The sequence below is a fragment of the Haliotis cracherodii genome, unplaced genomic scaffold, assembly GCF_022045235.1.
Source record: "Haliotis cracherodii isolate W230 unplaced genomic scaffold, xgHalCrac1.p SCAF_5, whole genome shotgun sequence".
Classification (NCBI taxonomy): domain Eukaryota; kingdom Metazoa; phylum Mollusca; class Gastropoda; order Lepetellida; family Haliotidae; genus Haliotis; species Haliotis cracherodii.
The window spans coordinates 27,519,458-27,643,765 of record NW_027266308.1 but is presented as its reverse complement, the minus strand read 5'-3'; the positions used below and the strand labels follow the sequence as shown (position 1 = coordinate 27,643,765).

At 39.6% G+C, this 124,308-nt stretch overlaps 4 protein-coding genes and 1 non-coding gene across 5 annotated transcripts; 3 read left to right on the top strand and 2 right to left on the bottom strand.

Moving 5' to 3' along the window:
• Positions 1-11,077: 11,077 nt before the first annotated feature.
• On the top strand, positions 11,078-30,194 carry LOC139441959 (5'-AMP-activated protein kinase subunit beta-2-like). The gene is made up of 7 exons (XM_071222704.1): positions 11,078-11,570; positions 24,363-24,520; positions 24,974-25,067; positions 26,033-26,153; positions 26,440-26,582; positions 28,697-28,765; positions 29,234-30,194. Exons 1-7 carry the CDS (start codon positions 11,421-11,423, stop codon positions 29,309-29,311), a joined length of 813 nt encoding a protein of 270 aa, XP_071078805.1. The 5' UTR covers positions 11,078-11,420; the 3' UTR covers positions 29,312-30,194.
• Positions 30,195-38,962: 8,768 nt separating this feature from the next.
• Positions 38,963-63,917, bottom strand: LOC139441960 (peroxiredoxin-5, mitochondrial-like). Its single transcript, XM_071222705.1, has 6 exons — positions 63,798-63,917; positions 55,889-56,023; positions 49,458-49,589; positions 47,762-47,800; positions 45,274-45,329; positions 38,963-40,308 (listed from the first exon to the last, which is right to left on the bottom strand). Exons 1-6 carry the CDS (start codon positions 63,891-63,893, stop codon positions 40,203-40,205), a joined length of 564 nt encoding a protein of 187 aa, XP_071078806.1. The 5' UTR covers positions 63,894-63,917; the 3' UTR covers positions 38,963-40,202.
• LOC139441962 (uncharacterized) lies at positions 51,935-100,118 on the top strand. Its single transcript, XM_071222707.1, has 27 exons — positions 51,935-51,949; positions 68,482-68,522; positions 68,875-68,905; positions 70,081-70,131; positions 70,617-70,681; positions 71,873-71,934; positions 72,669-72,696; positions 72,948-72,988; positions 73,852-73,910; positions 75,390-75,565; positions 76,471-77,072; positions 78,513-78,626; positions 80,688-82,964; positions 83,242-83,405; positions 83,708-83,815; positions 85,065-85,174; positions 85,744-85,834; positions 86,244-86,345; positions 88,162-88,249; positions 89,570-89,683; positions 91,229-91,268; positions 94,996-95,145; positions 95,864-96,006; positions 96,489-96,592; positions 97,349-97,449; positions 98,823-98,948; positions 99,654-100,118. The coding sequence occupies exons 1-27, from the start codon at positions 51,938-51,940 to the stop codon at positions 99,748-99,750; spliced, it is 5,097 nt and encodes a 1,698-aa protein (XP_071078808.1). The 5' UTR covers positions 51,935-51,937; the 3' UTR covers positions 99,751-100,118.
• Trnap-ugg (transfer RNA proline (anticodon UGG)) lies at positions 93,979-94,050 on the top strand. The gene has a single exon. It is a non-coding gene; the product is annotated as a tRNA-Pro (tRNA).
• Positions 100,119-102,136: 2,018 nt separating the features above from the next.
• On the bottom strand, positions 102,137-104,888 carry LOC139441961 (large ribosomal subunit protein uL14m-like). The gene is made up of 2 exons (XM_071222706.1): positions 104,812-104,888; positions 102,137-102,684 (listed from the first exon to the last, which is right to left on the bottom strand). Exons 1-2 carry the CDS (start codon positions 104,886-104,888, stop codon positions 102,312-102,314), a joined length of 450 nt encoding a protein of 149 aa, XP_071078807.1. The 3' UTR covers positions 102,137-102,311.
• Positions 104,889-124,308: the final 19,420 nt, after the last annotated feature.

Below are 124,308 nucleotides of genomic sequence, written 5' to 3'. Positions count from 1 at the left end.
TCATAAGCGGACTAATGAATATGACACTAGATCAACATAAGTCTCTAAGACAATGATTATTAGTACAAATCACAATCCATATGAAGTAAACTACGGTCATAACGAACTAAAAGGCACTACTAATTTAAGTTCGTTATAACCGTAGTTCGTTATAAGCACATATATACAGCATAACTACAGCTAATAGTCGGGACCAAAAAAGTAAGTTCGTTATATCCGTCAGTTCCTTATAAGCGTGTTCGTTATAACCGTAGTTTACTGTATTACATAAACCATAGAACCAGTTGTTCCTATAAAAGAAGTACAGCCTCATTGGTCTAGTTGTAGACTGTGAGCCCGGAGAGCGGAATGTTCGTGGTTCGATCCCCGGTCGCGTCATACCAAAAGACGTTAAAGATATAGTACCCTGCCTGACGCTCAGATTTAAGGGGCTAAAACAAGGACTTGTATGCTCGGAGTCAGTATACTGTGTCTGAGTGAGGTATTCATGTTAAACTGTGGCATGGTGGGCTAGCATTATTAGATCGTCATTAGTCGGGATTAGTACAATCAGACATGTGTATGCACGTCAGTATGGAAGTGCAATAATCCTGAACGCGACGTTTCACTTTACCCTATGAGGACTGGCGTCCGTAGAAATGTAATGTCGGTTTTTCTGGACAGACTTGGAGCAGTTCTAACCGTGTTACGAATAGACGAGATTCTACCCTATCTTTCCAGCTGACCGCAGAGCGATTGTGTTATTCATGGAATTCCTAGCGGCACCAGACAACAGTATATGATCATATAATTACTGTTCGCCTGTGGCATTCAGTTTGCTTCAAGGAAACGAATCATACAATTTCGCGTTTTGTAAATAAAATGTGAATTAATAGCAGATTGCAACGTAATACAGTCCCCATTTCCGACCATCGCTCTCAGAGAAGCCCTCCCTTTGTATACCTTGTGGGGATGCCGACTGGAAGGGTCCCACTGGTCCCAATACATACCCCTATGATCCAAAGTTTGTTTGTTGTTTAGCACCGCCCTCAGCAATATTCCAGCTTTAAACGGCGGTCTGTAAATAATCGAGTCAGGGCCAGACAATCCAGTGATTGACATCATGAGCATCGATCCACGCAATTGGGATCGATGACACGCATCAACCAAGTCAGTGAGCCTGACCACTCGATCCCATTAGTCGCCTCTTACGACAAGCATAGTCCCCTTTTACGGCAAGCATGGGTTGCTGATTGGTTGCTGTATGGGTACGCCGCTTTTAGCAATATTCCAGCAATATCACGGCGGGGGACATCAGAAATGGGCTTCACACATTGTACCCATGTCGGGAATCGAACCAGGGTGACGAGCGAACCCTGTAACCACCAGGCTACCCGACCGCCCCGAAAACCTATTCCGCCAGGGATCTTCACGGATCGATTATCCAAAGAGTGACCCGAATGAGGATCGGGCGGTTGTCGTGTGGATGATACCCCGACGTAATGGGTCACTATTAATGTTGTTAACAACAGGTTTATCCGATCCAGATTCGATTCGCCACACATCACCGTGATGGAGCGGCAATATTGTTGGCTGTGGTTTAAAACAACATTCACTGACACTGTGAACGCTTTGCTTGTTTGCTTGCTTCTTAGTTGTTTAACGGCGCATTCAACCATAGTATCGCTATATGACGGCAGTCTGAAAATAATCGAGTCCGGACAAGACAATCCAGTGATTGATATCATGTGCATCGATCTACGCAACTAGATATACGATGACATGCATCAGCTAAGTCAGCGTGCCTGACCACCCGATCCCGTTAGTCGCCTCTTACGACAAGCACAGTCGCCTCTTATTCAAGCATGTTGTAGAAGACCAACCCGAACCCGGATCTTCACGTGTCTATATGCTTTATGTAACATGTACATCCTATAGAAAAGGTATGTCAAGTGTATGAGAGTTTAAGTGATTAGGTGAATCCTCACACCGGCTAGCCCAGACAAACTAATGGTTGATTGCAGGAGCATCGTCCACGCCGCCGCTGAATCCAGTCACATGTCATTCATCAATAACTGACATGTGATATAATTCATTTATTTAGATTTAAATAATTATTGCGCGGAATAATCTTTTAAAAAAATAAACAGTAGCGCAGCAGCAGCAACAACAGATTCTGGCCATCGATCCAATGCAAACACATTCACAGATTCAGTAAAGCGGACGTAAAATATATGGATTACCGGTTTAAAAAAAAACAAGCCTCCGTTCGATACATGTCATATTGTGTGGTTTGTATGTAATTGTTAATTTGGAGTAGTTTATGTATCGATTGTATGTTTATTAATCTCACATTACCGTTTTGAAAAACCTTATCATCTTTATATGAATGTACAATTTGATAGATTATAATCCAATTAATGATTTTGAGTTGTGTTCTTGGCGGCCAAGATAATTGAGGGGGAGAGGCTGTGTGGATTGTGTACAAGGGAATATCAATATGTAGATGTAATGGGCTGTTTAGCATTTACACGAGAAAATTATGGATATTGGATTATTGTAAATATCGAACCCATTACTAGGAGAAACCGGCATGAAATGAATATCGTGGCCATCAGTTGGAGTAGCTTGACTCAAATGTGACGTTCAGGGTCTCGTTCCTCGAAGCGATCTTAGTGCTACAATGATCGTAAGCCTATGTTAAAGTATGGGAGTTATGATTACCATAGCGCTAAGATTGCTTTGAGAAACAGGGACTGCGTTTGGCAAAGCGATCTCAGCGTTACAATTGGGTACGTCTGTGAGTGAGTGAGTGTGGTTTTAGGCTGGTTTTAGCAAAATTACAGCAATATCACGACAGGAAGACCAGAAATGGGTCCCACACATTGTACCATGGGATAAATCGAACCAGCCGACCTATCGCCCTTCACGACCGTGGATATCCGTTAAGAATCTTGGTTAGAATAGCTCTTCAGCAACCGGTGCTTACAGTAAATGGCGACTATGCTTGTCGTAAGAGGCGTCTAACGGGATCCGGTGGTCAAGCTCGCTGACTTGGTTAATGCATGTCATTGTATCCCACTTGAGTGGTGGACCGATGCTCATGATGTCGATTATTTACAGACCGCCTTCAAATAGCTGGGATATTGCTGTGTGCAGCGTGAAACAACAAATAAACCCGACCGTGAAGTAATGACTATGTTTGTGATGGAGGAACGTGGTGTAAACACGACCGTGAAGTATTTACTATGTTTGTGATGGAGGAACGTGGTGTATACACGACCGTGAAGTATTGACAATGTGTGTGATGGAGGAACACGGTGTATACACGACCGTGAAGTATTGACAATGTGTGTGATGGAGGAACATGGTGTATACACGACCGTGAAGTATTGACAATGTGTGTGATGGAGGAACATAGTGTATACACGACCGTGAAGTATTGACCATGTGTGTGATGGAGGAACGTGGTGTATACACGACCGTGAAGTATTGACAATGTGTGTGATGGAGGAACACGGTGTATACACGACCGTGAAGTATTGACAATGTGTATGATGGAGGAACGTGGTGTATACACGTCCGTGAAGTATTGACAATGTATGTGATGGAGGAACGTGGTGTATGCACGACCGTGAAGTATTCACAATGTATGTAATGGAGGAACGTGGTGTATACACGACCGTGAAATATTGACAATGTATGTGATGGAGGAACGTGGTGTATGCACGACCGTGAAGTATTGACCATGTGTGTGATGGAGGAACGTGGTGTATACACGTCCGTGAAGTATTGACAATGTGTGTGATGGAGGAACGTGGTGTATACACGACCGTGAAGTATTGACCATGTGTGTGATGGAGGAACGTGATGTATACACGACCGTGAAGTATTGACAATGTATGTGATGGAGGAACGTGGTGTATACACGACCGTGTAGTATTGACAATGTATGTGACGGAGGAACATGGTGTATACTTTGCGGTAGAGATTGCCATTGACTCAGGTCTTGTGATGGAAATTGGCTCGGGTCTTGTAGTGGAGATATATTGAGGTCTTGTGAAGGAGACTGGCACGGGTCTTGTGTTAAAGATTTTATTGGGTTTTGTGTTGGAGATTGACTCGGGTCTTGTGGTGCAGATTGCCTCGGCTTAGATAAGCTTGTAATAGGTAAAGGCAGGGTGATACGTTGTTTAAGGTGATAGACACGTGACTGTGTGTGAGTAAATGCTGTTTTATACCGCATTCAACAATATTATAAAGCTATACCAAGAAACAGTTGTGGGAAATATTCATAATGTATTTAGCAATGAAATAGTATAGTTATCTGGGTCGGTGGGGTTAGCCTTGTGGTTCAAGTGTTCACTCGCCACGCCGAACACCCGAGTTCGATTCCCCACATGGGTACAATGTGTGACGCCCATTCCTGGTGTCCCCCGCCATGGCATTGCTGTAATATTGCTAAAAGCGGCGTAAACCAATACTCACTCACTATAATTATCTGCAAATATATAATTGAAATTTCATACGAGTGAAACAATATGGTTCAGTCCGCCTAGATGACACTGGTGACAAAAATCAGGAAGTAAATAAATAATAAATAGAACAGGTTGCTTTTCTTACGAAACAGCATGTTTAACTGCTCTCGTGGCCCAAAACTATAAACTTGTCGTGTCACTCAATTAAATAAACACACCGTTTGACAGTATCCTCTATATATGTTATGACTATGAACGTTGTTTGTTTCCCTTGGGCGTCTATGGTGGCCCCATGCACAGTAACTGTCTAGACCAACCGCTGTGGGCTAAATAGAGCTAACTATTTCCCAAAATTACTTCCGGGGTTTTCAAGGTGTGAGTATGTGAGGTGAAATGGGGTTTAATATCGCGTTCAAGATTATTGCAGTCACACAGCTACGTGCATGTGAGTGTGGGTGGGCGTGCGTGCGTGCGTGCGTGCGTGTGTGTGATAGTACTAATGCCGCAATGCCGCTTTACAGCTTTCTTCGCCCACTGAAGATACCATGCTGCAGTTGGATTCCACACTCCGAACCGAGCCGACCAGTCCTCGTTATTTGTTTTCTTCTCTCCTAAATGACGAGGCAGGGTAACAACAAATACCATCTTTACCATCTGGTATGACGCGGCTGTGGAACCACCGACGTTTCAGCCCTCCCGGGAGACGTTCTATCCGCGAAGTATATTTGAAGAGGACACGGGTGGCCCAATGGAGAATCAGGCTCTGCAATCAGTTATGATGAGTTGTATTCCTTTGTCTCACCAGGATACGCTGATTGTGGGTCAGAATCTCAGTTTCTTCCCGATTCTGGTCAGCAGCAGGTGCACCATCAACATGTCCCGTGGAATTCTCCAAAGCTGTAAACTTTTAGTAACTGCGCCAGTTTTGAATATCTTTCTGAGCTCCGTTGAACCAAAATTTCTATAATGTTTAAATAATGCTATAATAAATATTTATTTATGTGACTTCGTTTGTTTGTTTGTTTTTTGTCTAACGCCGTACTCAGCAATATTACGGCGGTCTGTAAATAATCAGGCCAGGCCAGGCAATTCAGTGATTGACACCATGAGCATCGATCCACTATATTGGGATACGATGACATGCGTCAACCAAGTCAGCGAGCCCGTTAGTCGCCTCTTACAAGCTTGGGTTGCAAAAGACACAAAAAATGTAATCCTGATCTTCACGGATGTGTGACTTGATTGATTGCGTGTCATCTTAGAGGGTGGGGAATGGATGCTTCTGTCCAATAACTGTTCACAGGCAATTTAGACCATCCTTTCACAGATCACAAGCAATTCAGACCACCCTTTCACAGATCACAGGCAATTAAGGCCACCCTTTCACAGATCACAGGCAATTCGTATCACCCTTTCACAGATCAGGGGCAATTCAGGCCACCCTTTCACAGATCACAGGCAATTCAGACCACCCATTCACAGATCACAGGCAATTCACACCACCCTTTCACAGATCACAGGCAATTCAGTCCACCATTTCACAGATCACAGGCAATTCACACCACCCTTTCACAGATCACAGGCAATTCAGGCCACCCTTTCACAGATCACGGGCAATTCAGACCACCCTTTGACAGATCACAGGCAAATCACACCACCCTTTCACAGATCACAGGCAATTCAGACCACCCTTTCACAGATCACAGGCAATTCACACCACCCTTTCACAGATCACAGGCAATTCAGGACACCCTTTCACAGATCACAGGCAATTCAGTCCACCCTTTCACAGATCACAGGCAATTCAGACCACCCTTTCACAGATCACAGGCAATTCAGGACACCCTTTCACAGATCACAGGCAATTCAGATCACCCTTTCACAGATCACAGGCAATTCAGGCCACCCTTTCACAGATCACGAGCAATTCAGGCCACCCTTTCACATATCACAGGCACTTCAGACTACCCTTTCACAGATCACGGCGATTCACACAAACCTTTCACAGATCACAGGCAATTCAGACCACCCTTTCACAGATCACAGGCAATTCAGGCCACCCTTTCACAGATCACAGGCAATTCAGATCACCCTTTCACAGATCACAGGCAATTCAGGCCACCCTTTCACAGATCACGAGCAATTCAGGCCACCCTTTCACATATCACAGGCACTTCAGACTACCCTTTCACAGATCACGGCGATTCACACAAACCTTTCACAGATCACAGGCAATTCAGGCCACCCTTTCACAGATCACGGCGATTCAGACCACCCTTTGACAGATCACAGGCAAATCACACCACCCTTTCACAGATCACAGGCAATTCAGACCACCCTTTCACAGATCACAGGCAATTCACAGCACTCTTTCACAGATCACCGGCAATTCAGACCACCCTTTCACAGATCACAGGCAATTCAGGCCACCCTTTCACATATCACAGGCACTTCAGACTACCCTTTCACAGATCACGGCGATTCACACCACCCTTTCACAGATCACGGCAATTCAGACCACCCTTTCACAGATCACACGCAATTTACATCACCCTTTCACAGATCACGGACAATTCGGGCCACCCTTTCGCAGATCACAGGCAATTCAGACCAACCTTTCAACGATCACAGGCAAATCAGACCACCCTTTCACAGATCACATGCAATACAGACCACCCATTCGCAGATCACGGACAATTCAGACCACCCTTTCACAGATCACAGGCAATTCACACCACCCTTTCACAGATCACGAGCAATTCAGGCCACCCTTTCACATATCACAGGCACTTCAGACTACCCTTTCACAGATCACGGCGATTCACACCACCCTTTCACAGATCACAGGCAATTCAGGCCACCCTTTCACAGATCACGGCAATTCAGATCACCCTTTCACAGATCACAGGCAATTCAGACCACCCTTTCAAAGATCACACGCAATTTAGATCACCCTTTCACAGATCACGGACAATTCAGGCCACCCTTTCGCAGATCACAGGCAATTCAGACCACCCTTTCACAGATCACAGGCAATTCAGACCACCCTTTCACAGATCACAGGCAATACAGACCACCCATTCACAGATCACGGACAATTCAGACCACCCTTTCGCAGATCACAGGCAATTCAGACCACCCTTTCACAGAACACGGGCAATTCACACCACCTTTTCACAGATCACAGGCAATTAAGGCCACCCTTTCACAGATCACAGGCAATTCACACCACCCTTTTACAGATCACAAGCAATTAAGCCCACCCTTTCACAGATCACAGGCAATTCACACCACCCTTTTACAGATCACAGGCAATTCAGACCATCCTTTCACAGATCACAGGCAATTCAGGCCACCCTTTCACAGATCATAGGCAATTCAGACCACCCTTTCACAGATCACAGGCAATTCACAGCACTCTTTCACAGATCACCGGCAATTCAGACCATCCTTTCACAGATCACAGGCAATTCAGGCCACCCTTTCACAGATCACAGGCATTTTTTCAACCCATTTCACTATCACGGATAATTATCGTGTAAATTAGTTCATAATAAACTAGGACTGCGTATCATATTACTGTAATATTTAAACTTCGTAACAACTTGTCAGACTACCTCGGACCATCTCGGGCGTTGCTCGATATGTTAGGCAACTGTTCTCCACATTGTCTGCATATACAGTATTACCGGTTTTGATAAAAACAAACCAACGTAACGATTCACGAGAAATTACATTTCACAGAATTCATTTTCAATTCACTATGACAGGACTCTTGCGAAATAACGTATGACAGCTAATTCTAAACGTGAAATATCAAATCGCGATAAATTAAAAAATCCAATAACGTATAACGAAATAGGCATTCCCTACCCGCATCTTACAACGGCTTGTTGTTCATACTATCAACGATGGTTTGTCTGGTCCAGACTCGATTGTAAACAAGAATATTACTATAGTGTGGCGATAAACAACAAACAAACTGATTCTTCCACGGTTGATAAAAAAAAAATCTTTTTTTTTCTCTGTGTAATAATGTTTTGGTTACCAAACGCACTGACAGGTGTTTAATTAAAGTAAAAGACTTGTAAATATGCGAGCATGAATATTTCACAAAGCTATTTAAAACCTACTTCATGCGTAACTAAACTGCCGGACAAAAGAAAATACACACCCTAAAAATGGCTAAAAATGAAACAAACGGGAAATGGCTATTTGATTGTGAGGTATTTCGTAAAGGCATCAGAATTGTGTTTGGGACTTTAAGTTTGGGATTGTTTTCAGATTAGTAACGTGTTGATAACGTTTGTAATTGTTCGTTTTTTTCAAGTGTAAGTGGGAGTTTATGACACATTGCTCCAAGTTAAACAGAATAAAACGCACAAGTTAATTCATCAGCCCGTTACATATACACCCTCGTTGTTTTGTAAACACACCAGAAACAGTTCCTTTCTGTGACAAATACGGGACTGGTGACTTTTCTCTCTGAACCCTATTTGAACGAGTTCAAGGCTGGTCTGAGGAGTGGGTGAGGTACTCTTTCCGATATATCACGGCGGGGGACACCAGAAATGGGCATCAAACATTGTACCCATGTTGGGAATCGAACTCAGGACTTCGGCGTGACAGGCAAACGCATTTACCACTTGGCTACCCCACCGCCCCACTGGACTGAATAAACCCTCCCAAACATTTTAGTGCGGCGCGTGAACATTTCACTGAAATTAAATGGACATGTGACATTTGAAAGTAATTTGCACATACATATGTATAAACAAGCAAAATACATTCAATGTTCGAACTTTAGTCGCTTAAACAATTTGGTTGTACGTGAATAACACTTGCACTATCATTCAAGATGAGGTGTATCAGTCTAGTTTATACACAGATAGTTTAGAGAATACTTGCCGTTACAAGTTAGCTACCCCAAATCATTCATTTGGGGGGCGGTCGGGTAGCCTAGTGGTTAAAGCGTTCGCTCGTCACGCCGAAGACCCGGGTTCGATTCCCGACATGGGTACAATGTGGGAAGCCCATTTCTGGTGTCCCCCGCCGTGATATTGCTGGAATATTGCTAAAAGCGGCGTAAAACCATACTCACTCACTCACTCATCCATTTGGAAAATGTTCCATTTCAGAAAGGTACTTGATACACTCAGTTGAAATCTAACTCCACAAAGGCTTAACGGACCAACCTGTATTGTTGTCGAGATGAGCATAGCTGATATTGGTAAAAGTACGGACCAACCTGTATTGTTGTCGAGATGAGCATAGCTGATATTGGTAAAAGTACGGACCAACCTGTATTGTTGTCGAGATGAGCATAGCTGATATTGGTAAAAGTACGGACCAACCTGTATTGTTGTCGAGATGATCATAGCTGATATTGGTAAAAGTACGGACCAACCTGTATTGTTGTCGAGATGATCATAGCTGATATTGGTAAAAGTATGGACCAGCCTGTATTGTTGTCGAGATGAGCATAGCTGATATTGGTAAAAGTATGGACCAGCCTGTATTGTTGTCGAGATGAGCATAGCTGATATTGGCAAAAGTGCGGACCAACCTGTATTGTTGTCGAGATGAGCATAGCTGATATTGGTAAAAGTGCGGACCAGCCTGTATTGTTGTCGAGATGAGCATAGCTGATATTGGCAAAAGTGCGGACCAACCTGTATTGTTGTCGAGATGAGCATAGCTGATATTGGTAAAAGTACGGACAAAACCTGTATTGTTGTCGAGATGAGCATAGCTGATATTGGTAAAAGGGAAAATTGAAATAAGCAGATTGGTGTGTTTGATTAAAGGTATCCTCCAGATTGAGGTATTCTCATATAAAACCAGTGAATCTATATAAGTTTTATGTGGACTCTCTTCTGAAAAGATGTACCAGTCAGGACTTTTTGTTTTATTTTGTAAACAGGAACCAAGAACTCTTAATGTCCGGAGTTATTGATGAAACTATATTACAATGAATTCTTACCTTGACGTTTGTTTCGCATAACGGTAGTGTCGAAATTATTAAATCACTGAAAGTGTGAATTTACGATAATTTCATTTCCAGGAGATTATGTCCAGGTTTGACTACATACTAAATAATATCCTTTGTAAAACTGTGGATAGTGTGGATTATAAAATTGGCACATAAACAAAGTGGTATTGAAAGGCTTGATCAAGCTTGCTAGGCGTGCCTATTTGTCCCAGCCTAGACCCTTGGGAATGTTCTTTACTTTTACGTATGTACATCACTTGGAGCTCAAGGTTATCTATTGAAATATATATTAGAAAAAATCCAAACAATAATAATGGAAGACTACATATGCTTTTAATTCATAACATTTCAGATCCTTTCAACTGTTTTCTTTATAACGGATTGGCTCCTCTCGTAGTTGTAGATAATTAAACGTTTTTTCACAATGACATCACATTTAATGATAATTCAATGTAGAGGTAGTTGTATATTTCTGGATAAGCGTATGACAAAGAACAAAAATAGAATTTTTAGTAAGTTTTCTGTATAACAGCCCAAACAAGTTAGCACAGCGCGCACCTGCAAATCAATGTAATGAGCATGTGCGACAATCTGTGTACCCAGGATGCATTGCGTCTGTACGAGCACATGAGCCTCCATATTTGTTTACGATGTCAGATCGCCTCGTTGTTTTTCTGTGTGTATAGCTCTCGAATAAGCATTTTTAGAATTTTCTCGTCATGCGAAAGAGAAGAGATTGGAATACTACATGAACCGAAAATAATTAATTTCTAAGAGACCTTAGCCAATATAATAAGGCTAGACCACAAAGTGTTCAGCTGCCTAAGTCGGGTTGTTTACAACGTCAGACCTCAAGTCGAGCTCAGGAATCGGGACGATATTTACCGACCCATACAATTAATCTGGGTCTGGACAAGCTTTGATTATATTCAGACTGATCACACCTTCAGACGCATTGACATATTACAGCGATGGGGAACAGCAGTTCAGCGAAAAATCGCCATGCATCTGGAGATGACACAGCTCCAACACTCACTGCTGGGCGACTTGGAGACTCGGCGATCTCGGACGATGGAGAAATGTTTGCAGGCAACATTGGGACTTACCAATCAAGGCCTCAGGTATAAATTTTGCATTTCGTTCACATATCAATCATCATCAATGCGATCAATCAGCTGTCATCCAAATTGATGTTGACGGTTGGCAGTGTTGCATCTATAATGTAGCCTACACGTTTTCCTATTTGTCTCTTGAAAAAGTCGACATTTACACTGTTTTTCAATGTGTATTTTTTTTAATGTGTCTATTTTATTATCTGAATGCTACTTCACCGGAGCGGATGTAAACCATGGACAATGAATATGTAAATAACAATCCCCACTGAAAGTACATCGCAGCAACGACATGTGCTTGACCTCCAGGGGTCAAGGGCGCTGGAGACTGGGACTTGTTATTTGAATGCTTACGCACACAATAATTCGCCCAAATATAACTTAAAAAAACCCAACAATATTTTGCACAACAATATTGTGTAGAAATGGAGGTGGTTCCTATGTCTTGTGAAGATACTGAGGAAAGGGATAAAGGTTTAGGTATCCTAGTCAAGGATTTTGTCGACAACAGAGACCAAGCCCAATACATTGACCTTGATCATGATGACTATGGCACTGCCCTTCATGTTGTGAGTTAGATGTTACAGGATATAAGTACATACTGATACCTGGCATATTTCTATACATTCACCTACTACTCACTTAGTCATTGATTTAATCATGTTAATGTGTTTATGTATTCATAACATGGCGATTAATATGCAAAGTTGCCCTTTTGACATGGTTGAGGTCATCTTTTAAAATGATTATTTCCCCACATACCTATTCCACCTGTAGTTTTAGGACAAGGTAAGAAGGGGGTATTTATCCAAACATTTTTATAGAAAAAAATGATAGGGATCCATTTGATCATGTTGATAACAGTGCCTATCATCAAGGTTCACATGGCAAACTTAAATTTTAATATACACCATGTACACTACGGAGTATCCTCAAACTTTATCATAGTCTCTTTTCATCATCATGATTGTAAATAGTCAAAATGTGCCAGTTCAGCATGTTCAGTTTAAAATGTTTGGAATTTTTGTTTTCAACATAACTGAAATGTTCAGGTGTTGACAAGTTGTTATTGTATTTATTAAGAGCTGGAAGTTTATCATGATATAATGTCTGTATGTTACATCGATTTCCAGAGATATTTATACAACCATGTTGCTTTGTTGTGCTGTACCTTCCCTCCACAGAATGTACAGTGTGGTTGTTTGATAACAGACAGACACAGAACTATGAAAACAAAATCACAAATGGTTTCCCTGTCTGACTCAGACAAGTGATATATGCTGAATGAACTGTGAAGGTTTGACAGTGTTTGAGATGGAGCCATGCTATCCATAGCTTCTGTTCGCTTGTACTCCAAGCAGGTGGCTCAGTCTACTAAGGCGCTGCAAGTCGCTCTGCAGAGTTGCATCCCTTTGGTTTGCAAGAAACCTATGATTGTGGATTTGAATCCCAGTTCATTCCAATTATGTTTCAACTTTTGTCAGCACCATACCTGTGCTCATGAGTTACCGAATTGGTAAATGTCTGAGACCTGCATCACTTTGGGCTTTCCTCCCACATTAAGCTGACATGTCGTGATATAACTGGAATACTGTTTGAGGCGGTGTTAAAACCAACTCACACACTCAAATTAGGGAATTGCGTGGTGTTTTCCTCAATCAAAACAAGTTTTCAAAATTTATCTTATATTAGACTAACAGTTGGTCTATGAAATCTTGTATCACACAAAATCCTTCTCGACTCTAAAATAATTTTCCCGATGCTGATTTTTGGGGGAATAGAGCTGTCTAGAGCAGGCTAGATTTGCTTTTGTATTCATATCTAGATTGTTTTTTCTCTCCATAAAATAGATATATTCAACAGTCATGGTGCACGACTAACCTTATATATGTACTCTTTCACTCTTTAAGCATGTTAAGGTTTTCTATGATTTATTGCCAATCTCAAGCAATGACTTACATTACAAGGGAATAATAGTATTATTACCTGTACTACATGAAAATCTCAAAAACTATGAAACATGGTTGGCTTTTAGTAGTTTACGGATTACTTATGATACTTGGAATTAGCTATTTTATTAGAATTAAACTGTTTACAAATTGCAAAATATCATGACAATTTAACTTCAGTGACCATGATGATATGAAAGAAGCGAGTGTTCTTTGACTTCCTTTGCTTGAGTCGGTATTGGTTCTTCCTTCTCTTCATTGATGGGAATTTGGGATTGATGTTTATTTCAGAAATACTGTACATATTGTCATTTTAACTGCAAAATCACACAACTGATCATGATTGATGTTTAAAAGATTTGCAAGTTAATGATTTCTTTTACGAGAACTCATTTTATCATGTTTATCAGTTTATACAGAATGCATTACTCCTTGCTCATACGAGGCAGTTGTGACTTTAAATCACCATGGTAACACTATTGAAAAAGAAATGTGATATGTTTCTATACATATTTCTTTTTTTGAGAATCTAGGATATACTTCATTAGTTGTAGGATTGTCTTCATTTTAACTAATACTACTCTTCTTGGAAGCCAATAACTTTATAAAAAAAGTGAATCTATCTCTAGATATGTCTTACAATATGTCAAAATTGACTTCAGCATGTTCAGAGAAACTGTTCTAGTAAGTCAGTTGTCTTATTAAAATGATAATCTTATTTCTAGACAATGTAGACCTTAGCTCTAAGTTGTATCTTATCATGCATTTGCAACTACATGTATAACATTTTTGCCTGTCTGTGAAATGCATCACACAAGTCGTTTATGTTGACACTTGTTTAGACTTCTAGTTCTCATTGTTAAGTGTGTTAACTATATTTTTATTAACTACTGTTAGTGTCTTGAGCTTTTTTGTAGGCAACCATTATAGAGGTTCATCTTCGGTTTTGGAATTAGAATATGAAATACGATAGATATATGTAAACAGTTATCAAAATAAGAACCTTGTTTTATATTCTTAATCATGTTAAACCATCATTACTATCTTCTGGTCATTGTCATGGAAACCTAACAGAATCCTGATACTTTTTATTTTTTGGCATTTTCTGTCTTCTTGTAACTTGCCAGATATATCAAGCATACTCAATGACAACGGCCAGCATTACTATTGAAATATCCATTCTGAGCCAGAACCATTTGAGTCTACTCGCCTGCTATGAGTGTCATTTTCTGTAGATTTTGATGTTATTATTCTACTATTGCTAGCTGTCAGAGCTTCCAACACTGCACAGCATTTCACTAGTCTCTGGCTTCAGAGTAGTGGCTAAAGTTGCAGACTCAATATCTGATAGATTTGAAAGTTTTTACATTGTCAAGTTCAAATTGGCCTGGGGGGTTTGTGTCTTTTAAAGGATTCCCATGGTTGCAGAAGTCTTTCAGACAGTTTATTGACATTGACTACACCAACATCTTAACCATGCCATGTATGCTGTACATTAGCTTTTTGTTTTGGATCAGATTTTGCTGTATATTTCAATCCAACTTTGAACTGGTGACCTGATAAGGTTGATACAGCTTGGTTAAGTTACCCATGACTGTTTTTGTTATATATTACAGGTGGGTGTTGTTTTCATCAGAGTTGCCTCTCTGTCTGTCAGTGTCTATCTAGCAGCTGATTCTTACACAGAGGTTGAGACACTCCAATCCATTGTCAGACCAATGTTAAAAATATGTTCTGCTTTGTCAATGTTAAATCATAAATGTAAATTTTAATATCACTGTGGTTTTTTTCTTATATGTTGAGCACATGGTGTAAGCATGGTCAGTTATTGTCAAGGTTTGAACATAACATAAGTTGTTTCCATGGTCATGATGGTTGAGTGCTTCTGTTGTGTAGGTGTCTTTTCCACAGTTTATGACAGGAGAAATCCTTGACATGCATCAGAGTTTAATCAGTTTACGGCCAGGTGTCATGGCTGAACAGTTCTCATTTGTTAACATGTTTTGAACAAACCCACAAATAGCAGAAAGATGATACTGGGTAAACAGCTTATGTTGTGACTACCTTTGTTAAATATCAACTGCCAGAGTATGCCATCATTTTCAAGGCCTTTCTTAAGGAATAATCTTATCAATAAAGAGTTTTTGAAACGATTTTCAGCATGTTTATATCATGAAGCTGATCATTGTGTTGCAACTTGAGGAATGTCAATATAAATATAAAAACAATAATAGCAAGAAACCTCACGAAACCCAGGTTCTACTAAATATTAAGCTTAGCATTTCATTGGTACTTTAGTGTGTTTCTTATTGTTTAACACCACATTCAGCAATATTCAAGCTATATGACAGTGGTCTGTAAATATTTGAGTATGGACCAGACTATCTGGTGATTCCCATTATAAGCATTGATCTACATGATCTATGCAGCTGGGAAAAGATGACATGCAATCCACCAATTCACTGAGCCTGACCACCCAGTACATTCAGCCACTTCCTACGACAGACAAGCATAGGTAGCTAGAGACCTATATGTTATTCTTTTCCAGAATCCCCATGGGTCTTCAGCAACCCATGCTTGCTGTTAAAGGCGACTATGCTTGTCGTAAAAGGACCGCCGTCATATAGCTGGATTATTGCTGAGTGCTGCGTTAAGCAAACAAACAAAAAACTTGAGCATGTGGAAACTCATAGGAAACCTGCTTATATTCTATGTTGTGGCACATAGTCCTGTGCACAGATCACAAGTCAGGCAAAGTGAAGCAATGTTGGCCGCAGTAACTGGGTTAGAATAGATCCCCAGCAACCTATGCTGGTCGTAAGAGGCAACCAAATTGATCAAGTGGTCAGGCTCTGTGACTTTGTGGGGCAGTCGGGTAGCCTGGTGGTTAAAGCGTTAGCTCGTCACGCTGAATACCCGGGTCCGATTCCCGACATGGGTACAATGTGTGAAGCCCATTTTTTGTGTCCCCCGCCGTGATATTGCTGGAATATTGCTAAAAGCTAAAAGCTAAAATCATACTCACTCACTCACTCTGTGACTTGGCTGATTGCATGCTTTGTACCCCAATGGCGTGGATCGTTGCTCACAATATCAATCACAAAATGTCAGGATTATTCTCAAGTGTTTTTAGGCTGTATATAGCTGGAATATCGCTGAGTGTGGCATCAAAAATCACATTAACAAAGTACAGTGTTGTACACTGAAGAATTTAGACTTGAACACAAACAGGAATCAAAGGGATGATCAGATGATAGCTTTATTAAACAAGTCCAAGGAATTTCTATCGTCACCATACCCTCATGATTCCATGCAAAGCAAGGGGTAGGTCACTTTGAACATGTTAAGTACTCCTCAGTGGAATGGCTTTATTGAAAGACACATATTGTTAGGTTACGTCTTGATCTGTCGTATAAGAAGAATGAAGTTGATCCGATCGGTTGATAAACTTTGAGTGCATTGCTTCCCTGGCGGTCAAATCGGTGTAGCTAGCCAGGCGTGGAACCTTCATGGGATCAACAAGTTTATTTTGTTAGGGGTGTAAGACAGTAGTGAATGGTGGTGATTAGTGACCCAATGTTCATACAGCTATCTTTCACAATCTATATGTTCTATTATAACGAATTACAACTCTTTTCACCAAATATTTTACTCAACAATTTTAATAAATACTTTAACACTTATTTTCTTTATATCTTACTCATGCTCCCAACATTAAATATATTAAATATGAATAGGTGGTGATTGGCGACCTTGCCTCATTCAGATTTAGTGAGCATGATTTGCAGTCTTCTCAAAGAAAGAATAAAAAAAATATCATAGCATTGATTTGGCTCAAACAAAAAACATCTTTTATTAGACTTTCTGTTGCTATAACTATTACTGTTTGTTACTGAACATGATATAATTGTATTTGTTGTCACCAAATCCATATCATTTGGTTAACAGGTGTGTTAGAGAAGTACACCAAAAAGCAGTAAACTAGAACATGTGAACCATACGCCAGTCAGCAACATTTACAAATTGTTTTTTAGCGTGTGGCCTATGACAGCCATGATAGGTTAGTAAGCGTGTGTTATTCTAACCCAACATGCCCAACTGGAGACGATCCCAGCATCCCGCAAGCTGACTGTAACTAGTCCACGTGTGTAAATAAGTGTCGTGAAGGCCCCTGTTGTAAAGACTCATACCTTATCATGCATCGCTGTATAGTGTCACGCCAACTGCCTTTCAGAAGGAAACAAAAACTTATGCATCACTGCACACAAGAAGAAAGAGCTGTTTATAACAGAATATTTATATGTTGGAGTGTTTTTTTACTGGAAATATGTATGTTGCTATATGTTACTTACAGGTATTTTGAATACAATATGTCATGTTCAATTCCATTCTGACTTAATTCAGTACTTGTTGGCCACATTTTGTTTTTCTACAAACAAAATACAATTTGGATGGAAACATTGTGTTGTTGGAGTATTCATTTGCATCAGCAAGCACTTCGCTGTGTTCATATTGATTATAGGATCTTGCGATGACAGTAGTGTATTAAACCTCAGAATATTTGGAAAGATGTAAAATTTAGATTCTATGTAACTTAGTACATTTAGTAAGATGCTATAAGCTGGACAAATTAACAAAAAGTTGCATTCATTTTTTATATGTTTTAAGTTACCAAGGTTACAAACTTGACATTTTCTGAATTTGCGAGGAATATTAAAATGGTTTATCAAATGTATCCAGTGACTCTGCTTGAACCGACGCTAGCTGTATAAGCTTCAGTGGTATAATCATGATAATATCAACTCTCTCTTCAATATCAACTACACCAACATCTTAACCATGCCATGTATGTCGTACAGTAGCTATTGGTTTTGTTTTGGATCAGATTTTGCTGTATATTTCAATCCAACTTTGAACTTGTGACCTGATAAGTGGTTAAGTTACCCATGACTGTTTTTGTTACATATTATAGGTGGGTGTTGTTTCATCAGATTTGTTGCTTTGTCTGTCAATGTCTATCTAGCAGCTGATTCTGACACAGAGGTTGAGACGTTCCAATCCATTGTCAGACAAATGATAAAATAAATGTTCTGCTTTATCAATGTTAAATGTATATGCAGGCACATTTTAATATTACTGTTACTTTTTTCTTATATGTTGAGCACATGGTGTAAGCATGGTAAGTTATTGTCAAGGTTGGAACATAACATAACTTGCTTCCATGGTTGAATGCTCCTGTGGTTTAAACATGGACACTGGTATTATTATTAATACACAATGTATGGATCACAGTGTTAGAGATCAGGTTAAAAGATTTTGAAAGTGTTAGTTTTATCTCATTGGGACAGGTTACAGGGCTGGATTTAACTATATGAAACATGCACCAATGCAACCTATTATTGAAACCAAGTGCACCAAATGCATGTAAAAAATAATAATTTTGTGTGTGACTAACCCTTACATTTTCACACAACATTGATTTGTGAACACACTCTAAGCTTTCTCTACCATTCTACATATGTGAAGATCCGGGTTGGAATAGGTCGTCAGCAACCCATGCTTGCAGTAAAAGACGACTATATTTGTTGTAAGAGGCGACTTTGCTTGTCGTAAGAGGCGACTTTTCTTGTCGTAAGAGGCAACTAACGGGATCCGGTGGTCAGGTTCGCTGACTTGGTTGATGCATGTCATCATGTCACAATTGCGTGGATCCATGCTTATGATGTCAATCACTGGACTGTCTGGTCCAGACTTGATTATTTACAGACCGCCGTCATATAGCTTGAATATTACTGAGTGCGGCGTTAAACAACAAGCAAACAAGACATCCCTAATCCCACTATTTGTAATAAGTCATGCCTTCTTGGGCTTGGCGTCACCAAACTGTGGGTACTGCAAGATTGTGTGCACATTATTTTATTATGTTTTACAACAATACGTTATTAAAAGATATATAATCATGACACAGTCATCAGTAGTCCGAGATTTAATTTATTCAGACAGGGTTAATGAATGCATCAGTCATGTCTTTGTTTCAAGTTGATTAATTTATTGGGTGCAACCTGTTTTTGTCTTGTTTTCATGTCAACGTGCACCCAGTGCTCTTTATATGAAGTTCTTTAAATGGCATGTATTTTGCATTATCCAACACGACACCAGATATATGTTGTTTATTCTTGAGTACAGAACCAAGCACTCTGATGCACATATTTCAATATTGTACATGTTGTAAGTGGGTCAGTTATTACACAAACACTTTTGATGCTTATAGCTATGTCATTGTATGCCACTCAAAAATAGTTAAAGGACACCAGATTCTTTTATAGTACTAATATGAAAGAGTCGAGTGTTCTTTCACTTCTTTTGAGTAGCATATATCGCATTATTGGTGTATTAATACATTTTTAATCTTGATGCTGTATCGATATAATGTTTTGAATATTGTTTCTTACCTGTAAGTAAAGATTCACAGCCGCAGAAATGGTTATGTATATTGTGATTACTGTGCACATGGACAATGAAAAGGCAGAAACTTCAATTTTGAACTTGTGATGGATAAATCTAGTTCATATTTATTTTTTTAAACGTTGGTCCATATCGTTAAATTTGATCTATACACATACACAATACTAATTTTATTATCAATATATCAGGATATTTTTGAGTTGATATATTGCTATTTAAATTTCCAATCAGTGACACTCCCGACACTACTGTCAATGATGGTAGTGTTTTGTTAGTGCAGTGGTGTGCCATGTTGTAGGTTCGCGTGAACACCAGAATAGTCAGTGTGCAGCACTGTAGCCTACTCTGTGGTCTGGATAATTCCCCTCGGAGAAAGAGGGCCATGTACATGGCCAAGAAGGCAAGTTCGTACAACCCTCAGTGGGTTGTCATGGCTTTCAGTGTTGCTAGGTAACCACTGTATGTCATAACTTATAATAAATTGTTTGTCAGTTTGTACTATATATTCAAGTCATATTATTGTGGGGCTGTGTGCTGACTCCTTGAAATAGCTTCTTCAGCAGTTAGCGAGCCACTAGTCTGAAGCCTGAGTGAAATCAAATTGTGATCAGTCTTGTACCCCTTATACCCTCATACCCCATCCAAAGTGGTAGATGTCTAACATCACATTTGATGTACCCCCTACACCAAGCTGACACACCATAAGAAATAAGACTTTTTTGTGTGGAGAGTGGTTCAATCCTCCAACTCAAATTGGGAGAAATTGGGGAAAAAAAGAATAAAAATAAAAACTGATTCGAAAGACTTTTGTATCGACATAGAAATAAGATTTCTAGAATTTTGTAACGCAATAATGTAACAACTTTACAAAGAAAAGTCTGTGCTGAAGGGAATACTTCTGCAATGATTTACGTGACAATGCAGTGTTGACAGTTTGGGGTAGTATCTCCATCCACTTATGGGTATCGTACCTAGTCATGTCAGAATTTATATATTTATTAATAATTTTTTCCTGCCTAACTTCTATAGGGAAAAATCCTTAAAATCAATTTGAAAAAAAGGCGTAACTTAAGTACTATTCAAAACAGCGCTAAACCAAACTATAAAATATTCGTGAATAGTGCTGAGATATTTACAGGCTCACACCTACATCTGGTGTGTATCATCGGCTATAAGAAAATGTAAACCACTTGCTTTTCAAGTTTCTGTCAGTTAACAAAGGTAACCATGGTAACCTTGCGTATTCAACTTGTTAAAGATAAAGATAAAGTTAATATTCTCATACCCAGTGAAAGCAAATGTCGTGTGGCCTACCAGTCTAAACCTGGGTCTAAGCATCATTTTCAGTAGATTATAGTGTTAAATATGGACTATTATTAACTGAGGTTATTTACTGTTGCTGGACCAAACACAATGTTACTGGACTCATGCTTCAGACGAGGTGATAAATTTGCAGACTGCTACCATTTCTGTCAAAACTAACGCCAAAATATGAGGTGATAGTCAACCAGATACTATGTACTCACAAAAGGCATTGTGTCTAATTGGGGAGTCCTGAACTTTGGTTCCTTATATTATATACCACTCAACTTTTAATAGGGACAATTCTGTATATATCAACAAATAACAAAAATAATCTTATCAAAGTTCAGTGGTATATATACCTACTGCTGTATGTAGATTGTGGTGAGTGCAGATGATCATTGACTGTAGGGCTTGCCTGCTGGACAGGGACTTAACAGGTGCACACTTAAGCTTTATGTGTTTATGTACATGGTGACTAAATGGTGATTGGATGGTTAAAATGGCTTTGAGTAGCATTTAGATCAATGACAAGATGGAGCCCTGTTGATTGTACAACTACCGCCTCCATGGTGTAGTGGATAGAGGGATAGCCTGGAGATACCACCTGTGTGGTTGCCCGGAGTTGGGTGGCCTTGTCGCAGTTTGCTGACCAGAGTCAATTTGAATCCTAGTTCAACCCAATTATGTGTGTAGGTTTGTCAGCACTGTACCCATGCTTGGTTTCACCAAAGTGGTAAACATGGTCAACGTCCGAGACCTGCATCACTTTGGGCGTTCCTCCCACATTAAGCTGACACGCTGTGATACTGTTCAAATCGGTGTTAAACCCAACTCCCTTGTTCATGTTGTTCACTCACACTCTTGCTGTCATCATGGTCATAGCACTTGATTAGCAGTGACAGTGTATCTATTGCATATGTGTAATAAATTACGTCAACTATTTTCAGCATTCTCACATGAATTAGACTTAAACATGTCAAAACGAAGCTATGGCAGCAAAACGGTCCATAGTATTTATCATAATTAGGGTGATATTTTACACTGGACAATCAAGGATCTCATTAAAGTAAGACAAGTTCTATGGATGAACAACTTCTTTATTACAATTAGTGCGACGTTTCGGTGAAGATCCTAACACCTTTATCAAGTGATCACTTGCTTGATAAAGGTGTTAGGATCTACACCGAAATGTCGCACTAATTGTAATAAAGAAGTTGTTCATTCATAGAACTTGTTCATCCATAGAACTTGTCTTACTTCATCACACCAACTTCTAAATGCCACTTAAAAAAGAAAGGATCTCATTCCCAGGCTGTTTTGTGTTCTGGGTTCTGAAGTATGATGCATGGAGATACAGCCACATTTATTTCAAGACCATTTAATCTAAAAAATGAACGATACATGAGATGTGACTTTGTGTTTAAACAAACTTGACTTTTCCTGAAAAATATACTGTTTTTGACACAATTTATGTGACCATCATGATAAAGTCGTGTGTATTGTGGACTGTAGCCTGATCACCATGGCAACAGCATGTATCATCTGGTTAGTATTCACATCCTTGTTTCCCTGGTATAGTTTGACATGTTTGAAATTATGTGTATGCAACATGTACAAGGGGAACAACTGTATGAGTGAAGCAGTATGGTGGCAGTGGTAGTCAAGAGAAGCTGTTGTTTCTGGAAGTAGGTTCAATGAGCCCTGAATAAACCTGTTGATTCTACTTCTGGAATTAGCAGATTCAAATTATTTCTCTGACTTAAACTATGTCATGGTTGATGTATAATTTTTTGTATCATTTTGCATGATGACCTGTAGTTGTCGGGTTCATTGGTTTGAATTCACATTCAGAGTGATCATTGAAATCCTAGTTCAGAGAACAATGGTGTGGCATCATCGTAATGGTTTAAGCATGGTTATTCAGATCTATGTGGAGGGTGGTTGGCTAGCATTAGGGGTTAAAGCGTTGGCTTTTCACGCCGAAGACCCAGGTTCGATTCCCCCACATGGGTACAATGGTGTCCCCAATTGTGAAATTGCTGGAATATTATTAAAAGCGGCGTAAAACCATACTAACTCACTCACTCACTCAGATCTATATGAACAGTGAATATGCCATTTACACTCCCACTGAGCCACCATGTACAGATGGGGCAGTATTCAATGCCAGCTCAAGCCACATCAACTGATCCTTCACTTTGGGACCAGTTCAAATAAGGATAAATATCTGGATGTTGGATAAATATCTTAATTCCTTAAGTTTGGGGGTGTGGGGTTAAAGGTCCTGCAAGTTTTCCCGCCGACAAGATCAACTTACCTTTCTCAAACTAAAACGTCCATTTTTCATTCACATGATGTAGAAAAATTGATCTAAATACATCCAGTCTTCCCGAAGGTAGGGTTTTATTGTCCATCTAGTGCAGTGCTTAATACAACATGGCCAATTTGACCTATACAAACCTTTCTACACTCAGTAAAAAGATTTTAGTCGATAATGTTCGGAAAAAGCAGGGGTAGACACCAATATGTGTGACAAAAGAAGTCATGACTCCAGACTTCAACATCAAGGAATTTATTTTTTCATCCGACATCAAACTTTTGAACTGGTCCCTTACCTGGTATGTGTTAGCTGCTGCTGCTGCTGCTACTGCTGCTATAACATTGTACCTGTGCTTATCTACATAGCATGAGGCATGGTAAATATTACCAGTTTCATGGTCATGTATACATATATATATTATATACTGTTTTCATTGTCTTTCAAATGCAAAAACTACTTGTAATAAATTGTATTGTATGCATAATAAGTATAATGGACTCACAATTGTCTAAACATGATCAAATAGACATTTTCATAATGAAATGGATACATAGCCATGATCAAATAGAGACCCTGCCTTGATGAAAATGAGACATTTGTGTCATCATCAGGCGGAGTCATGATCAAATGGTCAGGTAGTGATGCTGGGTCAGCACTACTAATAACAACAATGTAACACTTGATATGCATGTGTTGAAATAGTTGATTGGACTTCATAAATTCTTGCCAAGAAATCTAATGTTTTGTTGCGTTATATTTCAGCGAGTACGTTCAAGCACAATCACACCTGGGGGCGACCCGACACTTTCGACGGCAGGCCGTGCTCTCCCGACAGTCATCAAGTGGGAAGGAGGGGGGAAAGATGTGTATATAGCCGGTAGTTTTAACAACTGGAAATCTAGAATTCCTTTAGTCAAAAGGTAAGCAATTTGATTAAATATTCTGATATTGATATATGCAATGAGTAATGCTGAGGAAACCAAATAAAATCAGAAAGAGACACACTGATGTAATGTTCAGTTGAGTTGAGTAAGCATGGTGGAGATCATGTTTATCTTTCATAGAATGCAATATGATGAAGTGGATCTAGTGGTCAGACTCGCTGACTTGGTTGATGCATGAGGTTGTATCTCAGTTGCGTAGATCGAAGCTCATGATGTCAATGACCGGATGGTCTGGTCCCGTCTTGTTTATTTACAGACTTCCGCCATTTAGCTGCAATACTGCTGAGTGTGGCCTTCGGCAACAAACAAACTAGAAGGTTAGAAAACAGAAGGTTAGAAATACATTGCCTTGCCTTCACCTTCAATTTGTATCAGCAAAATGCTCCAGTTTTATTTCTTATTGTATTGTTTACCATTTTTCCATTTCAGCCATGGTGATTTTTATACAATAGTAGACTTACCAGAAGGCGATCACCAGTATAAGTTCTATGTCGACGGTCAGTGGATTCATAATCCTAATGAGGTAAGACTCCCTACCACATATTGAGAGACAGTTTTTGTTGTTTGTTATGTGTTTAATGCTGCGTTCAGCAATATACCAGCTATATAATTGCTGGATGTCAATTTCATTACACAATTTTGATTGTACTATGCATAGACTCGTTAGTCCAGCCAAAATATAACTCCATAATTCCAGCATAGTTTGGCAAGGATGAAAATTGGACTTTAATGGCCAGTTAATTCCCTTGCCTTTGGGAGATGGGTTGTTGAGGACCTACCAACACCCGGAATCCCCATGGGGGTGAACCCTGACATTTCACAATATATTAGCTGTTTAAATATTAGCAAAACATGACATTTGAATTTTGAGTTAATGTATTGCTTTGTGAATGATTCACGCAAACATGGACTGAATTGACTTGCAGTATGGTGGTGTTTGAGTTGAGACAATTCAGTGATAATGTGATTTGAAAATATTTTGATCACATAAAATACAATAATCCTTTGTATATGTGTCAGACTCAGACTTATTGCCTAGAAAATATAGGGAATTCTGTTGTTTTTTTTGTTTTTGAAGAGTTTACAAATATTCTTAGACACTCGTAAAGATCCGGTGACTATGCTTGTCATAAGAGGCGACTAATGGGATCGGGTGGTCAGGCTCACTGACTTGGTTGATGCATGTCATCGTATCCCAATTGCATGGATTGTTGCTGATGATGTCAGTCACTGGATTTTCTGGTCCAAACTCAATTATTTACAGACAGCCATCATAAAGCTGGAATATTGAGTGCAGCGATAAACGACAAACAAACAAACATCTAAGAGACAACTAAGAGACAACTGATGACATTTTTTATGTCTGAGTGGAACTATGACGTCTGCAAATGTTTGAGTCATAATGGAGTTGTCCCCCTTTGATCTAGCAGATTAACTTTTATGTGTTGATGTTGGATTGTTGGTGATTTCTTGTTTTTTTCTTTTCAGCCTACATCAAATAATGAAATGGGTACATTAAATAATGTTGTGAAAGTAAAAAAGACAGATTTTGAAGTTTTTGAGGCACTAGCGATTGATAGTAGGACAACCAATACCTCCCGCAAACATCGTGAGTACTTGTGTGTCCTAATTGTCTCTCTGACACTAGAAGTAATTTGTCTAGCTAGCACCAGAAGTAATTTGTCTGTTTAGCACTCAATGTAATTTGTTGCCTATCTTGCACAAGTAATTTAAATGCGTCTCTCAGATTAACTGCTTGATTGTGAAAGTGATTAATGATGTTTATCTTGTTGATGTTGGTCAAGTGAAGAATCAGAGTTAATCTTTTGTCTCGCTTGATGTGTTGCAACATCTGAAGATTTGAAATGTTTGAAAAAGAACTGACTTTTTTTCAGAAGAAACTCCTGACACAGGTTCGCCTCCAACTGATTACGGTCAAGACATTCCTGTACGGAGAACAGACATCAAACAACCTGGTCCCCCCATCTTACCCCCACAGCTTCTTCAAGTCATTCTCAACAAAGATACCCCAGCTCATGTAAGCAATTGTCACTTAACACTGAGGGGTCTTCAAGTTGTTGTTGCTAAGATGAAGAAGTGCAGCCAAGTATCTATAGGTGTATGCTTGGTTGTCTTGAAAGCTATGAGGATGAGTTGGTTACAATCTGTGACCAGGCTGATAGTGTGACAATGTACCCTGGTGTTGCCAGGGATGGAACTTGGTACAAGCCTGCTACCCAAGTCCCGTGGGGCCCTCTGATCCCAGCAACCTACGTTTGTCGTAAGAGGCGACCAAATGGATTGTGTTGTCAGGTGACTTGGTTGATTGTGTGTTGTCATTACCCGACAGCGTGGATCGTTGCTCACAATATCAATCACTGAAATATCAATTACTGGCTTGTCTGGTCCAGATTTGATCATATACTGACTGTCTTGAGAAAGTTGGAATAACGCTGATTGGGGCATTTAACAATAAACAATATGTGTAACATTCCCACCCTAATAAGGTAATTTTTAAACTTATCCTATCTCACACTATGCATTTCTTCTTATTCTTTGATCTTGGTGTGGAAACTTCCTAGAACAAAGTTTCCAGCTTCAAAAACACAACTCACCCAAACACATCCCATACATCACCAAATAACCACTGTGATCATGGTTCATATGCTCGTACTTTATGGGGTTGAGACCCGTCAGCACACAAAGTCAGCGATCTGATCCAGTCAGCCACCAAAGCATCCTGCAGGTAAAGTCGTACTCGTGGACGAGTTCTTCATCGGACGATGTGTGGATGTGTCGATTTATCCATGTGTCGAGGGGAGATCCCTCGGTATCGATCTGTAGGAGAGGCGAAACTGTCGATCATCCGAGGTACGATTAGGCGAACTGTCCATCCAAGAACAGCGTCTTGTTGATAATGGTGAAATATGGCGTTCTGTCATTCTCTCGATCACTCGGTCGTATACGATCCAGCGAAGGATGACAATCCTGTGAGTGAAGATCTGTCGTCAGTCGGCTATCACTTCCTCGCCGACGATTGTCCTGTTTTTGGTCAGAAGGGTTGTCGCCATTAAAAAGCTGGAGAGGTGTAGCTGTATCCTCAGAGCCTTGCAGAAGCGATAACCCGAGTAACAAGCGTATTGGGGGAAGAGGCAACCCTCAGTTGACGGCTTGACTTCCCAAACTGAGTAAAGGGACGTAGTCCTGCAAGATGACTGTGGAATATTGTTATTTTATGAGAGAAAAACCAACATTAACAAACAAAACAAGAAACTAGATATGTATACAAAGGCATATCTAGCAAGTTCTAGCTAGCTTTATTTCACATATGAATCAGCATCAGGAAATTATATGTTTGATAAGATTTCATAGACTAAAAGTTAGTCTAGGTGAAGGGATACAAACGACAGACCAGTACACTGGCCATTTAAAAGCGAGACGACTGTAGAAGCCAGGGAGCAGACACGTGCACATGGGTGTGGTCCGCACAGAGACGGAGAGCGATCCTCCTCAATGGAAAGCAGTGTAACCATCGCCAAATTGACTAATATCTTGTAAAGGAAGAAAATGAAGGTACAGCCACAGGGGATAAAACAATCGTTTGGGTTTCAAAGCGGAGGAAAAAACAACATGCAAGTAAACCGTAAACAACGCCTTGAACCAACGAACAGTCGCCTTTATCGAACACTTAGCTTAGTAAGTTGAGGTCCAATTCTGACAAGGTGATACACAGTAGGCATCGATATTAATACCACACACTCCTTGTGGAATTGGTAAACTTTAGAAGTGAAGTTGTGTATTTAAATTTTATATACATGTATATATAAACAAAAATTCTCTGTTCAAGTATAACGTCCGAATTGATAGAATTGAGAATGAGGGTGCTGGATATGTGAGGTGATCAGGTCGCTGGGGTCGTGGCGAACGGGATTTTAGTGGTGCGTGGACCATGATCACAGTGATGTATGGGATGTGTTTGGGTGAGTGGTGTATTTGAAGCTGGAAACTTTGTTCTAGGATGTTTCCACACCTACATTGAAGAATAAGATAAAATACATTGTGTGAGATAGGATTAGTATATAAATGAACAATTTATTAGGAAAATTTACAAACTGTTTGTACATTTGCAGAGAATACATGTTTGTGTTGTAGTGTGAGCCAACTTTACTGCCAGAGCCCAATCATGTGATGCTCAACCATCTTTATGCCTTATCAATAAAGGTAAGCAGCATACTGAGTACAGGCCTGTAGGATTAGACTAAGTACAATACTGTAGGATTAAACTCGGTACAATCCTGTAGGATTAGACTTGATACAGTCCTGTAGGATTAAGCTCAGTACATTCCTTTCAACATTTGCCACAATCTTGTTTATAAATAGTTTTCTTTAGAACTTTAAAATCCTGTTTTAGCCAAATTTTAGCTTTGTATTTACAATTTATCAAAGTTGATCGATCCATGGAACTGATGGAAAGAAAACATTAATTTTTGTAAATGTCAAAGTTCTCATCATTTTTAGATTGGTTTATTTCAGCAAGCCAATTACAGCCCCTATGGCTTATAATAGATTGTCCTTATTGTTCCAAATACTTTTCTATTAGATATCTTATTTTGTAAAATTGTTAAAAAAAAATTATATGTGAATTAATCATATCTATTTGTGTAATAAATTGTATTTTTTTCTTTCCAGGATGGTGTGATGGTTTTAAGCGCTACCCACAGATTTAGGAAGAAATATGTGACAACCTTGTTATACAAGCCGATCTAGCACTTTAACTCTTAACTAGACATTTTAACATAGGATAATTCAAATAATATGGACAATTTTATGGAGTAATGGTGTTTTTCACCATGTTGAGTGATTCTTATTGTATTATATTGTATATAATGTAAAGTTAGCATTGATCAGTGACTTAGGGTCATCACTGTTTGCGTCATGTTTGTGTACAGATAAGTTATCACTATTGAAGTGTGCTGCTACTAAGTGCATACCATTGGTATGTGGAGAGAGGTATGGGGTATGGAGAATACAGTCAGTGTATGAATGAGAATCGTCCTTTTAGTAAGTAGTTTCCCCTATACTTAATCTGGTCATTTTGTTTGTCACCATGGCAATAATGAGACGAGAGGTTGCCAGGCTTGTTTAGGACTTGAATGTTGAGGCCATTTCATGCTCCAAGTATGAACTGCAAATTGTATGTCATTGTACAGTACTTGTACTAATCAACAATTCCAACTGTGTGTTTGTCTTTTGAAATTATGTATTTGTGATTCTCCAATTGTTTTAGTCATGTTTTATTAAGAGCATCATTAACATTTCAAGGTTTTTATCTGCTGAGGACAAAGCATCATAACCATTATGCCCCAATATCACCTTCTGAAACCAGAGGAACACATCTAGCTGCCCTGAATTATGAAACATGCATTTATTTCATTTGTCAAGAACACCCATTATGGTGAGGATTCACGTCTGTATTGGGCTGCAAAAGAGGAGGATCTACGGTGGTAGGGTAGAGGGTTATGTGTTAGCTTGTCTCACTTAGGCCTGGGTTCAACTTCTCCACTTGGGTATATGTAAACCGTTCTTTGTGCCCTATCGTTGTATAGCTGCAATGGACTTTGAGTTTTCATCACATACTTAAGGTCTTATTTTCTTAAACCATATAAAGGAAATGTTTGAAAATAACTTTTTTCATTGAGGTATTGTCATTAAGGTGAAATATAGAAAAAAAACCTACATCTTTGAAATTTTGGCACAAGAGCAAACTAAATAATAGAAATTAAAATTGAACAATCTCAATTTTTTTTGTTCAAATAAAGAAATAAAAATGATTTATAGTTTAATATAATTTAAACAAAGCTTAAATTTTCTTTCATTACTGTAATATGTTTACAGACTCTGCATGATTGTGAAATTTGTGAAAATTTATGAACATTTGAATTTTGGATCCTTAAGCAAAGTAAATAACATAATTGTGAAAGTAACGTAAGCTGTTTAATGGGTGGTATGCTTGATTGCCACAAATCCTTGAAGAGAGGCCATGTCCTTGAACTTCAGCTACGCCCTTGAACTTCTGCTATGCCCCAGAACTTCAGCTACGCCCTTGAACAAGCCACTACATGGTCGAAGAACAATGGATGCCCTCTATTAAATTTAACTTGCTGTGGCAGGATCCATAAAATGTCAAAATAAGTGACAAATCAAATATGTTTTCTATTTTACTATAATAATTTGCATTCTGTCTTGTTTCTGCCTTTTCCCTGTAGCAGCAGTTTCTGTCCAAGAATTATCCTCTGGTTGAGACTTTTTATGCTACTGCCAAGTAATACATTTAATTTTTTCGCCAACATCAGATTTAAACATTGAAATGTTGTGATCTAAAAAAAATAATTTGTTTTGAAATTTTTATTCTTCTGTGTATTCAATTTTGATATTGCTAAAAATAGTTTCTGTTTATTACCTGCATAATTGGATTATCTTTCTCAGGTTAAATTTTTGGTCATATTATCTTTGGTGCCAAAGTAGTTAGAAAAAATGGGGTAATATGTTGTCACACGCTGTTAGTGATTTCGGCTAAGTTGATGAAGAATGTAGGTATCACCCAGTAGTCGCTGTGGGCTGAACTGTCTTAAGTTGACCGTGTATGGCCCACCTTGTGTCAAGGAAACTACTGTTACTAACCTGTTGTGTCAAGGCATTCAGTGGGGCGGTCGGGTAGCCTAGTGGTTAAAGCGTTCGCTCGTCACGCCGAAGACCCGGGTTCGATTCCTGACATGGGTACAATGTGTGAAGCCCATTTCTGGTGTCCCCCACCGTGATATTGCTGGAATATTGCTAAAAGCGGCGTAAAACCAAACTCACTCGCTCACTCAAGGCATTCAGTTCATGGGGACACATGGTTTGTCATTTTCATCGATGTTACTAATCAGTTTATTCTCATTAATGTTAATCAGTTCCAGAATGTATGTTTAGGTAAAGATTCTCTATCTCAGATATTGTGACCAGATATTTTCTATTAGGCTTAAAAAAATAAAAGAATTGGTTCTCAGGCAATGGCTTTAGAAAATATAATGCGTGTGGGCGTCTTTTTATGTGTCTTTTTTGTGGAGTGGGGGTAGGGTGTGTGTGCAAGCTAGTATGTAACTAAAGTTTGTTTACATTAATTTCGGCGAAATGATGTTCTTAAGTATTGTAGCATTTCACTGCTGGGGTTGTGTGTTCGAGATGCGTAATATTTAAAGATTTTTTTTTTTTTAATTTGAAAATGGAAATAAATATTAAATGTGCAGTGGACTTTATGGTGATGCAGATGCTGTCTGAGAACCAAGGCTGTAATGTTTTTTAGCCGTAATACCCCTTTTGGGCATTCCGGGTGACTAGAGGTCCCCAGCAACCTATTCTGGTCGTAAGAGGTGACGAAATGGATCGGGTGGGCAGACTTTGTGACTTGTTTCATTGAATGTCATCGTACCCCGGCGGCGTGGATCGTTGCTTACGATCGATATAAATCACTGGCTTGTCTGGTCGAGACTCGATTAGTTACAGGCTGCCGTCATATAGCTGGAATATTGCTGAGGGTGGCGTTAAACAAAAAACAAACTTTAATATCAGTAATCTGCCTCAAACCTGAATCTGGTATCAGTACTGTGTTCAATATTGAGACATACCTGCTCTCTCTACACAAATCTGACATGTGTACCTTATATTTGAAATGATATTCTACAGCTATTTGAACATAATGTTTCGTTGTAGGAAAATGAGTTAATTATGTATAGTCTCCGATATGTATTCTTGTCCTCAGGATGTCATGTTTGTCCTGATATCAGTGGATATCTGCCACATCTACTGGAACACTGTACATACTGGCATGACTCAACAACTGATGTTGCACTGTAGAACTGTGCCTTTGATGACGTAGTGATTGCTTGTGATTGTCTATTGATTGGTGATGTTGTATGTGTGCCAAACGAATATTAAACAGATTTACAACAGTTCTATGTATGTTAGAATAGTCTTTAGGTAGCCTTCTGAAGATTAATTTAGGATAAGACTGAAAAATGGCATTTTTTAGAATAATTTATTAAGAATAATTGGACCTTTTTTTTATCATGTTTATCCAAGACAATATTTTCTTTCGAATATTTCAGGCCAGTTGAATTCTTTTCAGTTTTAATGCCTTTTACGTGTTGTGAATTGTTTAAGTGTTTGGTTGCTATTTGTGTAACGGGAGTTAAAAGCAGATTAAGTTAAGTGGACGGAGAGTGAGTGAAAGTAAGTCCTTTGTTTAGGGTTTCATGTCGGTGCACAGATTTTAGAAGAAAATATATGTCATTTGTTTTACTGAAGATGTTTGCAAATGATAATACTATTATTTTGTTTCTCAGCTGGGGAGATGTTGTGTAGTAGTGGACCAAGGATAGTGATCTTCTTTTAATACAGTGACTGCTGAGATATTTCCGGGTCAACAATTATCTCATGAACATGATGAAAGATGTGACAAAATAATACAGGAATCAGGAGGTGGGTGCCCCAAGGCAAAACTACTGGGCAGCCATTGATACATTGTATGGGGATGTGTCATTATACTAAATACATTAAATGAAATAAAACCCATGGGTGAGGCCATGAAGTTGGACCAGAATTTCAGGAGGGGCAGTGTTGCAAAGATATTCATAGGCAAGTCATACATTTAGCAGTCTTGATAATCCCTAGTCCACACCTCTTTGTAGGTAATACTTGGTCCTTTAGGAAGTCGCTGTTTTTGTACGGACACATTTATTCAAGGCTGATCAACCGATCACATGCTGCATGTCGAATAGCCCTCCTGGGGTGTGGTTCTTCCGTTTATAGAAAAAACGTCTAGCATGTTATTTCATGTTAAGAGTCAATTTTACCCGGAAATCAGATCAGATAAACAGATAACTATCTTATGTTTATTAACACAATGTGCTTCATCCTAAGCTGGATTACCAACATTAATGTACAAGTATTCTTTATTGACGTACGGCAACCTTCCCAGGTCATCACAAAGTGCTGTTTTTATGAGTTGTTTGGAAACAATTGTTTTCAAGCTTTTTAGCCCCCGATTTGAGGGTAGATTGCCAAACTCGATGTTGATTGCCCAAACTGTTGCTGTCTGCCACCTTCCTTATTACAGCCCACTACATTATGCTGATGGGACAGATTTCAAGTGGGTCAAGAAAGGCATTTATTTCAGTATCATGAAGTGTTGTTTAGAAATCTGTGGACTGATTTGGAGAGTTGGTCAATTCTTGGTAGGGGAAGGAGGTCTCAGAATGTCAACTGGACAAGGAGCTGATTCTCGTGAAAAATATGAAGCTTAGAAATTCTAGTAGTGAGCTAACGGAGATCAAAACACAGAGTATTGCAAACTAATTCATGAATCAGAATTCGAGTCAAAAGTTATATATGGTAAGAATCACCCAAGCCGCTTGTCCACTGCCCCACTTTATGTTCTGCCTCAGCAGAATCTTCGTTTGAAGAATTCAATTCTTTGTTGTATATCCCATGTGAAGGATTTAATTATACCAGTTCTTCACCAAGAAAAAACAATTTACCTGTCAATGTGTGTCTATTGTTTATACCTCTGAAAGTATATGATGCAAGACATCGGAGTTGCACATGAACCCACTGTCCTGTGTTGTTGGCCTGTAACTGATCGTATCCGGGTGGATGATAAGCAGGATCTGCCGATCTCTATGGTAACGGCTCTGAAGCACTCTTTGACATCACAGAATTCTTACTGATTCACAGAAATTATTGTACAGTTTTGCAATGTTTCATAAGCTAATGAATAATCAGTGTGTGCACCTCGAGTCTATTTCCATTGAATTGGGGAACTGTGGTGGAGTGGGAGGGTCATCTGGATTTCAGTTGTCAGGCCAAGATTTTTCCTGAGTTTGTTTGGCAGTGATACATCTAATTCTGTTTCAGTCTTGAGAGAATCCACACCTTGCACATCAGTATTCTGCATTCATGAATGAAATTTCACCATGGAAACACATTTTAACAATCAGGACTTTTGTTACCATTTTCAGTGCTAATCAGTATAAATTGTCGCTGTTGTATTGGGTGGCATGACTGGCTTACAGTTGATTTTAATCCAAATGGATTTTGTGTACATTTGTTTCTAATTTTAATGTGAAATTTAAACATTTATTTACAACAAAAAGTTGCTTTTCTTTTATTTTTAACAGAAAACACAAGCATGTGTCTTGCAGAATTCTGTGGAATTATTCTTTGCTGCAGAATGCTTCAGGGACTGACACTGTCGTGACTTACCTCCCTTCTGTATTGTAAGGTGGATATTTCTGATTTCTAAGGATGTCGTCAGATTGTCAATGTAGACGTTTTAGCAGCTTGTGCTTTTGTTCATCGCATAATAATATATTTTCTCCAAGGAAAAGTGCAATTCCACACTCTTTGAGAAGAATGACTTTATTTTGATTTATTTGAGGGTGGGAGAGACACCATCGTGTCAAGTTTTAGAAGAAGCCTAATATTTTCTTAAAGCTGGGTCGATAAGAATCTCCTTGCTTTCATTGCAGTTGTCAGACTTGAAGATTATGGTTGAGTCAGGTGATATCGTATGTCCTGCAACATCTGTTGTCCTGCAGTTCCTGTTTTCACGTGTAACTGGGTGGGTTGTGTGTTTGAGGATGTTATTGCCTTGATGGTCTTATGTATCAGAGAAAGGCTGTGTGGGCCGGGTGTGCTTGGAGATTTCGAAGTCACAATTTGCATACAAGTTTGTGAAGACACAGTGTGTCGGGTTCAGAAATTGTCTGAATTCTCAACCTGATCTGTAACCAGCCTGACAGTCCACAAAATGATGTCAGTGCTACTACAGTCAATAGTCTATATCAAGGTATTAAGAGGGTCTGGCCTCATCCCTCAAAGTGATCTTAGCGCTCCCCTACATAGATTTATGAAAATCATTGAGCTAAGATCGCTTTGTGGAACAGGACCCCAGTGCAGAGGTGATCGTATTGTCCGGTACCATAACATAGGTTTGTGATAGTTGTAGTGCTAAGATCACTTTGGGGAAAACTACCCTGGGCCTCATTCCACACAGCGATCTTTGCGTTAAGGTGATTTTAATTCCCATACCATACCATAGATTTACGATAGTCGCAGCGCTAAGATCACTTTGTGGAACAGGACCCTAGCAGTGAGGTGATCGTAGTCCGGTGCCATACCATAGATTTACGATAGTTGCAACGCTAAGATCACTTTGGGGAACAGGACCCTAGCGGTGAGGTGATCGTAGTCCGGTACCATACCATAGATTTACGATAGTTGCAGCGCTAAGATCACTTTGGGGGAATCCTTATTGAACAAAATTATCTTGGCACAAGTCTATGTTAAAGTATTTGAGTTGGGATTACCTTAGCGCTAAGATCCCTTTCTGGATTGTGACTGTGGACTTGCAAGGTGGCACTGTAGTCCTCCACAGCTTGTCATGCCAAAACGACCAACAAGTCTCTTGCCAGACTCCCTTAAAACAACTGCTGTGAGGGTCACATGATCGTACTTTGAGAACTGTCATGTTGTAGTACCACAACAGCTGATGCAGCAATAGCCATAGGAATTGGTACTACATAGGTCCAGTGTTTTTATGTAACAGACCAATATAATTATTGTAGCGAAGTTTTGTTCCCTGTTAGCATGGTAAGAATGAAAACTACTGATCAAGATAATAGGATTTATTTGAATAATATCCCAATAATTATCAAGTTTGTTACTAAATGTTTGATTTTATGAATTTAATATCTTTTAAAGCTGAAGTCATCGCGATGTTGAGTAACTATTGACAGATCTCACTTTCAGCGTGACAGCCCAAAGGTAGTCCTAAAACCAGGATAATATACGACAGTGCAATGTGTATGCAAGCTAATATTTAACACTATTTGATGCTGGACAGTTGACGACTAGCAGAATGTGAGATTCACTCACACCCATAAACCAATATGTCATCCAGCATTGTTCTCGTGTCTGATTGGTTGAGAGATAATCGCACAAAGAACATCCAGATCTGAACACACCTGTAATAATATTTACCGCTTAATAAATTATGTTCCTGTTAAATATTTGCCGTGAACAGCATGTACAGCAATATCCAACCTTAATATAATCAGCAAATTGTAGAGCTAAGTGAAGTGCCATAAAATATCCACTTGTAATATCGGGAGACTGACAATCTTAATTGTAAACACAAAATTATTTGTGCACAGTATACATGATCACCATAGTAACCCAAGATGCCAGTTAACTTGGCAGTAGTGTTGTTCCTGTAAACATGACAAGGTAAACATACTTACTTGCATCAGAAACAAATATTTATCCATCAAAATATAACCCACAATGGAACCCGTTTGCAGAGATTCAGTCCTGTCTGAAACTTAAGCCAGCCATGATATGAACCATAGTCGGGTGGCCCACAGGATAATGTGTTTCGTCAAGCTAAGACCCAAGACCCGAGGTTAGGTCACACATTTTTGTATTTTCCCTTTCACAGCCCCAACGCCCCTAATGAAAAGCAGCTGGAAAGGAAATAAATTAAACCAAAAATATTTATTTTTTATTATGTCTCATGCAAGTAATATAGACCCCTTTATACAATATAAAATAGTATATATAAATTCCATGTCTACATCACTATCGGTGATTCAAGAAGCCAGCTGCATCTTTAACTCCACGGCAGAATGATTTTCATATAAATAAATAAATGATTGACTTAGCTATATATTTTGACTGACCTTGCGTGAAAAAGCTGGAATAAATCCCTGAAACATCAAATTAGAAAAGTGTGGCCTCAACTTCCCAACATGGGTACAGCATGTCAAGCCGATTATTTGCGTTCCACAACATCGTATGGCTTCAATTTTGCCGAAACAAGGCTTAAATCTGAGGAGAAAAAAATGGTAAAATTTCAACAAGACTCAAACTAATTCTAATTTGAATATTCGATACACAGAATTGTCTTCTCTCTACACTCCAATAATAATGTAAATTTGAAATCAAGCATATTCTAAAATCAATTCCTTTCATTTACCGATGAAGACAAAATACACATGAATTCTTATATGACGTGAAACATGATTACCCTGTAGTTGGCCCAAACTAAGCATGGATGTATTTATTTAAGTCTGTGATAATGACTCTGTTATCCATGTTCTGGGGCCAGGGTGTCAGATCTGGCTGTTCATGGCTTTTTGGTGTAATGTAAGACTGACCAAAAATGTATTCTATATATATGGGATAAGACAACTTTGTTTAACAAGTACCATGTACAGGATGTAAGCTTAATATCATCTGCTGGATATGTTTTGTACTCTGTGTACAGAAATTGGAATAAAACTATGCAGATAAGACAGTTGTGTTGTTGTCTCTGATCCCTTTGTAAATGTGACTCTGCAATAGTCCAGCTAAATAATGGCGGCATGTAAATATTCAAAACTGGACCAGACAAGGCAATGATTCATATTATGAGCACAATTAATAATATAATTCCCCTAATACTTTCCCTTTCAAGCAAACAAGCATTTTCTCTTTTCTGTCAATTGTTAAAGTGCCAGGTGTAACAGCTGTTTGATAAGTCATAATCGCCATCTGAATTCAGCATAAAAGGCAGATTCTGAGGGTCGGGACCCTGTCCCGTTTGAAAACCAAATATAGTATGTTGTTGAGAAGCATTCCCCCACTGACAGGATTTTGATATTTTGGACCCCTCCCTTTTAAAAATGCTGGATCTGCCCTTGAGCGTGGTCACACTATCAACCATCACCAGATTTCCTTTGCCATAGGAAGTACCACCTCCAATCTTCCACAAGCAGTTTTCATCAGCGTGCTCCAGTGGCATTGCCATCAAATCAGGGCCAGACAATCCGGTGATTTATTCATAAACACCGATCTACGCAATTAGGATACTATGACATGCATAAACCAAATCAGCAAGTCCGACCACCTAATCTTGTTAGTCACCTCTTACGACAAACATGGGTTGCTGAATCCCAATCTTGTAAACACGGATGTGTATATCTCACATGATTTGACGAGAGGGAAGTAATGAGTGAGAATTACATCGCTTTAAGCAATATTCTAGCAATATCACTGTAAGGGACACTAAATTGGGCTTCACTCATTGCACCCATGTGAGGAATCGAAACCAGGTCTATGGCGTGACGAGCAAACGCTCTAACCACTAGGCTAACCCACCACCCCCTGAAGGAAGGAGATCATGGTGGATTGTTAGGGCAGGTGATCAACATGAACTGATGTACACAGCCACACTTTTCTCACAATTAATTCTCACATTCAATCCCTTGTCTGACGTGTGGATGTCATCCACTTCACACTACAAATCAAACAGATTAAGATTACTAAAAACAAAACACATTTTCTACATTAATAATTTTATTATTACAATCTTGTTAGACTATCACCCTGGAAATTTCAAACAAACAACTAGACATTTGGAAATATGATCAGACCAGCAATTATCCGCAAAAAAAACATCTACAATTTGGATTTGCAATTGTCAGCTTTAAGATCTTTAAAGATGCTGATAAAAATTGTGCATAAAACATGAATCTTTCCATAAGGGTTTTTCAAGAAACATTGAAAAGTCATGTCCAACATTGTAACAACATGTTCCCATCGGAAACTGATTGTATATGGCAGGCTGTCCAACTGATATCCATGACATGGAGAGTAATGTACACTCTAACAAAATATCAACATGTTTGTTTATTCTGACTCCGAGACACACATTTTTTCCCAGATACATACTTCCAGATCCTTTGTGCGATAAAGGTATATGAAGATCTTGAGTATAAAAGTCAAACCAAGGAAATGTTGACATGAAATTCACAACCTGTAAAATGGCTGTAACAAAATCCCAGTAAATTAAAACCAGACACAAATGTGTTTAAATAAAGTAAGCTGGATGGAACGTAGAGACGACAGCTAAGGAGTTGTGCAGGGAGCACTGATAAATTAATTAAACAAACAATTATCTGAAGGACAGGTCACAGTAAGGATAAATGTATCCTTCCAACATCTGGAGGTAAAAACAGACTGCCTTACTATCCAGATGAATAAAATTACTTCAAAATTCTGTACCTTTTATTATTATGAAACAAAACATCTCTGACATCTCTGTCATAAATACAACCTATAAAACAGTAGGTGCTCCCACATGCCTGGAGGACTGCTTCACACTGCACACTTTACCATAGGGCTGTTAACTAAAGACCATGTGTGCGACTGTGAGGCCACTTTTTGTTTCCTTGGTTTACAGACTGTTTTGTGAAAAGATTTGTTTTTCAGGTGGTAAATAAAATTTTATAAGACAATTCAGATTATCTTTTTGTTCTTTAGAAAATTACAATGCCATGTGTGCTGTGCCTGCAAGGTTTGACCCATACAAAACCCAATTCACTTCTGTTGAATACCGGTAAGTCAAATTTGCATTTGTCAGTAAACTAAAAAAGTACTTTTGAGACTTGATGTTTTCTCCACTTTCCATTTCTTAAGGTCTTGGAATCCTTAAAGCAATTGATGAAAAAAGCCTGGTCTCACTGTCACCACACGAGTGCTTCCTACAACAGCCTCGTCACCTCAGTAGCAGTGCTTCCTACAACAGCTTCATCACCTCAATCGCAGCACTGCAGGCAAGACCAGTGTTGTCTGGCTCGGCCTTGATGGCCTTCACAACGCCATCCTGCACAACCATCGCATACCTAGAGGAAATCATTGCAGACATGGCTATTAAAAAACATAGCGGACAGAATGACCTCTAACTACTGGCAAATTGTATCAGTTACTGTTGATAAATTACAATTGATAATTTTGTATAGAAAAACAAAATGCCTTATGTATATAGTTATAGAGTTATTTTAAATAACAGGCTTTGTTCTTGTTAATAAATTTAATGTTAGTATTGTTAGAAAAAGTAGTGTTAGTTTCCAGACTATTTATTCAAGAATTGTTTTCAAACAGATGAAAAACAATGAAAAGTACAGACAGTGAAAGTGAAGAAGTAAAAGGTTAAGAAGCCAACAACAAACCACATCTACAAGGACGAATATTCTAAACTCTACCTTCATACCTTGGTTTAATAGATTAATACTGAACAATCCATATCCCTTGTAGGTTCGTCAAAATAGCAGGCCAGTCAAACTAAGCTGGCTCAATAAGATCTTATTTAAAAAAGAAGATAACTGTAATCCTCATGGATATTCAAAACAGAAATCATATTAATCTTAATATTAAATATTTGGTGATGTTATATACCAAACAGAGTTAAAAGCTGCCACAAATCCATTATTCCAAGACCAGTATACATCTAGCTGTTTCACATTCCAGACTACTTCAAAATTTAATTGACTACGTTTGATATGACCAATTATACTACTCAAAGAAAAAGTTTAGGACCACCAAATAATTAATCTGTCAAATTGGAGTAGAAATTATTTGAGTAGAATACGTCTCTGGATACTCCTGCCTAAGTGAGAAACTTTGTCCACTGATTATCTGACATCAGTCTTATCAAATACAATGCTGGTGTCATGTTAAATCTTACCTCATATATCTTATCACAACCTCAGACAGGTCACGGTTTAGCTCGTTATGGAGTTTAAGCTGTAGAACTTAACGTAGTTTTTGTCTCATATTAACCTGATCACTTGTGCAAAACACCAAACTAAAGAACAGACAATAAAAGAAAACAGGAAGAACAAAATATTAGCATGCATGTGGTGAAGATTAAATACAGTATACGAGAAGAGTATGGGCATTAGGACTGTAACAATACAATCTGTATCATGATAATAAGGTTTGATACACCACCCTCATCATACATCCCACCCGCTCCTGCTCCGCCCCACCCCACCCCACCAGACACATACACACACACCATGTTGAATGTTACATGTAGGACACTGTGATGTGTAGTAATACATGGATACAGGGAGTTATCACCTATACATCCCACCATGTTGTATTGTTACATGTAGGACACGGTGATGTGTAGTAATACATGGATACAGGGAGTTATCACCAATACATCCCACCATGTTGTATTGTTACATGTAGGACACTGTGATGTGTAGTAATACACGGATACAGGGAGTTATCACCTATGCATCCCACCATGTTGTATTGTTACATGTAGGACACTGTGATGTGTAGTAATACATGGATACAGGGAGTTATCCCCAATACATCCCACCATGTTGTATTGTTACATGTAGGACACTGTGATGTGTAGTAATACACGGATACAGGGAGTTATCACCAATACATCCCACCATGTTGTATTGTTACATGTAGGACACTGTGATGTGTAGTAATACATGGATACAGGGAGTTATCACCTATACATCCCACCATGTTGTATTGTTACATGTAGGACACTGTGATGTGTAGTAATACACAGATACAGGGAGTTATCACCTATACATCCCACCATGTTGTATTGTTACATGTAGGACACTGTGATGTGTAGTAATACATGGATACAGGGAGTTATCCCCAATACATCCCACCATGTTGTATTGTTACATGTAGGACACTGTGATGTGTAGTAATACATGGATACAGGGAGTAATCACCTATGCATTCCCTCATGTTGTATTGTTACATGTAGGACACTGTGATGTGTAGTAATACATGGATACAGGGAGTTATCACCTATACATCCCACCATGTTGTATTGTTACATGTAGGACACTGTGATGTGTAGTAATACATGGATACAGGGAGTTATCACCTATACATCCCACCATGTTGTATTGTTACATGTAGGACACTGTGATGTGTAGTAATACATGGATACAGGGAGTTATCACCTATACATCCCACCATGTTGTATTGTTACATGTAGGACACTGTGATGTGTAGTAATACACGGATACAGGGAGTTATCACCTATACATCCCACCATGTTGTATTGTTACATGTAGGACACTGTGATGTGTAGTAATACATGGATACAGGGAGTTATCACCAATACATCCCACCATGTTGTATTGTTACATGTAGGACACTGTGATGTGTAGTAATACACAGATACAGGGAGTTATCACCTATACATCCCACCATGTTGTATTGTTACATGTAGGACACTGTGATGTGTAGTAATACACTGTTACAGAGAGTTATCACCAATACATCCCACCATGTTGTATTGTTACATGTAGGATACTGTGATGTGTAGTAATACACGGATACAGGGAGTTATCACCAATACATCCCACCATGCTGTATTGTTACATGTAGGACACTGTGATGTGTAGTAATTCACGGATACAGGGAGTTATCACTTATACATCCCACCATGTTGTATTGTTACATGTAGGACACTGTGATGTGTAGTAATACACGGATACAGGGAGTTATCACCTATACATCCCACCATGTTGTATTGTTACATGTAGGACACTGTGATGTGTAGTAATACATGGATACAGGGAGTTATCACCTATACATCCCACCATGTTGTATTGTTACATGTAGGACACTGTGATGTGTAGTAATACATGGATACAGGGAGTTATCATCTATACATCCCACCGTGTTGTATTGTTACATGTAGGACACTGTGATGTGTAGTAATACATGGATACAGGGAGTTATCACCTATGCATTCCACCATGTTGTATTGTTACATGTAGGACACTGTGATGTGTAGTAATACACAGATACAGGGAGTTATCACCTATACATCCCACCATGTTGTATTGTTACATGTAGGACACTGTGATGTGTAGTAATACAAGGATACAGAGAGTTATCACCAATACATCCCACCATGTTGTATTGTTACATGTAGGACACTGTGATGTGTAGTAATACACGGATACAGAGAGTTATCACCAATACATCCCACCATGTTGTATTGTTACATGTAGGACACTGTGATGTGTAGTAATACACGGATACAGAGAGTTATCACCAATACATCCCACCATGTTGTATTGTTACATGTAGGACACTGTGATGTGTAGTAATACACGGATACAGGGAGTTATCACCAATACATCCCACCATGTTGTATTGTTACATGTAGGACACGGTGATGTGTAGTAATACACGGATACAGGGAGTTATCACCTATACATCCCACCATGTTGTATTGTTACATGTAGGACACGGTGATGTGTAGTAATACACGGATACAGGGAGTTATCACCTATACATCCCACCATGTTGTATTGTTACATGTAGGACACTGTGATGTGTAGTAATACACGGATACAGGGAGTTATCACCTATACATCCCACCATGTTGTATTGTTACATGTAGGACACTGTGATGTGTAGTAATACATGGATACAGGGAGTTATCACCTATACATCCCACCATGTTGTATTGTTACATGAAGGACACTGTGATGTGTAGTAATACACAGATACAAGGAGTTATCACCTATACATCCCACCATGTTGTATTGTTACATGTAGGACACTGTGATGTGTAGTAATACACGGATACAGGGAGTTATCACCTATACATCCCACCTTGTTGTATTGTTACATGTAGGACACTGTGATGTGTAGTAATACACGGATACAGGGAGTTATCACCTATACATCCCACCATGTTGTATTGTTACATGTAGGACACTGTGATGTGTAGTAATACACGGATACAGGGAGTTATCTCAATACATCCCACCATGTTGTATTGTTACATGTAGGACACTGTGATGTGTAGTAATACACAGATACAGAGAGTTATCACCAATACATCCCACCATGTTGTATTGTTACATGTAGGACACTGTGATGTGTAGTAATACATGGATACAGGGAGTTATCACCTATACATCCCACCATGTTGTATTGTTACATGTAGGACACTGTGATGTGTAGTAATACACAGATACAGGGAGTTATCACCTATACATCCCACCATGTTGTATTGTTACATGTAGGACACTGTGATGTGTAGTAATACACGGATACAGGGAGTTATCTCAATACATCCCACCATGTTGTATTGTTACATGTAGGACACTGTGATGTGTAGTAATACACAGATACAGAGAGTTATCACCAATACATCCCACCATGTTGTATTGTTACATGTAGGACACTGTGATGTGTAGTAATACATGGATACAGGGAGTTATCACCTATACATCCCACCATGTTGTATTGTTACATGTAGGACACTGTGATGTGTAGTAATACACAGATACAGGGAGTTATCACCTATACATCCCACCATGTTGTATTGTTACATGTAGGACACTGTGATGTGTAGTAATACACGGATACAGGGAGTTATCACCTATACATCCCACCATGTTGTATTGTTACATGTAGGACCCTGTGATGTGTAGTAATACATGGATACAGGGAGTTATCACCTATACATCCCACCATGTTGTATTGTTACATGTAGGACACTGTGATGTGTAGTAATACACGGATACAGGGAGTTATCACCTATACATCCCACCATGTTGTATTGTTACATGTAGGACACTATGATGTGTAGTAATACACGGATACAGGGAGTTATCTCAATACATTCCAGAACGTTGTGTTGTTATCTCATCAGACAGTGAAGTGTAGTTAATCATGGAAACAGGAAAGTGTTACAGTCCCATAGCATGGAAAAAACAGAGTTAAAGGCAAGCATCTACAACAGCAGCTACGTCTACGGGAGACACTCCCAGGCGACATTTTACACTAACCTCTTGGACCTTACTCCCCCCAAGACTGCCGTCAAGTCAACATCCATCTCAATTTTCTGAAATACAATGAATCCATTAATTTCCTCTAGTGTCGAACTAACCTCTTGGATCTAATTCCCCCAAGTCGTTCGGTCCGGTCCATGTCCATTCCAACTTTCTGAAACAGTTCAATAAATTGAGAAGCGCCCAACCAGACTGCCATCTCTGAGGCACACATATCTAGGTGCCACCTGTATTTATCAATAATGGAGCAGCCATTTGATTTTCGGGGGTCAGGATGTTTGTTTGAGATCATATACTTTATTTTATTTAGGAGCTGAATTATTTTTTCCAACATAACAGGTGCTCTTTATTTTTATGACAAAAACTATTTGCACGTTCACAGTTTGTCGTTTTAGTATTAATAAAAGAAGTTGTAAATTATAATTTCTCTCAATATTCCAACATGTCTGCAAGATAAGGACACATTATGTGTTTCCTACACAGCAAAAGGATTTTTTTCCAGTAAATCTGGGGCTAAATTATTATTTTTTTACTTTTAAGGCTGCATCAGAGATGCTTGTGTCACTGATGACAAGGAAATGCCCTGATAGTGAAACAGTGACACAGTGAGAGTAGGAGGAAGTATGGAGGGTTCACACTCGGCATTATCTCCTGTGTTTCCTTATTGAGCCATCACCACTACCGGACTGGTTTGGGAGGACACTATGGCTTCTACAGGCCCACAATTCAATATCTCTCAACACTTATTGTGAGGAATTGTGCAAAATTGAATCTTAGATAAATTTTCATTCAACTAAATTTTGTTACCTGAATTTGATACCCCTCTTGTGTCAGAGCAGATATGTGTTGATTTTCAAGTCTGATTTATACAAGATTTCTTTGATTGTTTGTTTGTTGTTGTTTAACGCCGCAATATTGACAGTGGTCTGTAACAAGTGTCTGGACAAGACAACCCAGTGACTGATGTCATGAGCATCAATTCATGCAATTGGGATATGATGACATGCATCAACCAAGTCAGCAATACTGACCATCCGATCCCTTTAGTCGCCTCTTATGACAAGCATAGTTGCCTTACAGCAAGATTGGGTTGTTAAAGACAATTTTATCCTGGATCTTCACTGGGCAATTTATACAAGAATTCTAGGGTATTTTATTAATGATGCTAAATCCTCTGTCCCCTGTATATCTTATCCATTATTTGATGTTGGATTAGTGTCAGATTCTTCTGTCAGCTATCATAATGATTACACTGTATGCAAATACTGAAACATGGGGTTAAATAATGCATAACATGAAGAGTAAATATATTTACCGTATTCGACATAATAAGCGCCCAGGGCGCTCTCAAAATTAGAAATGTGTGTGTGTGTGTGTGTGTGTGTGTGTGTGTGTGTGTGTGTGTGTGTGTGTGTGTTCTTATAAGAATATTATTTTGGTGGAAAAAAAAAACAGAATTGAAAGATAAATTTCATGGGTTACGCTGACAGCCTGAAATGTTTATATACGACAGATATATTTTTCCTGAATATAATTGCCCATAATTAAGAGTGCACATAGCACACGAGTGAGTATTTTACGTGAATAAATAAGTCTTGTGTACACTCATCAATCGGAAAGGGTGCTAATTGGGATTGTTCACTGGCCAATTTATCAGCAAATATCGCCGTGGGCGCTTATTAGAGCGGGGCGCTTATTACGTCAAATACGGTATCTGAAAAAATTAAATTGACATCTCACTGAAGCTGAATAACAATTCAGTAGAACAACAGAGTAAGATCCTGAAGACCAGAAAGAAAATACATAATACAAAAAACACTAGTCAGCATTCTTATCAAATACCATGTTTTACTTATCTCGTGATCCGATAAAGTTCTCTCGTGAAATGCACCACACATAAAAATATCAACTTTGCAGGTCATTCGATGGGACATCTTCCCTAGGCAAGGGAGTTAAAATCAAGGTGCTCAAGTAATATGATGCATTTTGTGAGGTAAGACCCATTTTATAACTAAATAGATCTTTACTATCTATCAGACTGCCTGTACTGGGCTGGGACGATACACCAACTGTGCGATCCAATGTGTATCACAATACCTTGCTCACAATCCAATACGTATCACGATACATACATGTGCTATAATCGGCGGTGCATAAGCCATCTTTTTCATAGACAGGATGGCCAAATAACTGGCACACTAACCATGCAAACGATCTACCGTTGACAGTGTCAAGTGGGGAGCTATGGATGAAAATATTTACATTTTCACTGCTCATTTTCACTAGTAATAAGTGTTTGGTGTAACATTTATTAATGAATACATTTAAGGTAATAATGAATACTTTTTACTTAGTGTGCGACTGTGATCGATACTTATATCAAGAAGTAAAACATTGTGATCCACTGATGCATGTGTGTATTGTCCTACTACCAGTAAATACATTATCATACTTACAATCATCATCACACAACTACCAAACATACCTTAGTGAAGGTAGCGCCTGTGTCTGCCAACATTCGCACCTGTAACCCATTTCAGACAAGTGATGCAAATGGAAGATCAAAAAGCTGTATATATGCTTAGCTTAAAAAAACAATTGTTCATACAAGTCTTATATATATTTAGTAATGGAAACACGGAACTATTGACAATGTTGGTTAGTTGGTTTGTTGGTTAACGCCGCACTCAGCAATATTCCAGCTTTATGACGGCGGTCTGTAAAGAATCGAGTCTGGACTCCAGTGATGAATATCATGAGCATTGATCCACACAATTGGGATCGATGACATGCATCAACCAAGTCAGCGAGCCTGACCACCCGTTCCCTTTCGTCGCCTCTTATGACACTCTTAGTCGCTTTTTACAGCAAGCATGGGTTGCTGAAGACCTATTCTACCCCGAGGTCTTCACAGACAAGGGTCAGCAAGTAAGTGCATGTGGTTTTACGCCGCTTTTAGCAATATTCCAGCAATATCATGACAGTGGACACCAGAAATGGGCTTCACATATGGTACCATGTGGGGAATCAAACCCATACAGTAACCACTAAGCTACCCCACCACCCCTTAAGATTTGTTTGTTGTTTAACGCCACACTCAGCAATACTCAAGTCTGGATCAGACAATCCAGTGATTGACATCATGAGCATCAATCTATGTAATTGGGATACAATGACATGCATCAACCAAGTCATCAAGTCTGAACACCCGATTAGTCACCTCCTATGACAAGCACAGTCACCTTTTACGGCAAGCATCGGTTGCTGAAGACCTATTCTAACCCTGACTTTCACGGGTATATGAAATACATCATAAATCATAATAATATCATTAATAGTTTGGATACAACATTATCCCAAACAAACAATTCATAACAATTTGTCAAAAAGATTGGAACACCATGAACAAATCCATTTTCATTGAACAGGGGACTGCCATGCAGTGCTACCTTCCATCGCTTCTGAATCAAGGAAACGCCGATACTACCCTTTCAACAAACCATGGTGTTGTGTATGGTCAATATTTGCTTTGTTTTACATCATTATACCATACTCTCCATTATAACAGACACTGAAAGTGTGTAGCATAGCTACTTTGTAAGCCAATACTAAGTTGGCACCCCTTAAGAAATGAAGAAAGCCTTGCAAGGTTTAGTTCTACACTGAATGCAACTATAATAATTGTTTTAGAGATTGAGTCCATATATTTTCAATTTTAGTGATGGTATGGAATAACATCCCATTAAACTTGAAATCATGAAAATGTCTTCATTACATTTGCCTCCAGCAAAATCCCTGTACATCACCCATTGTGACACAAAACATGACATCACAGTCGGATATCGAAAGGCCCAAAAGTTCATTGTTGTCCCTTGGTCTATTTCTATACTGTTTTTCTTCCCATTATCTAGTGCCACATATACTTTAAACAAGTGAAACTTATAACCTGTCACTGAACATGTAATTATTTCACAATTCCTCCCAACAATTGATTGAGAAAAAAGTTCTCTTCTTCCACAGTGCTGCGCCTGTTTCAATCAGAGGTGGTTATTGTGATTTGATTGACCTCTGATTGACAAATCCGAATTGAGTATGTTGCAAATTCAAATAGAAATAGCAGTAAATGCATGACAATAATATTGCTACATTAACTTGTCCCAGATACTTTAAGAGTTATGCACCTTGTCATCTGCTCCCAGTGCCTTGCCCCAGGCGCCCATGACGAAGGGGTCGTTGACACCGATGCATGCCACGGTTGTCACTCCCTTGTCCCTCAGCTGGGAGATATTCTGGATGAAGCCAGGAGCATGTTTCTGAAACAATAACAATGTTCATTCTCAATACCCCATTTTATTAATTTACTTCACAAAATATGGTACCACCGAATTCTTAATATTACTAATAATACTACAGTGAATCTGTCATGGTGCACAGTTTCAAACACAATGAAACTTGATATATAAAACAATGCACTTGTAACATAACCATTATTTCAACTAAAACACAAAATTCAAGATGCTTGTCACGACCCAAGTGTTGTTAAGCACCTCTTTAAACAAGGTTTAAGTTTTATAACTGCTTGTCAGCTTGTTGTGAGAGGAAATCCTGAAGTGTTGCAGGTCTCAGACATTAGATGTTTACTACTTTGGTGAAACCCAGGAGCACTGATACCGTGCAGGTATCCACAGGTACATATTCAGAGTGAAACTGGGATTCAAACCCTCCATCATAGTATCATGGTACAACATTTATACTAAGTTATCTTATAATAATTAGATCTACATCAAGTGCTTTTATGAGTTATCATGGTGTAATATTTATATATGATAACTCATAAAAGCACTTGATGTAGATCTAATTATTATAAGATAACTTAGTATAAATGTTGTACCATGCTATAATTAGATCTACATCAAGTGCTTTTATGAGTTATCATGGTGTAATATTTATACATCATTTCATATAATTATAGTTTAGCAAGTAATAATTATCACTTGCTAAACTATAATTATATGAAATGATGTATAAATATTACACCATGATAACTCATAAAAGCACTTGATGTAGATCTAATTATTATAAGATAACTTAGTATAAATGTTGTACCATGATAATAGGTTCCTGGCACTCAGACAGAATGCAATTTTAGAAAGACTTCATGCAGCTTAGATCACTTGGCCATATTGTTTATTGTTTAACGCCGCACTCAACAATATTCCAGCTATATGACGATAGTCTGTAAATACTCGAGTCTGAACAAGACAATCCTGTGATTGACATGTGCATCGATTCACACAATTGAGATATGATGACATGCATCAACCAAGTCACAGAGCCTGAACATCCGATCTCGTTAGTCACCTCTTTTGTCAAGCATAGTAGCCTTTTATACGGCAAGCATGAGTTGCTGAAGACCTATTCTGACCCGGATCTTCACAGGATTTGAGGGGATGCAAAAGGATGTAAAATTATATTTGTGTTTGTCATTCTGACACACCTTGTTTAGGAAAACTCCACCTTTTCCCCCAAATAGAATGAACACTAGATACATAGACAGTGTAATCATGTACAGACTTTTCATGTTGACCAAAGGCTGTGTAAATTACTTTCGATAATACAGCATGTTGTATGTGGGGTATCTAAGTTACAGTGAAATTCAAGGAGCAACTCCCTCTTGAATGACTTGCTTGTTGGCTACGGCTTTGATAAGTGGATTTTCTTGGTGGGATAGGCAAAACCAAGAAAGTCTCCTATCCCGATTTGTGACAACATGCAGCAATATCCCCCAAATTTTTAATTTTTTTACCAGCCCTGAGGATACCTTTAAATAAATAAAATTGGTCTGGGCTTGCAGGCTAGTGTTAATTTCTACCCCTGTAAGACTTGTTTTCTGTCTTCAATTATTTGTTTAATATTTACTTTTACTTGGCCTTAAAAACACATTGGAGTTTGTATTCAGTAGGCCTGGGATGGGTAACTCAGGTACTCGGGTCGGGTAGGTCCAGAGTAGGACCCGATTACCCACAGCACTACCTGAACCTGCTGTTAGTCACGTGATACATTGTTTAAAACATGATAAAAACTTACTATAGCTCAGTGGTTACACTACAAGTTGCTAATGTTTGCATTTCTTTCTGACGACACACACAATCCTTTTGACTTGTATATGTTTGAGTAAAGATAAAGCTTTTGTCAACTTCAGTGTACACATGATCTGATCGTTTGATAAATGTAACTAAATTCCCAATCAGATATTTTGTTCCCAACTCTCGAGACCTACAGTGTGCCCCCAGATGGGGTCAGGTAATAGGTGGTTCGATACCAGGGTAGTAAATTTGGACTCGTGCCAACCCTAGTATACAGATATTTTTTACAAATCACAAAAATAGGATAGGATACATAAATGGGATGACTTTTGCCTGCTGTGACCTGTACTTGGCATTTCCACACTGCATCCTCCCAGCCCTTTCCCATTCTGAACAGTGTTTTAAAGCCCCCCCCACTGTAGTTTTTTAAAGACTTGCAGTCACTGCCATCTCCTCCCCATTTCGCTTATGTATGTGCTCATACTATAAGAGGCAACTTCCTGTTTTAGCTTCTGAAAAAATATTTATGCCCAGGCTGTGTTTAATTGAAATGACCCTGCTACAAACATGCTCCGATGAAAACTGCAGTATGTACATTTTATATTATTCTAATATTGCATGGATTTGTCCTGTTTGTAGGTGGTGTGCGTCCTTTATTTCATTCTTAAGGGTCTGGGAGACTAATGTTTATTACTCCCTAGGGTTGAAAATAACCAAGTTCATGAAAATGGTACGTGTACTACTGCAAATATCGCTTTACATGCACCAGTGTATTGTTAAAGTCATCATCACTGACCTCATTCAAATCTTATTGTGACGTGAGGTCGGAAACACTAAAAGATTGTTGACGTAATTTGACAATAGTGGTTTTCAAAGACGGCGGTTGTGATCATTACATTATTCTAAAGGGGAGCTTAAAAACATTAAGAAATAATGAGTTATATAGAAATTATTACACTTAAACGTGTGTCATAGTGATTTCACGAAACTCGTGTTACAATTAAATGAATTAATGTATCATCCCATTGTGACATCAGTATGACACACATGCGTCACGTGACTAATTCATGCGTAAAGAAAAAATCCAACAACACGATGATGCACATTCTGTTCTGTCATAGCTTACTACCTGTCTGTCATATTTTCCCAAAATTACAATTCCAAAACCAATTTGAGCTGTTTTTCAAAAAATGTATAACCCTGTATATATCGTGAAATCCATAGTTCATAGTGTGGAGGATAAGCATGTGTAAATCAAATTTGGGTGTACGTCAGTTTGCAGACGACAAATTGTTAGTAATTGTAATGAACATAAAAATTCCAGTGCGAGTGCGATTCCAGAGAAAAAGTTTTTAATTTGTATAAAGGAAACAGTGTGCGTGATCATGTGGCACTTGCTGTTTAGACGATGGCAATAACTGGTACAGTTGGTCAAAGGGACATTTCCATTCACACTGTTCTGATTCCCTATCGTCGCGTTATACCAGGGCCCACTTGCACAAAGCGATCTTAGCACTAAGATGATCGTAACTCCCACACTTTAACATAGGCTTACAATAGTCGTAGTGCTAAGATTGCTTTGTGCAAGTGGGTCCAGAAATCTACTGAAACTTTTTCCACGCACAGAAATAAGCGCATTTGCTCATAGTTTCACACAAATAAAAATTATTGGCAGAGTTAACTTTATGCAGGGGGAATATTTTAGAAATAACATGTACAAAACTGGCAATAACTGGTCATATAACTGGCGATAACTGGTCATATACATGTATATGAGACGAAACTCCACAGAGAGAGCAGTAGGCAGTAGGTCTATTGATATACAAATCCCATTAACATTAACAACACATTCAGGATATGTAATCTCATCAGGAAAGTCATTGTGTTTGAAAGGAACCTGAAAGTGAAAAACAAGTGAACATAATCAGACATTACAGCCAAAAAACCTGTTGACTAATGTAAAGGGTACCGGTAACGTATTTACAACTGTATATTTATCTGCAATTAGTTCAATGTTTGAGTGAGGATCTGAGCACTTTTCTACAAAGCGATCTTAGTGCTATGATCATTGTAAGTTTTTGTCAAAGTATTTGAGTTACATAATCGCCCGAGTGCTAAGGTTGCTTTGAAGGGGGGACCCAAGGACTTATGACCAAATGAACTTTGTCAAAATATTCCAAACTGTTTATCTTCGACTGCATGTACCGTTTTGTTTGTTTGTTGTTTAACGCGGCACTCAACAATATTCCAGCTGTAAAATAATCAAGTCTGGACCAGACAAACCAGTGATTGACATCATGAGCGTCGATCCACGCAATTGGGATCGATGACATGTATCAACCAAGTCAGCGAGCCTGACCACCCAATCCCGTAAGTCGCCTTTTACGACAAGCATAGTCGCCTTTTGCGGCAAGTATGGCTTGATGAGGACCTGATCTACCCCGGAATCTTCACAGGTTCTGCATGTACAGACTCAACTGCCTCCAATACAAGCCATACACAGATATTGTCATGATCAAAACAGTTTTGAATTTGATCAAAATAGATCAGATGGGTCCATGCATTAATACATTATTCCTAATATTAAACACTCATTTGCAAGTCTCTATCAAGATAACAAACTTTTACATAAATATGTTTGAACACTCCAACAAAAAAAAGATATATTCAAAATTAACAAAACCCTTGTTGGTTTTACAATATTTTAAGGTAATAAAATTTGACAAATCTCCCGGGAATAGTCAAGGCAAGCTCAGTGGCCGATATTCAGCACCAAGTCCTCAGCAACGAAAATGTTTGCAAAAATTCCCAAATTGGAATTACAGATATCCAAAGTTATTAGATTATCATAAACTATAACTTAATATTTCATAACTGTGTATATGTGACTTTGATATTATTGCATTCAATGCAATGTTACAATACTTCCGAATGCAAAAATATCATTTAAAAACAAAAAAAAATCATAATGTTTTTGCTTTTCCCAATTTGCTAAGGCTGTACATAGACTAACATCTAGTCTCTGAAATGAACATATTTTACAGAAAAAAGAAAACAGTGGTTAAATTATAGTTATAAAATATAATAAAAAGGAGCCCAGAAACTTTCTTCATTTTCAGATACTGCAGTAATCTAGACTTGCTAAACATTATAGACTTGCATGGGCTGTATTGGATATATTTGTTTCAGTGTCTGAATGACAGACTAAGGCTGCACAGTACTACCGATTTACCAGTACACGGTGATCCGAACCTTCAACAATACATATTGTGATGAGATCTAAACATGCCAAATAGGTTGGAATATTTGGGCAAATATGTAAATAAAGCTATTTCTTTGGGTTCTTCAATAATGAAATAAATGCATAAAATCCTGGTGATGCTAATCTCTGACGAATAATATTTCTTGTATGCACTGCTATGTGTCACTGTGTAAACTCTCTTGATTGAGCATTACTATGGTTACAAATGGCAGCCAAGCCCATTGATTACCAGATCATTCACAACAAAAGCAGAAAAGCCAATATATGGCTCTATTTTGGTCACGAAACAAGAGCACTTGGTGGCAATATATTGCAATATGAATCACAATACAGACCTTAGAATCACAATAACTGTATTGTTATACAATCGAATCAATACACAGCTCCCCACCACATAGTCTGACCCCTTGTAAATCCTTCATGCAGACATGTAGAAAGATATTTTGAAAGATGTTTCATGTATCCCAAGCTATCACACCTCAGAGCTCCAAATTACTTTTTGAGCAATTGAGTTTTTACTTAATAACCGCCCCGCTCTAATAAGCGCCCACGGCGATAATTGCTCATATATTGGCTAGTGAACAATCTCAATTAGCACCCCTTCCGATTGATCAATGTACACAAGACTTATTTATTCGCGCATAATACGCACTCGTGTGTTATATGCACCCTTAATTATGGGCAATTAAATTCTGAACAAATATATCTGTCGTATATAAACATTTCAGTCTGTCAGCATAAACCACGAAATTTATCTTGCAAATCTGTTTTTTCCACCAAAATAATATTCTTATAAGAGCCCCCTGTTTCTAATTTTGAGAGCGCCCTGGGCGCTTATTACGTCAAATACGGTATTACATTTTTCATTGGGTAACCAATATTTTTTCACTCATCTATATATCAAACTACCGGTACTGAGTTTTTCCCCAAATTAATGAACATTTTAACATTTAAAAAAAAATTAAATAATGTTTTAGATGTATTTAACTGTTCTAAATATATAAGCTTGACTCGGAAAGTTAATTAGCTCGTAATTGTGTTTCGGAAATTAGCTCCTTTGTACGCCTTCCGAAAAAGCTTCATTTTGTATTTACACACGCAGTTTTTATACATTTGAGTTTTTCATTTAATGCATGAGTTTCTGTGCGCAAGTTAATTGAAAGTAATTGAGTTTTGAATATTTTTTTTTGTGGGGGGGTATTTTACACAAATAAGATGCTTATCTGTAGTTCTGACACCTGCAGACAAACCACGGATGTCTTACCTCTGAACATGTTGGTGTGAACGCTCCAGGAACAGCGAAGATGACACTCTTTCCTTTACCAAACAAGTCCTTTGTGTTCACCTTGGTGCCAGGGTCACCTTCATAAAGGTCAACTGATGGGAGTTTGTCTCCTTCCTGGAATGACAGACAAAATGAGTGACAACAAATATACCAGCCATTGTTTGAAAACACTCTTGGTAACATCGCTGCCACCAGTGTGGGCGCGGCCATTACAAGAATGAAATTTGCCCTCTAACCCCAAATGTAGTAATGTTCATACTTTTTGTCTTTAGGAATGCCATCATAGTTCGTTTTGAAAAGGTTTACGACTGACCATGTTTTCCAGATAAATTTACTTTGTTGTTTGTATAATCAAATTGGTTCGGGATTGCAGACTGATGGAAAATCGATCAACTTCTTCCTTACATTCTTACTATATCAATTACATGCTTGTTTTAATGAAATAGAAATTTAAATTGACAAACAAAGAAAATAATTTAGCAGGGGTAAGTGTATTCGGCGACACAACAGTCGTCACTTGTTTGTAAACATAACAGTCATTCGGTTGCGAGTTCAACTCCAAGCATGGTTGTGGTCATCTATCACAGTGTGGAGTTCTGACTGGTGGCAGTGATAGTATAGAGAGATCCGCGAACGAGCTATCGTTGTGAGGAGCTTGAACTAAGAGTTACCATGTAAGAATATACGGGTCACTAATTCTTTCACAATGAATGCAAAGACACTCTGGGCAAAGACACAATGTACAATGACTTCTGCCGGACTTTGCCGAATGGTGACGGAAGCTGGAAATTAAAGGAGGGGAGCAGTGACTAGACTGGATTTTTCGACCCGGGGACAAGGATCTCCTGAACATGTTTGAGGAAGTCTTTGCCAAGCCTTTTCTTTAGAATTCAGAAACCATCAATTTTACAAACACTTCACTACATCCTGTGACGTTATTTGTGAACTTTTGTGCATGAAGTACAAGCAACAAGAAAACTCAGTGACGTGAGCCTAGCAACAGGGTTGCTGGGGACATTGAGTGCATAAGCTGCACTGAGTCACATATTATCTCTACAAGCTAGGTCATAAATCAGACGAGCAGCGTGAGGTTGCACATTTCTGCAAAACAACCAAAATGGAGTGGATTTAATGTAGAGGATACATCAACAAATTCACACCGAGACAATAAGTGTATAATTACAGACTGCATTTTTTAATTCACTGAAATATGACACAACATAGACATGACATGAAAGTTAAGAAAATAAAGACACAAGGCGTATCATATCTAGGATCATGCATACAAAGTTTCAGCTCCATAGGCCTTGTAGTTTCAGAGATCGAAAATGTCAAAGTTCACAATGGATGGACAGCTACCGAACAGACAATGTGCAAAAACTTTCAGTCAGGTGGGCTAGAAAATACATACAATTATATTGTTTAATCAGAATTGTTGCTTGACAATCAGAAGGTAACAATTTGAGATGAGTTGAGGTGATAAATTCTACATATGCTATTGGGATACTTACTTGGTATGAAGTTAAAATGATTCATGGGAGAGACATTATTTGGTGCCAAAACTGCCACATCATTAATATGAATAAAATCTCCAAAGTATTCAAACATCAAAATGAAATTATCTTGATTGTGAACTACCACTGGGAGTTTGGTCAGAACAGGTATGTGCTTGTCAATGAGAATCAACTAGAATTCCACAGATATCAGATCAAAGGGGTTGAGTGAGTGAGTATGGTTTTACGCCGCTTTTAGCAATATTCCAGCAATATCACAACGGGGAATACCAGAAATGGGCTTCACACATTGTGCCCATGTGAAGAATCGAACCCAGGTCTATGGCTTTAACCACTTGGCTAACCCACCACCCCCTGAAGGAAGGAGATCATGGTGGATTGTTGGGGCAGGTGATCAACATTAACTGATGTACACAGCCACACTTTTCTCACTACTAATTCTCACATTCAATCCTTTGTCTGGCATGTTTGATGTGGATTGTATCTTGATAGCCTACCCCGCTTGAATTAAAAGTCAGATGGGCGTAGGTGAATGAGCAAGAATCGGCTCATTAACGATATCTCAGGCTGGTAAACCAGATTATTTCTGAGGCATTAGGACAGTCATTCATCTAAATTATGTCATCCATCACACTTCAAATCAACAAACAGATTAAGATTACTTGAAAAACAAAACACATTTTCTACATTATTAATTTTATTACTACAAACTTGTAAGACTATATCACCCTCAAAATTTCAAACAGTAGGTGAGTGAGCAACGTTGTCTCATTGACAATATCTCAGGCTGGTAAAGCAGATAATTTCTGAGGCATAAAGCCTTTAGCATTTAGGCTACCCCACTGACCCGGATCTAAGTGAAGTGAGGTGGTTATAACCTCTTGATATGGGTGTATGTCAATGTATCAAAATGGCCCGGACCTCAATTCTTTATAATTTGCTAGCTATGGAAAATTGCTGAATCACACCTCTCTCAAATCAATAATACACAAGCTGACACGCTGTGATATGACTGGAATAGTGTTAAATGCGGTGTTAAACCCAACTCACTCACTCAATAATACACAGCACATTTGCCCAATCATTAATATATAGGTCATTACTGGAGAGTATCGATAATATCATGTATTGCATTCGTCAAATATGAATTGAAAATTATCGAGACAATCACTAAAAATTCGTGGAAGTATTGGGTGTTGTGCATGTTAGGTATGTTTACATTGTAAGTGCGCCAATGCGCACGTGCAGTGACGTCACTTTAGGTGTGACGTCATTATGTTGTTGTAACCTGGGCAGCTGTGTGAGGCAGTGCCAGTTCCACATTAAACAGTGATTGAGCCAACTGCGATTTTGTTATGTACTGAAGATTTGATGTTCCTCCAATGTGCGGGTCGGACAAATAACATAATACATACACAACAGTGGCGACGAGGATAAAACTTTCTATACGTGAATACAGTCAGTGCTTTTCCATAATGGCAGGCGTCATTGGAGATGTGGACAGTTCGATGAAAGTTTAGAAGATTGGATGTCATATTCTGAAAGAGTGAGTTTATATTTCGATGCTAATGACATTCCAAATGAACGAAGAGTTTCCGGGTTTCTTTCCATGATTGGTGCAAAAACTTACAATGTTCTCAAATCGTTGGTTTCTCCTGATTTGCCTCGTACACGTACTTTGGAACAATTATTCACTGTTTTACGTGATCATTTTATGCCTAGACCAAGTGTTATTGCTAAAAGATACAGATTTCACAAGAGAATGCAGACCGAAAACGAAACTGTTTCACAATATGTTGTTGTTTTGAAAGGACTGGCTAGATTTTGTGACTTCGGCGCTACACTGAATGAACGTTTAAGAGATCAACTAGTTCTTGGACTGAAAAGTGTAAATGTTCAAAGGAAATTACTTGCAGAATTAGAATTGACACTAGAACGTGCAGTTTCAATTGCAAATTCAATGGAATTAGCTGCGAAAGATTCAGAAGAATTGTGCCGCAACGGATTACCGAAGGAACAATCACAGTCAGAGGTGTTTTCTTTCAACAACAGAAGATCTAATGCAAGGTATGAACGTTATTGCTATAGATGTGGAAAGCCTTCGCATTTAGCTGATACTTGTAATTTCAAAGATACAGTTTGCTCATTCTGTCAAAAGAAAGGCCATATTCAGGAGGTATGCAAAGCGAAGAAATGGAGTCAAAGGTCAGGTCAAAGTTCAACATCCGGGTTTCGTCAAACAGGAAGTGCTAGCTCCAGCAATGTAAACAGAAACGGTAGGCGTCAAACTTTTCGTGTAAATGCTATCAATGAAGAACTTTGTTCAACCCATGAATATGAAGATGACATTCTAGATGATTTAGGTGACTGTCTAAATCATTTGCTCGCTATTCACGGTGCTGCAGATGTCATATGGGTGACAGTGAATGTAAATGGACGTGATCTTAAGATGGAGTTAGATACTGGCTCAAGAAGTTCTATCATTACTGAAGGCGTTTACAGACAGAACTTTTCAGAATGCAGCTTACAAGAATCGCCAATCCCAATGAAAACATACACAGGTGAGCTTGTCACAAATCTTGGTATCATACATGTTGACGTTCGTGACGGTGAAAGAGTCAACCAGTTACCACTACATGTCGTGCAGGGAAAAGGTCCTCCGTTACTGGGAAGGGCGTGGTTACCATACGTAAATATTGACTGGAAATCATTAGGAAATAATGTCAACACGTGTCACAAAATGTCAAATGAAGATCAACTCAGTGAAATGTTTGTGAAATACTGTGATGTATTTTCTGATGGACTGGGTACAATTAATGGAATCAAAGCCCATTTAGAAGTGAAAGATGGCATGTCTCCTAAATACATGAAAGCTAGGCCTGTTCCTTATGCACTTCATGATAGAGTGAGTGAAGAAATTTCAAGAATGGAGAAAAATGGCGTGATTATCAAAGTAGAACATTCTGAGTGGGCTACACCAATAGTTCCAGTGGTCAAACCTGACAAATCTGTCAGAATTTGTGGCGATTTCAAATCTACTGTAAACCCAGCTTTAAATGTGAACCAGTATCCACAAAACAAGATTGAAGACATGTTCGCTCAACTTGCCGGAGGTCAGAAATTCTCAAAGATTGATCTTGCTCATGCTTATCAACAAATGGAGGTGGATGAAGACTCACAGAAACTACTCACCATCAATACTCCAAAAGGACTCTACAGGTACACAAGACTTGCTTTCGGCATTGCTTCAGCTCCTGCAATTTTTCAAGCTACAATGGACCAAATTCTTCAAGGTTTGCAGAAAGTATTATGTCATCAAGATGATATTCTAGTGACCGGTTCAAATGATGAAGAACACTTACAGAACTTAGATGCAGTTTTGTCAAGATTACAACAATTTGGCTTGAGAGTAAAACAAAGTAAGTGTAAATTCTTTGTAGACTCAGTCAAGTATCTCGGTCATGTTATTGACAAAGAAGGACTTCATACTTCAGAAGATAAGGTGAAAGCTATCATCAGTGCTCCAAGACCTGAAAATGTGACACAACTACGTTCCTTTCTTGGTGGAGTCAACTACTATGGCAGATTCATCCAGAACCTTTCTACAATCGTTCACCCGTTAAACGAACTGTTGCAGAAAGACAAGAAATGGCTATGGTCAATTGAATGTGAGAAATCTTTCAAAATGTCTAAAGCAAAAATTGCAAGTTCCGATGTGTTGTGTCATTATGATCCATTGTTGCCAATAACATTGGCATGTGATGCATCCTCCTATGGCGTGGGTGCTGTGTTGTCTCATGTGATGAGTGATGGTACTGAACGACCGATTGCATTTGCTTCAAGAACACTGAACAAGGCTGAAAAGGGATATTCACAAATTGACAGAGAAGCCCTAGCGATTATATTTGGTGTGAAAAGATTTCATCAGTATGTGTATGGTAGGCATTTCACTCTCGTGACAGATCATCGACCTCTCACTGCCCTGTTTGGTGAGGGACGGTCAGTACCATCATTAGTTGCTGCTCGTCTACAGAGATGGGCATTGATTCTCAGTGCATATGATTACAAAATTCTGTACAAATCTTCCTCTGCCAATGCAAATGCTGATGTGTTGTCTCGTTTACCTCTACCTGATACTACGAAATGTGTGAGTGATGATGTAGAATTGTTCTATGCAAGTCAGTTTGAACATCTGCCTATTACAGCAGGTGATGTGAGAAATGAGACAAGGCGAGATCCTGTTCTTTCACAAGTGTACATGGCAGTGATGAATGGTTGGGATAAAGATCACAGTGAGAACAAAATAATGAAACCATTTCACTCAAGAAGATATGAGCTTTCCATTCAATTAGGATGCATTGTATGGGGAATGAGAGTAGTGATTCCTTCTAAACTCAGAAACGGTGTTCTAAATGAGTTACATGGTGGTCATTTTGGAATGGTGAAAATGAAATCAGTTGCTAGAAGTTATGTGTGGTGGCCTGGAGTAGATGCTGATATTGAAAGTACTGCAAGAATGTGTATTACATGCCAGAATGTTCAAAATGATCCAACAAAAGCTCCTGTTCATCATTGGTCATGGCCATCAAAACCATGGTGTCGCATTCATTTGGACTTTGCTGGTCCTTTCATGGGTCACATGTACCTGATTGTTGTAGATTCTCATTCCAAATGGTTAGAGGTGATTGTTATGAATTCAACTACTGCTGATGCGACAGTGAAAGTGATGAGAGGTTTGTTCGCGAAATATGGATTACCACTGCAAGTTGTTACAGATAATGGTCCACAATTTGTGTCAAATGAGTTTGAAACATTCTTGAGAAGTAATGGTGTAAAACACATTTTATCTGCTCCATATCATCCTGCTACTAACGGACTGGCTGAGAGAGCTGTTCAATCCTTCAAACAAGCTATGAAATCAACTAGAGCGGATGATGCAACATTACAGAAGAAGATTGATAGGTTTCTGCTAGCCTATCGTTCTAGTCCCCATTGCACAACTCAAGAAACTCCAGCAAAACTTTTTCTTGGAAGAGAACTAAGATGTAGACTTGACTTAATCAAGCCTAATCATGCTGATGTTGTTGCTACAAAACAGTCTTCTTCATTGTGTCAACCTGGCGACACAAGACAGCTAAATGACAATGATAAGGTGTGGGTGCGTGAGTACAACAAAGAAGACAAATGGACGGCTGGCAAGGTGATGACAAAATGTGGTGAAAGACATTATGATGTTGACATTGGCAATAGAACTGTCAAGCGTCATATTGATCAATTGAGGTGTAGAGATGCAACTAGTAACCATGGTAACGAGAACATGATTGTTCAAAGTGACTGTAGTGCAGGGACTGTAGAAAGTATCAGGGTCAACAAAGGCGACCCTATCGTAATACCTAGTGCATCACAGCAATGTGATGAACGCCAATGTGAAGACAGTGAGGTGACAATTGCAAATGTACCGGCAAAACAAACCGTGAGACGTTCAGAAAGAGTGAGAAAACCTCCCGATAGACTAACCCTGTGAGAACACAATGTAGAATAAAGTATTCAGCAATGTGTAGCAGATATTATATATATATATATATATATATATGAGTTTATCATTTATGGTTGAAAGTTGTAACATTGTTAAATTATAACTTTAGAAAATAGCTCATAGTACTGTGTTCTGAATATTGTAAATGTATTGGTTAGAGAAGTAGAAAGTAATTTCTTTTAAGGGGGAGAAATGTTGTGCATGTTAGGTATGTTTACATTGTAAGTGCGCCAATGCGCACGTGCAGTGACGTCACTTTAGGTGTGACGTCATTATGTTGTTGTAACCTGGGCAGCTGTGTGAGGCAGTGCCAGTTCCACATTAAACAGTGATTGAGCCAACTGCGATTTTGTTATGTACTGAAGATTTGATGTTCCTCCAATGTGCGGGTCGGACAAATAACATAATACATACACAACATTGGGTAATGAGTTTTCTGAGAGACATGAATGAAGCGATCGTATACCGTTACATTTGTATATATATATATATAGATCTACAATTATATCCTTTAATCAATGTTATTGACACATACACACTAGGCCTATTTGACGTATTTGAGGTATGAAATATCATTATCCGTTACAAACTTTACTATCCCAATTTTAAACACAAAATCTTATAGTAAGATATATTACAAGGAAGTCATGACACATTACTGTTGACACTTCATTTGCATATCAACTCAGATTCAGGTTCACCTGTAAGGAATGTTCGATGCAACGGGCACCTGCTAAAAACAAAAGCCGAACATGACCGGTCTACCCCTATTAGGATCTAAAAAAAACTAACTGCATATAATAAATAGAAATGTTAAGCGACATCAAAGCGTCTTTACCTTGATTGGCATATTTAACGTTGCTGTCGTTGACAAGTACCGGCCCGCTACTGCTCGTGGAAGCGAAGAGATAACGAAATGCCGCATGCTCTGCATAGCGGTAACTTTCAATGTCAACGAAGAGAGTTTTCCTAACAACAGGTTATCATGTGTATGACTTGATTTGTTTACACTTTTGCGAAATAGATTTCTGAGATCAATTAACACCTAAATACATCTATTAACACTTAAATGTACCTTTCTTAAATATTTTCATGATACAATATCTTAAGTATAAACAAAAAACAATTTTCTGAAGCTGTTACACAATCTGATGAGAGACTATCATTCGTCACTTGTAAGAACTGCCTTTCCTGAGTCCATATAATCAATCAGTGGTGGTGATAGTTGGCCAATAACATGTTTGTTTCAACGTGCGTGTCACCTGACAAAGTTAATATTTTTATGACTTCCGAGATAGCATACGTTCAACACATATATGTATGCGATATTAGTTAAAGAAAACATAATATCATATAACTTCATGTTGGTTGGTTTGTTGTTTTACGCCGCACTCAGCAATATTCCAGCTATATAACGGCGGTCTGTAAATAATCGAGTCTGGACCAGACAATCCAGTGATTGATATCATGAGCATCGATCCACGAAATTGGGATCGATGACATGCTTCAACCAAGTCAGCGAGCCTGACCACCCGATCCCGTTAGCCGCCTCTTACGACAAGCTTAGTCGCCTTTTACGGCAAGCATGGGTTGCTGAAGACCTATTCTACCCCGGATCTTCACAGCTTCATGTGCTTAATGTAATTATTCATTTCACAATATCAGGAAATGTATAACCAATGTTATATTAGGGATAACACTTTCTTTGTAAGGTACACATTCTCATACTTTCTGGGGGGCGAGTCCCGGGATTCTAACCAACACTGCCAGAGTGAACCACCTTATCGCCAGCACACAAAGTCAGCGATCTAACCCACTCAGCCACCGAGGCTTCGACTACAAAATTAAAGTCCGACAACTGATAGTCTAGATATAAAAAAAAAAGAGTACGAGAATCTGTACTTTACAAAGAAAGTAACATTGGTTACATTTGACAACTTTGTAAATAGCATTGTGTGTTCATAGGAAATGTATACCTTCTAACACTTGTATGTGAGATATTTAATCTACAATGTCACCTAAGGACGGGGCAGCGAAACTTGTTCAGTGTCAATTATGAAATGCACGAGTAGGCTAATTTTCATCTGCGCATAATTTCCGAGGCATGGATATTGACAAAGCTATCTAATTAATGACAGTTTGCCTGGAAAACAATTCTTTCAGCGAAACCATACAATTGAAGTAATTTTTATTTTTCAAATTTCCCGTGAAGCGACATACCTTGTTTTGGAGCTGAACACCAGAAATGGGCTTCACACATTGTACCCATATCGAGAATCGAACCCGGGTCTTCGGCGTGACGAGCGAACGCTTTAACCACTAGGCTACCCGACCGCCCCTGGATGCTGTTAAGAAAGGCAGGTTACAATGTGGGAGAAGTATAGACGATTACATTTGACGATTTTGTAAATCGGTCTAAAAATATCGGCACTCAAAAAATGTTTAGGAAATAGGCAAAGAAAACTGACATGTGCATAGCGAGTGATGGTTTCAGCACGCGATGTCGTACAGCCTTAGGAAATTGGACCTCAGCGCTAAGGTTGCACACCGAATTAAGATTGAGCTACGGTTGCTTTGTGAAACGTGTGTAACTTCAGGCTAAGGTAGTGGTTAATCTTAGTTGGTAAGGTTCACATAAGCTTAGATTACTTTGTGTAATGAGGCCTTGACTGTCCACAAAGAGGTCATGTGTAAATAATTCCAAGAATGCTTCATATGATATACTAACAAAAGGGACGGGTAAGTCTGAGCCTTGTTCCAATGGGCCTGTCTTAATATATAAGACAGTCCTGGTTTTAAGGATAATGTTTAAAAGAATACAGTAACAAGTGTCAATCCTGCCATATCATAGTAGCAAATATAGCAACGATAAACTGTTACAACAGCAATTTATTACATCAATGAAATGCTTGTATTTTATATAAGTATGTATAACAATATTTCTTTTATATCCACGCAAATGTTTTACATTTGTAACTGGGTTCTTCTAAAAAAAGTCATTTTCCTTCATGCATCCTTCATATGCTACTCTTTCTGTAATTGTTCACTTATATCTTGGCGTGTTTGCACATGTTGCCATTCTTTTCTTTTAACAGCTAACGCACACAGAATGGGAAAAAATAAATTTTTTGGCTTTATTACTTTCAATCGACAGACGGTCTCAATGTTGGACGTCATACATTTAATAAGTTCTGTTGCTAATAGTTTTTCATATCAAAGGTGAAGGCAGAAAGCAAGGCTAAACTTTGCAAAAACAGCAGAACACTACACTTTGAAAGACAAAGAAATGAAATATTTGCTAACTTGCAGCTTATGTATAATGTGCATAACGTAATGTGCATAATTACTTATATTACACTCTTAAAATTGATTAATACACAAGTGTTTTTACCGAAGGGCATATGTCCGGAAATACTCACTGCGCATGTGCACGTCAATGGCGGAATCTTCGAATTGTCAGAAAGCGTTTTGAAGAAATAGTAGGGCCTATTTTTCCCCTTGATAAGTGAGTAAACATATAGGATCTTCTGTCAGTCTGACCCCTGTTAAGTTAGTAGGGAATTTGGGAGTAACTCTTACTTTTAGATACAGAAACGCAATAAATCAGATGATTATTTCAGGTTCAATATTCAACCGATCTTTGTTGACAAAATGACATTTGAAAGTGAAAATAATTTTTTCTGTTTGGGGTGTGATGCTATTTTGGTGCATGCTCCAGCATTGAATGTATCCTTCACTGCGTCGTTCTATCTACCCATGGCCATAAAACTTATAGATGTTCAGTTTCGCACCCTTACACTTCCGTAATAATATAATTATTATCCTGGCCCTGATATGTATCTAATAAGCAGTGATCTGGATGGAATGACGTGACCAATGTTTCATAAATGTGACCAAGATATTTAACGAAAACAACTAGTCACCCCGGATTTTCACTAGCAACTGGCTAACAGACCAGTGGTCCCTGATAATTATTTATATTTTAGACATTTTCATTGTAGATTTGCATAGGGACAGGAATGTCCCAAGTCAACTAAGGTGTTGCAATTTGCTCTGCAGAGTTCTGTCCCTGAGGCATACCTGAAACCTATAATTAAGGGTTTGGATTTCTGATTTGTCCTGATTATGTTTCTAGGTTTGTCAGCAACATTACTAATGGTTGTGTAGATCCAGACTCGCTCACTCTTGTAGATTTCCCTGATTACATCCAAAAGGCTCGGTTTGTAGCCAATAAAGAACTTTATGCAAAAAATAAACATTATGTGCAGTCCCTGGAAATGTTAACATTTGAAACCTCCGAGTAACACTCTAAGTTCCAAATGAAATTTTCTGGGCATTGTGTAGACACATAATGTTTATCAACATATTATGATACAAAGGTTATCTATAATTTTCTGTAGCACTTTAACAGGCATGACATCACTCTGGAATGCAAGGACATCAGTTACAAGGGATGACCAGGATTTTAAATTCAGCGTCCTTGGCAGACAAATTGGGAATAATTGACGCCTCTTCAAAGCCATTGGTCATAAATATAACAGCATGAATTGGGGAATCTTTAATTCTAATTTTGGATATTTTTCTGACATATGCTTCAGATTTCGGTCAGAATACTGGCATCTAAGCAGGCCCAGATATATCCCTGATGATATTCTTCCGTTAAAAAATGAATTTCTGGTCAGCAGAATGTCGAAAAAACTAGTGCCTTCTGTTCTGATAAAGAATGATTAAGATTGATTAAACTTGCTATTTAATTTATGTGGTATCCATTTCCCCAAGCCAAGCCAAGATGGCACTTTCTTTCAAATTTGTCATGTATAAGAAGGGGCTTATCAAGAAAAGTATTCATCCTCAGCAAAAAATCCAAAATGTTCTGCGATCAAATCCTATTAATAACGTTTTTCAACCATTCAGTTTGCTTCATACACTACATACACCCATTCATTTTACAAAAAATATGTACATGATGTAGGGGAAAAGGTTTCTATTCACGTTGAAATGTGAGAGGTTAAATGGTAACTTATTCATACAATTTACTATAATCGTTTTCAGTGGCCTATGTCTCTTAATGCTGTTCAAAATGTGTTAAATTGTTCACAACATTTAGCAATTAAGTTTACTTCATTTGTTAATTCATCAGTCTAACAAATTTATTTCGAACAGTTCATACCGTATTCGACATAATAAGCGCCCAGGGCGCTCTCAAAAATTAGAATATTATTTTGGCGAAAAAAGAGAGTTGAGTTGAAAGATAAATTTCGTGGTTTATGCTGACAGCCTGAAATGTTTATGTACGACAGATATAATTTTTCCCAAATTTAATTGCCCATAATTAAGTGTTCATATAACGCACGAGTGCGTATTATACGCGAATATAAAGTCTTGTGTACATTAATCAATCGCAAGGGGTGCTAATTGGGATTGATCACTAGCCAATATTGAATACGTTGAATACGGTATTATTGAAATAGATGAGTTCTTCAGCTTTTATGTATATTTAGCACCCAATCTCATTGTTGCAGAATACAATGGACACTGTCCCAGAGAACAATGAAAATGTTTGGTAAGTTTTCATCACATTGTGCATTGTAATAAACATTTTTTAGATTGTTTTTCCAAAACTGATTATGTTGACATGCAGGAATGTGTTTTTTGTCTTGGAGAGAGTTTTATTATGCGTTCTATTTTAGAATAAGTCACCATGGTGAACATAAATGATCCTTCCCAATTTTTTCAAGCATGACAAGTATATGTTACCTTGTTGGATTTGTCATTCCACTGATTGTATGCTTGCAAAAATTGGATGCCATCTGAAATAATTAATTATTTTAGTTGATGTATATGAAGATGATTTCTCATTTTATGTCTTTTCTGTTTCAATCAGTAACGTCTTCCGTTATGATTCTCTTTTACAGGAAAAAGAAGTCTAGTAGTAGAAGATCATCAGTGAGTACTATTACTAGTGGATAAACCCTTAAGCATGAATATGTTTTATGCAAACAGATTATACTTAAATCGTGATAATTTATATATTAATATGTGACCAACCACGAGATAAGAGACCTTATGGGTGCAAAATCACATTTTGACTTCTTATTATACTTTAAAACTACAGTATCTTCGGAATACAAAATTACAATTTACAAGCTTCAATTCATACTTATTACAGAGATACATGACATCAAATATTTTCTGACTTATAACTGTTTTTGTAATAATTTGCAGTTTTTGGACATAATGTCGGATAAATTGAAAGTAGACATGTATTCTAGAAGGTTCTGAAATAATGTATTTATTACATTAAGAACTTACGAGAGAAAATAAGATAGTTTTGTACGTCCTTGCACTTGGCAATCTTCACTGAAGTAAGTTCAGGTCAAATGTCTTATGACGTCACAATTGTATCCTGGTGTCCTGGGGAGTCACATATAATCAGATTTATTCTAATGTCACACAAATGCTGTGGGGAAACCTCCACACTCAGTATTGATGTATCTCAAAATAACTGACCCAAACTCTGAACATGCAGCAAACATCGATAATTATGCTTCAAAATGTCCTAAATAGGGTTATTCTTTCGTTATTTAAGTACAAAATATGTACATTGTCAAATATCGCGATGCAGCTTATGTATTGTGTATCGTATCGAAGCCTGCATCAAAGTTCTTTGACGGTTAACCATTATTTCACCTTTTGTATTATTCCACAAGGATGAAAATCAGTTTAAAACCAAAAATAAAACCCCTTTCCCCCCACCCCCTGACCCAGACAATAGGATGCATGTTCAATGACCTGAAAAATTGTCTTAAAGCTTCATTAAAAGCCACAGTGAATACTATTCATAACTTGTATGCCATGCAGTGTGTATGTAATGTAACGTGTAAATGCTTTAAACTTTCACAATACTCACAAACAATAGAGAATTATTTCTCTTCCTACCGACCTTACATTTTTATACACATGCACACACAGGCACACACACATACTCTCTCCCAAAATATTTGAATGATCTAACTTTTTGTTATAGCGTCCACTGACAAAGGTTTTGAAAGAAAAATCGGTAAACTTGCTAATGATAAAAAACAAAATGACCATAAAACTGACTAACATGTCCTTTCCAGATTTTGAAACTTGACCGTCCTACATTAGCAGATCTGGATGTGAACAAGAAGGTGAGAGACAGTGTCTACTGAAGTATTTTAGCTGTTGACATGTGACATACTCACCTGTATGTGTGTACTGTGTAGTTTCTGTAAAATTGTGACAATGATTCCAGACGGGTATGAGAGCATGTAATTGCTTTACATTCATATTCTTATTGGACATGATTCTTTCAAATTCTTTTCCGACAAGGCAAAGGGGTAGGATGGTCCTGTCGCCTAAGGCGCTGCAATTTGTTTTGCAGAGTTGCATCCCTTGGGAACGCCAGAAACCTATACTATGGGTTCAAATCATGGTTCGCCCCAATTATGTATCTAGGTTTGTCAGCGCCATACCCATGGTCATGGGTTTCACCGAAGTTGTAAACATCTGATACATATGAACCTGTATGACTTTGGTCACTAACTCACTCACTCACTCTTGTTTTTGATTTTGACAATTACCATTCCTGGCTTCTCTTTGTGATTTGTGTTGTATTCTGATTATATTATTCCAGACAGAGACAAAACTTTCAAGGAGATCGTCTAAAAGAGTCAGCTTTGCTGAGACCTATCAAGTGAAGTGAGTAGGATACTGTAAACCAATTACTAACTTATCAAGCAGGCCCATGTAAACCATCACCTGATCATGTTTCTTCTACATGGAATGCAAACACCTGTCTGGTTCATTCTAGCTCACCAGGCCCATTGTAAGACAAAACCTGTGTAGTACTGACTGTGACCGTACATTTCTGCAAAATATTCCACAGGCGAGGAATCGCGGAATGCAGCGGGGTCTGACTTTTGGTGTTGCATAGATCTGTCCAGTCGAGACACTCCACTCATATTATTAGAAGTTTCTGTAGTCCAAATAGAAAGTAAGCTTTAAAATTATCATTCTGCCCTCTCACATCAAACAGACCAAGTCAATTAATATCCACACTCTTATTTTGTGATGGCTGAAGATTTCACTTTGATTGCACTATGGGAACACACTGTTTGACACAAATACTGATCTGCTGGACCAAGTCTAGTATATTTCCTTTGGGGCCACTAAGATTAAATAGATGCTGGTTCGGTGGTCAAGTATTATTTTTAGGACAAACAAAGTAACCTTAAATAAGTTTTAATTTTTTTTAAATCAGCGATTGTATGACTCGGAACTCAAAACCAGCAAAAAGCCTGCGTAGCACAGTGGTTGCCTTTTTGACTGGTTTCTCATTCTAAGTAGGCACACTCACTTGTTGCATGAACTTGATAAAGTATCTGTTATTTAAAATCTGTTTTAGTTAGCACCTATGTGTCTGGTAGAGATTCAACAGGACCAGTAGATTTTTCCATGTGCTGAAAAACAGTGCCTTGGTGGTAGTTTTATTAATTTAAGGGCATCCTTCAACTTGTTTAATAGTCCATAAGTATTGAGGAAGCTTTTGCTGGAATTTGTCCAGGATTTATAAAACTAGGTGCCCTTGGGAAAGAAAATTATTTTCCTCAAATTGGTCAGTGAAGAGCATGTCCAAATACAAAGCCATAACATTAGTTATCACAATGTATCATGAGTTTGTAATTCCAGTTTTGGGAATGTTTACTGAAATTTACTGCAGACTTGGGGCTGACTTTCAGCTGAATCTCGAATTAGATAAATCCCTCCTGTTATGTTGAGAAATGTTTTTACGAATAACATATTAAGTCTGCTTCAACGTATTGATCATTTGTGTCAGCAATGACTAACCAAGTACATGTATATATAGTATTTCATATTAATGTGTTCCAGAGAATTTCCAAAGGATTCTCCTCAGCGATGGCTCCGAGATCTTCAGACTGACATAAGCTCAGGTTGTTGAAAAGTGATAATGTTATTTCTGTTCATCATCATGCTCATTGTGTTATAAATATCTGATCATTCACAAATATTTCCCCATTATTACATGACCCACCATGATGGAGACTCTGGGTTAGAACAGGTCCCCAGCAACCTATGATTGTTGTTAGAGGCGACTTAATGGATCGGGTGGTCAGACTTGGTGACAGGGTTGATGACATCGTTAATCGTTGCTCACAATATCAATCACTGGACTGTCTGGTCCAGATGGATTATTTACTGGCCAGTATGAAACAGCACACACACGTGTGTGATGAAATGTGGCACATGTGTAGCAAGCAGTGGGGCTCAACGTTATCTAATGTTCTTGATTATCTTTTGCTCTTTGAACATGGCAGCCATATCAAAAAAGCTATTTATTGCCATTACTCAGTCATTGTAGTTGAAGACAGAAAGACGTTTTGTACATGGGTAGCTAGTGGTGGGTCTCAACAAATATGTTCTGTTTTTTAGCAATTATTAAAATTTTGAACTTATATTGACTGTGTTCTTATATTCCCTCAAAGGCAAATCATCTCTGTAGCTTTCTTCTCTCCAACTGAACCTCAGCTTGCAGGGGTGTTCAGTTAGCTTGCCCGACCTAAGTACTGGGCAAGTGGGAAAACATAACTGTATACACTGAATAGCTCCTGTAATATTAGTGTTTTGAGATGGTTCATATGATCATGACATGAAATTTCTGTTTCAGGCAACGAGAGCCTAACAGAGGATAAGAGGTTTGTATTTATTGTTAAAAGATATTTATAACTTTAGCTATTTTATCAGAACGCAATTACATTAACTTACATTTAAAAGACCAGTGAATATGAACTTAAAAAGCTTGCAAACTAATTAATCTTTGTGATAAGGTGTCATTTTTTAAAACTCAATTACAGTAAAGTGCTAATCAGTGATTGTACATGTTGAAAATGGATATGTCACAAAATGATTTCAAAGAAATTACCACAGAAGTGTTTCTCTGTTACAGTTCAGGCAGTGGCCAGACACCTACTGGACATGAGATTCTAGGTGAGCTATGAATAGTATTTCTTTCACTTGTGTCAATGTGTAATGTTCAACATGGGTCCTTGTACCAGTATTGTGATGCCAGGTCACAGTATTATCAAGGGGACACAGGTGTCCCAGTCCTTTGATGTACCAGTATTGTGATGCCAAGTCACAGTATTATCTGGGGGACACAGGTGTCCCAGTCTTTTGATGTACCAGTATTGTGATGCCAGGTCACAGTATTATCAAGGGGACACAGGTGTCACAGTCTTTTGATGAACCAGTATTGTGATGCCAGGTCACAGTATTATCTGGGGGACACAGGTGTCACAGTCTTTTGATGTACCAGTATTGTGACGCCAGGGTCACAGTATTATCTGGGGGTCACAGGTGTCCCAGTGGTCTGCAATTTGCTGACATTTGTTGTCGCTTAGTTGTGCCAGGATGTTTCTTATCGTGGGTTCGAATCCTAGTTTGTGATCCTTGGTATGTCAGCCCCATACCCTTGATTGTCAGATTCACCAGTGTGGTAGACATGGCAAATGCCCATGATCTTCATCACTGAAATACTGTTGAAATCGGCATGGAGACTCCTGCATCACAAGGAGTTAGATATTACTGTTAGGCCACAAGCAGTGAATTTGCTGGAGAAAAATGTCATTCAGAAACTTTTATGACTTTATCGCCTTCTGTAAGAATAACTTTTGAGATCGTAAGTTTGGAAAAATTAGTAGGACATTTTGGATGACATTCAGTCAATGTCATTGAAAATGAACCATGCTAAAATCCTGTTAAGCAAATATGATACATTATCAGTACGACTGATGCCATACTATGAAAGAGTTGTGCCTTGGAGTACTTGATCATGTCTGATTGTATTTCAGGGCTAGAACAGCTCCTCAATGGCCAGATACAAACACAGGGACAGGAAGAGGATGCTCAAGTAAGTATTGCTTGTCTATCATTTAACTAAAATCAGATTTAATAAAGTGGTTAATACCACCAGAACTTTCATAAATACAAGATCTACAGTCAGTCCTTATGATTGTGTGATATGCTTTTGGGGATGAGAAGGTGGGAATAACACTCATGGGGTGGCCGTGGAGCCTAGTGGCCAAAGCGTTTGCTCATCACACTGAAGACTCAGGTTTGATTCCTGACATGGGTGCCCCAGGCTGTCATCCATCTTCCCGAGGCAAGAGAGTTAACTGACTATAAAAGGCCAGTTTCCACCCTTGCCGAACTAGGCTGGTATGATGGAGTTACATTTTGGCTGGACTAACAAGTGCATAGTCCAATCAAAATCGTGCACTGAAATCGAAATCAGCTTGGTAAAGTGTCATGCAGATTTCGGTTGACTGCAGGATTTGCAAAGCATGTGCACCGCTAACTCGTCAACAGATATTTTCTAAATCTTTTCATGCTTTTAATCAAGGTGCTCAAGTGATTTGATGCACTTCGCGATGTAAGACTCGTTTTATCACAATATAGATCTTGGTTATCAATCAGATCGTCTTGACTGGGCGCCACTGTTTTGTGTGAAGCAAATGCAAATGATACGAGAGGTTGAATCTGATTGGTTAATAGGAGAGGCATAGAAAGGACATAACTCGTAATAGCCACTGGTGGCGCTACGATCGTGCCCAGGAATTCCAGCCTAGTTCGGCAAGGGTGGAAACTGGACTTTTAAAGTCAGTTAACTCTCTTGCCTCCGGAAGATGGCTGTCATATAGCTGGAATATTGCTAAAACCATACTCACTCACTTACACACTCACTGAAATCACACTCATTGGATAAGTAGAATCAGGATAAGCTTGTAAGTCAACTAAAATGGATTGGGATGTAAAACTTGGTGATTTATTGTATCCTCATAATAATAATAATCACTGTTTTATCTGGTCAATACTTGATTATTTACATGTTGGTGTCATACTGAAGTACATATAACACATGTGGTGTCTCCTTGGGCAAGTGACTTTGTTGAAATGTGCCTTTGTTAACCCAGCAGTGAATTGGTACCCAGTAGGATGAGATGGTAATGTGGTTGTTACCGTTCTAGCACCTGGGGCAGCTAGGGTTGTATACTCCCCAGGGAGCTCAGAATGATCTATCTATCTGTCTGTCTGTCTGTCTGTCTATCTATCTGGGGTAGAATAGGCCTTCAGCAACTCATGCTTGCCGTAAAAAGCGACTATGCTTGTCGTAAGACTTGTTGACTTGGTGGATGCATGTCATCATATTCGAATGGTGTGGCGTTAAACATCAAACAAACAAAACAAAATCTATCTATCTGTTGTTATATAGCAGGAATATTGTTGACTATAGTGTTGAGAACATTCTCATACTCCGTGTGTAAGATCTTTGAGGCCTACTGTATGTGTATGTTAAGTATCCCTAAGTGCTGTGTTGTGTGTCTAGCAGGGCATCAACAAGACTGTCTTGGATGGTGCAGACATGGAGGAGACCATGTGTGCCAACACAACCATCGCACAGAACACCACCCTCTCCAACCCAAAGTATGACGAGGATTCAGACGTCGAGGATAAGAAAGTGGACACTCTTTCCTTCCTCACCAAACTGATGAAGGCCCCCAAGAGGTAAGAAGATGCTGTTTTCACCTCATCAACAGTTCCAGTTATGATTCTTATTAGTTTATTGTGTTCATTTCATTACAGTGTATGGATGTATGAGATATTTATTTTGTTTTTGAAACATATTTCTCATTTCTATTTTTGTAGTTCATCGATGCTGTTTAAAATGTTTACAGCCTTTTTACAGAAGCTATCCTTGAAAAGGTTTAGTTTCATCTACTTTTGAACTAAGCTAATTCACTTCTGCTTGATCTCTGAAAGCAAATTTAACTTGTTCTGTTTTTAATAAACGCCTTCCCCCCTCTATTTTCTAAGCATCCAGGGTGCTTATTACAGTGAATAGGGTATCCCCTGAGTTAATCATCTGCTTCACATCTGATGCAAGCACATTTCCCCAGGAATGTGAACTGATGAGTTATTAGTGCCTGAAGAACTTACATTAATGGTTAAAAGACTTGTGAAAGAGATGCCTGACACATTTTAAATGAAGTATGGACATGTAACACTGTTGATGATCTATTTTGTTTGGGAGACATTGTGACGTTCAGAGTCAAAGGCGAGAACATATCCTGTAAAATATATCAGTAGCAATTTTTGAAGGATATAGATCCCCAGCAACCCATTGTTGTCATTACTGGCGAGTAAACAGATCGGGTCGTCCAGTTTGGTGACTTGGTTGATGCATGTCTTGTATCTCAATTGCATGGATCGATGCTCATGATGTCAATCATTGGATGTTTGGTCCAGATTCAATTATTTACAGGCTGCTGTCATATAGCTGGAATATTGCTGAGTATGGCATTAAACAACAATCAACAGATAAAGGAAGAACAAAATAATTCTTCGTTGAGTGAGTTACACAATTGAACCTGAGACTTAAACTCCCTGATAAACTGGCCACATGTTTACAGTTGTGATAATGAGCCACTTATCAAGGCCCTGGAAGACTCTGATGATGAGGAGTACAAAGCTAGCAGCTTCTTCAGAGGCGGCAAAGGAGGCTTCTTCAGCAACAACGTCGACTCTGATGACGAGGAGGAACCAGTGGGCAAGATCGACAACAAGGCTTTCCTCTCTAAACTGAAAAGTATCACTACAATGTCCAAGCAGTTTGCACACGAAGAGGAGAAGAGAAAGGAGAAAGAGAATCGGACAGTTATTTTTGATGGTTTGGATGATGATATGGAAGTGACGGCTAACTTCACAGGCATGTTGCAGAGCATCAAGAAGCGGCAGAGCACAGGGAACGTGCTGGAGTCAACGCGTATATTTGCAGAGAATGACGATGGCATGGAAATGACAACAAACTTAACCTGCAACCTGGAAGTGGTGAAAAGCAATTTGCCAATATCGGAGCTAAACGCAACCAAAGGTCAAGTCAGTCAGATAAGTCAGTCCAAACTTGGAGCAGGCACCTCGATGGGGAGGAGCACTAATCATGGTCTTGAGGAGACGAAGGTGTTCACGGATTATGAAGATCCAACCACACACATGGATTTCACAGTTGCAGGAGGTGAGTTTCAACTGTCCACAAGAGCTAGCAGGGAGATTTAATAAACAACTAACACTTGAAGGATCTAAAAAGAAGGCAAGAGCATTAAATTGTTTTCCCATGGTTATAAAGTGTGAAGCCTATGTATGCTTACTTCCTGATACAGCATCAAAATTGTGTGACTCACTCATTCACATTTTCACTGCATTGACTGCATTTTGTGCTTCATGTTGTTAGGTTTCTCAAAGCTCTCAAGGTGAGACAGTCAATCAGAAATGACAAACAAATTCCTCACATACACAGCACATGATAAAGAGGCTTGTATCATCTTTTGAACATGATTTTATTGTTTGAATATATGTTCTCTTTTTCCTTAACCAACATGTTTTCGGGTCTGTTGGGTATAAGTTTGAGGGCAGAATAAGAAAGCAAGTTACAGTGAGTGCGTTTGGTGAAACCTGAAAAAGATGAAACCCCCAAATGGTTTTCAAACCTCTACAAAATTTATTCCAACACTAATCCCAGATTTGGTTTTAAAACTCATGTGCATTCAGTGACCAAATTTTTTTAAACCACTCGCCCAAAATTGTCCCTTAGCATTATTTTCAGCATCTTCCCGAGGCAAGCGTGTCCACCAACCTGTATCAAAGCCTAGTTTCTACCCTTGCCACATCAAAGCCACTTTCTTGGCTCGACCCTGGCGCCACCTCGAGTAAATCATGAGATGTGCCTCTTGTACTGAAAATGCGATATCCAATCAGATCGCTGTTATGTCATATAGCTTCACTAGCTTCATATGGCGACTACTATTGGCGACGACCTAGTCGATCAGATAACAAAAACATTCACGATTTCATCCCTGACACAAAAACATGGGCAAACGTTGGGTTTTTTAAAAGATCAAAAAGACATATTTGTGTCAACAAAGACAGGCAGCTGTAAATCATTTTTATACGAAGGTGTACCAGTCGTGAAAAATGATTTTGTGAATCGTTCTCTGACTAGACTATAGATATGTGTGATAGTCCAATCATATTTAGCACAGAAAAGTGGGCTTGATGTGGCAAGGGTGGAAACAAAACTTTGATAAAAAGCCTAGTGCACACTCTTGCCTTGGTAAGATGTATCTTCAGTAAAATTTAGTGTTATTATGTAGACTATTATTAGCTGAAGTTACTAGACCAAACAGAATTTTACTAGACTATGTTCGGACTAGCGAGAAAAGTTGCACAGCACCTGGACCCAAAAATAAAACCTTTGTATCCCCTGTTATCCTTGTCTGAATGTCTGATTTGAACATCCCCCATCCCCACTGAATATCCCCCGACAATTCAAAACGTGAACCCCTCACTTTAAGAAATTCTGGATCTGCCTCTGCTGTGTACTTTTCTGTAGGTTTTAGCTGTCCCACCCTGGCATTAACTCAACCCACTTGCTGACCATTCTATCTGTCTGATACAGGGGAGATACTGAGCGGCACCCACAGTGCAGCTGCCGGGACAGAGGGAGCTGGACCCCAGGAGGGAGGGGACAGAACTGCCAGTAGTGTGCAGGGCACTGCCACGCCCAAACATGGTGAGTTACTCTCATGGGTTCATGCCTTTAAAACATTACCAACCCGTGAAGATTCGGGGTAGAATAGGTCTTCAGCAACCCATCCTTGCCGTGAAAGGTGACTCTGCTTGTCGTAAGAGGCTACTAACGTGATCGGGTGGTCAGGCTCGCTGACTTGGTTGATGCATGTCATCGTTCCCAATTGTGTAGATCGATGCTCATGATGTCAATAACTGGATTGTCTGGTCCAGACTCGATTATTTACAGACCGCTATCATATAGCTGGAATATTGCTGAGTGCAGTGTAAAACAACAAACCAACCAACTAAAACATTACCTTACAACAGTTAACATTGGTTAACTTCTTTGATTCTTCATTTAGAAGTTGGAATACTAAGTAAGGATAAGAATTTATGGATGAACAACTTCTTTAATACAATTAAGAGCAACGTTTCGTGTAGGTTCTAACACCGTTATCAAGCAAGTGATTTACAGAGTCTGACTGACTGACTGATATAGGAGATTTAACGTGCGCTTTCCGACTGTAGCGTATTTTGCACATAGTGTAGTAGGCAAGTATATATACAAGTAGGAGGCAATGTTTATACAGTAGAGTAGATATTGTTATACTGGAGTAGAGAAGGCTGTTGTGTACACAAGGGCAGTGATGACAGTCATTGGTGAAGTCAGTGCCTTAAACAAAGGATGAAGCCAGTAATCTAAACAACGTGATTATGGCTGATTGGGGTCTTTGATGAGTTGATGGTACGCGGGGGGTATGTAATAGCCTTGGTCACGGTATATTGAGGGTTGAAGTCTTTGGATGTTGATGGCTTCTTGTAGCTTCCTGATCTTGAAGTCTTTGAGGTTGGTGGCGAGGGTTGTGACCCTCTCCCACTGGATGCTGTGGCTTGGGTTGTCACGGATGTGGTCTTACAACAATTGTCGTCTATCTTTGAGATTATAGTCCAGTTCATGAAATTGATATTGCTTCTTCATGGGGGATTATGTCTTTATATTATTTAAATGTAGAATTTTATAAAAAGAACAGTAATAAATGTTTTAGGTTTATTCAAATTGTGACAGTTGTGTACTTCCAAAAAGGGTTCAAACGAATTGTAAAATGATCAAGACAAAACAGATATCAACAGTGCTCAAAGGGCCGGTTTTATGATTCAATGTTTTACTGATTCACTGACCCATGTTATCATAGTTATGTTCTGATTATTATTTCCCGTTTCAATGTGTTGTGTAATCATGAAGATATCGGTAAGAATAGGTCTTCCGAAACCCATGCTTGTCATAAAGGGCGATTATGCATGTCGTAAGAGGTGACTAACGGGATCGGGTGGTTGGTTGATGTCAATCACTGGATCGTCTGGTTCGGACTCAATGATTTACAGACTGCTGTCATATATCTGGAATAATGTAGAGAGCGGCGTTAAACAACAAACAAACAGATCAATGTGCTGTATGTTTGCCTTGTAGAAAACCTTGTCTGTCAGTGATGAGTATTAAAATCAAGCAAAATTGGAAATTTTTATTGACAACATTTCATTTGCTCAGAAGTTTTCGTAACACTTGCCTGAGAACTGATTTCATCATGTTCATTTTCTGAACACAATTGTTATAAGTGTGTGCAGTATAGTTGGTATACCGGTATATTGCAATACGTCTGTCAGCAATACAATTTTTGCAATACAACGCGTGTGTATCAATATTTTCTGATACAGTTACAAAAGAATAAATATATAATTATATATATTACATCTACTATCTTGGATGGACTGGTTTCCTATCTAAACCATGTAAACAGCACACGCTTCACACTGTTGACGTTAACATTCCATATTGATGACATAATAGGAAGTCTCGTTTATCCATACTACCCATCTTGCAATCTAAAGTCAAGATTATTGAATGAAGGAGTACTATTTGAAAAGTACAAATATATATATTAATTGGACCCCAATACGTATTGCAATATGTATCACTGTACAGCGCTCCATATTATGATATATTGATATATGATTTATGTGCCAATATGCCAACCTTAAATATTATTTTCTCATTATTCTTCAGCAATTGTAGCGGCAGGGAAGGCTTCCTCTCCGTCAGAAGTTACCATACGCTTTGGGCATCAGGAGATAGATGCCGACATGGAGATGACGGAAGCATTAGACCCAAAACTCATCATCAGCAGCAATGGCGGGGGAACCACCATTGTGAAAAAGGCACCAGATCTTTTATCCAGATCTCATAAGAGAGCTCTGACGGATGTCACAGCCGATTTTGGGGCCGATGGACTCAAGACTCGGAGGGATGAGGGGAGGCGAAGAATACCAAGTATCTCTCCCGTGGACATGGAGAAAGAAAACATCACTGTGCATTTCAAGACAGCAGACACGCAGGGGGACATGGACTTCACCTCATGTTTGACCACACAGGTGGAGCGGCAGGACAAAGAGGGGGTGGTGTGTCAGGAACACCCCACCACCAGTGTCTGTCTTGAGAAGACCCAGATTTTTGGGGCCTCAGGCGATGTTGGCAATATGGAGTTCACAGCTTGCCTTGAAACTATTGAAACGGCAAATAATGTGAGACAGAATGTTATCACTCATATTGATGACACTGTATCGTTTAAGCAGAAAGTACCTCTGCCTGATGGAACAGGGAAGGCTGAAGGTAGGGTGGCTGTCTCGAGTTCCACCTGTCAAGATGTGACAAGAGTTTTTGGCAAGGAAGACATGACCGCAGCCATGGAGTTGACAGGATGCCAGGGGATGCTGAGTGTCAAGCAACAGCAACAGCCGGACATTACATGTTCAGAGAAGACCAGGGTTTTCAACACCGAAGACATGACCGCAGCCATGGAGTTGACAGGATGCCATGGAGTGCTGAGTGTCAAGCAACAGAACCCTGATATTACATGTTCCGAGAAGACCAGGGTTTTCAACACCGAAGATGTGACCGCAGCCATGGAGTTGACAGGATGCCATGGAGTGCTGAGTGTCAAGCAACAGAACCCTGATATTACATGTTCCGAGAAGACCAGGGTTTTCAACACCGAAGATGGGACCGCAGCCATGGAGTTGACTGAGTGTGTCAGTGCTAAGGTAAAGAGGGAATCGTCAGAAGGTAAAACCGATGATAAAACTATTCACTTTGAGCGACGAGGAGGATCTATGGAACTTACATCGTGCCAGCCAGGAGTAATGTCGGCAACCCAGGGTGATGTTCAGTCTGACACAACCAGAATGTTTGGTGCCACGGATGTGACAGCAGCCATGGAGATGACAGAGTGTGTTAGTGCAGTCTCCACAGCAACAGCAGCAGCAACAGATCAAGATGATGTTCAAGAATCTAAGGATAAAGATAGTACCAAGGCTGAAGTGACTGAAGATGGCAGGGAGGCTAGGAGAGGTGAAAGAGGCCGTTCTTTGCCAGGAGAATCGATGCCCTCTGACAAGAGCCTGCAGCAGAGGAGGAGTCAGTACAGTGGGATGGTGAACGCAGCTCCTCCTCAGGTGGACGGTTTTAGCACTCAGAGTCTCAAGCGCAAGCTCTACAGCTTCGACATGATGATGGCTGGAGCAAAGGCCAAGACGGTGAAAGTAGCCAAGTTAAATAAGGAAGAAAATTGTGGTGACAAGGCTACAGAAATATGTTCCGACAATAACACAAAGGTTGGACAAAGTCATGAAAGAGAGCCTCAGATCCCATCTACAGACTCAGCACCATCTTCCACCAAGACAGGAGACATGTCAGGAAAGGATATGCCTAAACCGTCTCCTGTTGGCACCACAGTGGACCAGGCTGACCTGACTCACACAGCTACTGACATCCTGAAGCTGGGTGTTCCCGAGGGTGAGTTGAGTGCCCTGGAGATGCTGAAGATGGCTGCCCTGGAGGAGGACACAGACATGCTGGACGACACCAAGCTGCTGGAGCTCCACATGATGGCCAAGAACACTAAACACAAGCCAAATACCGACTCACTCTCGCAGAAGGGTCAGGCTGATGATGGTCATGTCAGAGCTGAGAAAACAATCCTGGAAGAAGAAGAAGAAGATACTAAATCTCAGACCATCGACTCGGAGGAACCACCTGCCTTACTGCTTGATGAAGACATGAACCTCACACAACATAATACAACCACAGGACTGGCATTGATCCTGGACAAGATGAACAAGTCAAGGGTTTTGACACAAGGGACATCTCCTGTCTCGGGCAAAACTCCAGCGAAAGAGAGGACGACAGTTGCCGTGGGCAAACATGGCAGTCCCGAGCCGATCTCCTCTGCTGACAAAAAGAGACCTAAACTTGAAGTGGAGGACCCTACTGAGGTGACACAAGTTGGTAAGTGGTCAGGTTGGCTTAGTGGCAGAATAATCTTTTGAATAGATCATATGATTCAAGGAAGTAATCATGGTCATTTATTCTTGTTTCAGGATTTATTTGAAGTTTGACTTTAATTTCACTACAAAATTTGTTCTGTGGATTAATGATACTGAAACTATGTGTGCGAATTTCAAGACAAGACCTCTGAATATTTTTTTCCTTTTGCTCAGCCCCGTTACTATGTATATAATAATGAAATGATCAAGGTCAACCTGGTTTTGACTTTGACTTTCAGATTCACAACCTGCAGATATTCTTCCGATTAGTGACAATGACACAGTTACCTCCCTTGATTCTGCCAATTCGGAGAGCAGTGAGGAGCACACTAGGGGGCACCACTCACAGTCTGCCATATCTCTGTCCCAGTCACTGCTGTCATTCAGTTTGCTGGACAAAAAGGTGAAGTAGTGTGGTTGATACCAACTTATGTAATCTCTTAGCATGCTGAGGGAATGCCATATTTTTTAATTTCTGAATTACATCACCTCGTTGTTGCTATATACAAAAAACCCAGTGATTAATGCATAAATTACCAATCTATATTAAGTGACATTCTGAAAGGATTAGTTGTTTTCTCATAAAATCATTATTGAATGGTATTAACATTACAGAGTAGAACCCATGCAGTAAATGTACTTTGCTCACAAGGTAATATCCTGCAGTGATGGTTCCATTACATCAGTCTGCTGCTTGTCTTGTAGTATGATGAGAATGATGGTCCCTGGGACTTCGGCACATTCTGTGAGAGAACTGGAATATCTCAGTTCAAGCCCAAATGCAACAGAAGAAGTAGCATCAATATATTACCGGTATGTACAGAACATCCAGGTACCTTGAATTTTTACTTTGCTTGGAACGGCTTTGGGTTGTGCTGATAGAAAAGTGGTTTAGACATGTTAGAAGAATACATTAAATTTAATAGTTCACAATGTGTGGATGTTACAAAATAATGAATCTGTGATCATGTGGACAGTGGTCATGATTGATGGATGAAATAACAGACACCTATAACTGCTCCTGATCATCTTCCCGAGGCAACTGTTCACTGACTATAAAAGTCCAGTTTCCACCCTTGCCGAACTAGGCTGGTATTATAGAGTTACATTTTGGCTTGACTAACGAGTCTATGCATAGTCCAATCAAATTTGCGCACCGATTTCGGTCGATTGCAGGATTTGCATAGCATGTGCACCACCAACTTGTTGTCAGCAGATATTTTCCAAATCTTTTCATGTTTTTAATGAAGGTGCTCATGTGATTTGATGTACTTCATGATGTAAGACCCGTTTTATCACAATATAGATCTTGATTGTCGATCAGATCGTTTTGACTGGGTGTCACCATTTTGTGTGAAGCAAACGCAAGTGAATCTGATTGGTCCATACGACAGGCATAGAAGGGACAAAACTGGTAATAGCCACTGGAGGCGCTACGATCGAGCCCAGGAATTCCAGCCTAGTTCGGCAAGGGTGGAAACTGGACTTTTAAAGTCCATTAACTCTCTTGCCTCGGGAAGATGGCTCTTGATGAGCTGTAGGTACAATGAATATTACTGTGTATATTTTTTTTCTACCCATCTTTAGTGACATGTTGAACCTGCTTGCTTCTCAGCACAGCTCCACATGACAGCTATTGTGGATATTAAATGAAATATTATATTCATATGTGTATTGTACTGTGTATGTGTATTGTACAGAACTTGTCCAAATCCATATTTGTTTCTTGTTCTAACTTTTGGGTTCCGTGAAGATTCTTGGTTACAATTGTCCTTCAGCAACCCATGCTTGTCTTAAGATGCAACTAATGGGATCAGGTGACTTGGTTGACGCATGTCATCGTATCCCAATTGCGTAGATCGATGCTCATGGTGTCAATCACTTGATTGTCTGGTCCAGACTTGATTATTTGCAGCACGCCGTGATTTAGCTGTGATATTGCTGAGTGCAGCGTTTAACAACAAACAAACAAACAAACAAATAAACAAACATTTGGACACTTGTTTTGTGAAATCAGTACTCCATGCAACATGTTTTGATCTGTATGGGTGTCTCCCTGCAGGCGCTAGAAGCAGACAGTCTGCAGGAGGTGCTCCGTCTCCAGACACTGACGGCCACCGAGACACAGGTGAAGGACGACATGTACGAGAGACTCCAGCAGCAGATCGAAAGGTCAGTGTCTGCATTCAGAGAGATTCCAGCCTAGTGTACATCCTCTGTACATGATGCTTGTCACAAGAGGCGCAAAAAAAACCCATTTGCATACATTGTTCAATATATGAAACGACCTTTGATCTTGACATTGTTATTTGTTATTTTAATTAATCAATCTGTAACAAGCGTTTAATTACTAACATCCTGTTTGAGTAATAAAACACCAACTTCCTGCGTCCCTATTCCACACAGTTAATGCCTGTCATGGATAAATCCCCTGAGTAAACATGAAGGCATCTTCAGTTTTGTTACTAAAGTTGTGACATGGTTATCAAATGGATGTGCAGACAGAAAGAAGACGTAATGTCTTAAAGAATCAGTGGCAGACGCAGACAGACTGGGCATTGGCCCATGTCAAACATCGGGGAACCCATTTTAACACCACTAAGGGGAATCCCCACAGTGGCAGAATTTTTTTCAAATATAACTTGGTCATGCATTTGTGATTAAGTATGCCCTAAAGTATCAAAATCTGCAAAGTGCTATTACAGAGTAATGTTGTTCTGACATCAATGTCTCCCTGACAGGGATGAGGAAGAGGTGGAAGGACAGCAGCACATTGTGTCAGAGAAGGAACCGATGCTCTTCAGTCAGCTGAGAAACTCACAGATAACAAAGGTACAGTTGGTGGTTAGCCTCGATTTATCAGATCTATTTCACACAAGGGTACAATTTGTGAAGCCCTTGATGTCAAGCACCTTGCTATCTACTGCTTTGGTGCCTGTGTTACATGACTGCTTGCTCCGTTTGTCCACCCAGTCTTCTTGAATGTTTACCAGTCTTGATCCAGCTTCGAAATTGGTCTTCAGCAATCCATGCTTGTAGGAAGGGGCGACTAATGGGATTGGGTGGTCAGACTCACATGACATTGTATCCCAATGGCTTAGATCTATGCTCATCATGTGAAGCACTGGAATGTCATGTCCAGACTCGATTATTTACAAACAGCCATCGTGTAGCTTAAATATTGCTGAGTGTGGTGTTATACAACACACAAACAAAATTTGAATGTTGGTCCTTGTTTCAGGAAGAGGTCCACTCCTGCTACAAGGCGTGTCAGCGCTGGGCTAAAGCGAAGATGAAGAGGGAGCGTGTTGCCATATCCAAACAGTGTCTGCACAACCTCAAGGTAGGGATGTTGCCATTTCTAAACAGTGTCTGCACAACCTCAAGGTACAGGTGTTGCCATATGTAAACAGTGTCTGAACATCCTCAAGGTAGGGGTGTTGCCATCTCTGAACAATGTCTGCACAACCTCAAGGTAGGGATGTTGCCATTTCTAAACAGTGTCTGCACAACCTCAAGGTAGGGATGTTGCCATTTCTAAACAGTGTCTGCACATCCTCAAGGTAGGGGTGTTGCCATCTCTGAACAATGTCTGCACTATCTCAAGGTAGAGGTGTATACATCTCTAAACAGTGTCTGCACTATCTCAAGGTAGGGATTTTGCCATATCTAAACAATGTCTGCATGACCTCAAAGTAGGGGTGTTGCCATCTCTAAACAATGTCTGCACAACCTCAAGGTAGGGGTGTTGCTATATCGAAACAGTGTCTGCACAACCTCAAGGTAGGGGTGTTGCCATCTCTAAACAGTGTCTGCACGACTTCAAGGTGGGGGTGTTGCCATCTCTAAACAGTGTCTGCACAACCTCAAGGTAGGGGTGTTGCTATATCTAAACAGTGTCTGCACAACCTCAAGGTAGGGGTGTTACCATCTCTAAACAATGTCTGCACAACCTCAAGGTAGGGGTGTTGCTATATCTAAACAGTGTCTGCACAACCTCAAGGTAGGGGTGTTGCCATCTCTAAACAGTGTCTGCATGACTTCAAGGTGGGGGTTTTGCCATCTCTAAACAGTGTCTGCACAACCTCAAGGTAGGGGTGTTTCTATATCTAAACAGTGTCTGCACAACCTCAAGGTAGGGGTGTTGCCATCTCTAAACAGTGTCTGCACGACTTCAAGGTAGGGGTGTTGCCATCTCTAAACAGTGTCTGCACGACTTCAAGGTAGGGGTGTTGCCATCTCTAAACAGTGTCTGCAAAACCTCAGTAGGGGTGTTGCTATCTCTAAATAGTGTCTGCATAAGGTAGGGGTGTTGCTATTCTCTCTCATACCGCTAGTTTGTGTTATGCCCATTGTTTCGGTAGATCGTTAATCTATCTTAGTGACCCCACGCGTGCAACGTGCTGAGGTCACGTAATTCAATTCCTATGAGAGGGGAGCAAGCCTCAATTCATGGTTTTGCATCCTTGTATAAGGCACATCGCGGTTGGGGTATAAATTGGTTAGCCCCCACCTCTGCATGTGATATATCCATGTTACCCTTGAGGAGGGCGCTTATGTATACATAATAACTGGTTTAAATCAACAGAGATTGTTTATGATGTTACGCTTTGTTAAAGATATCTTGTAGACTGAAACTCAGGCATCATTCTCTAGCCTCTGCTCATGACTCTCAATACATATATGACCGCCTCTGTGGTGTCGTGGTACAGCATCTGCCTGGAGGGCAGAAGGTCGTGGGTTCGATCCCCCGCTGCACCCTACCAGAAGACTTAAGAAGAAGGTACTGGTTGTTACCCTGCCTGGTACTCGGCATTAAGGGGCTAAAACAAGGACTGGTCGGCTCGGAATCAAGATACTTTGTCTGAGTGGGGTATTTATGTAAAACTGCGGCATGGTGTCTCAGTGCGCTGGCTCTATAAATTGGCATTAGTCTGGACTATTAAAGCGATTGGGGATTGGCGAGTGGGGATTAAAACACCCACACGTCGCTATGCATGCATGTCGCTCTATTAGAGCAATATTCTTGAATTAAACCCCAACTAACCTCACCTCACCGCAAGACACATGCAGGGAATTCTGATGACCCTGCAGTGGATCTCACATCTTTAACTAAAAATGTATGTTCTTTGTGTGTAGATTGCTGTGTGTTATTGCAGGAGGAGAAGGAGAGACTTTGTATTGGGGTGAATGAGGTGGTGACGCAGGCAGAGAGAGTCATCTCCGACCTAGCATCTATAGACAACTGTGAGTACATACTACTGGTTGTGTCACATCAACATCTAGCTGAACAGTCTCACTAGGGAGGGAATTTAAATGCTGGCCCATATGACCAAGTCTTGTAGAAATTACCTTGGGCTAATAAAATTATGATTCTACTGGCCCTTTGGGCCTGTAAATGTTTTCACACATGCTATAAATTACATGTTGCCCTCTCGATTCCGACTGTCAAATCTCTGCACCAGACATTTAGCACAATCTTCCGGGTCGTTCTTGTAATAAACAATGTTAAACAATTTTAAAACACTTGATGTATATGTTCATACTGAGTCTTAATATTTGAATGTATTTCTCATAAATTAAAGATTGAAATTTGCAAGTCTTCTTATTTGAGAAGTTCAAGTAATATTTTGCAGGTCTTGCAGAAAACAATTCTGACAAGCCTTGTTTGTGTTTTGAGTTAACTTTCCTCCCTGATCACTCTTATGACAGGTCTGGGTCAGTGTTGCTACTCATTATATATGTATTTTGTAAACCAAATACACATTGCATTCATTATCTGATGCTCTTGACATACGGTATTGGAGATGTTGACTCTCAGTTATAGTAATGGCCTCAGGACAAGATAATTGATTTTATGATGGGAATTGGCTTGCCGTTTTTTGATATTAATGGGTACAAAGCAGGACAAAGTGATGATAAATATCATATTGTTTTTGTGAGTTTCCTGTATATACATGGTTGAATGTGAATGTTTCCGTCTTTGTACTTCTGAGATTGGTCTTATATCATAGGTACTCCTTAAATATTACATTATGTTACATTACAGTCTTTTGAAATTATATTATGTTTCTCATGTATTTCACATTGTAGTCTTCAGGTTGTTTACCTTATATCACATGTTTCACATTGCATGGGTTTCACATGGTATTTTTCACGTTAAGGGATTTACATGGCATGTTTCACAGTACATGTTTCTTATGATGTGTTCCATATTGTGGGATTCACATGGTATGTTTCACATTGTGGAATTCAAATGGTATGTTTCGCTTTGTGGGATTCACAAATGTTTCACATTGTGGAATTCAAATGGTATGTTTTTCATTTTGGGATTCACGTGGTATGTTTCACATTGAAGGATTTATGTGGTATGTTTCACATTGCGATATTCATGTGGTATTTTTCACATCGCGGGATTGACATGGTGTGTTTCACATTGCAGCATTCATATGGTATCTTTCACATTTACATTGGGGGATTCACGTGGTATGTTTCACATTGTGAGATTCACATAGCATGTTTCACATTGCGGGATACACATGGCATGTTTCACATTGCATGTTCCAGTGCTGGCTGACATTGACAGTCAGCTGGAAGACCTGGGTGAGGAGCCTGCTGTGACAGAGATGGAGGCTGAGGAAGTGGCCCGCCTCAAGGAGCACCTGCTCATCCAGACTCAAGGTGACATACAGAGAGAATTCTACACTCATTCTCGTTAGATACCATTTTAAGAAACAAGTGGACTTTCTATGGTATCTCACCGAGCAAGAGCGAGGTCAGGCACCATAGAAAGCTCATAAGTTTCTTTAAATGGCTGTGCAATAAAAATTGTTCGGTTTCCCTGATCTGTCAGCTGAATTTATATTCAACAAAAATGGAAATCAACAAACTCATATGCTTGCATGGTAGTGACAGCTTCGAATGAAGGGCAAGGAATAAGAAAAGACAACCGTGATCTACACAAGAGATAAATAGGGAATGTTATTCTTCACATTTGGGTGCTTTGGGCCACAAACACAGACGACAGGCACACTTCCACAGAGTTTTCGAATGATTTGTATCGGTTCACTTTGAGTGATCTGGTCGTGCATGTTTATTCATAAACAAACATCTTTGGAAGCAATGTCACAAAATAGGCTTTGAAGGGGACACTGGCAGCACAACCGAAGTAGGTCTACATATCTGTCCAGACAGTTTAAACTGACTTCATTTCACCACGCTTAACATTTTATGTTAAATCAAATTGAAAGTTGCGAAAGTGGTCGGGTGTGTCACGCTCATAGAGACCCTCGATCTATCAGTAGTCATACATTGCAATGGATATACATGTAGCTCGTGTATATAATGTCTGTAGTAGCTGTATGCATAACGAATATAGAATACAAAGCGAAGTTGATGAGTGTGACTGTCTTGTTTGGTTTAAAGTGTTTGTTAATTCTCTCGCATTCATGAGATCCCTTTAGTTCTGCCTTGTAGTTGTAAAAGTTAATGACGTCTCGTAATTTTTTTATGAATGCAAAAAGTAATTCAGGTGTTATAGGGGTCATGGTTATCCAATCAAACGAAACAAAACGAGGTCAACCTTGTAAGACACGTGTGATGTACGGATTTAGTATCTTACCACTTGTATCTTCACCATGTGGGTAATAAACAGTACTCTTTCACCTCATACATCATGAGACATAAATCTGATTTGATGCATGTTTGGGCTGGAATGGAAGCGGCAGCCTACATGCATTTTCACATAGCTCATACAACTCATTGTAGTGCCTATCATTCATGTTTGACACACTGTTTCCTGGATTAGTGTAAACCTTTGGTACATTTTCATGTAAGCCTTTGGTTTACACAGTCTGCTAAAATCTAAAGAGTATTCCCAGCATGTCAAAATGAAAAATATCAATATTTATGAGGCTTCTGATATTTTTGTATATGCTTCTGTGAGAGCGAAGAAGGAAATGTAATTCACTGATCCACCAGGCCAACATGGATCTTGTTTCAGTTGGGGCGGTCGGGTACCCTGGTGGTTAATGCGTTCGCTCATCCCCTGTTCGAATACTGACATGGGTACAATGTGTGAAGCCCATTTCTGGTGTCCCCTGCCGTGATATTGCTGGAATATTGCTAAAAGCGGCATAAAACCATACTCACTTGTTTCAGTTACCAATATTATTAGTTACCATCATGGCTGAAGGACAGTGACATAGATATATTTACTGTTTTCAGAGTTGAGGAAGAGTGAAGAGGAGAAGGCACTAGCATTAAGGTAAAGACTTTCTATTGTGTTTTGTTCAATCGGATTTAGACCGCCTCTGTGGTCTTGTGGTAGAGCATATGCCCAGAGAGTGGAAGATCAGGGTTCAATTCACAGACACGTCATACAAAAAATGTTAAGAGAATGTACTTGTTGTTACTCTGTCTGGCGCCTGGCATTAGGGGCTAGAACAAGAACTGTTCGGTCCGGAGTCAGCATACTGTGTCGGAATGGGTTTCATGTTAAACTGCAGCATGGTATCTCAGTGGGTTAGCACTATAAAATCAGCATTAGTGCAGACTACTACAAGCAGCCATGTACATACACATTGTTATATATAAGTACAATAATCTCACCTCACCTCACCTCACCTACATCTGATTTAATGCTATGCTAGTGTGTTGCCATGGATGTAACCTTCTTGGGAGAGGGGAAATTGTTCATGCTTCAAGTCATTTTTGTGTGTGTGCGGTCGTGTCTGATTGTGCGTGTGCTCTTTTTCATTTTGTGGGGGTCAGAATAATGTTTTCATTTCTTTCTCCTTGCCTCAGAAATGTCTGAATTTTGTTTGATTCCAATTTGTGAGACCACATAAAAATATAACTGAAACTTTGGCATGATTATCTCATTTCTCCATTCAATGATATTTTGTTTCCATGGCAACCATTTTGCTATTTTGCACCATTTTTTGTGTAAAGTGAATGGTTTATGTAGCCATGGAAACAGCTTCTAGTGTTTTACTTGTCTGGTGGCTGACTGTAACTTTGAAGAAAATCTCACCCTTGTGCATGGAATCACTGTTATATAACTTACATCTCACATGTCTCCAGGTGAAAGAAGAACGTATTGTTTGCTTGATTGATAATTGGTTATTGGTTAACAACTGATGCAACCTACAAAGATCTTACGACTTTGATTGATTGATGTTTGATTCGTATTGTGCATGAAACGTAAATCAACAGAATCTGTATGTTATGGATGAAACGTGAAAAGGTCTTCTAGTTGCCACAATCACACTACTTCCTGAATGTCAGGATATACTGGTTGATCAGGTGACCTGTAATCCTCCATAAGCCAAACTGCCTGAATGTCAGACTTGTTATAGAAAAAAATCTAGTTCTGCTTAGAACCGACTTGAGAAGTTGAGGCCAGATTTGTTTAACTCTTTGGTTAATGAAAGTCAAGAGAGCTGTGTCATGGCCTGCTTGTCCAGAGTTATGTGTCGTCTGTAAAGATCTTCTCATAAAAATGAAGCTGAAACTTGACATGTATGTACTCACCACTGACATCACCTGAATCTGTTCAAGAGGCTTAAATTCAATTTTCAATATGGCAGCCATATTATATTAAAACTAACTTTTATACTTAGCTGACACCACAACACACCACACACCACACCACACCACACCACACCACACCACACCACACCACACATCACACACACCACAAATTACAAATTCAGAAAAACAAGTTCATAGTAAGGTAGCACAGAGCTTGATTTTTATACCACTCATTGAATGCTGCAAGTTTCTTGATACGTCTTTTTCTATGAAACAGTTTGGTGTCATTATATTCCTTATGGGTGCTTTTCTAATAGCTATTTTAATTTGTATTTCTGCTGACCAAACTAAAAATACTCAAACAAACATGGTTGACATACAAAGAACTTGAAATAGTGCAAAAAGTAACTTGCCTGGGTTGTGAGAAAAGGTGGCCTGGTTGTCTATTGTGCAGAGTTAAGTCCCTTGGATATGCCAGAATCCCAGAATTTGGGTTTGAATCCCATATTCGTCCTCATTATGATTTTTGTTTACCCTTCCCTATGCCATGGATGTCAGCAAAGTAGTAAATGTCAAGGAGCTGCATCACAAGGTTTGCCTCTTCCATGAAGCCGAGATGCTGGGATGTAACTGAAGTACTATTCAATGTAGTGTAAGAAACAACTCACTGGGACATAAGACACATAAAGAAGTTTATTTATTTGTGAGATGGTTCATGGAGCCATTTGATTATATACTGAGGATATTATTTTGAGGACAATGAGATTGTTTGTTTGATGTTGATCATCTAGGAAAACATTTTCAATGTAAACATCAGAATCATGACATTAAATTGAAGGTTGATTTTACATGTTTCTAGACAGTAACTTGTTTTATTTTGCACAACAAGGTTTTCAATTCATGTTAACACAAAACCTTATTACTTATAGAGGTTTATACTGAGTGTTCTTGCATCAGATTTTTGTTGCTGTGACTTTGCAAAATTTAGGGAGACATCAATAGAAACAGGAAAATAATTTGTTTGCCCTGCATCACAAGGCTGCTTTTCTTTACCAGCAGTAAAATATAGATCAGTACACTATAGCCCCACATAGCAGGGCTTAAACGTGATGTTAAGTAGCCTGGCTTTCAAGCTGGAAACAGAGGAATGTTTATGGCTTGACTGTGTCTATAAATAGCCCATTGATATAGGAGTCCCCTGACAGGTGCCTGTCGGCTCATGCTATCTCAATGAGAAAACTGACATGAAGGAGTACCATGTCATTCTGTTGCGTATAATAAAATAGCAACTGTAATAAAATTAAATGTTGAAATTGTGCCAAATCTAAATTGGTATACATGTACCAGAATAATCCATTTTTTAAGGATAAATATGGAAAACAAACCAACGTACTGATCTTAGATATGTGTAAGTAAAGCACTTCAGATCTCTCCCACAGCTTGGCTTGTTGGTCTAGGGGTATGATTCTCGCTTTGGGTGCGAGAGGTCCCGGGTTCGAATCCCGGACAAGCCCGAGTAATTTTTTATTGGCACTGATGTGATTTGTTCCTAATTTTCACAAAATCTAGTTGACATGCAGTGAAACCTGAATAGTCCATGTTATGTAAATCTAGTATGAAGAGGCTTATTTTTTAGAAGATCTTTGTTTTAGAAGGTTTATGAATGTTAAAGGCTCTGTAGCTCACCAGCCATTTTGTGGAGTATTTGGAACATTTGATCTTAATGGTTCACTATTCAGGGTAATGATAAATATGAAAGTTGAAAGTACAGAACATTCTGTACCACATGCCTGCAGTATGCATGTACCGGTACATGGAATAACACAAAACATGCAGACATGTCTCCATGGATGAAAATAATATTTACAATATGGCTGCCATTTTTAAGATAGGATCTGAATTCTATAGAGACACCACCACACACTCATCAATGCAAAGTTAACTTTGTAGCCAGGGTGGTTTCAGAGATCCACGCACGTCACTATATAAGTGGTTTATTGGTCTGTCTTACATGACGTCATTTAATATCAGTTGTCAAATTGAGAACTTGAGCAGCAGACAAATGACCTGACAAGAATAGGCTAGTCTGATGAAACAGGAGGCTTCACAATGGTTACCCGTGAAGATCCGATTTAGAATAGGTCCTCAGCAGCCCATGCTTGTCTTAAGGAGCAACTAACGGATCGAGTGGTTAGACTCGCATATCATTATATGCCAGTTGCGTGGATCGATGCTCATGATGTCAATCACTGGATTGTCTGGTCCAGACTCGATTATTTACAGACCGCCGTCATATAGCTGGAATATTGCTGAGTGTGGCATTGAACAAAAACAACAAATTTCAAAATGGTCCTGGTCTTTATGGGAAAGTATGTGATTTATGATCTTAGCACAATGACTGTGTCTGTCTCTGCAGTCAGGGTGTGTAAGCCAGTGCTGTGTATGTATTGTGTCTCCAGGCAGCAGAGTGAGTTGAGACAGAGGCAGTCGGCCCTGGAGGCGGAAGGCCAGAGACAGGAGCTGCAGATGCTGGAGGGCACACACACCGCTGCCGCTGATGGAGTGGACGAGTTGGACAGGCTACAGCACAGGCTTGGGGCACTCCACAGGTCAGTCAGTGTCATGGTTGTATCTTAGGTTAAACCGTAAAACATCAGTCAAACAATTTGACATATGTGCAAAAATCATTATTGCAAATATTTCACAATGTTAGGTGCTTTCAAATTCCCTGTTCTTACTTTTAGCTCACCTGACTAAAAGTCAAGTGAGCTTATGTAGTGGCCTGTTTGTCTATCGTGTATTGTCTGTTGTAGTCTTCTTCTCAGAAACCACTGGACCCACCATTGCTTGTCTCCACCAGTGATGTTAGAATCCGATTTTCATTATGGCCACCTAGGCAGCCATATAATGATATTGAAAAACATCTTTATGGACATTTCTCTGCCATTTTTGTACAAAATGTAATGATATTTGGTACATGTGTAGTTAGCATGCTTGGTAGTGGGGCTCAATATATATGTGTTCCATTTTTTCATAGATTTTTGGTGACCATGCTCTTAAATTCTCCCAATGCATATTTGGCCCAGTTACTCCTCTTCTCGCAAAGAGAGAGCCAAACTTGCACTGGCCTCTATGTTTTAACTTTTATGATGATATCACGTTTTGTTCAAATCGTGGATTTAAGTGTTAGCTTTACTACAGTATTTACAATGAAAATGATTGAATATCAATGCTGACAGCAACTTTTGTTAAGTGGCTAACTTTATTGTCTACATATCCAGGTGATTATCATGTCTCCCAACACCTGGTGTTCCTCCCATGTTGCAGGGTGCTGGAGTGGAGGGTAAAGGAGCGGAGTCCTGCCCGAGATGTTTTCCTGTTCCTGTACGGCGGAGTGGAGATGTCTGTCACGTACGACGTGGTGCAACACAAGACAGTAGACTCTGTGGTCCTCACAACGCATCTAGCAGGTACTGCTACTCATCAGACACTTGGCTGTAGTTACTGAAGTATTCAAAATAACAGATTGTTTTATCAATATCGTTATTCATCAGGAAAGGTTGTTGATATATTTTGCTCTACACCAGGGGTGTCATTGATTGGAAAGTTTAACATTGATATCATGACTCAAAAGTATCATAATATATCGATATATCAATTTATAACAAAATTAGTTATTCTGTATGTGTATAGATACAAATATTCCTATCTAGACCTTCAATTAAGCAACTGAATGCTAACTATGAACTAGGCTGATCGGTCAATGAATTTTTGCGTTGTCAAATTTAAGCATGGTAATCTTAACAAATGTAACAGTGGTTGTGGCATTGAATTAATAATATAGTTTTGATATTCATTAATTTGTATTGATACAGTAAGAACATTGAAAATGTATTGATATGTATCGATATTTCGATATACGATGACATTCCTACTCCATAATTGTCACTAGATTCCTCTTCACCGTGGTCGCACCTAGCCGGTCGTCTGATTGTGGACGGTGTGGACTGTGTGAGACTGAGGGACCGCTACTCCAGCAGGGACAAGCTACCACAGGTAGGGCAAGTTGGCCATGAGGTCCACTCCGACAACCAACTGCAGAAAATTCAGTTATTATTATACCCCCGTTTACGAAGTAAATCGGGGGTATATAGCCTTCCGTTCGTCCGTCATTCCGTCCGAGCTTTTGTACGGCCCATAACTTTTTAACCATGCACCCTAGCTTCACCAAACTTGCTACACACATTTACCACAATGAGTACTTGTGCCTTTTGCTAGTTTTAAGATTCTGAATTTTTAATTTTTGCCGTTTCCATGGAAACATTAGGAACTTAAACTTTTAGGGTGGGTGTTTAGTACGGCCTATATCCTTTTAACCATGCACCCTAGCTTCACCACACTTTGTACACACATTTACCACAATGAGTACTTGTGCCTTTTGCTAGTTTGAAGATTCTGAATTTTTTATTTTTTGTTGTTTTCATGGAAACATTAGGAACTTAAACTTTTAGGGTGGGTGTCTTGTACGGCCTATATCTTTTTAACTATGCACCCTAGCTTCACCAAACTTTAACACACATTAACCACAATGAGTACTTGAGTACTTGTCACTGGAACTCAATCTTAGTTTTTAAAACATTGAATTTAAAATCAGTTAGAAATATGTACCATTTTATTAGTTAACAAACTATTTACTATTTGTTGTTGACCAGCAGGGATAACGGGGGTATGTGAGCTTTGCTCACTTCTTTCTTGTTTGCATATGCTATTTCAATAACCTTGTGCTGCAATGTGACATGTTTCCACCTACAGATGCTGAATGAGATCTCTAGGTTGACAGCAGGGGCTCGAAATCTTGCAACCCAGATCAGTGATGCTGACCTCAGGCACAAAGTGGCCATTAATGATTACTGGTATGTAATAGATGATGATCCTGTGTCTGTGGTCGCACTTTGTTGTGTAGATGCTGGAACAGCTCGTAGAGCTGGAGTTACAATCTTACTTCTACATACACAAACTAGGCTATGTGACATAGAAAAGAATGTCAAAATACTTCTAGTCTTGATACTTAAGGCACAAATACGAGCCCTAGTCTTGTCAAATTTCCTTTTGGTAAAGATTCTGCTGATACTGGTAGTATTCCAACCCAATCTATATTAGAATCAGATCCTAGTTCTCCCCACCTGCTAAACAAAGATCTGAGGACATTCCGTCACAAGTCAAGTCAGAACAAACCTTTCGAGAACTTTGACCGACCAGTGAATTGACAAAAACTCAGTTGACATTAGCCAATCCAAAAACTTCCTTCTCTAGCTTACTGCACTAGTTTCAAACGGGTGACTTCCATTCCAGACTCGCTTTGAAAAATATTTTGACAGTGTTTGATTCAAAATTTGAAAGTGGAACAAAAGAACCTTTGGGATACCGTATTCGACGTAATAAGTGCCCAGGGCGCTCTCAAAATTAGAAGTAGGGGGCTCTTATTAGAATATTATTTCGGTGAAAAAACAGAGTTGAAAGATAAATTTCGTTGTTTATGCTGACAGCCTGAAGTGTTTATGTACGACAGATATATTTTTCAAGAATTTAATTGCCCATAATTAAGGGTGCATATAACACACGAGTGTGTATTATGTGCGAATAAATAAGTCTTGTGTACATTGATCAATCGGAAGGGGTGCTAATTGGGATTGTTCACTAGCCAATATATAAGCAAATGTCTCCGTGGGCGCTGTACATTGATCTATCGGAGGGGTGCTAATTGGGATTGTTCACTAGCCAATATATTAGCAAATGTCTCTGTGGGCGCTTATTACGTCGAATACGGTATGTCTAATAGATGGCGAAATTGTATGACAGTATTTCCCACGTGCTTTGGGAAGTCTCCCGTTTCAAATGTTTATCCCATTGAAACGAGCGATAGACAATGATTTTGATGATCGTAATGTCATAATGGCGTGATCCGCAAAGGGATGTCCTCAGATCTCTTTAAGCAGTAGCAAGAACTAAGATCTGATTTGAATGAGATTGTATTTGAACCCTGGTGAATTTTTAACATTACAGTCGGGTTATGGAAATGATCCCTTGATTTGCATGCTTAATTACCAACGCTGCCATATGATAAGACTAAATTTAATGAGGAAACACACACAAAGTTGTATCTTGTTGAGAGAAATGTATTTGGCACAGAATGTTTCTGTGATTTTGTTAGGTTAATGGAGGAAATGTTTGACATTTTGCTTGTTCCTGTATGATGCTGGCTGAGATGACATCCTTCTCCTTCCAGTGTGAGTGTCTCGTTCCTGAACACACGGCGGGTACGGAAGGTGGTGATCACCTTCCTGTTGGAGCTTAGCACCTCCTCCTGTAAACCAGTGGACTGTTCTGTGGATGTTGTCATAGGAACGATAACGTGAGTTAAGAAATCTGCGGATGTTGTTATTGGATTGCCGACAGGGACCAGTCTTGACTTTGCTGTTGGTTCATACTAGCTTACTAACTTCAATCAAGTTTCACTTTAACTGTTTGGTGGTTCAAGTGTTAGAATTTAGAAAGTGAAGTGAGTGAATGATTTGCACTGTGACTGAAAGGCAGACAATGACTGAAAGTTTGACACACAATCAGTCACAGAAGCTGACCACAAACCACAGTTAACTCGAACAAACACCTGTAGGTTAGCAAAGGACCAATTCTATAGTTATATTCAGCACTTCTCCTCCATCTCAAATATTTATCATTAGGTTTGGTATGAAGAAAGACTGTGTAGTTGTACAGAGTTCTGTTTGAAATAATGCATGGCTTGGTTCCTAAACCGCCCCGTGAAGATCCGGGTTAGAAACGGCCTTCAGCAACCTGTGCTTGTTGTTAAAGGCGACTATGCTTGTCGTAAGAGGCGACTAACAGGATCGGGTGGTCAGGCTCGCTGTCTTGGTTGATGCATGTCATCGATCCCAATTGCATGGATCGATGCTCATGACATCAATCACTAGATTTTCTGGTCCAGACTCAATTATTTACAGACCGTCATCATATAGCTGGAATATTGCTGAGTGTGGCGTTAAACAACAAACAAAATACAAACAAAACTGTCCTTCACCACCACTGTTATTACTTTCAGAAAAGAGACGATTGCAGATGTGATAAAAGAGACGATAGGCGGACCGGAGTTCCTCACGAAGAGCATTAGCCGAGTGCAGACATTACTGGACAGCTGAACACACCTTGTACATGTGTTGTTACCCATGATTGTGCTCAGGCTAGGGACTTGTAGGGACCGTAGCAATATGGAATAATCTTCTAAAATTATGTTTACTTATATGTCATTGCTGTGAATAGAAATTAATGTAGATCATTTTATTTCTCAAAACATGTAAACTAGAAAACATGATTTACGTAATGAAACATGATTATTATTCTTATAAAAAATGTAAATGTATAAAGTGTCAACTTATTTAGGTCATGATATATTCACAATTTTAATTAGGGCTGTAATGATATACTGCTGTTTTAGTTTACCATGATACAAGTATCATGAGGTCATGTATCAATACAACACAACACAACACAACACAACACAACACAACACAACACAACACAATTATATACTGTTATGAGGTGATTCCCAAATTGAAATGCAAAGGTGTAATCAAGGAATAGGTTCGTACAGAATTAAATTGTGAGGTCAGTAAATGACCACATAAGATCAATGAATAATCAATAAATTAGTTTTAAATACAGTTTTAGGATACAATCAAAAAGGCATGACAATGGGTCAAATAAGTGTCAGGTGCAATAAGTAACAGACCCAAGAAATTGTTAGTGCAGAATGTCCAGAATAGTGTCACTGTGGAATGTCTTGAAACAGGCCGGGCTCTGTTCTTGAATCCAGAATAGTGTCACTGTGGAATGTCTTGAAACAGGCCGGGCTCTGTTCTTGAATCCAGAATAGTGTCACTGTGGAATGTCTTGAAACAGGCCGGGCTCTGTTCTTGAATCCAGAATAGTGTCCCTGTGGAATGTCTTGAAACAGGCGGGGCTCTGTTCTTGAATCCAGAATAGTGTCACTGTGGAATGTCTTGAAACAGGCCGGGCTCTGTTCTTGAATCCAGAATAGTGTCACTGTGGAATGTCTTGAAACAGGCCGGGCTCTGTTCTTGAATCCAGAATAGTGTCACTGTGGAATGTCTTGAAACAGGCCGGGCTCTGTTCTTGAATCCAGAATAGTGTCCCTGTGGAATGTCTTGAAACAGGCGGGGCTCTGTTCTTGAATCCAGAATAGTGTTGGAAGCTGGCAGGAATTCAGTGTTTCCAGATCACCTTGGCAAGGTCGTCAGAAACAAGTTCTAATCTCCCTCTTGGCACTCTTATGTAGAAAGTCTTTTGGAAACGGTATACCATATATACACATACAGTATGTCCAAGTGTTCTCAAGCCACTTTAATTAATTCAAATTTACAAAGCATGTTTTGGTTGGGCCTCCACTGATTTTAGATGGTGATGGTACACTGCACCATGGTAACAGGACAAGTGCAGAGTGTTAATGGATCATTGCATCCTTACCATTAAGATATATATTGTATCTAGACACAGTGTATCATTGCAGCCTTACCATTAAGATATATATTGTATCTAGACAGTGTATCATTACAGCCCTAATTTGATGCCTTTGGACATGATCAAAGAGGATTGTCAGTCAATGAACAGGTGTATCTTAATGAAGGGCATCAGATGTCTAAGACTAGAAATTTATTGTTGTATTTATTATGCCTTACTAAAATATCACATGCTAATAACAGGCAATCCACATGTGTACAGAATGTCCCAGCTGTTAGTGCTTGTATACCCATGCCAGGAATAAATTCACTGTCATTCACTGTGTTCTTGCGTTGTTTTCATCATTGGACAAGATTTTGAAGCATAAAAAACCTCTCTCTGTCCTTGTGAGAGAAATTGAATGAGTTATGTTTTAAATACTTCTGATTACCAGAATACTAAAGGTGGCGTGATCAGTTACCTGCGATATATGATTGCCACCTGTAAGAAGGTGAGGGTCAAGGGAACCAATAATGCTCACAAATGTTTGTTCCTGGAAACAAACTAGGGGCAACTATCGAGGCTATTTTCACTATGAGATAGTATTGGAATAGTATGAACCCAACTTTTAGGCTTGATAATTATACTTATCAGTGACAAAAATGAATAAAGTATTGGCGACAATGTCAAAGTTGACCATATATTTTTCCCTTTTCGCTACTCAAACCAAAGGGAAGTAACTCTAATCCAACGTTGTCATAGTCATTGCTTATCATCATAACAGGTTTGAAATTAGACTGTAAAAACTGAGTTTTCTGACACAATGAATGTACAAAGGCAAAAGTTACTGTGAAGTAAGTTTGTATGTGAAAAGAATCCACAACACAAGACTTTTTGCCTTTGAGTGTACTTATATAAGTAATTGCAACTTTTGATTGTGGTGAATACTATTGACAACACCATCAACTTTTTAAATTTCTAATCTAGTATCTACATAGTACAATCGTAAGGCAAACAATTGCAACACATGATATATAGATAGTTTGCTACATCATCACACTCCTAAACAAACCCGAGTAGACGATGTATGTATTGTTGGAATCACTTGATGAAATGGGGCTGAGGAGGAATAATAATTCATAAAACATTAAAGAACAAAAAATGTTTTGATTTAACCAATCTTTTTTATCATTCACTCAACATACATTCTGCATGCTACACTATCATTATTACTGACGAAAATCTAAACAAATCTAGTAGCGATGGAGAGAATCTTGGTAAAGTCCCCTGATTTCCCCCGCAAAACGGAGGGCACTGGTACAGCTATCCTGGTGCCAGTGGGGGCACCATTGTCCTCTATCAGCACAACATTATTACTGTCAAATCGGGGAACGTTAGCTCTCTGTTTCTGTTTCACCCCCACAACATAGGCACGTTTCTTCTGCCCTTTGATAGCCAGGAGAACTTTGTCTCCAATGGTTGCAACCTCCTTCTTGTTGTACACATGAATGACGCGAGGAGGTTTTCCCGAGGCCAGTGCAGCTTTCCCCAGCGAGCTGTTGTCCACTACCCTCATCCGGGCCATCTTCCTGATCTCATGCAGACAGGCCGTAGTGCTGTAACACACACAGCACCTTAACAAATATGATGCATCAACCTAGTAGAAAGTGGCCTCTATGTTGATGTAAATGAGATAAATTGGTGTATCACAAGCGGTGTATCATAAGCATTGATCCTTGCAATTTGGATACAGTGAGTGAGTGAGTTGTGTTTAACGCCGCTTTTAACAGTATTGCAGTTATATCACGGCGTGTCAGCTTAATGTGGGAGAAAAGCCTGAAGTGATGCAGGTCTCAGACGTTTACCACTTCGGTGAAACCCACGAGCACGGGTACGGTGCTGACAAACCTAGAAACATAATCGGGGTGAACCGGGATTCGAACCAACAACCATAGGTTTCTGGCGTGCCCAAGGGACGCAACTCTGCACAGCGAATTGCGGTGACTTAGACGACTGGGCCACCCGTGCCCCCTTTGGATACAATGACATGCATTAAACCAGGCATTAACCAAGAAAGTCAACTAGCACGAACAGTGATAACATATAGAAACACCTTCAAAACTTTTGAAATTCTACTAGCCCTTAGAATAGCTTTTACATTTGTGAAAATGTCTCATTCTAGCTGTCTTGTGCTAATTTCTATCCCTGCCAAGTCACCAAGTCTGACCACCCAATCCAGCAACCAGCATAGGTTGCAGGGGACCCATTTAAACCTAGGGTCCGAACAGGGTAGCTACTTCTTATGAGAACCATAGGTTGCTGGGGACATATGATCCTTAATATATTTGTCTCCAAGTACCTACAGATCATGTGCGTTGACTTATTTATTTCCCCGATGACCATACACCATACTGTTTCACAAAACATTCATACTTTGTTGATCTCATTAAACAACAGTTCATGTACAGATGCTTCGAACAGTTTGAAAAACTAACAAGAATACCAAGTCATCCATAGAAGACAATGATATGTGCAATCAAATGTGACATTGTCAATAATCAGATTGTCCACCTGCTTTCTTGTGAAAGAGGTTGAATACAAGAGCTACTGTAGAACATCTCCATAAAACTTTGTACAAAACTTTGCTTTAGTAAAACAGTAATGATAAACAAAGGTTATAATCATCTTCCAGTATATCAAGGCTAAGAATATTTTGTATCCTTGAGCACTGCACAATTCACTCATTCAGACATTTTCATGAATTGTTAATGTAGAGCATTTTCATACAGGCAGGTATTGTTGCAGCCCTCCAATTACGGGCTAGTTACCCGAGTAAGGTTTTGTTTGTTTAACGCCACATTAAGCAATATTCCAGCTATATCATGACGGTCTGTAAATAATTGAATCTGGGCCAGACAATCCAGTGACTGACATCATGAGCATTGATCCATGCAATTGGGATACGATGACATGCATCAACCAAGTCAGCGAGCCTGACCACCTGATCCCATTGGCCGCCTCTTACAACAAGCATAGACGCCCCAGAGTAAGGTAAATGGTTAAGACACTATAACAGCCTCAGACAGATACTGTAGAAAGTTTCATAGAGTCACATAACAGAACTGAGGTAAAAAAAATTAAGATTGCTTCCAATCAAATCAAGTCCAAATTTATAAAATTTATATAAAAACAAAATAATTGGGGAAATCATAGATAGCACATGCACCTACACTATATGGTGAATGTGTTTACCAAGTTTCTTAGATACATCTCTTAAATGATTTTCTAGTTCTGCTCTGGAAATGAAACCCACTACTTTCATTCAGTTCAGGCACTAAGTACAAATTTATAAAACTTATATAAAAATAAAAATAAAATAAAATAAAATAAAATAAAATAAAATAAAATAAAATAAAATAAAATAAAATAAAATAAAATAAAATAAAATAAAATAAAATAAAATAAAATAAAATAAAATAAAATAAAATAAAAATTCAGAGGAATCATAAATAGCAAAGGGAACATCTACATTATATGGTGAATGTGTGTAGTAAGTATAATAAAGATATCGCTAATAACTTTGAAGTTCTCTACTCCGGAAACGAAACGTGACAGACGGACAGAGCCTGTTTCTATATCCTCCACCAACTTTGTTGGGGCAGGGGATAATCATTAATGTACATGAATGTGGGATTATGTTAGTATGTGCATATATACCTATGTCAAGTGATAGTCCCACCCACCTGAAAGCAAGACTCCCTGATGGTACTGCAGCCTGGACAGCAGCCTGCTGCAACACCCGCTGTAGTGCACTGGACATGTTTACTGAAACACCATAAGTGAGGTGAGGTGAAACGGGGTTTAATATTGTGTTTAAGAATATAGGGATTTCTCTAGGATTCCAAATTAAGTGCCCTTGGCAGGCAAATTCGGAAAAATCATTATTTTGTTCAAAATTGCAATCTTGAATAAAGTTCTTATTTTTCTAAATTCAGAAGTATTCTAACCATGCTAACATTAAATTAAAACGCAATAATATTTAACTATGCATCAAGCCTCTTCCTTTATATTGGTTGATGAAATACAAGGCACCTTTACAAAGCCATAACATAAGTTATAGTTATAACAGCGTGAATTGGGAAAACATTAATTTCAATTTTGAAATTTTTACTGACATTTGCTCCAGATTTGGGGTCGGACATTTGCCTCTGGGCAGGTCTAGATAAATCCATGGAATTTGCTCTCATATAGCATGTGTGTGTATGTCTGCTTGAACTAGTCTGGACTAATGCCGGTTTTATAGTGCCAGCCCAATGAGATACCATGCTGCAGTTTAGCATGGATACCCCACTCACAGACTTCGAGCCAACCAGTCCTTGGTTTATCTGCTTAATGCCAAGGGCCAGGCAGGGTAACAACAAGTACCATTTCTTAACATCTTGGTATGATGCGGCTGGGGACTGAACCGGAACAGATGTAAGATAGATAACACTAATGGCAATACATTGATCAAATTTGGGATGTAAGTAACTGCAGTTGGGCCTTACACCACTACACTTTCCATGGCATTGGCAGACATTACTAATGATATGATAATTTGTTTGTTTGCCTGTCTAACGCCACATTCAGCAATATTCCAGCAATATGATGGTGGTCTGTAAATAGTTAAGTCTGGACCAGACAATCCAGTGATTGACATCATGAGCATCGATTCATCCAATTGGGTGGGTGGGGGCAATCACATGCATCAACCAAGTCAGCGAACCTGACCACCACATCTCGTTTGTTGCTTCTTACGACAAGCAGTTGCCTGTTAAAACAAGCATAGTCGCCTTTTACGATAAGCATTGGTTGTTGAAGACCTATTCTAACTCAGATCTTCATGGGTAGATGTGATAATGCACTTATGATCATAACCATTAATTTCACACCCAACATGCACCTTGTTTGAGTGAGTGAGTTAAAGTTAAACATCACATTGGGAATATTTCAGCCATATTGTGACTCACCTTGTTTGAAGAGGCAATTGGCTATCCATTAAGAATTTGTTCATAACTTACAACCTACAATAATCAGAGGTACACCGCTTAACTTCATAAGAACTTTCCTGGAAATCTACAAAATCTAGGGAATGGGGAACATGTTAGGTTTTGAAATCACATCAAATTATGAAAGGAAATCTACAGTATAGATAGATACTTTCGAAAATAGTTATTAAAACATTCCTCCAACAGCCCTAGAACAAAATGCATGCATATCAGCAAGTTTTTTTTACAATCGGGTTCCCTAACTTTGATTTTGTGTTATGGAACAAGTAGACCTATCTCAGTATTAGCCGAGAGCCGCGATGGGGTCGTAGTAAAAAAGATGTTCTCGGCCGTCTCAAATCCGTACTGTCCATAATAGACACGAAGTGGCCCATCCACACTTCCCGTCTTCAGCATTTGTATCACTTGTCGCCTAACTCTCAAAGTCAAATGTTTTACGCTTTAACATACACTCTTTCAAGGGTAGCAAGGCAATAAAACTGAGGTCTAAAACTCTGCCATAGATGTTTGCTCCTGCTAGTTTGATATTTTCATAAAGTATTCTTTCCTATGGCAATGCTTGGATAGACATTATCAACATCTTGACGACCTACCATCTAAGGGTCCGCCATGCTTTTCCAAGCTCCTCACAGCGATAGCTTGTAAACTGGTTCCCGGCTCTCTATGCGCATCATCAACTTGTGATATCAAGAGACTGGGCCCAACTTGTAACGAAGGTGTAACGCGTTGGGAAGGAGCTTGATGCTTTGACTGGGTTCCTGGCTACGTAAACTAGTAAAAGCGTCAAATTTGCAGCGCGTATCAACAGTGGAACCAATTTATCTGTTTTTCGAAGGGAGATCACTCTCAAATAAGTGATATCGTGAACGTCGCTAAAGATATCTCCAATGATAAAGCAAGATGGACGATAATCAACATTTTGTTTCCATGTCATGACAATTCCCAGAAATAATCTAAAAGTGAGGTATCTAGTACATCTATATTGTTTCGCAATATTAAGAATAAAAATGGATTATAGCATTTTGAATACGCTCCACAAAAAACACGTGTACGGTTAGAAACAACACGTTTTACAAGATACATGCTGCTATCCTTAATACTTCAAAACGTAGCCCAGGGGTTTTAGATGTAAGACTGAGCTAACTCACTTATTGCGTTAAGTCGATATCCGTTCATTTATTTCTGTTAAATACAGGCTGGAAAATGTGAACCAAGCGGTCGTAAAATATCTAATATTAAACATTTCGCACAACAACGCTATCCTTCTTGGTTACCCGCGAGACTCTCAGACGCTGCTATATTTGTTCTGGATATTGCGCGTTGATGTGAATCAAGTTAACAGAATCATAACAGTAGCGCATTACCGTGTCACTCACACACGCAAACACACATGAATTATATACTTTATTTCATATACCGGGACATATGTACGAAGCTGGCTCTTGTATTGAAATACCTGTCGCAGTAAATAATTTGATTTTAATGAGATTGTGGTTTCGCCTTCCTCGATAAGAAATTCGTAAAGCTAAACTACTCGTAAACGTAAAATCGCGTGTAACATCAAAGCCAGCGCAGCATTTTTTTTTCAAATTGCACTTTTCGATATTAAGCTACACATATTAATATTTCCATCAACAGATACTAATTCCAAATGAATGAGCCCAAAAGATAACCGTACCTATTTGTATTTTTATGCGTGGACATAATTCATTCTTCGGGGACTCCAAATTGACAAAGCAATTGGTTATCACAGGCTTATTGTTAATATGTTCATATCGAAAACAGGTGCACGGATAACCCGGTCGTCTTTTAACCGGATTAACTCCCGTCACAGTTGTTTTCCTTAGGTGTGTCAGGATGCTATGATCCCCTGATATACGATGAGTTTCATTCTTGGTTTGTCAGCGCCATCAGGTGGTAAGTGTCTAACATGTATGAGACTTGCATCACTTCGGGATTTCATCCCACATCTATCTGACACGCCGTGTTATAACTGAAATATCGTCTTGGAAAGTTGGAACATTAGTGCATAACATGTATGCTTGTTTGTTTGTTGTTTAAAGCCGCACTCAGCAATATTCCAGCTATATGACGACAGTCTGTAAATAATCGAGTCTGGACCAGACAATCCAGTGATTGACATCATGAGCATCGAATAAACGATGACCTGCATCAACCATCAGCAGCGAGCCTGACCACCCGATCCCGTTAATCGCCTCTTACGACAAGCACAGTCGCCATTACAACAAGCATGGGTGCTGAAGACCTATTCTACCCTGGATCTTCACGGGTCGTATAACATGTATGCATTCATGTTTTTTTATTTCACAGTTAGTCTGTCATACTGACCTGAAACAAATATACCCAATACAGCCCATGCAAATCTATAATAGTTGGCCGAAACAAATATATTCAATACAGCTCATGCAAATCTATAATAGTTGGCTTAAACAAATATATTCAATACAGCCCTTGCAAGTCTATTATAGTTGGCTGAAACACATATATTCAATACAGTCCTGGCAAGTCTATAATAGTTTACTCTGAACATGAAGAGTCGCTGGGCTCCCTTGTTTAATACACTTCTTAAAATAACTTAACTGTTTTTTCTGTAACATATTTATATTTCAGAGACTAGATTTATATTTCACAGTGATAAAATACGACTTCATGCATGTGATTGTTTTTTTTAATTCTGCAAAAATTCTTATGACTGTACAATGTCCCCCTCTTGTAATGTAAACATTTCATTCCTCTTCCAACGATTCGACAGCTCCCGTCAGAAATCACCTAAACGTGGGTGTGCAAAGTTCTCAGTTCCATCCAGCAAGGACTAACCTGCCTTTTGTATATTGTTTTTCGCGAGCGCGGCTGTGATGCGTGCCCCCTGCCGGCTCCAGTTTGCTTCTTCCTGTTGTGTCAAGTCATAGATTACCATCACACACCTCTTCTTTGTAGACTTCTTGTTGGAGTCGAGTGGTGTAGCAGCGGCTTTGGTCTCGCCTCATTGGGGGCGGGGTGAGCGATACCACAGCCTCCACCGACATGGTCGCAATACTACATAGACTACTTCAGATCACATCATGGCACAGGTGTAGTGAGAGCGGTACTGGCGTAGAGGAACCGTGGTAGTCTCGCTGCGATACCGTAGCCGTGAGAGGCTCCCCCATGACTGTCGGACATGTATGCTGGAGATATATTGATAGGAATAAATAACGGGACATGTATAAATATATTGCCAAAATAATGCAGTTTGTCAAACAGAAGCTGAAATATATATTTTTTTTTACTTATTTAACGCCGCATTCTGCTATATATCAGCTATGTGAGTGCGGTCTGTAAATCGACACTGTACCAGACGATCCAGTGATTGACATCATGGCATCGATCTAAACTATAGGATGATGACAACCATCTACCAAGTTAGCGAGCCTGACCACCCGATCCCTTTAACCGCCTCTCACGACAAGCATAGTCGCCTCTTACGTTTCTGAGGAAATATAGCCGGATGTACATGGGTCTAAAAATGCCTTGACTAATATCACGGATGGGCGTCGTGTCGTATAGTTGGGCATGTCTAGATTTCGGCAATTCCGGAAAAATTCTTTGTTTAACGCCGAACTCAAAATTAAATTTCTATGACAGCGGTATATCATGAGCATCGATCAACGCAAATGGAATACGATGGCATGTATCAACCACCACAGCGAGCCTGGTCAACGCTAGTCACCTCTTACCACAAGCATGGGTTGCTGAAGATCAATTCTAACCCGGCTCTTCACAGGGGTCCGTAAAACGAACCACCCAGGCTTCCTTCCATTACATATTAAAAGACACTTTAATCATTTATTTTTCATTTCAAATACTAAATACTAGACTTATTGCAGATTAACGTTTCCGACTTCTTTCAGTAAAACGCCTACTCGATAATCCCAATTATCATAACTGGATTCTATTTTGATATTGATAATATAATACCCTGGATACCCAAGGATGAAAAAATGCTTCACATCAATGTTCAAACATGTCACGGAGTGTTAATGTAATGCGTTCACTCCACTACCGAATGAAATCGTGATTGCTTCGAGCTACTGAAATACAGACCCTGATATAAAAACCCAAACAACCAACGCAAGCCTATGGTATTTGGCAAGTCTAGATTATTGCAGTTTCAGTTTCTGAAAAGGAAGAAAGTCTCATGGCTCCTTTTATTATATTTTTTATCATAATTCAAAAAATGTAAAATATGTGTATTTCAGAGACTAGATGTTAGTCTATCGAGCTACGTAATGGGTAAATATCCCATTTAAGACAAGATCAGTATACGAACGGATACTGAATGATCAGAATATCAATGCCAAGGCTACATCAGCCACATCCTGCAGACTCTGCAGTGGACGACTACACGTGCTCCTTACTTAACATATTCTTGTGACAGCGATATGCACGGCAGCATGAAGAAAGACCCCAAGCTGCGGCAACAGCAGTTGCCATCAATATAAGACAGCTTGCTGTTTCAATCACTGTATCAAAAACTGTGTGCCTCTCATTGTTCGCAAACTGTGGGACTCGTTACTCGAAATTATTCATTTTTTCCAAATGTTGCTATGGGAGCCAACGTAAAAAGTCAAACCCTGTTATCTCGAACATGATGGGAAATGGAAATATGCATGCATTCTGAAATCATAGCTTTATAGTTCACAAATAGTTCTTTGTCATGTACCAGCAAACACAACCCTTGTTAATCCGGACACCGGTTATCAGGACACCCATCCTGTAGATAATTACTGCTATGGTTCATATGCGATAAAAGGGTTAATATTAGGCATTGCATCCAAGAACCATTGATCCAAACATTTGTTAATTTCGAAAATTTCATTGGTCAGGGTATTGTCCGGATATAAGGAGTTTAATTATGCAAAGAACCTAGTTGTATACCGTAATATGTCATAAGACCATACCATCAACCGGCCTATCAGGGGTTTCGTCATACAAGAGACGCTTTTCAAAAACAATAGCAAATACCATTATATGGTAAATATACACCATCGAATATCAGCTTTAGCATGTTACGCCGCACACATCTACACAGGTTACCGTTTGACACAGGGCGCACGGGTGGCCCACTCGTCTGAGGCGCCGCGATTCGCTGTGCGGAGTTGCGTCCCTTGGGCACGCCAGAAACCTATGGTTGGTTCGAATCCCGGTTCGCCCCAATTGTTTCCAGGTTTTTCAGCACCATATTCGTGACCTGCATCACTTCAGGCTTTCCTCCCACATTAAGCTGACACGCCGCGATCTAACTGGAATACTGTTAAAAGCGGCGTTAAACCCAACTCACTCACACTCACCGTTTGACACAAGGAATTATGGAAAGATATACCGAATACGGGACCATCACATACAAAACAACACATATGTGAGATAATAAATTATCCAGTGTAATTTAGAAAGCAAGCCTCAGAAAAAAGTAATGTTTAAAAACGAATTTCACGGTCTGCCACAGGTACGTTAGTCGCAGTACTGGCTGTGAAAGTTCAAAGATTCGGAAGCTGCCGTTCATAAAAACATACGTCTTAAATTTTCTACAATCCCGGGAAAGTGAAAAAGCTCCACGCAGCGTCTCTAGTGTTACACGTCTCCCGAGAGCACTATAGTCTAAAGTTACGAGTTGTGGAGAAGAAATGGCTTGCAATTTGTTAAGAGCGTTTGTTTTTTCAGTAGAAGTGGGAATGTTTCCTCTTTCCTAGTATACAGTTTCAAGATTATCTACTTCATTTTTCTCCACGACTCGGACGATAATCATTGATTTAACGTAAAATCTGTTTGATATATGTAGCGTGAAATGTTATTCTGGCACATGCGCGAAAAGCGAAAGAAACGTGGAGTTTGTAAGCAATATCAAGGAACCGTCGTATATCTCATTCATTCATCCATATATCCTTCCTTCTATCCTTCGATCCATCCATCTACCGCAGCCTTGCATGCCGACACATATGGTGGAAGGGAAAATGCAAGGCGCACTGCATTTTTCTTGGAAACGTTGTATAAAGTGTCAACCAGTCTTACCTGTCTTCGCAGACTGGGTTCTGTACATCACTGTACATTACAGTTCTGTTATATATGCATGTAGGACGACATGACCTGTTCTGTGCTGGGACAGTCTACATGTAGGACGACATGACCTGTTCTGTGCTAGGACATTCTATATGTAGGACGGCATTACCTGTTCTGTGCTAGGACAGTCTATATGTAGGACGACATGACCTGTTCTGTGCTAGGACATTCTATATGTAGGACGACATGACCTGTTCTGTGCTAGGACATGCCATATGTAGGATGACACGACCTGTTCTGTGCTAGGACAGTCTATATGTAGGACGACATGACCTGTTCTGTGCTAGGACATTCTATATGTAGGAAATGTGTTCATGCATAGATAAAGAGGAACTCAATGTATCGGTGTGGGAGATGGAAGATAGGGAGGGGGTGAGTGTTGGAGGGCTATGTGGTGGGGGTGGGGGTATGCATAATATTAAATTGTGGGTCCGTTAGGTCTACACGTGCATGCATATATTGTACTGGTGCTCTGAGAACACGCACGTGCGTTTGACGACAATCCTGTGTACTTGCCGTATAATGTTCTTGGACCACCTAAGTGAGTGAGTGAGTGAGTGAGCCCCTTTTAGCAATATTCCAGCAATATCACGCCGGGGGACACCAGAAACGGGCATCACACATTGTACCCATGTAGGGAATCGAACCCGGGGCTTCGGCGTGACGAGCGAACGCTTTAACCACTAGACTACCCCACCGCCTTTGGACCACACGAGGTTGCATATTGGACGAAAGAGCGCGATAAGAAGCATGGGCCACACGTGCATGCATGTAGGAGGAAAGAGACTGATAATGTGCCAGGAACAAGTACATCCACATACTCCTATAGTGCTAAAAGTGTTCATCTTCCCCCCATTACCGCATTACCCTTTCCATGTGTTTATGGTTCGACACGCAGTCGTGGCATGCAGTCAAATACTAGTGAGTGATTAGTCAAGGCAGTAAGGTAGTCGATGATCTACGGGCTGTACAGCCGTCTGCAGGACACAGGGAAACCAACTGCCACCGTATTTCACCGCGGTGCATATCCAGCAGCATCTTGTGTGCGTTCTCGTTACACGAACAATGCTCACAATGGTGTGCATTTACAATGCGTACATGTGTTCCTCTCATCTATCTCACACACATGAGCTAGGGGGACTGCTTGGCTCGGTCTTTTGTCAGTAGAACCTTTTGATTGTTCCCGAGAGAGTATGGTTTTATGCCGCTTTTAGCAATATTCCAGCAATATCACAGGGGAGACCAGAAAATAGGCTCCACACCTCGTACCTACGTGGGGAATCGAATCCGAGGCTTCGGCGTGAGGAGCGAACGCTTTAACTACTCGGCTACCCCACCGCCCTTGTTTTTGACTGGATAGTGACCGAATGTGCTACTATCCACTTGTCACCGATTACACAGGTGGAGAACCCCCCAGTCATTTCTTCAGACATCCCCATCCGCGACGCTCATACTCCCCATTCCCGTCCCCCTCACTTCCTCAGCCCCTTAACATCCCAACACATACACCCCCACCCTAACCACACAGATCCCCTGTACACAAAACGCCCTACTCCATCCCAGTATATTGCTATACACCACCTTCCTCTTCTATCTTCCAGGCCCTGGAAAATGAACACAAATTCCAACTCTAGTTCTAGTTCTGGGCCCACTTGCACAAAGCGATCTTAGCGCTAAGACTATTGTAAGCCTATGCTAAAGTATGGGAGTTAAGATCATCTTAGCGCTAAGATCGCTTTGTGCAAGTGGGCCCTGGACTTTCTTTGATTTTATTTTGCATTTTGTAGATTTATATTTTTAAATAAAATAATTTTATTCCTGGAACTAAATGTTATTCCAACTCAATCCCTCAGTTCCTCCTTCCAAGACATATACATAACTGCTCCTTTCCAACCCCCAACCCCCACCCCCATCACCGGGACGCCCGTCACCCCCCTGCTCGGATCCAGCCTCGCTTTCCTATCTGTCAACGTTTTGACAGCCCCGTTGAGTTATGGTGAGGCTGTGACAGGACGGGGTGTTGTCTCGCCTCTTCTGTCGCTCACCCAATCAGGAAAGTAGAATACCAGGCGAGTGCAGGGAGGAAGGAATTTGCTTCATTACCTGAAACACGCGCGTCAACTTCAGCAGCCTCGGCGACCCCTCCCCCCCACCGCTTCTACAGCTCCACCTGGCGGAATTCCTTCTCAACGTACGCCAGAGTTATATAATTACTGTGATGACAAATTGGTCCATGTGACTGGTTAACATATCACATGCCCTGGTCCATAATGCAATATATGTCTACTTGACTTGGTTGTTAAGAGCAGAATGAAATGCATTAACAAGTCACGACATAAGTAGATCCTCTCAGAACTTTTTCGCTCCTTTACTCCTGTTTAAAACTGAAATACAGACTTCGGGTTATAACAGATATGCATTGAGATCAATGGCGTAATCAGCATCCCGCGCACTTAAAACAGAAAACCAGTCAACAGACGTTTATCTGCGAGTGTCAGCCTCCCTGCGCATATCCCAGCCCCATGAGTGCGTTCTGTACAATACATATGTTATATTCTATCAAGAAAAATATTTGCGTATAAACAGACAAACACCTTGGAAAATTGTTTAAACAGATATATTATTTGGAATTTGTTACAGGTTAACATTAATTTACTTTATTCCATAACGAAAGTTCATTTTGTCCGGGGGCACGGGTGGCCCAGTCGCCTAAGGCGCCGCGATTCGCTGTGCAGAGTTGCGTCCTTTGGGCACGCCAGAAACCCATGGTTGTGGGTTCGAATCCCGGTTCGCCCCGATTGTTTCCAGGTTTTTCAGCACCATACTCGTGACCTGCATCACTTCGGGCTTTCCTCCCACATTAAGCTGACACGCCGCGATCTAACTGGAATACTGTTAAAAGCGGCGTTAAACCCAACTCACTCACACTCACCGTTTGACATAAGGAATTATGGAAAGATATACCGAATACGGGACCATCACATACAAAACAACACATATGTGAGATAATAAATTATCCAGTGTAATTTAGAAAGCAAGCCTCAGAAAAAAGTAATGTTTAAAAACGAATTTCACGGTCTGCCACAGGTACCTTAGTCGCAGTACTGGCTGTGAAAGTTCAAAGATTCGGAAGCTGCCGTTCATAAAAACATACGTCTTGATATAACTGGAATACTGTTAAAAGCGGCGTTAAACCCAACTCACTCACTCACTCACTCATTTTGTCCAATGCAGCGTCTCATAGGTCATTCAGCCTTCTCGTATGATATTCACGTAGACGTTTCAGCTGAATATTTGGTGGTTGTACATTAATCATCAATATGCCTACATAATCCTAGCCAAAACATACTACAGTGAAAGCTGAGACTGCGGAGTAGTTCCACTGGTATGAGTTTGGGGGCTTATATGTTTTTCCACGCTCTTGGGTTACTAACCCTCGGCGCAGAGAATTAGTGAAAAGTAAAATGAAGAGTGTTAATTTGTGAAATGGAGCGGGGTCTTAGAAATCATATATGCTCTGATCCACCCCAACAGGAAACCGTATCTCGGGGACGGGAGCGTAGGGGAGTGGGGACGTATTTTCCGCGGATGCCGATGACAGGTTAATCCTGTTAAAAGTTGCACAGACCAGCAGACCGTATTTGAGAAAGATTCTCCCGACAAAAAAGCCCCGAGTGGTAGCTTAATCCGCTGGGTCTAGAGTTACAAGCAACTTGTCAAAACATATCAGGCATTTTGTTCCAAGTGTGAAGAAAGCCGCAATGGACATTTGATACGCTTGGTAAGGTGTTCGGCAGGGGTGCCTGCTACTCCGGATCGCTTTCCTTTCCACGGCGCATGTATATTTGTGTTCAGCCTCCCCGACAGCGTCAAGGGCTGGATAACGTTGTCATTGCTCACGGGATTCTGAAATGGGCTATTAAAATGCATTTGGCGTGAGAATAAACTTTTAATAATTCATTTTCGTTGCTGTTTCTTCCGACGTGTCAATCTTGACCGGTCATCGCAAGGCCATGCTGGATGTCAAACTACATTCTGACAGGAGGTATGACATGCTTAATGTCTGCCATATTTGCCTTCTTCAGCTGAAGACGCTTCACGATATCGCTCAAGTAAGAATGTCATAAAGCCTAGTCTATTTGTACATTTTCAGTATTTTTCTAAATCGCTTATAAACGATCGTTGGCTAAACATGAATTGAACATGAAAAAGATATTAGCGATCTACTGCACATATGGTATCATTGTAACCTTTTAAAAACCAACAAACAAACAATACGCTGGAAAACATGAATACACAATATGTACAGAAACAAAAACAGGCGAGTGATTTAAAAACTATAACATCATGTGGAAATATTTTGCTTACAAAAAACTAATGCAAAAGATAACAAAGACAATAATTATCACTCCTGAAAATATCTTTAGTTATAAATGTTAGACGTGGTGTTCGAGAACATTCCAGTGCAATTCCCTTTATTTCTGCATCTTTGAATACTGCGCCTTATTCGACATGTATAGGATGTATAAGACGTCGAGTTAGCCTAGTGGTTAAAGCGCTGGTTACTCACATCGACGATCCGGGTTTGTTTCTACACATGGCTACATTGTGTAAAGAAGATTATCGGCGTCTTCCGTCGTAACATGGCTGGGGCTTTGCTAAATGCGGCGTAAATCCATATTTTCTTAATCACTTTATAGGGATAATCGTTAATGATATCCATGTGGAGACTCCTGGTAAGAACAGCACTGACTTTAAAGATTCTCTATCCGATTTCCTCATGCGGATAACACGGCCAAATTACCCAGTAGCGCCTGCTTGCCCGGCCTAATGTGTATCAGATAGGCGCATTATGTCACATGACTGATGTTACCGCTGGTTGCTCATGCTATCATCCACTGTTTTGTCTGGCCTAGACTCGTTTACTTACAAGCCAATCTGATATACTGTAGTTGTCATATTACTGACTGCAGCATAAAGAACAAATCTCCCACTCACTCATTTGCCCAAGTAAATTATTGAAAAAGGTTGAAAACTTGTAACCTGAGTTTATAAATCATTGAGTACGTGTCAAAATCCTAGATTCGTCGTGCTGTATATTAATGTGAGGTCATCTGATAATGATGCAATGGGCTAGCCAAGTACCTACAGCGATGTCTCACCGCTTACCCGGGATAACCGGGTCTTCAGCAACCCATGCTTGCTGTAAAAGGCCACTATGCTTGTCGTAAGAGGCGATTAACGGGATCGGGTGGTCAGGCTCGCTGACTTGGCTGATGCATGTCATGGTATTCCATATGCGTAGATAGATTGTCTGGTCCAGACTCGATTATTTACAGACCGCCGTCATGTAGTTAGAATATTGCGGCGTTAAACAACAAACAACAAACAACAAACAACAAAAAAGCACGCTTACCCAGGTTCGATTCCCTTCATGTGTACAATGTGTGAAGGTCGTTAGTCGAGTCCCCTGCCGCGACATACATTTCTCCGAACAGTGAAATTGACACGCTCTGATCTAAATGAAAGAATATTCAAAACGGCGTCAAACCAAACATGCCAAACTCACTCACTCGTTATTAGCCATAGCTGAAGCGGAGGCGTTTGGCTGCCAAATATGACCGATTATTTAAAAAAGTTTCAAAACAAGATCAAAGGACGATGGCATCATAAAGACATCATGGCGGCGATTACATATAAGGTCATTATCAGCCAATACAATGGCGCTCCGCTCTCAGATCTGTGAGGCCAACAGTACTTCATCAAAAACAACCAGTAAGACATGAAATAAGGTTTCTGAAAGCATGTGTGCTCTACCCCAACCCAGATGAAGATGTTTTTCTTTGTAGAACGCCATTGATTGTGTTTCCAAGTTTGCTGTTCTAGACTTACAACGTCAAACGTGGTATGATACAAAAACAGCCTTTCTTTGCTGTAATATATTTGCCACGCGTCTCCAGCTCTCAATCGTGTTGTTTTTCTATCTCGAGTTGAAATGTAACTTTCAGGGTTAATTTTTTGCTTTGTCGTTTAAACACGCAACAATGCCGCTGGAAACCAGACTACAACTCTCGCTCTCGTGAATGAGATCTCGCGAGACTCCAGCGGGGCAGAGGGTATGACGTGTGTCTGCCTTCACACTGTCCCGAGGTGGCACTAGGAACACTGGATTCAACATAAACCCATGGGTATTTTTTAGATAAAAAGGCAAGACGAATAGGAAAACTTAAATGTTTGAAATTATTTCAATTCCTTCCAAATGTTTTTTGTGTGCCCACAATAGATTGTTGTCACGAAAGAGAAAGGTTTAAGGAGAAAGACAGCAGCGTTATGTGGGATACTAGGACAGACTGCGAAGGGAAACAGTTTGGCATGAACACGCATCGGATTATGTCTTAAGCGATCTGTTTCATCGTCACAAAGAAATAATGTATCATTTTTCAATCCTGCCTCGTCATCAGTTTTACTTTTACACCTAATTTTACTTTTTGAGTGTGTCAATGTTAAAACCACTTGCGGCAGGAAGGAATTCCCACGTGACGAAACTCAAGCACGGGGATGGTGTTGACCAAGGAGGTGAAATTAACGTCGCGTCCAAGATTATTCCACTTCTATAGCGACGTGCATGCTCGTGTGTGTGTGTGTATGTGTGTGTGTGTGTGTGTGTGTGTGTGTGTGTGTGTGTGCGTGTGTGTGTGTGCGTGTGCGTGTGTGTGTGGCTGCTTGTACTAGTTTATAGTGATAGCCGAATGAGATACCATGCAGCAGTTTAACATGAATACCCCTCATTCAGACACAGTATACTGACTCCGAGCTGACCAGTCCTGGTTTCAGCCGCTTAATGCCGAGCGCCAGACAGGGTAACAACAGGTACCATCTTTTAACGTCTTTTGGTATGACGCACCCGGGGATCGAACCCTGGACCTTCTGCTCTCCGGGTGGATACTAGACCACAAGACAACGGAGGCGGTCGTTGACCAAAGACCACTTTGGAATGGGAACTTCCCCACCTCTGATAGACCGGCTACAGCCACAACCTCTCTGATGGACCGGCTACAACCACGACCTCTCTGATAGACCGGCTACAACCTCGACCTCTCTGATAGACCGGCTACAACCTCGACCTCTCTGATAGACCGGCTACAACCATGGCCTCTGATAGACCGGCTACAACCACGACCTCTCTGATAGACCGGCTACAACCATTGCCTCTGATAGACCGGCTACAACCACGACCTCTCTGATAGACCGGCTACAACCATTGGCCTCTGATAGACCGGCTACAACCTCGACCTCTCTGATAGACCGTCTACAACCATGGCCTCTGATAGACCGGCTACAACCTCGACCTCTCTGATAGACCGGATACAGCCATGGCCTCTGATAGACCGGCTACAACCTCGACCTCTCTGATAGACCGGCTACAACCATGGCCTCTGATAGACCGGCTACAACCTCGACCTCGCTGATAGACCGGCTACAACCTCGACCTCTCTGATAGACCGGCTACAACCATGGCCTCTGATACACCGGCTACAACCTCGACCTCTCTGATAGACCGGCTACAACCATGACCTCTGATAGACCGGCTACAACCTCGACATCTATGATAGAATGGGCCCGGGTTCGATTCCCGACATGGGTACAATGTGTGAAGCCCATTCCTGGTGTCCATCGCCGTGATATTGCTGGAATATTGCTAAAAGCGGCGTAAAACCATCCTCACTTACTCACTATGACTGCACTAGACTGCAGTAGAACATGTAGATGCAGCGAGTGATTGTAAGCATGTAAGAGCTGTCTAAAATCAGCATCTTGACGCAGATGCGCTACCTCCTCCTCGGTCCTGCTTCGTCCCCCTGTGCTATATATTACCTGTTGAATCATGCCGCAGAGGGTCTGTAAGGAAAGGTGAGGGCTTTTTTCTTAAGTACCCACGTGAAGTCTAAAGTTGGAGACAAGCCAGAAGTTTACCATATGTTATTAAAGCCCCAACAGACAGGGAGACTATTACAGAACAATGTGCCAGCATGGTTATACATTAAAATAGGAGTAAAGTTTTTTAATGATTTTTGAAGTGCAGACACATGTATCATGGTTTGAACGTAAGACGTTATGGCGTTGCCGGTAAAAGGAATGAATAGATTAAACTGTACTTCAGGTTCCGTTCGATAATCCCATAGTTTCAAATTTATATATAAATGTCTATAAATATTACTTGAGAGATAAAAAACGTTTATTGACTGGTAAATGGTACATTGCTTAACGCGAACAAAACTGTACCACGTCTTAATGACACTGCCGTTTATTTCGCGTGAGTGACGTCGTTGTCGGTAACGTCATGCGTTGACCCCTTGCGACGTTCACGCTTCGGTGTGTGGCAGACGTAAACCTATACAAAATGCCGAGTCACACACTGAGATAGATATCACGTTGCGCGGAAGAAAGTAGTTATTGCGCCATATTGTTATCGCAAACCTATTAAAAAGAATTAGCAGATTTCATAGCTAACTGCAGCCATCTTAATGTTCAGATTCCCGGCTGTGCGACTGTTAGGAAATCTAACAGTGTGATTAATGTCTCATGAATATTCAATGAAGCTCATTATAAGAAAATACAGAGTTAACGTTGTAAATCCTCCACGGGTGTTGTACATGATAAAGTCCATTTGAACACAAAGGAATACGACCTTGCCTTTATGAAGTCGAGAAGTCCTCTGATCTGTCAAGTGGAAACGATGGCCAAATATCTCCTTGCCCAACCCCCACCACCCTTGTGACTTCAGTATGTGATGGGGGCATCAACCACCCGTGTCCTTCCGCCGCGGAGTGATCGCCCAGACTACCAGCATGCGCATGACCCCTAACCTTACCCCCCGCACTAACGAGGCAGAACGGAGTAACCTGCAGTTTAATGTCGCTCATTTGCCATGTCAGAAACAAATTACTCGTCATGGCGTATAGTTTCGTTTTTTACAGCATGTATTTAAATCAGATAAAGACGTTTTTCATTATCATTTATTTGACAGAGCGTTGATTACTGACTGCAGTTGATGACATGACTTCAAGGATGGTGAAACCAAAAATGGTGATTTTGATTTCTCAAAGCACATTCCTCTTGTAATTCGCACGTTAACGATTGTTGAATTGAAACATAAAATGAAACTTGTTATCAATATGCAGATAAGAATCCCGAGATAATTTGATAGAGACAGTTAAATTTACACCCGATTGCATATTCATAATGAGTTAAAATCTGCATTTCTTTCATTGACTAAAGGGGTCAGGGGTGGCCCAGTCATCTAAGGCGCCGCAAATCGCTGTGCAGAGTTGCTTCCCTTGGACACGCCAGAAACCTATCATTGTGGGTTCGAATCCTAGTTGTCCACGATTATAAAATTGTCAGCATGATAATAAAGTGGTAAACGTCTGAGACCTGCATCACTTCGGGCTTTCCTCATACATTAAGCAGACACGCCGTGATATAACTGGAATACTGTTCAATGCAGCGTTAAACTCAACTCACTCACTCACTCCATTAACTAAAACAAGATTCGTCGGCTTCTCACGGGTCGCATTGTTTTACGCTTAAACCACTTCTGGGTGGGTTATGTAGGCTACTGGTTAAAGCATTCACTCGTCACGCCGAAGACCCGGGTTCGATTCCCAACATGGGTAAAATGTGTGAAGCCTATTTCTGGTGTCCCCCGCCGTGATATTATTGGAATATTGGTACAAGCGGCGTAAAACCATACTCACTCACTCCTACCCACCACCTCTTATACAGCATGAATCAACTTGAAGTTGTTCACCTATTCCAAATAGTATATAATCATAAGTTGAACTGAACTGTACCGACTGTCATCATGGGACCATGACACTTTTTATTCACAATTTCATCATTGATACAAGGAATACAGAAGTCGTTATCCATAAAAAAAAATGTCATGTCCTAATGTTCTTCCAAATTCGAAATGCCTATCAAAGACTAAACTTTTATCAATCTCATTAAAATCAGATCTTACCGCTAAACAAAGATCTGAGGACATCCCATTACGGGTCACGTCAGCACGACCTTTCATCCAACCAATCAGAGCGTCGCTTACCAGATCCTGAAAGTGACAGTCGGAATGTGTTTTCTAATCATGCAACCTCGAAATATTTAACAGAGGATACCCGAACGACAGTTACGGCTTTCATGATTATATCCATACAATCTAGGCCATCTATAAGCCACTCCAGAATGTTGTTTTGGCCAGTTTAAATCTTTTAATCGAGAATACGTCAAAATATGTTTCGAAGCGTAGTTGCCAGTTTGAAACTAGTGCCGTAAAGCTCGAGAGGTTAACGTGTACATTTGGAATGTATTAAGAAATGCTTGAAGACCTTCGGGATTTAGTTATGACATAGTTATATTCACATAAGTGACAAGTGATTAAAATAACACTTCATCAATATCCAAGTTCAATACAACACTATATGGCTTTAATAGGCTATTCATACAGAGCTACAGATAAGCAGCATATTTGTGTACAATAACCCCCCAAAATATTCAATACCCAATTACTTTCAATTAACTTGCGTACAGAAACGCATGCATTAAATGAAAAACTCAAATGTTTAAAAACAGCATGCGTAAATACCCAGAGAAGCTTATTCAGCATGTGTTCATAGTAGCTAATTTCCGAAACACAATTACAAGCTAATTTACTTTCCGAGTCAAGCCTTTATATTTATAACAGTTATATACATCTAAAACATTATTCCATTTTTTAAAATCTTAAAATGTTCACTAATTTCAGGAAAAAAAACAACAGAGTGAATAGATGAGTGAAAAAGTATTAGTTACCCAATGAAAAATGTAATAGCCCAATTAAAATCGAAACCATAGAGTAAAAACTCAATTGCTCAAAAAGTTATCTGGAGCTCTGATCCATACATGTGCTATTGAAAGACAAGAACAAGGCGCCTGCGTTGTCTCGTGAACATGGCAGGTCTAACGTCATAACAAATCTTGTAAAAATAATGGGGAAAGAATGATGGTGATGATCACGTCATGGTCTTGGTAGACCGAGACAAAAACATATAGCAATGATATAACGCATGCATGGATAGTGTCCAGATTCTGGATGATCAAAATACATTGTATATATCATTTGGAGGGCACATAACCAGATATTGTATAGATTCTGAAGTGAGTGAGTATGGTTTTACGCCGCTTTTAGCAATATTCCAGCAATATCACGGCGGGTGACAGCAGAAATGGGCTTTTCACATTGCACCCATGTCGGGAATCGAACCCAGGTTTTCGGCATGACGAGCGAACGCTTTAACCACTAGGCTACCCGACCACCCTCCATATTCTGGAAGGCCGAAATACATGTATATATCAATTGGAAGACACATGCATGGATAGTGACCAAATTCTGGAAGACCATTAAAAAAACATATGTCAATTGAAGGACACATAAACGAATAGTGTCCTGATTCTGGAAGGCTGAGCTCAATCAATGTAAAAACACAGGCATAGATTGTGCAATGCTTGTTTGAAACTGAGATCTCTTATCTATGCTAGTGATAGGTGAGGTGAGGTGAGGTGAAATGGGGTTTAACGTCGCGTCCAAGATTATTGCACTGATATAGCGACGTGCATGCACGTGTTCGTGTGCGTGTGGCTGCTTGTACTTGTCCGGACTGATGCCGATTTATAGTGCTAGGTCACTGAGATACCATGCCGCAGTTTAACATGAATACCACACTCAGACACAGAAACTGACTCCGAGCCGACCAGCGAGCTTAATGCCGAGGGCCAGACAGGACAAGTACCGCCTTTCAACGTCTTTTGGTATGACGCGGTCGGGGATCGAACCCCGGACCTTCCGCTCTCCGGCCGGACGCTCTACCACAAGACCAAGGAGGCGGTCTCAGAACAATGGATGAAGCTATACATGTATTTGATGGTATTAATTGCCACTCTCCTAATACATCATGCAAAATTTCAGATTGAAAGCAAGTGTAAGGCAAATTAGTGTCAAAGTGTGAACTTGTTTAGCTGTGTTTAGATGTTTAGTCGGAA

Coding starts and splice junctions, on each gene's coding strand:
- LOC139441959 (XM_071222704.1), top strand. CDS start 11,421: ATGGGGAACAGCAGTTCAGCGAAAAATCGCCATGCATCTGGAGATGAC. Junction 25,068..26,032: donor GGATTCATAATCCTAATGAG/GTAAGACTCCCT, acceptor TTTTCTTTTCAG/CCTACATCAAATAATGAAAT. Junction 28,766..29,233: donor TTTATGCCTTATCAATAAAG/GTAAGCAGCATA, acceptor TTTTCTTTCCAG/GATGGTGTGATGGTTTTAAG.
- LOC139441962 (XM_071222707.1), top strand. Junction 85,175..85,743: donor CTCCAGCAGCAGATCGAAAG/GTCAGTGTCTGC, acceptor TCTCCCTGACAG/GGATGAGGAAGAGGTGGAAG. Junction 86,346..88,161: donor AGTGTCTGCACAACCTCAAG/GTAGGGATGTTG, acceptor GTGTTATTGCAG/GAGGAGAAGGAGAGACTTTG.
- LOC139441960 (XM_071222705.1), bottom strand. CDS start 63,893: ATGCAGAGCATGCGGCATTTCGTTATCTCTTCGCTTCCACGAGCAGTA. Junction 45,330..47,761: donor CAGGCGCTACCTTCACTAAG/GTATGTTTGGTA, acceptor ATTGTATTTCAG/AAAATTGAGATGGATGTTGA. Junction 40,309..45,273: donor GGGGGAGTAAGGTCCAAGAG/GTTAGTGTAAAA, acceptor GATTTCCTCTAG/GTATGCGATGGTTGTGCAGG.
- LOC139441961 (XM_071222706.1), bottom strand. CDS start 104,888: ATGTCCAGTGCACTACAGCGGGTGTTGCAGCAGGCTGCTGTCCAGGCT. Junction 102,685..104,811: donor TCAGGGAGTCTTGCTTTCAG/GTGGGTGGGACT, acceptor TGTGTGTTACAG/CACTACGGCCTGTCTGCATG.